Here is a 144,179-nt window from a genome sequence, read left to right as displayed (position 1 = left end):
GAGCCGTCGGTGTACACTAGGTAGCTGAGTCAGAGTGCAGTTCACAGAGGGCTATCCAGCACCAAGCATTGCAGAGGAGTTCACCCAGTTGGTGGAGGACCAGAAGTCACGAATTCTGAGGGAGGATCCAGAGGCAAAATAAGAAAGGGTTGTTATTTAATGACAACAAAGTAACAGCACAAGATGGGTGAGGCAGAAACACAGTCCAAATAATAGGGCAGGGCACACAACTGGAGAACAGGTTGGTCGGGGATGAGACAGCAAAGATGAGATGGACAAAGATGGAGACAAGGCAGCGGTTTAGGGAGCCAGAGGCTTAACAGTTAGCTAGATGTAGCACCAGACTAGCTGCCAGACCAGGAGAGTCGACAACCAGGGTGCAACAGGATCCAGGTCAGGAACCAACACACAAGACAAGACTCAGCAGGCCAAGACAACAACAAAGACAAGAAGATATAAAAGCAAAATAAAACTGACAACTATCAAATAAAGAAATTAAATCCTCTAATAACAGGATCTAGCAAAAGAAACAAAAAAAAAAGTCTAAATAGTCTAAAAACTTGCAAAAAAGAATTAGAACAAGACTGCAACCTTGCAGGGAACTAGAGAGAAAAGAAATAAAAGATTAGTTAACAATCTAATCAAAAACAAGAGAAAAAACAAAAACAAAGCTTGGGAGAACTAGAGCACATAAAGACTGGAACTTGACTAGAATAAAAATCAGGAGCAAAGAAAAAACTGAAAACAATCTAAATGAAATAAATACAATGCTACAACTGACAGAGAACACAAAATCTAGCATTGACTGACAAGATCTGCGAGAAACACATGCACACAACGCAGGGGCGGCTGGCCAATAGAGGGCGCTAGGGCGCCGCCCCCCCATGAGTCAGACCACAGTTTATGAGCCACACTCATTAAATAAGTAAATACATACATAAATCATACATACAAATTGTCAGTATTTGTGTGTTTGAGATATTAAATACATCCAGTATATGTGAAAAATATGATAGAAATTCAAAATATCTGCTTTTTCTACACATCCCCCACGTCTCATCAGCTCTGGGGCGCTTGGAAGGCGGGTCTGTGAAGCAGCTTAGCCAATTGCTGATTTAAGATATACATGTTTGACATAAACTGTAGCCAATCAGCGAGCTCAAATCTAGTCAGCTATGGGCGCTTCTCAGGCCCGGCTGCAGGATGAAATGACTGAGGGGGCATGTGAAATTGTTAAGGGGGCTTAAATTTATACCATCAATGAACAATACACACTGATAACTTGCTTAGTAAAAAAGATAAGCCAGCGTCATTTATTATGCATATATTAACCCTTTCACGCTTAATTTTAATATTCTAACTCATTCATTCCCAAAGGCAATGGGGTCGCGGGAGATTTTGTATGGGTCGCCAAGTCGAGCACTATTTTTCAGTGTGCTATAAACGCGTTCTCATCCTAGGGCGTCACATACAAACTGTGCGTGTTAATGCGTCCAAATTTCACGCGTTGCATATAATAAGTATTGTCCCCAACGGCGTTCCATAACGCACATACATGTGTAGAGTTTGCGTAACTACACACACGAGAAGCGCGGAACTCTCCGCGCACATACTCATATGCGCGCGCGCGCACGCACAAACTCTCCACGCGCATACGAGACGCGAGCACACACACAGTCGCGCACATACTCAATGAGACGCGAGCACACACACACACACACACACACACACACACACAAACTCGCCGCGCACATATTCATGAGACGCGAGCACACACACATAATACCCTAAAGATGTGGAAAAGTCGATCAAAAGTGTGGGTACATTCCTCCAGGCTCGATGCCAACAGCGCGCGATGCAGTATTTATGGTAAAATAATTGCTGCAAAGACCGGTACCACGACAGATACACTGTTAGACCTTACCGGGGTTTTTTACAGTAAAATACTGGCAACACTGTTGCCAGCAAAATACTGTTAATTGTACAGTTCTTTACTGTAATCTAGTTTGTTTCTGTAAAAATGCACTAAATTCTAATTCAAGTTAACTAATTACACTTGCAGAAACCGACTGCCTTAAATTGACCAACTGTCATTTAAATGTATTAACTAAAATGTATAATGCATTAATAATGTGAGCAAAGTATAACTGTGAACTTCTTTCATTTGAGACCACTAAAAAACTTTTGAACATAAAGATATTTCCACTGGACCAGCAACTACACAGTCACCGCCTGTTAAATAAAGCAACATGCAGCAAATCATCAATGTTTGTAGATCTTCTCCTGGACTGAAGAACAGGCTCTACTCTTCTGCACAATGGTGACCCAAAAAAATTATTTTTACAGTAAACTACTGGCAACAGTGTTGCCAGTATAAAACAGTTTTATAACTTACAGTTTATTACTGTTAAAATACATGTTGTGGGTGTGTCTTTTTATCTTACACTGTTAACCCTTTCAACCCCACAGGGAAATTCACACTACAAAGAGTAAAAGTAACATTGACACAGTGTTGCAGTGAGATAATTAAGAGAATATGTAAGTGATTGTTGAGCATTAGTGATGAACACCTGCTGTTAACAAGCAGAATCACTGAAGGAAAGAGGAACACAAGAACAGAAAATAGAGAAACACAAGAACTACAACTGACTTCCAGCCATTACACATTATTACACTTATTATTAACCAGTATGACTTTATTTCTGTCATACATCTACAGAAGTTGTTATTAAGATGTTTAATTGAAAATGTTTGTTTGAAGTTACCATTATAGAGATCAGTGCTTGCTTTAGTTGGGATGCTGATGCTAAAACATTCATTTTTCTTTTGCTACTGTGTTTTTGCAAGTCACACTTGTGCACACACACAGTTTATGAATGATTGCGGTTGTAATGCTTATGATGACAAATTCATCATATTGCCGGTTCATTCACTAAGGAATTAATTCTTATTCATTCATAGTTTTATCCTCGATCAAAAATGTTACATTAGCACGACTGTGAAACTACAGCAATAAATTACTATGACTCATTTTTTTTAACACATCATGCATAAACCAAAAAATAAAGCTACGATATATTTTAGAAACACAGAGATATCACAATTTAGCACATTAATCTCAACAATGGTGGCAATATTTTTTCTTTTTTCTTTTATTCATGCAGCAGTGCATGCTGGGAGTTTTATATTATTCTGGAACCCAGCATGCATTGCGACATGAAACTTTTCACCATTGTTGAGATTCATACGCTGATTGTTGATATCTGTGTGTGTCTGAGCCAAGCATGAGTAAAATAAAATTGAATGCACAATATGATTGTTATTTTTCAGAAGACATGATTACAGAAATTTTGGTTTCATTTTGTAGATACACAGATATATGCTAAATATGACATACCCATAATTTCAATGAATACATACAGGAAAAATCTGAAAATCAGATAATCCAAGATGACTGTGACATCATCACAAAAGAATAAAAACACCTGATCATCTTCTTCCTCTTGGCTCTTTCTTGCCATATCAAATGTGTTTTATAAACTCACTGTTACAGCAGTCAGAGAGAGATCAATGGTAAGAAGTCAAGAGACAAGAGACCAACTAAAGCAAATACTGATCTCCATCATGGTGACAACAAACTTTATTATTAACTAAATCTCTGTTAATTCTCAACAATAACTTTTGTACATGTATGAAATAAATAATCGTAAACTGGTTTGTAAACTGGTTTCACAATCAGTGTCGCTGGAAGTCAGTTGTAGTTTTTGTGTTTCTCTTTTTTCTGTTCTTGTTTCTCTGTCCTTCAATGATTCTGCTTATCAGGTGTTCATCAGTGTCTCAATTCACTCACTTCTTTTCATTCACTCTGTCAAGTGGACTTTATTAGTGAACTAATGTAGGGAATAGTGAATGAGGGTATAGGGTGTGATTGGGAAAACAGCCTCTGAGTGTCGATTTTGAGCGCTGTTCATTTGCAGTATATTCCTGTAGGCTAGTTTTGTTTTCTACGGTATATTACTGTTTTAATGGAATATGGTATGATACTGTCTGAATTACGCCTTTTTTTACAGCAAGGGCTAACAATGTAGGCTATGATGAAGACCTTGACAGTGCATGGCCACGGAGTAAACATAATAGCAGAAAGTTGCTTCACCTTCGACTGGTAAATGAAGAGATACCTTGATCACTCTGACAGTGTTTATATTGCAATAATGACCTTCTGAGTGTACACTGCCGTTAATAAATGTGTTGGTTAGTCAGATTTTTTTTCCAGTAAGGATGCATTAAAGTTATCAAAAGTGACATTAAAACATGTGTAATGTTACAAAATATTTAGTTTTTAAATAAATGCTGTTCTTTTGACATTTTTATTCATCAAAGAATCATGAAAAAAATTTATCATAGTTTCCAAAATATTGAGAAGCAAACTGTTTTCATATTTCTGAAGGATCATGTGACACTGAAGTAATGATTTTGAAAATTCAGCTTTGACAGGAATAAATTACATTTTGAAATATATTCAAATAAGATTTTAAATTGTAATACTATTTCACAATATTACAAGTTTTACTGTATTTTTTATATTAAAAAAAATCAGCTTTGGTGAGCATGAGCTCTTTATAAAACATTTTTTGTTCCTTTGTGCTTTTTTTGTGCCTTTGTGCACTGGCTAAGGAGCATGAGTCAAACTGAAAAAATAAAAACAAAATTTTCTGAGGTAATGTGTTATGTAATCTTGTTTAAATGGATTTCATGAAATTGGTATCGAAAAAAGTATCGTTAAAGAACCGGTATCGAAACTGAGGTATCGAAAATGGCACCGGATCAAAAGATTTTGAACGATACCCAGCCCTACAAAATGGTCATACATATTTTGTTAATGCATAAATTCTCTTCGTTATATATGAACTATATGGGCCTAATGTTTATTGGGTCACAAGGATTTATCGACTTTAAAATGTGGGTCCCCAGAAAAAAAGTTTGGGAAACACTGTTCTAACTGACTCCCCATAGTGAGTTTTTTTCAAGGCTGTTATTTTAGAACGTTCCCCCTTAATGTTTCCATGGCGACGCGTCATATTTGTCACGTGACACACCGCAGCTACAATAACACTGACAGATGTATCGCTTTTATTTACTTTTCCCTTTTTTTATTCAAAATATTCACAAACTTGCTTACCATGTCATCAACTATCTAATATTCCGATTCTCAAAAATGTGTATGTGAGTGTGTTTGATCATTTAAAAACCTTTATAAATAATCTTGATCTTGATCTATAACGTGAGATGGGCGCCACAATGTGAATGTTTCTTTGCGCTGCAGTTCAGAGAATTCTGGCTGTGAGTCATCAGTTTCTCCCGAAATACATGCAAGAAAGTGGCCGGTGTCGGTGAACTGTGAGAAGAATAGAGTAACTATATAGTTACTTCCACTATGTTTGTCTGATATGAATAACACACGTCGGCAAATTATATTTGAATATATTGTTATTGCTGCTTCCACAGACATCAGAGTGTATTTTACATACTCCAAATGTATTGTTTTACTAGTGCTTAGGAGTATTTAAATGTCTGAAACCTAAAATAAACATTATGAGGTTGAAAACACAGCATAGTTGTGATATATGACAGCGCTGAAAGCGTCCGACTCTGGCTCAGCGCTAGCCAACGCGCGAAAGCACAGTTTGAATCTGGCAGTTATGTCGTCACTGAACACTCTAAATCCCATATGAGACTGTACCACTCAAAAGGTTAAAGATTTCATTTGTAACCATGAATACAAAAATGAAACTGAGGGGGCACAAATCAGATCTGAGGGGGCAATGCCCCCTTTTGCCCCCTCGTGGCGCCGGGCCTGGCGCTTCTGTTTAGCGCCCCAAACTGCGCGTGCCCGAGCCGAGGCGCGCACTGCGCACATCTCTATCAGACAGCGTCTATCGGCCTGGCTAGCTGGATGCGGTCATGCTAATGCCTTGTTTTGCTTTCCGTGATTACTTTTTAAAACAACAGCGACAGATCCAGCATGGACAGTTACCGGAGTGAGGGACCTGTCTGAGAAAGTAACTAAACTGTTTGAGTTAAATCTCAGATGCAAATGGAAAGTTTGTGCAGTTTGTTTGTTTTTGTGTAAGAATGCCTCTGTCTTGTAATAGCCTATGGCATTAATTACTGACGTTTTGACAGAGCACTGGTATCATGCAGTTTGTGTTAAATTGTGTTTGGGTGGTTAATACTAATAATTATTTGTAATACTATTATTATTATTATTCGGTTTAAAAAGATATGTAAAGGCAGTGGTTCTCAAACTGGGTTTGTGGTGGTTCTCAAACCGTGAGGTGACAGAAGGGGGTGCGGGAACAAAATGCTGAATTTTGCCGTTCCTTTAATACTACCTCATCTTAAAATACGATTTAAACAGCGATTTAAACTCTCAGGTTAAATGCTGTAAATACATGAAATCCGATCAAATTACCTCATCTTTTGCGGTCAAAACTGTCTGCGTTTAAGCAGCGTGTATAGGCTATATGACAGGTCTTGAGCAGATTGCTGCCTCAGCAAATCGCGCTATACTGCCGTTCTCGACAATGTTTGTAAAAGTAGGGATTTAGCACTTACTAGCATGAAGAACAAATATAGACACAGGCTGTGCATGGAGATCGATATAAAGAATCAAACTCTCTTCGATACAAAGACATAGCCTACCCTGTGCGAGTTCCTGTGTTTAATGTTGATCACATTATATGAAGATCCACACGATTGCAAATGTCACATTGATTTTATACAACAGTTCAACAAACGAAATATTAATATTAAGTGATGTTCATTTTCAACACAGTTGTCAGTATTTTTACAATAAAATAATAGCTCCAAGTAACGAAAGCCACAGCAGAACTGCAGCACAGCAGTGTTTGTGAACGAATCTGCGGCTTTGAACGAATCTTTAGAGTCAATGATTCAATGATTAATTCACAAATACAGCCACTTGCTTCATTTCTGAATGATTCAATGACTCACCACCTACTGGCGTTTTTAATTTAATATTTAAAAGCATCATTTCGTTTTTACCATTATTGCATATTTATCTATTTAACTTTTTTTTTTAAGCATTATTTATGTTATAAAGGTATTTGTAAAGGCAAAAATGCAGTTGAAAAAAATCGATTTAAGGGGGCAAATATTGTCCCTTACTGAAAAAGGTGTGACTGAAGAGTGTGGGTAAGCAGAAGGATATTAAGCCTCTTGGGGTACAACTCTAAAAAGTTTGAGAACCACTGGGACTGGGTTAAGGAATAGAACAAAATAAACAAAGCACAATACACATACCAAGGGCAGAAAGTAGGCCTAATAGCCTTTGCCCATGGTTTGAATATGACAGCCCCACCTAAGATATTTTTCACCAGCCGCCACTGACACAACGAATGCAACAAACCAACAAAGACGTGAGGGAAAGGAGCCCAACATAAAGAGAGCAGAGCACATAAGGATCAGGTGAACACAATCAAGCAAACGAGGACTAGACGAGGACTGTGTCCGAAAACTGATAAATGCTGCCTTCGGAGGACACATTCCAAGGTCGGAATTAAGGCATCAAGCCAAGTCCGAATGAAATGTTAGTTTTACTTCCTGTCTCCTGAGATACCTTCATTTGATCGATCAAACAGCAGCATAGATCTATATCCCACAATCCTATGCTTTCCATTCTGTGCCAGTTGAGCTAGAAAAATAAAGATGGCATCTGAAAGTTGCAGCTGGTGGTCAGTTTGTGTGTAAATGTAAAATTTTTATAAACATTTTCCACAGCGAGAAATTACTATTGTAGTCATTAAATATTCACTTAGTTTTCACCAAAGCTCACTCTATTTTGCTGTAGATCGTTAAACCGTTATGCTGCCTCAAGTCTGTCCGAAATCAGTTTCGTGAGGAACCTTTGTACGCAGACGCTGCCTGCACATAAGCCTAGCTTATGATAGCATTGCCTGATAGGGCAGCGAGGCAACAAGTCTGCTGCCTTGTTTTCGGACACAGCCAAGGACTAAACAAGGGGGCGTGGTAATGGGAAACAAGGAGGAGGGACTAGAAGAACACATGACTAACACAATCAAAGACAGCGCCATGTGGCCAGACACTAGGCAAACAAAAAACCATTGAACAGAGACAAGACAGATAAGACAGGACCCCACCCTCCAACGGACGCCTCCCGGCATCCACACTGAACAAAAGGAGTCCAAGGAGGTACCAACTGGGAGGATGGCAGGGAACAATACTTGGAGTTCCAGGGCATCCAGGAAACACAGGGATGGAGAACATAATACAGGGGAGTAGTTTGGGGCTGACCAGGAAGGTGCCGGCCTTGGAAACACGTAATGACCAGGTAACACAGTGGGCGGGATGGGAGGGGTAGGGACAAAATTAGTGGTCTTCCTAGGACATGGGCTTGCTCCAATGGTCGGGGCTTGAAAATGGCCTTGGTGTCAGAAACAGTCTTTGGGATAAATTCTTGATTGGGGAAGGACTTGGGGATGAACTCAGGGACCATGACTGACCTGGCAGGAAGGGTGCTTGTCAGGGGAATTGGTTCAGGAGTTTAATGAACAGTCCTAGACACTGGCTCAGAAACGTCCTCCATAGCTGCAAGCATATACACTGGACTTGACTCTGGGGTGCACTCAGGGGCTGCTGAGACACCCTCTAGGCCTGCAGAGACAGGCACTGGACTTGGAGTGCCCTCCTGTGCTGCACTAGCGGGCTCAGGGACTGACTCAGGAGCGCTATCACTGGACTCTGGTCAGGGGCTGTTGAGCGCAGTAGATCGCAGTCTTGTGGGTATTCCCCGGCCTGTGATGGATGGGTGGCAAGCAGGATGAGGCAGAGAGCTGTGAGAGCAGCACGAGGCCAATGGAGTGATTGATAATGAGCGTCACAAGCGCGGCACACCGCCTCGTATATCTCACGGAGGAGCTACGGAAGCATAAAAGGAGGTGCAACAACAGTGAAGGACAAGAGAGGACCAGACCTGGACTTTTACATTATGTTTTATTTATGTGTGTGCAGTAGTCGTCCATGAGGGGCTGCCGTTTTTATATTCGTTTTGTGTTTTGTGATTATTAAAGTGTTTAAACGTTCGCCGGTTCCCACTTCCTTCCCTGAACAACAAACCGTGTTACAAATTCAATGTAAGTGTAGGTTTTATGCTTTGGTTCTGTGTAAATTAAATACTCATATAGTAGTCGTGATGTGAGTTTTAAGCCAACCTGTCCTGGAAGGCTAATTCGCCATGTTAAGAGGCTCAGGCTAAATGATTGACTATGTTTAATACTTGCGGTTTGGGGTTTTGAACAAACTTTGACCAGAGCGTTTGAAGAATATCAAAACATTGCTGACTTACAAGTGCTGTAAAGATAAACGTCTGACTGCTTTGCCTGCTCTGTTTAAATATGTTTAAAAATATCTCAATGGATTGATTATAGTGTTCTTAGAAAACCAGGCTACGATGTGAAGGGCATAACAACAGAATACATTGTTGAGTCAATGTGATGATGCGTTTGCCTGCAGGCTTAAGTAACATCAATAATTCATTTGAACGGGGTGAAGAGTTATACATTTTGCAGTGGTTAAACTTTTAGCTTGAATAAAATATGAATGAAGTTGTATTTTAGGGCTTGGCTTATAAAGGATTTTTGGAGATCTCTTGAGTGCCTCTGGTAAGGGGATGCCTATCAATTACACTTATGACAAAAGGACTGGGGAATCGTTTCTGTAGCCTGTAGAACTTTACCTATAGTACAACATAATTACCAGAAATGACAGTATATAATGATTAACACGTACCAGCTGTTGTGCTTGTGGGGAAGCTCAAGGGGGTTTAGTCTTGATAGATAGATAGATAGATAGATAGATAGATAGATAGATAGATAGATAGATAGATAGATAGATAGATAGATAGATAGATAGATAGATAGATAAGCCCCTTTCATACAGTGCGTTGATCCCGGGAAATTGCCGTAAAATTGCTAGAGTGCCTTCTGTGTGAACGCAAACACGTCCCGGGATTGATGCCGGGATGGGGACCTAGAAACATTGCCGGGATCAGTCCCGGGACGAATGCAGTAAGGGGTGTATCGTAGTGATGACGTACGTGCCATCGCACAGGCCTTTTTACAACCTACGCTACAGCATATGGGGAACGAGCCACTCGGCAAACCCAGTGGCGCTACTGGGGAGTATGGACTCGTTTTCGTGTAGAAATAACGAAGAGGAGTTATCAGCAGAACTGACATCTGACAGGAGTTATCACATCCTGACGTCACGTGTCTTTACGGGATCTTTATGGGATGTGTGTGAACACAGATTCCAGAAAATCACTGGCAGTGTGAATGAACCAAAATCAAACGATCCCAGGACACATTATCCGTGTATTTTCCGGAATCTCTGTGTAAAAGGGGCTATAGAATGATAGACAGACAGACTGACTGACTGATTGATTGATTGATTGATTTTATCCTAAGTTTCCTAGTCCAAACATATGAAAATAATTGAATATCAACAGTTTTATGAACTCTATCAATTTGAATGTTAGTTTTAAAATAATTAATGATCTGTTAAACATTAAATAATGTAAAAATATTTCAGAGTAATATTTCCCCAATCAGAGTAATAATATTTCAACATATAAAAAAGAAATCCTAGAGAAACAAAATATTGAATAATATTGAAAAAGAAAAAAATTTTTTTGCTACAACCTTAAATAAGCCATCTAATGAAAGAAGCAAGCACACTAATAAATCCACATAAAGTTTAATAAATAAATAAGATCCACTGCACATTAAAGCATTGGATAATCTGTTTCCAGTTCCATCTCTCTAACACTGATTCTGATATAAAGGTGAATAAAAGTGAATGTTTTTGAATGCTGTTTTCTTTATCTTTTCACTAACTTTGTTTACTTTTTAACTGTTTCAAGGCCTTGGTTGGGAATTAAGTATTCCTGAAATATGACGTGAAGTCTTCATGTGAAAATTTCAGTAATTATCATAATCAAACATTTTCTCGTTCTGCTCTCTTTTTAGTGCATTGTACTTGAGATAATGATGGATTTAATTATTCTCTGCCTAATTGTATATAATTATCAAAGAATTGAACACAAGAACTATGTGGACTTCACATGCTCTCAATGACAGCAAACCATTCAAATGAGTTCTTCCACCTTTCTCAACCACGTTTGTGTGCAAGTGTGGCTGATTAAACACCCTCAAACTTCATTGTTTAACTAAAGTTCACTACATTTTATTAGTTCTTGCTAGTTAGCATGCATTATATGGAAGCAGGTCAGAATGACTGAATTAACATTGTTACTAGTCCCGTTTGCATCTGTGTAGTATTGTAGTATTGTTTTTGTTTTTTTACACTCCATTATTACCTTTATGATCTTGCGCACGTTCAATAGTCATCCGGACTACGTCTTATTTTGTGAACCTAAACATTTGCCAAATATATTGTAAGTTACACAAATTATATGTTTTACAAAAATAGCTGTGGGGTATTAAAACAGCCAAGGGAAATAATTCCCTTGATATGACAAAAAATACTGCAGCCACACAAAAGACTAGTCTGTCTGAAATGGGTCATTGTCACACCTTCTTTCCAAAATTGCTCTGACGCAGTAGATAATAACACATTGATTCGAATAAATTTGACAAACCAAATAAATATTACAAATGCAATTCTCTGCTTTCATTGTGCCATTAAATAGGAAGGTCTAATTAGTGCCATGGGGAACAAACCATGAGCAGAACATGTAATTTCATAGTTTAATTATGGTTTCACAGGGATTTGAATTTGCACTGTTAAAAGCTCATTTTATTACATATCGAACAAGGGGACAATTTTGTGTGGTTTGTGTGTGTGTGCGTGTGCGTGTGTGTGTGTGCGTGTGTGTGTGTGTGTGTGTGTGTGTGTGTGTGGGTGGGTGGGTCAATTTTCATTTTGGGTAAACTATCCCTTTAAATGTAGGCGAAAGATCACTAAAGATCATTTTACTTTCATCACCGTCTCCAGAATCCTCCAGATCAGCCACTTACAGATTGTAAGTAAGGGATTGATCTGTAGAGCTTACAGCCTTATTGGTTATGTACTTATCCATTTCATTGTGAGTGCAATGCTCTTCTGATTGGCAGTGATTTGTGATTGATATTTTTCCGGTGTGAACGCACCTTAAGGGGATTTGTACTTAAATTCATCACTGTTATTTACCAAATTCCTCTTTGAGGATTTAGTTTTGCTGAAGGTACAGTAAGTGGAACGTCCACACTGGATGACAGAGAGTCCTCAACCAGAGGGTGTGTGACTGTAAAACAGTACATAGAAGAATAAGAACAGGTTAGGCATCCACTGCATTCATGTTCTTTCTTTTTTTTTCAACCTATATACTGAACAATTTATGAAATATATTTTTGCCGGTAATGTCTTCTACTATAGTGCCACTGAAAGGTTTATATACTTTTTAATGTTTTTTTTTTGACATTGGAATATTTTAAACTCTCAACAATCAATTACAGTGTTCTAAATTCCTACAAATGTCAGATATAACCTGTAGCTGAGGCTTGCCACGTCCAACAAAGTCCTGTGGAGGGTCTCCTCCAGAGCGTGCACGTATCCTCTCCACAGCTGCTCTCTGTGTAGTGAATATTTCTTGTAAGACTGATGTTATTAAAGGTACTGGAAATAAAAGACAGGTAACTAGTGAAAGGAAAACACAACATAGTGTGTTATTAAGGTGTTGAACGGATTAAATGAGCCTTGGCATAGATTTTCCAAGTCTGTAACTCGGGGTGGAAACCTCCATTCTTCCAAAATATATTCCCTCATTTACACACGCCACAGAGCATGATACAATGTTAATTGCTTAATTGAATCATGTAATATACCTGTATGAAATCTTCGGCACTCATCCTTCTTCCACATTCATCACAGTTTTTACTTTAACTTGTCCCCCATCCGTTTGTTCAAGTATAAAATGATTGAGATATATAAAAACTTTAACCCTGGCTTCAGCTAGAATGTGGTCATGTTTCATTTCAAGAGCCATGCGTCTCCCCTCTTGGTAGTGGGGATCCTCTGAGTCAAGGCTATGTTTGGTGGCCATAGCAACGCAGACAGATACAGACAGACTGACTGACAAAGACGGATACGACAGACAAGTCAACAAAGACAGACAGAGAGGAAAGATTAAGGAAATAGATAAAGACTGAGATAGATAAAGATATAGATATAGATTGGAGAGATGGATAGAAATACAGATAGTGAGATAGATGGACAGATAGTTTGCTCTTAAAAGTGCCTATGGGTGTTGAAAATCAGGTGTAGCGGTTCGAAAAGGTCAAGTTTGACAGAATCTGCAGGGAGAACAGAAAATGTAGTGTAGGCTAGCTAAGTTGATATAAGTTTTAAAAAGTGTACCCCAATAGTGAGAGATTCCCATTTCCTTATAAATACTTAAGATAAGTGAATAGAAAAATAATGATTTAAAAGATGTATGTGCAATGACGTTAGGCCAAGTGTTATTGTTATTAGCCTACTGACACGTTCGAGAGAAAATACATCTAGATAATGAGAGTTAGCTTATTTTGAAGTTAGCTAACCATTTAGCAAGCCTAATTTCACTAGAGTTTTTTTTTCTTTTTTTTTCTGATAACGAGGAAACCATTGGTCGGGCTTTAATTCGTTGCCCTAACATGTAAACCATCTAGTCTAATGACAAAGAAAGGCATCAATTATAACATTTAAGCTAAACGTGATCATTACTTATGAACCTAATAACTTACCTGGACAGTGGTTTGAGCGCAATGAGAAATCGCTGAAGAAATCACCCAATCGCAAATCGGACTGGCTCCGTCTCCACAGCAACGGATGCTGAGGTTCATGGGTAATGCTGGCATCAACGAATTAATTAAATTCTATTAATTTATTTTATTTTAATTAAATGAATATCCAAAACTAATCCCCGTTCTCACAATTGAAGGAGAAACAATTTAAACTGATGGTCTTATCAGTCCATAAGGCTCATGGGTAGGCTACAGTAGATTAGCCTACCATTAGATGACACACCAAACCGATGGAAAAACGGTATTTCTCAAAAAATAAACAGCAACATTTAGAAGCGATAGCCGTAGCACAACTCTGCAGTCTCGTTAATTGAATAGCCTATATTTACTATATTTTGACTGGAAGGAACCACAGACAATGGTTTATAATGGTGAGAAGCCTACAGAATATAAAGCAATAAAAACAAGGACAACAAAGAATGTCTGATTAAATGTTGAGTAATGTAGCGCTTAAAGTTAAAAAAAAGTGAAAGGAACTGTATGTAAGAAATGTATTTCAATTAATCATAAAATGGCCCTGATATGTCACTAGACATTAAGAAATCATGTTCATTTCAAATACTTATATCACTGACAACAGTAGTCCGGCCAGGATATTGTCATTTAAAAGTGAAGTTGCAGCCCTCAACTGATGTTGATGTTGTCATGTTGTGTTTTGGCCTGATGCCCCACCCTCCACCTATCTACTAATCACAAAGTCAGTAGTGTTTCGGCATCCGGGTTGCCAGCTCTGCTCTAGTTACCACAGCTGCAGCTACAAACGTGTCGGATAAAAAATGTCTAACGTTACGAAACCTAAAAGACCTCGTTATGAATCCGAAATACGCAAAACATCTCTCATGAAGCATAAACATAATTAACAGAAGAAAAAAACGTACTGTGTAGGACTCGTCACTTGCCATTGGAAGCTCCTTGTAGCAGCCTATGTTCCTGCTGGATCCTGCAGCCTAACTGGCAACCTCGAGTCAGGGGGGAGGGGGAGGGGATACACCGCTCTACAGTAATTTGAAAGTGATTGCAGTACCAGTTTTGGCCACAATCTTACATATGGTTCCTTTAATGACAAATGAGAAAAAGCAATGCTCCAGATTGGCAGAAAGAAAAACGTGATGCAGACACGACATATACTTCCTATCGAAAAACATTAGATTGAAAGTCGTGCACGAAAAAAAGGGGAAATCCATGTTCACAAACACGAATCAATAGATTACATTTCGTGATGTCACGAACTGCTGTGAGACTGGGTTGCGGTATGGTCCATATGATATGGAAGCTTGTTTCACCACAGAATGAAAAATAAAAAAAGCGACTTTTTATCTCAGAATTCCGGGGGGGGTTTTCTCTCACAATTGAGTTATAAGGTCAGAATTGTATTATATTAACTCACAATTGCGTGTTATATAGTCAGAATTGCGATAGCCTCTATAGAGGGTTTTCACTACACGTCATCAATCCGAAAGTCGGCCATTTTGGAGGCACTGAACGTAAACAATGCCACTGAACTGAATGGACTTGCAAATTTGGCTGATTATTGCTGCTGAAAAATGGTCGTGTTTTGGTCTGTACTAATCGGTCGCACCGAGAAAAAACATTTAGAGTTCTATAGACTGCTGAAAGTTAAAGAGAAGAGTGCAAAAAACTAATGAAAGATGGCGTTTGTGGTTGAGAGAGGCACAGCATCAGCCACATGTGAACCGTTGACTATGGCTAAAATGTTGACGTAAAGTAGTTCACTATGGCTACATTCACACTGTCAGTCCAAATCCGATTATCTTTGTATCCGATTGGAATATGATCTAAAATGATGTCCACACTGTGTATCGCAACTGTTCAGATCCGATTTGTGTGTCCACGCAGCTCTTTGAAAATACGGCAATGATGTTGCGTTGATGGAGGGGTTTGCATTTGCAATAGAAATGTTGTCTTATTTAAATTTTACAACATGGAAATGTGTAGCCGCCGCGCTGGACTGAACTCTTGAGCCTGCTGCAGAACTGTAGGAGGCTGGTATGCACAACTCTTTTTCCGCACCGGTTTCAAAATACGTTTCAAAAATAATACTTTTCTGCTCGTCTGGCACTTTGCAACAACACAGCCTTGTTTCGGCAGCGACTTTCAGCATGTTCCCCATAACAACGTCTGATGTTTACATTTTACGTGGCGTGAGAAAGTCACATAAACAACGCGAAATCCGATCGGAGCGTTCAGACTGAGGTGGATTTCCTGATATGTGGATTTCCTGATATGTGATTTTAATAGGATTTCAAACCACATATGGATGTAGCTTGAAACGGATTTCATGTGCTTTTTTTGGACTGACAATCTGAACGTAGCCAATGTCGGGATAAGAAATAGAAGGAAGAATTGCAATAAAGACTAGAGAAGCTTTCTCGTTTGGATCTTTACCACATATTAACTTAAGTTTGTCAAAATTTTGCGCTCTTTCCTGCTTACTAAGTCCTTCTCTATATTATTTCGCAGCTTCCATGTGTTTTTTCCGTGGTTTAGACATCATAAATTAGTGTAACAATGTGTTCAGTACAGTAGTACATAAACAGTGCAATCCATGCCGTTGTTTACATCCGAGTACATCCAATATGGCCGCGCATCCGGGTAACTGACCAAATCGTGACTTAGGTGCAAGCCCTCTATAAACTCGCCTGTTATAAAGTCAGAATTGCGATAGCCTATAGACCTTATGTAGCTCCGCCCCTTTTCAGCGCTGCGCTCATTGTCTTTTGACTTCCGGTCTGTATTTTCACAGCGTTTTGTGTGTTTATTAATGAACGGCTCGTTTTAAAATCTTCCCGGTCGATTTACATTTGTTAAGTCATCTGCTTTAAACATTACAGTCCTCATGATAACTTTCGTTAACTTTACATTAAGTAAATCCACTTAAAAAGCTAATTACTCCTGGACAGAAATGCCATATAAATATACAGAGCGACCGCAAAACGGAAGTTAAAAGACAATTTTCCAAAGATGGCGGCGCCCTCGTTTCTCTGGTGCATAAGGTCTATATAAACTCGCAATTGCGTGTTAGGCCTATAGGTCAGAATTGCAGTATATAAACTCACAATTGCGTGTTATAAAGTAAGAATTGCGTGATATAAAGTCGCAATTGCGAGAACACGCATTTTCGAGTTTATATCTCGCAATACTGACTTTATAACACGCAACTGCGACTTTATATCACGTAATTCTGACTTTATATCCCGCATTTCTGAAAAATAAAGTCATAATTGCGAGATGTAAAAAAAAGTTTTTTATATTATATTATATATAATATAAACAAGCTTTCATAGTAACAAACAGGGCAGTACAATCTGCATATTATTTTTTCACAGAGCCAAGAGGTCCCTATAGGTGTAATGTGTGTCCATTTGAGCTCTTTGAGCATTTGAACCAGTCTTGGTCTCTTGGAATGTCTCATTCAGTCTCCGTCTCTTTAGTCTCTCTTTCATATTTGTCACATATGGACACACACACGAGCCCAGCGCTGACAGACGCCTGTGTTCTCTATGGGCTCATTATGTGTCCACCACAGAGTTACTATCCATAAAACATGCGGCATTTCATCAGGAAAGTGCTGGAAGCAAAACCTCTGTCCAGGGGCTGCTCATAATAGGTCTCCGAGGCTCTGGTGTTGATGCTCTGAGGACCTGCATGCAGTCATGTGATGACCCCAAAATGACAAACTCTTCATTTGTATTGATTTCGACTAGGACCCGAGGTCTGTCAGGTATACTAATGTAAGTGGCAAGTTATTTGTATGCTTTGGAGTTATTCAGCCAGAGAGAGATTCTTCCTTATGCTAATTGACTCCACAAAAACATACAGGTTGATTCCTTTCCTGAAAACGGACCCTCAACAACCCATCATCAACATTCACCTGACAATTGTTATTGACTCAAAAAAATCGCTTGCATGGGAATTCCTTGTAAATGGATCATTTTGCGACCTCCATTCTGCACGCCTCAAATAGCGCTATTTAAATGGATTCATCTTCTGTACATCGCTGGGACTGAAAGCATGTTTGCAACAGAATCAGATGAGGTGAAATGCTGACATCTGTTGAAAGCAAAGTCTGTTTCCTGTGCGTTTTAATGATTACCATTTAAGTGGGATAAATAGGGTTTAGTTCATAGAGAAGGCATTTTTGTATTGCGCTGCATGCTTTTTAACTGTTTTTATGTAAACGTGCTAGATGGACATCTTTGACCATTCAGCATTTCGCACATGAGTACTGCGTTTTTAATGCAGTGAAACGGCTTCTCAGACTAGAAAAAATGTTGGGCGGGACTTGATTTGACTATAATAAATCCATGGGGAATTGATTGGACAGTTTGATGGTTGTGGTTTACGCCAGTAACCCCATCATCAGAGAAGAGAAGAGATGTCACTGCAAAATGGAGGGGACGTTGTTTTGATTAAAGATTACGAGGGTACATGAATTAAAAAAAAATTATAATTATGTGCATGGATTAATCATTTATAAGTACTGCAATATTCCAAATAAAAATAAGAATTGTCAATGTCAGTTTTTAAAACCGTGGACCAATCAGAAGAAGCTGCAAGCATTTAATTAATCTGTTATTTATCATAGCATATTATCTTTGCTATGCTTTTTTACTAGTCTTTTTTATACTTTTTCACAGATAATTTTTGAACTCATGGAGCTCATTTTACATAACAAGAACCAAAAATCGAAAGCAAGCAGTCTTCTGAGAGAATGCTGCATCACCTAATTAGCTTAAAGCCTTACAATTGGCTGTCATCTTCAGTACTTTTTGACCTGGAAAAGTTTGTTGAGGAGAGACAAATAAAAATGTGATACCCATGAAATACAGTCATATCCCCAGTGTCTCAGCCTGGGGATTGTGAGAAAGTGTGAATAGGATCTACAAGACTATAAGTGTGAAATGAGTCAAACCTGTCTTCACTTGTTTGTCACGAACTAAACACAGCACAAACTTCAGACGGATACACTTATTTCTCTCATCACAGTGTGCTTTATGGTTTACTTAGATATGGTTTACTTAGCTTACTTTTACTAAGATTTATTTTGCTCCAAAATGATCATATCAAGTCTGAGATTCATGAGATTGTCTATAAACCACAGCAATAGCACACCACGAACCATCCAATCAATCACCGATAGACAAAATCCTGCCCTACATTTGTTCTTGTTTGAGAAGCAGTTTCTCTCATGAGACAATATGGAAGAAAAGATTCTATTGCAACTTCTGTTTCATGCTGATTTTAGAGTTTAGATAACATTCTCTTGCGAATGCCACTGCAAATGACCAATATATATATATACATACTGTATATATTTTGCATTTTTCATTTAACATGCCTGATCACGAAAAGGTGTAAATTACAAACACATCTGATGGAAAAATCGGATTAGTGCTATGGAAAAAGTGTCTGGTTTACACATTATTTGTGCCTCATTAATGGCAGCCCCTTGTGTCCAGAATCTAACAGGATCATGGTCTTGAGTCAGTCAAACAGCCAGCCAAGAATCTTATAGCATGTGCTTGCATAATCTTAATTTAGTATTGAGCAGGCAGACATCCTGGAGTAAGATCTTTGAGAATCTTGGCTCACTCATACAGGGATCATGTCATAGAATCCTATGGGATACAGAGAGAAACCTGATTCAGTATCAAGCAGGTGGGACGCTGGAGGGCAGGCGCATCCTGGCTGACATTTTATATGATTTCACAGTGTCTTTGAGTTTCAATGCAGCAATGCCAAGAAAGTAGCCAGAGGCGACATCCTATCAGACAGAGACCAGCTTAGCACAGGACTCAATTATCCACGGTTATGTTCCAGAAATGCGTTGAAACATGGTTAAATGGAGAACAGATGAATCTTATATAATAAATTCCAAATAATCAAACATTTTCAGGAGCAATAGCCTATACATGTCAGCCTTATTAATCTAAAGAATTGATAGGCTACTACTTTACTGTTCATGGACAGTGTATAGTATGGAGCCCCTGAAGGGACCTGTGCAAAAATCTACAGACTTTCGCGTGATCACGAGAAACTTTTGTGTACACGTGCACAAGAAACTTTTGCGCATGAGAAAACTATTGCGTGCTCACGAGAAACTTACTTTTGTTGGGAATGATAGGCTACGTAGATTTTACTATGATAAAAAGGTTATTTTATGAGAGAATGCAAAGAAGGGAACATTTTGAATGAATTAAATATGTATTAAATCACAATTAAGTTTTTAGTGTAATCTTAAATGTAGTTTTTTGCAGCCTGCAATGACTAATAGGCCTACTTTGCAGCTAATAGAGATATTCATGCTTTTTTCCCCACAGTAGGCCTAAAGCACAGTCCACAAACAATGTCCTACTGTACCTTTACTAGCGATAACACCAAATATAGAACATTTATTCACAAGACCAACGTGCTAATATTCCACAAGAAATATAACTGTCATAAAACTTTGAACTGCGTGCACTGACGTCACTGCCACCCACTGAGGTGCCACCCACGTTCAACGGCTCTGGTGTGATCCAAGTAAGCAGTTAGGCTTTCTCCGATGGTAAGAGACACAGACCCTTTCATCTCCCTATAATAAGACAAATCTCTGGAGGCATGCTCCAAGCACACTGTCATCTCATCCCTATTCCCACATTTGTAGTAATGACACTAGGCTTGTTTGAGATGAGCAAAATCTGCGCAGAATCGATCACCGGTGATCAGCGCGAGATGCATGCCGGTTAGAAATGTGTCCGAGTGCGGTCCGCCTTGCTCTGATGTCATGCTGACGTATGTCAAAAATCTCTCGCGAGCGCAAGGCGCACCTGTCAGATTCTGCAGTCGAGCGCAGTTGCTCTCCACCGACTGCGCTGATCAAAAGCATGATGGGAAACGTCTCCGGTTACTATGGTAACCTCGGTTCCCTGAGAGGCGGGAACGAGACATTACGTCAACTGTGACGTATATGGGAACTCCTCCCTTCTCCATTTTGCTGAAATCTTATGGGCTAACGCCAGCTGGGGACAGCTGGCCAATTGACGCGAAGCATGCAAATACTGACAGGCTGCGGGCAGTATAAATGCATGGGTTCGTGGCAATAACGTCAGAATCACGACTGAACGCTGGCACAGCTGATCAAACAGCGACACGGCGGTTAACGTAATGTCTCGTTCCCGCCTCTCAGGGAACCGAGGTTACCATAGTAACCGGAGACGTTCCCTTTCAAGGCGGTAACTTCGACATTACGTCAACTGTGACGTATATGGGAACTGTATAAAATCACGCCGTGAGAGCAGAGAAGATAAGCCCAGACGGGGAACCCCTTGTCACATAAGCGTATACAACAGTTCCTAGCCAATAGCCGCACCGCTTAGGAATACACACATCTGATAGGCCGAGGTAGGCCAATGAGACGGCAGCTTCAACCCTATCAAAATTTGCATATCCCAAGAATTTTAACGTGAGGTCTGCACTGACAGTGACAGGGCAGGCACAACACATTAAGCACTCAAAGCCTGAGAGAAAACACAGTGTCGACGGCTCCGCGGTGACAACTTGTATGAACCTAATAACCATAACAGGTTAGCTAAAGGTAGCTACTGCACTGGATCACAGTTTCACGGTACATGAGTAAACTCAACTTACCGAAAGCACTTGAGACGCTACGGACCGTACATCCAGCTTGTAAAACCTGGCGAATGTGTTCTGAGAAGACCAGCCAGCAGCAAGACATAAATCCTGGATAGACATCCCTTTAGACCAGGCCCACGAGGAGGCAACCGCCCTCGTAGAATGAGCTCTGATGTTAAGGGGACAATCCTTCCCCTGGCATTTATAAGCCAAAGCAATTGCGTCCACAATCCAGTGAGAAAGCCTCTGTTTTGAAACAGCATGTCCCTTATTACATCCACCAAAGCACACGAATAGCTGGTCCGACTGACGAAAGGCGGCCGAGCGATCCATATACATCCGCAAAGCCCTGACCGGGCACACAGCGGTCTGGGCGTCAGCGTCATCCGAGGCTGACGGTTCAGCAGATAAGGCGGGCAGGGAAACAACTTGTGCCCTGAACGGTGTATTGAGTGACTTCGGAACGTATCCCGGTCTCGGCCGGAGAGTGACGCTGCAATCGCCCGGTCCGAAACAGATGCAGTCGTCGTTCACCGAGAACGCGTGCAAGTCCCCGATGCGCTTCGCTGAGGCAAGAGCCAGGAGTAATGCCGTCTTTAAAGAGAGCTCCTTGACCGCAATCGAAGCTAGGGGCTCGAACGGTGGTAGAGATAGGGCTCTCAAAACTAGAGCTAGGTCCCACGGCGGCACAGAGGGCGGCTGTGATGGACACAATCTCCTCGCTCCCCTGAGAAACCTGGTCACCATAGCGTGCTTACCAATCGATTGCCCGTCGACCGGGGAACGAAAAGCAGCAATAGCAGCTACATACACCTTCAGTGTTGATGACAAACTGCCGCTATCCATTCTGTGCTGCAGAAAGCGCAAAACATCCGACACTGAACTAGTCACCGGGTCAATTTCGATGTCCTGGCACCACTTAGTAAAAACTCCCCATTTCAGAGCGTAGAGGCGTCTGGTTGAAGGCGCGCGCGCCTCCGCGAGTGTGCTCAGCACTCGAGAATGCAGAGTGTTTCGCTCCACTAAAGTCCCCGCAGCGGCCACACATGAAGGTTCCACAGCTCGGGGCTGGGGTGCCATATCGTGCCATTCGCCTGAGACAGCAGGTCCTTCCTGAGGGGGATTCGCCATGGGGGAGCCACCATTAACTCTCTCAGGTCCGCAAACCAGGGCTGATTCGGCCAGTTCGGGGCCACGAGGATCACTGACGCTCTCTCCTCTCTGATTTTGCACAACACCATAGGCAGAATCTTCACTGGAGGAAACGCGTAAAGCCTGGCTTCCGGCCAGCGCGATGTCAGAGCATCTCCCAACAGTGGGGAGTGAGATAGCGAGAAGAACGTCCGACAGTGCGTGTTCTCGCTTGTGGCAAACAGATCCACGTCCGCCCTCCCGAATCGATCCCAAATCATTTGGGCTGACCCAGGGTGAAGCCTCCACTCTCCTTGAGGAATCCCGTTCCTCGACAGCATATCTGCTCCACGGTTCAGGAGACCGGGGATGTGCGCCGCTCTTATGGAGAGAAGGTGACGGTCCGCCCACAACAGGAGACTCTCTGCCTGTTTGAACAGAGCTCTGGAGCGCACGCCGCCCTGACGATTTATGTACGAGACCACGGACGTGTTGTCGGTTCGAATCAGTACATGTTGCTGCTCCAATTTTGACCGAAATGCTTCCAGGGCTAAGGACACCGCCTCCAACTCCAAACGGTTTATGTGCCACTCTCTCTGTGACTCCGACCACAGGCCTGAGGCAGGCACGCCTAAGCACACTGCTCCCCAGCCCGAGGTTGATGCATCCGTCGAGACCACGGTGCGTTGTGTCACTATACCCAAAGGAACTCCTGGGCTGAATATGTCCGGGTTGCTCCACGGTCTCAGAGTGTTGACACAACTGTGAGTGACCGTAATGCGCTTGTGGCCTGAAGACCACGCCCTCGGCGGAACTCGGGTTCTCAGCCAGAACTGCAGCGGCCGCATATGCAGCAGACCCAGATGGCACACTGAAGAAGCCGCCGCCATCAGTCCCAGGAGCCTCTGAAATTCTCTCAATGAAACAGACCTGCCCGGTCTGAAACGGCGCAGGGTCGAAGAGATTGTCTCTATGCGCTCTTGAGAGAGGTGGGCTCGCAAACCTCAGGAAGCGCCTGTGGCGCGTCGCTATTTGAATATGAAAGTAGGCGTCCTTTAAGTCCACTGAAGCGAACCAGTCCCCGGGACGAATTTGTGCCAGGATCTGTTTCAGTGTTGTCATTCTGAACGCGCGCTTGTGAAGTGCTCGGTTGATGGGTCTCAGGTCCAGTATCGGACGGAGTCCTCCATCCTTTTTTGGCACCACGAAATAACGGCTGTAGAACCCGCTCTCTTGCTCGCTCGGAGGGACCCGCTCTATCGCTCCTTTCTCGAGCAGACTGAGAACTTCCTGTCTCAGAACGGGAACGTTTTGGGGCGAGGTCAGTGACGGGACCACGCCGTTGAAGCGGGGTGGCCTGCGTCTGAACTGGAGAGAATATCCGTGCCGAATTATTCCCAGTACCCACGGTGAAACGCCCGGAATAGCCTCCCACGCGTCCGTGAAGTGACACAGCGGACGCGTTAGCTTTATTGCCGCCGTAGCTAGTGTGACGATGTGTTTTGACTGGAGCCCCGCCCCCGCGAGTCTAAAAACACTGGCGGGAGGGCGGCTCGCGATGGGCTTGGTGTAATGTTGACACTCTCGTGCCTTCGAGAGGCCATTATAGTTATGGGCTGTGACTCTGCGCTGCTCTGGGGCAGGGCGAGTGACACAGTGTTTGGTGTAAGAGGAAGAAAAAGCTCTTTTTGTGCAGGGGTACATGTTTTTATTGTGGAACTCACACAAGCAGAAACAACATTTGCACACATAATGCACTTGTCGCCCGGGGTAACATGGGGGACATGGTGCTTTAGAACACGGCGTTTGGGGGAGGGCCCCCCCGCACGCTCTCTCTTCCTCTTGACCGCTCTGTCAGGTGGATGGCTTGGTAGCCGAGGATGGCGCGCTGGTTCTCTCACGGCGCGGGCTCCTCCTCTGACTCTGACCCTGGCGTTTTTTCCCAGGTCCCGTCCACTGCCTGTTCCGGCCGCGGGCGAAACGGGCGTCCGGTTCGGGGCGGGGCACCACGGCGGGCTGTCTAGCCTGTCCTTGAGCCTGGCGAGGTGCCGAAGACGAGCGGGATCTCGCCGATGGCTGGAGTGAGCGACGGGGCATCACGTGGCTCATCGCCTTCGCGCGTTTTTGCGTCTCAGAAAAACGCTCCGTGACTGACTCCACGGCGTCACCAAAGAGGCCGGAGGGAGTGATTGGAGCGTTCAGGAGCGTCTTGCGGTCAGTGTCCTTCAGGTCAGCTAGGGTTAGCCATAGGTGCCTGTTGAGGACGACCATGAATCCCATGGAGCGGCCGATGGCTTGAGCAGATCGCTTGGTAGCCATCAGCGCGAGGTCCGTTGCCGCGCGCAGATCCCTGATGACGTCAGCGTCCACTGTGCCGTCGTCTAGGGATTGAAGTAGCTTCGCCTGGAACACCTGTAGTATCGCCATGGCGTGTAGAGCTGAAGCTGCTTCCCCCGCAGATGCGTAGGCCTTATCCGCCTGGTGGGCGGTGAACCTGCACGGCTTGGATGGCAGGCTGCGGTCCGACCCCAGTGCAGATGAAGACGGGCACAGGTGCGCGGCAACGGTCTCCTCGACGGGGGGCATGCGCACATATCCGTGGGCTTCCGCCCCGTCCACGTGCGCGAACATGGCCTGCGTGTTCGAGTGGGTGCGCGCCGATTGGGGTGCAGCCCACGCCCTCACCACGTGCTCGTGAACGTTTGGGAAGAACGGGGTACTTCTCCTCGATGCAGTCTGACGACGGCTCGACTGGAGAAACCAAGTGTCCAACTTGCTCTTGGCTGGCTCGTCCGGAGCACTCCACTTGAGGTCCAGCTCAGAGACGGCCTTGCCGAGGACCCTGACGAGCTCATCCTGGAGGTCAGCAGGGCCCTCTTGGTCGGGGCGTTCGGATTGAGACGCCCAATCCTTTTCCGACGCCGAGAGTGACATGGAGTCGTCTTCCCCACCAGCCCCAAAGGAGACGAAGCTCGCGACGGCGGGGGGGGGGGGCGAAAGCTCGCGTCCGCGAAGCTGACGGCATCGAAGACCTCGTCGTCGCTGGCGGCAGTGGGCCTTATCCCCGCTGCTGATCGAGCCACTTCCCTTCTGGCTCTGAGGGCGCGCACTGGCAGCTCGGCGCAGTGGGCGCACGTGTCGTCCGTTAGTGCTGCTTCAGCGTGGGCGAGGCCCAGGCAAGCGACACAGAACAGGTGAGTGTCGGGCGGGTCTAAGGGGCCCGCACATAACTGGCATGTAGTAGCCATCGGATGCGTCGAAGAAAAATTACTATTAGTCCTCTAATGCAACTTCACGATGACGAATGATTTCTTAGCGTGAAAAGAGAGATTCTGACGTTTTTGCCACGAACCCATGCATTTATACTGCCCGCAGCCTGTCAGTATTTGCATGCTTCGCGTCAATTGGCCAGCTGTCCCCAGCTGGCGTTAGCCCATAAGATTTCAGCAAAATGGAGAAGGGAGGAGTTCCCATATACGTCACAGTTGACGTAATGTCGAAGTTACCGCCTTGAAAGGGAACGACTTGCTGACGACACAGCTTAATGTTCATTGGTTTAAACAACCGTGATGTATTGTTCTCTTTTAAAATGTTTGATTTTAAAACTCTGATATCATGTTTTATGTATATGTGAATATTCCCAAACTATCTAACAGTGCGATCTCTATGGATTATGCAATGTATTTTTTATAAAAAATAAATAAAATAAAAAACATGTCTGTATTAAAGAAAAAAAGACTGATAAACATGTATTTGGAATGGAATTAAATAAGTAGGCTACTTTGGGTGTCTTGTTCATTATATTTATTTTCATATAAAAGCAACAGAACTTAAATTCCATCCAGTTTATTAGCAACACTGTGCACGAGCGTGAATCCCGCGATATCCATCTTTGATCTCACAGCTGTCAGATCCACTGCGAGAGAGAACTGTCCGGCTTGCCTGCGCTTTTTTCACTCCTCCCCTCACTGCAGCCGCCTACTCTCGCCTACATTTCAGGCGAGGCGAGGCGCATCTCAAACAAGCCTACTATAACGCAAACCGGAAATTGTAACGCGTGAGCACGCGATAGTTTTCTCGTGCGCACGGCCGCACGCCAAAGTCTGTATATTTCTTATTTTTGCAAAGGTCCCTTCAGGGGCTCCGTAGTACGGGATAAGTAAAAAACAAAAAACAAAAAAACTTTACGTAAGCAAAAGACAGTAAAAATAGATATATGCAGCTACACATAAAATATTAATAACACTGTAAAAATTACATGGTCAATAAGATATGACAACATATGTTTTTGCATTGCAACTCATTTTGCAACTCATCAAAATAAGTTAAGCAATTTGCGACTTTTTTTTTATAAGTTATACAATATTATTTTTTTAAAGTCAGTCTAATGTAATTAAAGTTGAAATGATATCCATGTTGATTGTATAAAAAAAAATAAAAAAAAATAAGGCAGAAACCTTTTTTTTTTTTTTTACAGTGAAATATAGGCTATCCAAAAAAGAAAAAAAAGAAAAAAGAATTCCTCATGGGACATTTGCTTATATTAAAAAAGCTATATAATTACTGTCATCTTTACTTACTTTTTTTTTTTTTTTTTGCTAACAAGCCCTGGTTAATTTCTTAACCTGATCATGTTACAGGTACCGGCTGGTATCATGTAAACGGCTTATATGCTCTTGCTCTGAAACAGGAGAAATAAATGAGACAGGGCAAAGTCTGCGTCTGTTTCTCATCTCGCTCAGCAGAAAGAGAGCCAAGAGGATTTATTACACAATCACAATTAAAATCCTACTTGGTTACAAACACACAATGTCTTCTCATGAAATAGTTTCAAAAATAAAATACAATCTGTCTTTTTTTTCAACTTTCAGCAATTACTGAGATATAAATTGTATCTGATCAAATAAATCAAAATGATAATATCCACTGTTACCTTGTAAGTTGTCTCTTTTCAACTTAATATAAAACTTAGCTTATGCATATACACTTGCATATACGTTAATTCCTAAATGCATTTTCCATTTTCAATTAACAATAATTTTTACTCTTCCACAATGCATGAGCTGACAGACTTCTAACTTGTTTTTAACCCACTTTTAGAATTTATAACGTTTGGTTTGAACACTAGATTTTCACATATTACACAATATCATACATTTCAACACTATTTAACCTTACAAACATGTTCAAAGAACTAAAAATAAAACTCTTTTCGACGTGACTTTGGTAATCACAGATGACGTCACTGGGCGCGAACATACAACTGCTGCTATATATACATAAATGTCCATATTTTCATAAAACAACCTTGTTACACGGACCTTGAAACATTTAGCGACATGTAAACATATTACATTTCAGTTATTTAATTTACTTTACAAATCTACCAACCTGAAACAGGAGAAATAAATGAGACAGGGCAAAGTCTGCGTCTGTTTCTCATCTCGCTCAGCAGAAAGAGAAAGACCGCAAAGCGGGACAAACTGACGTAACGCTGCGGAAGCACAATAAGCGCCACACTGCCCCCTGCTGACGAACTCCACAATTACTCCTGATTTTTATATAAAATATAATAGTGCAAATAAATGGTAGAAACAGGTTAACTACCCCTGAACAAAGTTCACAAACATTTCTTTTATAAAATTACAAAAACTACCACAAATGTGATAACAATTTACTGGGCATCACAATCACATTATGTTCCTAATTAATTATTCATAAATTATTCACCATATCTGTTGTCCAAATCCAATGTTTGCTTTTTATGTTATCTATTCCATTATTTACGATTTCATAACTGTTTCACAGTTTATATTAGCCTACACAAAAACAAACATACATTTTAAATATAATCCATGTTGTGGAATAATGTTTTGCTTTCGTATTTCATAAGTTAGCAAAGGTATTCAGTGTCAATAAATACCATAGTCTTAAAGCAAATATTCACGTAGGCTATAAATAATTTATTGCTCCCTTTTTTTTTACAGTCTATGCTCCCAAGCGATATGATTTCCGCGGGTTTTTAATGCACGATTTAGTGACGTAATATCCGGTACATTAAGCGCCCGCCGTCCGTTCAAACCTTCAGGAGGAGGAGGAAGCTGAAACAGCGTGCGGTGCATGAGAACACAGTGAGTTTGACATTTCAGCTGTATGCAGTAGTTTTCAGCTGTCAGAAAGAAAGTATATATGCTGAATGAATATGCCAGACAGCTTGCATTGAGTAACTTAAGCAGCAGTTAGCTAGAGCAGAAGGTAACTTTGTTGTTTACCTCCGAAGTGCAAGTGTTTACACTTATGCTGCTTATACAGCGGCTCCATTTGCTTGGCATTAAGAAATGCATACTGCAATGAAACGTCTGTTTGTGAAACGGAAGACGCATTAAATACTCTTGCAGTCTAGAAAGTCCTAATATAATGATTTTAGATTTTAATCAGAGACATAGTTAAGTGATTAATGTTAAAGTTAAACGCGAGCGATATTGTTTCATGTTGATGGCTCGTGTAAGTTAATATCGCTAACGTTACCATTGACAGGAATGGCAGCCGCTCTTCTGCATAAACGTCAATGTAGAAACTCAATTACATAATGGCCAGCAGTTATTGCAGAATTTGCAGCTAAACATCATTTACCTCGCCAGATTCCGAAAAAATAAAGTGGACCATATCTCTTTCTCCCCCATTGTCATTATCGTTTAGCGTGTGTCTGTGTCAGTGGTAACTGTTGAGATGTTGGCATTATTACTGAAGCGTTTTGTAAACAGGAGCTCATAGGGTCACATTTCCATGTTCCTGAAGCGCTCTGCTATTTTTACACTCTAATATTTTTACACTCTAACTAATATATCCATCTAAACACAGCACAGGGCCATGCATATGTGAAAGGTTTGCTTGTCCAGTCTAAACATATTATATTTATTTAGTGCCCATTTCTATAAATTGGGCATTTTTACATAAGCACTAAATGCTTACAAGTCTACAACCATTTTTTTTATATCATGCATAAAAGTCCTTTTTGTACAAGACTGAATTATATGGTAGCCCATTTCTAAAACATAAGAAAAAATATGCTTTAGTAAATCTTATTTATGACATAAAAATTCAAAACTATGACAAAAAAGTTGACATTATGACAAACTAAGTCATAATTATGACATATGAAGACATAATTATGAGACAAATAGCAAAATGATTGAGGTACTACGTTATAATCTTCTTAGCCTCAATGGCAAACATACTGCTGTTCTCCACTAATGCAGCATCTAGTCAACAAATGTATTACTTTATAATGATATGAAACATAAAACATGTATGGTAGTGTACTGTATACTGTTTTATTGTCTGCCGTATCTGAAGTGTCCCGGACCGGTATGTGCAGCACATGTGTCAAAACAAACTCCACGAGACATCAGTGATAGCTTTTTATTTCGCCAGAGTCCGCTCTCAAACTGTATAATGACTCCTCTCAGCCATTCCAGCAACGGACGCAACCCGTTAAACCCGATTTTTGCCGATAATCGATTGTTCCAGCAATCCGTTATCGGTGCCGATCAATCGGTCAACCTCTAAAATGAACTACAGTTTGTTGCTTTGCATGTTAGTCTGATGGCTCGGCTTAACTTAAGACCCTTTTCACACTGAACGCAATTTATTGATTGCCTTTAGCTAATTCACGCCTTCACGATTGGTGGCGCTGACCGAGAATACATTTTTCCTCATGTATGTATCTCGTAGGTTTTCCCATTTGGTTTTAACCACAGCATAAATTAAGATAAATATTGGGAATTTAATTAAATAATGGGCATACACGCATAATTTGTAGTTTTTTATAATAAACTGAACACTACACCTGCTCAGCATTTCTAGAAATGATATGTAAAGAACATTTAAGAATAAATCTGTTCTCAGGCACCAGTGATAACACTCAACACCCGTTCTTCTTCTGTGTTCACACAGGTTTTCAAAACAGCGCCTCAACTCTCAAACTTTTGTGCAACAGCAGTGGCTCGGGTAAGCTCAAATCTAATTTGACAGCTTGTTTCTTTGCGGGGTGACAGGGGGAAAAAAATATCACACACTCATTGAAAAAAAAAACGAGAATGGCACCATACGGATCTATTGTTTCGATTCAAGAGTGTCATCACAACATACATTTGCGTCTCTCAGTGTGAAAGGCCCTTAAGGGTGTGTTTAAAACAGCTGAGTTCTCAGCTGTTAAAAATACCACCGTATACATATGCACATTTAGCCCAACACACAGCATTGTTTAGATGTCAGGTAAGTTCCATCTCAAATATACGTCATAAAATCTGTCCAGTCAGCTTATGACCTTATCCTCATTCGTTATGTTTTGTATCTTAAGGTCTGGTGTTAAAAATGACACTGTGAATGCTAAGCGAACCAGGACTAAATGTATAATTCTCTTTTTTTGGTCCGAACCAAGAGAACTGAACTACAAGTGCAAACACCCTAAGTTGGTGGTTCTTGGCCAGACTTAACAGAAATCACTAGAACTAGAGTAGTTTCAATGAATTTTAAAAACCTTTTTAAATTCTTCCAGCAAAAAAAAAAAAAAAAAGCTTTTGTTTGCCCTGCAACTACTGTTGTCCATCAAGCATGTTCAGATTGCTTAAGATGCAACTGGTTGTGTGTTGCTGTAACGTTTGTGGTGCAAAATGGTGTATTTACTTTGAATCATAGTGTTTTTTAGGTTATGATTTTGGAAAAGGGAGGAAAAAAAATATCCGGTCTAGGTTAATTAATTCTTGTTTGGAGTTGAGAAATCCCTTCAGGAATTAATTAGACACACAATGTATTGATTTTTCTGTCTTTTCCTGAATTCTGTGCTTTTAACAGTAAAGCCTAATTCACTTTGTGCCAGGCTTAGTTCCTTTCCGTTCCACTTCGGAGGTTTCAATTTCCTTTTTGGAGTGCCTGGGAGAAATGCGTAGGAATATTCATAAGCGCTACATAAACAACATCACTACGGTTCATCCTGATGCCCTGTGTAATGATGTCTTCTGTACGCAGTCTTGGGGCGAATAGCACAACTGGATCAAAATGTGCAGTGTAATATATCTGCAGTGCTAAGACATCTAAATAAGGTTTTTTTTTTTTTTCAGGGATATATTTGAAACTGGGAATGCAAACATTAGTTCTGTCACTGTTTATTGTCATGGTTCTTCAGTTCTGAATTGAGGTGAGGAGACATGATTAATTCCAACCTTTTAAACAGCTCTAAGATTCATTCAGTGTGCTTTCAGTGAAGTGTAAATTGTTGGATTTATCGACTTTTCGATCTGAGGAGATGTCCTGTCAGAGGTGGACTTTCTATCACCCGGAAGCTTTATTTTGGGTGTATTTAAAAACACTCTTCAAGGTCAGTGAAGATGGAGACTGTCTTGTCCATAAGCCCACTCAGTTTAACACACTTTTACCCAGGGGCCTCTAACTCAAATTAACAGGGGGCCACCAGTCAGGTGGTGTTTTCAACAGATTCATCCAAATCGAGTCCCGAATTACTCAGTGTTGCCAAGAGAGTTGAGGCTTAGCCGGCAGGTTTGAAGTCCATTGGTTCCACTTCCAGCTTGCTCTGTTGCTCTTTATGGTCTGTTTAGAGGTGTAAATATTTGTTCTGACATGTGATTTTGGTTGCAATCGTACTATTCAATGCATTGTGAAATCAGAAATTGGGCCAAAATCCGATCAGTTTTGATTGATTCATAATTCCCGAAAACGGGATAAAAATGAGATGGGATAAAAAAAATTTTTTATATATATATATATATATATATATATAATATTTCAAAACGCAACATGTTTGCATTCCCTCCCGAGAATCTTTGCTTTTGCTCGTTTGCAAGCAAACAGAAAATTTCTCAGAGGAACATAAAACATTAGCGATAGAACGCAAAATTATTGAAACATTTCTTTTTGTTCCATCTCATATTTTATGGTCTCTGTAGTTTGTGGGCTAAAATGTACTTCTTTTTCCACAAGGGTAGTTGTGCTCTATAGTGAGACATTCGCAAAATAATCAGGCTTTATATTAACAAGAAAAAATGATATAAATGATTATTGCATTATATTATTGATATAATACAAATTATTTAATGCTGGCAAACTAACAGAACAAAACACAACTACCTCAAACTAAATAGACATTAAGTAAATTGTTAAACATGCATTATAGATTTGTATCATATAACAAAAAATGTCCTGAACCACGTCTGTTATGTATAGGGCATAAAGACCATCTTTAAATCAAGCTGATTCATAGAATCTAAGATTGCATGATAATCACTTATTAAATTCTGTGATCAATGCATCAAACTTTTTTTTATTATATTAATGAATTTTTACACCTCCAGTCCTGTTTTATGATTTGATTCATCAGAGATTAAATCGGAGCCCTTTTGCACGTGCATCCAGCAGATGTTGTTTACGAGGGGTCGAGATTCGAGACTCTACAGTGCTCAAGGATGGTAAAGGCCAGAAGGTCTATAAAAGATCAAGACCCTCGATGGAACGCTCTCCCAGATGTTCAGGTCTTCAAGAAGCTCATCCAGTCCAAAGAATGAAACTTTGTTTCCTCTGGATAGGCTGTTGTGCATGCTCGTGTTTCAATGGAGCTGCTTGAGAGGTTTTTCATTTCGGGTTTGCTTCCACTGATTGAAGGCGAACTGCACCGGTAGTCTTTTCAGAATTAATTAGTATAATTTGTGATCCACACTATTTTCTCAAGATGCTTTTAGGTAGATGTTTATCAGTTCAAACACAAGGACACACGCATGTACATGCAATTCGTCATTCTCAATTATTCAAACGTCTATTTTTGTGGCTCGATGCCACATGGGCTTAATTGTTTCTGAGAGGTTTGCCATGTGACTTTGGCACAGTATGTTGCTTTAGTTCTCATGACGCATTTTTTCTTTTGCTTGGAAACATACGCAGTTATTTTTCTTATTGTTACAGACATGCCAGTACAAAAAGTCAATGATTCATCTGACCTAGACGCCAAGGTCCCTGCTCATCTCCAGCGCACATCTATAACAGGCCTCACAGTGACCTCTGACCCCTCACACAGATGTGTTAAGGTTTGATGCCGCTCTTTCAGTGGTTTCTGTTTTAACAACCGCAGACATCCTCTGATCTTTATACACTGAATTACAACAAAACGTAGTATTTACTGACTTTCTGCACCTACTGTTTAAAAAAAAAAAAAGGCATATGTGCATTAATTTTGATTAGAGCAAGACATCATTTGTACTTTTAATCCATGTTGCTTTATGACTGATGACAATGCAGATTATTATTATTATTATTATTATTATATGCAGTTAAATAACTTCTTATATGAATGATGAGGAATTTCTAATGATGGTGTTTCCTTTTTTTGAAACAATGACTACAAATGATCATTAGATTACAACTCTAAAAAACAAGAATGTATTTAAAATATATATATATATATCATTTTATTAATAACAATAACAATCTGTTATTAGGCATATTATATGCAGTTATATAACAGTTATATCATGAGTTATTAGGAAATCATTTGTTAAAAGTTCTCATTAGATTACAACTATAAAAAAATATATATTTTTACTATTATTTAATTATTTGTTTTATTATTTATTTATTTCATTATTATTAACTTCTAAACAAGAATGGATTTCTTTTATTATTATTATTAATTATTCATATTTAAAATATCATAATTAATAATAATAATAATAATAATAATGATTTACCATATTGTTTTGAGATCTGAATGGTCACAAAAGTATTACATGTATATTAAAATTCATATAGGCAAATATTAAAAATATCAAATGTTCAATTGTTTTGGGCACTTTTTAATTGTTAGGCTGCTGTACATATTTTTGAGAATTTATGAATTATATATATATATATATATATATATATATATATGCATTTTCCTGAAAAAATATCGTTGTTGGGTGATATTCCTTAGAGACCCACCAAATGGTGTGAATAAAAACTGCTGTTAATATCAGTAAGAATTGTTGGTTAAACCAATTATTGGATGCCTCTATTTATTGTCTGGTCTGTATTGATGGTCTGCCAATGTTCACTTTAAGTGTGCAACTGCTTGTGCATGAACTACTAGTACATCACACATTTGACAAAACTTATCAAGCCTCACGGATCTTTAATTGAAATGTAATTTAGAATTTTCTTTGATGTGCATTTGATTTAAGGTTATATGGTGAGGAAGTGGCTTAATACTTCATAACTCTTGCTATTCAGTTCTTCAAGTGCTTTATTGGAGTTATTTCCTCTGGATAGGCTAGAGTGGTTCACAAAGGTCCTGTGATATCCTGCGCACAGAAAGATGGCATCGAAATGCTTAGAGCTGAGATCAGAGGTGAGTTTCCCCATTTGAATTTCAATTCAAAGACAAAGATCATGAACAAGCTTGAGATATATCAAGCTGATCTGTTTTGTCAGCAGCGACACTCAATCTGTCTGGCATTCACACCTCGCATCCTGTTTAAAGCTGCTCTGGCGCTTTGGGTTTTAAAAGATTTGTATAGAAAAATCTGCCGTCCAGACTGCATGGCTTTGCTCCATTAAAATGTTAACTAATATACTGCCACTGGGTTTTATGCTGTGATGTATCTAGAGAAAAGAGGGACAATATGAGGCCAATTTGATTGCCTGGAGTGGCTTCTTCAAAGCATGCTTCAGATTTACTCATGTCTATAATTTTTAGCTCTCAGTCCTGCAGATTTTGAGTCTTGAAATGAAAGCGAAGCCAGTCTCATTCTGTCCTTGCTGTTTTCCCTCTCTTTCTCAGAGGAGGACCTCCCTCAGAGTACCACTGAACATACATCAATCAACGTCATTTTCTTTGGCACATTGGCCAAGGACTTCTCCCAGTCTGTCAGACAAGGGGTAGGCTTCTATAAAACTTTAAAATATTCATTGGAGTATTTGGAAAATATATGGAAATGTACATATTTTTCAGGCTGCCAAGATATAAAAAGGGAGGAGGAGGAGGACAGAGTCATATAGCTAAAGTAGATCTTGATGGTTTTCATCTCAGTGTTTGTGTATTAGCTCTATAAAGGCTCATTTGTTCAAAAGGTTTCTTTTGTTTTTTTTTCAGCATTTTGACCAAACAGTCATTATACCCTAAAGATTCAGAATGTTTAATGCAAGAAGCAAAATTCTGTTAATATTTTGGTTAAAATAGCAAGGCATGGTTTCATGCTGTTTATTCATGTCAGTATTTATCACTTGAGTACAGTGAGTACACTCCTCACATTTTAGCAAACATTTTAGTATATCTACTCAAGGGACAATACTATATATTTACTGTCCTCTGAAAATAACTCAATATACAGCCATTATTGTCAAAATAGCTGGCAACAAAAGTGAGTACATTCTAAGTGATAATAGCTGTACGTCGTTTAACCATGCAAAGCCAAAATTCAAGCCATGTTCATGTTTTTGTCTGCTTGACAGAACCATACACATACACATTTGTATCTTGTATTAGCAGTTAAAATTTGTGCTTTGAGTACAATTCTCTCATACTGATCCCTGGATGATCAACATGGCCCCTCATGGCAAAGAACTCTCTAAGGATTTGATAATTAGAATTGTTGCTCTCCACAAAGATGGCCTAGGCACCCCGAAACTGAGTTCCAGTACAGGCCAGGGTCATACAGAGGTTTTCCAAGACGAAGTTTTCAAATAAGTTGAGTCCTCGTGCTGTGCGTCAGGTGCAGAACTAGCTTAAAAAAACAGACGCGTGAGTGCTGCCAGCATTGCTTTAGAGGTGGCAGAAGCGGAAGATCAGCTTGTCAGTGCTCAGATCAAATGCCGCACACTGCAACAAGTCGGTTTGCATGGCTGTCATCCCAGAAGGAAGCCTCTTCTGAAGCTGGCTCACAAGAAATCCCGCAAACAGTTTGCTGAAAGCAGCCTGTCCAAGAACATTAATTACTGGAACCATGTCCTGTGGTCTGATGAGACTAAAGCCGCGTTTCCACCGAAATTACCCGGAACAATTTGTCCCAGGAACTTTTTTACCAGAAATGTTTTTCCCCCAGACCTGTTGCTAGCCGCGTTTCCACCGCGGTCTAAAGTACAGTGAAGATACAGTGGCAAATAGTCCGGTGACGTAGGACTGCGTGTGACTTTACAGTTCCCACTGGATTTCATCCTCTGAATTTAAGCTTAATAAAGCCTGAACCTCGTCGTCGGTCTATCGGTCGTATGTTTTAAACTCCATTGTTGATTTGAATAGCAGACAACTGTTACTGCACGCACCGCAACAGATGGTGGTTGAAAAAAAATGCTGTGTGGAGTCAACCAATCAAAATGCGTCATGAACTCAACAAATCAGCATGTTCAGTGCCCAAGTCCCACCCCTGAAAGTTCCTGAACTTTGAAAAAGTACTACCTCGTGAGCAGGGACTTTCGGAGGGGGAAATATTTACCCGGAACTTCATTTAGACCCTGGTTCCTGCGGAGTGAACACACCGAGTACCACCCCAAAGTTCCTAGTTCCTGGGGAAAGTTCCTGAGGTGGAAACGCAGCTTAAGATAAACTTGTTTGGCTCAGATGGTGTCCAGCATGTGTGGCGATGCCCTGGTAAGGAGTACCAAGAAAATTGTGTCTTGCCTACAGTTGAGCATGGTGGTGGTAGCATTATGGTCTGGGGCTGCATGAGTGCTGCTGGTACTGGGGAGCTGCGCTTCATTCAGGGAAACATGGATTCCAACATGTACTGTGACATTCGGAAGCAGAACATGATGCCCTCCCTTCAGAAACTGGTCCGAAAGACATGATAACGACCCCAAACACACTGCCAACATGACAACTGCCTTGCTGAGGAAGCTGAAGGTGAAGGTGATGGAGTGGTCAAGTATGTCTCCAGACCTGAACCCTACTGAGCACCTGTGGGGCATCCTCAAGCAGAAGGTGGAGAAGCGCCATGTGTCTAACATCCAGCAGCTCCGTGATATCATTATGGAGTGTCATTATGGAGTGGAAGAGGATCCCAGCAACGACCTGTGCAGCTCTGGTGAACTCCATGGCCAGGAGGATTAAGGCAGTGCTAGATAACAATGGTGCTCACACAAAATATTGACTCTATGGACACAGTTTTGACATATTCACTTAGGATGTGCTCACTTTTGTTGCCAGCTATTTTGACAATAATGGCTGTGTGTTGAGTTATTTTCAGTATATTGCTATACAAGCAGCACAATGACTACTCTAAAATCTATCCAAGTTTCATTTCTACAGTATTGTCCCTTGAGAAGATATATTCAAATGTTTGCTGAAATGTGAGCAAGGTGTACTCACTTTTGTGAGATACTGTATATATATTTTGAGCATTTTAATGCATGACAAATGACAAAAAGACTCAAAAAGAGTTTTGATTCGGGAATATTAAAAATAATCACTGTCCTAATGCTCTCAAGACAAATATTGCTAAATTATTCTAATAAAACTCAATAGCCAAATAAAAAGTGCATTAATATCATCATAATCAAAATAATCATGAATGCAACTTTTAGTTAACTACATATTAACTGACTGTCACAAATGGCATTTGCGACTGTTTTATTCACAATGGAAAATTGGTAAAAAAACAAAAAAAAAACAAAGACCTTTTAATTTGTCCCTTTTTCAATCCGATTATTGTTTAGTCCTAGAAATAATCAACATATTTATCAAATATCAAAATAATTGATAGTTGCACCCCTAGTGATTAAAGATCTGCACTTTAACTGTTTGTCCAAGTATGGTGTGGCAAATCACATCTCGTCTATTTTAATAGGAGATTTTGTCCTAACAAGTGTGGGAACGGTGACAATTGATGCATGACAAGACATTTTGTCAGTTGTTTGGTTTCTATTTTTGTCACATCGCGTCGAGTAGCCCTACCCACAGTAAAGTGTTGTTGGTCCATAATCTTGAAATCTTATCATGTTGCGCCTGGTTAAGATACAATGCAAGTCAATTCAAGAACAACAATTGTGCACTTGAACAAATCACTAGAAACATCTTCTAAATGAATAACCAGTTTAAAACGTAATTTATGGTAAAAATATTAAATGTTCTCATAATGTTGTTATGTTGAGAATGTCAATATATGTTTCTAGAAGTAGATTAGTTTGAATGCTATCAAAGAAGCAGTATAAAGAATCTAACTACATGAAAGCCCTGCCATATCTACGTGGCAAATATTTCTGCCTGAGTTCACTTACTTGGAAAACAGGTCATCTGATGTAACCTAATTTGTGTGAAGATGGTTTGAGAGGGTGCAAAGCACTGCAGTTGCATAGCCAGTATTTTTCTGGTCACAGCTCAGATCAGCTCCCCACTGACAGACAATGGCTTTGAGAGAGAAAATCGGCCTTGAGAGACATGCCTTCAGTCAAAACTCTGCCGTTTACTCCCCAAGGATCCTCCTTTGTGTCACTCTCAAAATTATGTTACTTACTGGAAAAAAACATGCCATGTCACCACTTATATTTCCCGGAAGGGTCTAAACTTTGGCTCTGAAACCTCCAATTCTCGAAGTTGAACATTGTGAAATGCAATGGTTAGTCGTCGTTAGTGTTTCATTGTATGACAGCAATAAAAAACTAAAAAAAACTGATGAAGTGCAGTGTAGAAAACAAGTTTTTGACAAACAACCTCCACTTTTCTTTGTTGTTGCCAGGAGCTTTTTGGAAGACAGATTATAAAACTGCCATTTGGCATGGGTAACAGCGATTCTTAAAACAATGGCATAAGATAAAGCTTTGAATTGATGAGCTATCATGATACTTGGCAGCTCCTATATAATGATAGAGCTAAACATTATCGGTCTAATCTATGAATACCTGTGAGCAAGGATTAAACTCTTAGATACGTTCTGTAAGTCAGCTTAATTTATCCAGATGCTGAAGTCTAAACATAATCACAAGTTTGAATTTGATCCTAAAGATTAAGGGATGAGACGCCATTTGTTTGGTAGTCCTTTCCACTCAAGGTCATTGTTAGTGGTGTTTGCCAAAGCAAGAATCTCTATTATTGCTCATACTTGGCTTTGGGGACTTGAATAAACCCGTTTGAGCTATACACATGAATGATACCTCAAATCATGTGGCTTGTTGTGCCGATGTTGTTTCTAAGCCATCAAATTTATGACTTTTTTCCTGGTTGGTGATAAAGCAGGCATAGAAAATTCCATATACAGGACAAGGAACCAAAAAGGAAATGTATTAGCCAGAAAAATCTTTAGGCAAAATAGGAGAAAAAAAATCCTTGCTTTTTATGTCACATGATACAACAGGCTTCTTTGAAGAATTAATTCTTTGTCATTGAAACTCTTGTTTTCAGCTACCAAAGGAAGCAGGTTATTAATAATATATTATATTTATTTATATTTATACACACAGTGTATATAATGAAGTTAAAAATGATATAGCAGTCTGCATTTAAAAGCTGCATGTGAACATCCAACCCAATCTCACAGCAATTCGGACTTATTTTACGAGGTGGCTAATTCATATGAATTCGTACGAATGACCCGCACCTGAACCTATCTGTCTCTGGGGTTTCAAAAAATCGTACATCATGAAATGCATTACAACAATGATTTATTGTTTATTTTTATTTTAGGATGTTGTCCTATTGGCAGACTTCACTATCAGAAAGTCTCCATCTTTTCTCCGAGACAAACTACATCCTTTTCAGCTAGAGATGGATGGCAATGATGCCTGTGTCTATGTGAGTGTTATGCGCTTGCATTTTTAAAATCCCCACCATCCTATTCTTAAACATCATGAAAACCATATTTCTTACTATAACAACCTTTTCTAATATTTTTTTCAATTGCTTGTTTTGTGATGTTTGATAGGTATGTCCCTCGGCTGCCCCCTCCCAAGGTCCCTCCTGTTCAGAGGTGCAGTATGCATTTCTTTTCATGTAGATATAAGAGAAAAATCCTTTCCAATTTGTCCTAATACCATTATGCAGTTTATCCGCCAGAGATCAAGGAGATTCTTTATTTAAATTGGCTTGTCTACTGTCTCTGTCAGCTTGTCTCTGTATGATTGTGTGATTGGCTGTTTCTTCACTTGAGTACAGCGTCCCTTTTAATTTGCCAACCTCTCTTACATTTGCTTGAGCCAGATCAAGTGATTTAACACTACATGCCTCCAGGCACTTTCAGTCTAGACTAAATGAAGAAATTCAGGGAAACTTGCTCATTTTCTTACCTCCATTGGATTTGTTGACATTGACAATTGATATCTGATATAATTATTGTAACCATGCTATATTATGGTAAAATATTTCAGTTTTCTGTTTGTGGTAATCAACATTAGGCCATAAATGAGATTATAGAGCTCAACTTTATTGAATGTATTGAACCTAGAACATTCCTTTAATGGCAATATTCCCTGTTTCTGTGAAGGCCAAATACACTTATGTTCCTCTAAACAATTTGAAGCACAAGACAGTGGTGAACGTCTATGGCGTGGTGACCTTCTTCAAACCGCCTTTCCCCTCTAAAGGTTCAGGTCAGTGAATTTCCTTCATCCCAGCAAGGCTGTAATAGGGTCTCCCATTGTTATTTGAGCTCTCTGGAGAGTGAGTCCAAAGGAAAAATGGCTTTCTAAATGACTTTTATGGCCACTTACGAAATATCCATCAAAACAGAGGAAAAAAAACGTGGTTAGACTTTAAGGTGTCTGTGTAACAGCAGTGTAATTATACATTTAAGTACAGAGTAATAATAATTAACTAAATGTACTTACTTTAGGGTTAGGATTAGAGTTTGGTTTAAGGTTAGTCGCATGTAGTTATGTATAATTTATAGTTATTACTACATTAACTACTGTACATGTAACAAGGACACTGTAAAATAAAGTGTTACCAAAAACTAATTAATATTTAGTTTGTACATTATTCTTTGCACTCCAGTGATCAAATAATGTTTCAAAGACAGCCCAAACAAAACTGTGACCTTGGCTTGTACTGCTGATCGTGAACAATGAGGTTTGCTCTCTGCAGTGTTTGAATAAGATCATTTATACCATCAAGTCGCAGACTACATCTGAAGAAAAGCTGATGCAAACCAATTATTGTCAAACCACTATACTACTATACTACCTTCATGCAATTTTCACAATCAATACATTTTAGTTCATTGATCATGGCTTGGATTGTAACATGTACGCTGTGGTAAAATGCCAGAAATCAGTCTCTGTCACACTCAATTGGCTTGTTGAAGTAATATTTTTTTGATAAGTGAAGAGAATGTATGCACCCATTCAGTGTAATCAGTGGAGGGAATTGTGCATCATCTCCAAAAGATGACCAATTGATCCTGGATCAATGCATTTTCTCAGTTTTGAAATGCTTGGGCAAAAGCAGAATCATCATCAAATTAAAGAAAATTGCTAAATGTGGTAAACTGTTTTCATTCATTTTATGTAATCAAGTTTTTTTTAAGTGTTTATAAAATGTTGATGCATTAGTGTGGCTACTTATGTCTTTAACAGTACAAACGGTACTTTAAGCCTTAACTACATTTGGTCATTTGGCATAGTCACAACAGCATAAACCTCAAGCTAGAGTTTTTTTTAGTCAGTACCCCATTATTTGTCACTAGATTACTGCTCTGCACTAAAGATCACAGATCAATCAGATGTTAAAGTGAGCTGCAACATCTTCTCTAAAAAACTGGAGGATCACCCAGTCATCTTCAGAGTTGGGGACATTATCCGACTCCACAGATTCAAGGTGAGGAGGTTTGACCTGTTTATTCATTCTTCAGAATATTGAAAGTGGGCCTAAACCCACTTGTGCTTTAAGTAGAGTTGTCCAGTTCGGGTCTTGGAGGGCTATCTTTGCTGTAATTCAACACACCTGACTACTAGAAACTTCCAGACAGTTGCGATGGAGCAAGTTGCATCTAAACTCTGCTGGAGTGCAGCCCTCCAATTGCAGAAATTGACACCCCTGACTTAAAGCAATCTAGCAGTACCACATATTCCCTGAAATCACACATACATCACCAAGATAATGAAACAGTCTCTGGAAAGCCTCATGTTTTATGTGAAGCATCTCATTTGTGTAGAGCTGAATAATGTGTCCTACATGAACTGCAGTTGAGTAGGAACAGCTACTTGTGTGCAATAGCACAGTAGTTTGCCGACCTCCCAACAACTGAAGATCTAAAACTAAACTTCTAAAGATCTAGAACTAAATCTTAAAAATGTTGGTCAAATGTAGAAACCCAAATAAATGTCTTGGCGACATGTATCAAGATAAGTTTCTGGAGTATCTCGACTTTCAAGTCATTCAGACTTTAAGGCTAAGTGTATCTTTTCACCTTTCTTCCCAGGCAGAAATATTCAATGACTGCATGACACTCTTGAACAATTATGGTTGGTCTGCAGTCACATTCGATGGAATAATTGACAGCCCAGTAGCCCCTCGTACCTCCAGCAAATCATTTCACTTTGGAGAATCTGATAAAAATACAGTGCAGGAGCTTCGCCAATGGACTGCCAGCCAGTCACTGATATCCAACACTGTCTCGCTGTCCTCGGTACATCCCGGGATGTACTTTGATCTTACCTGCCAGTTGCTGGCCAAGGCTGTCATGGATAGTCGTTGTATCCTACTGAAGGTGCTTTCTGCTATTTTACCTTGAATCTGAATCTTCGAAATCTGAATCTTAAATACAATTTGTACAACTAACAGTTTCCCAATTTGATCAGGTGTGGGATGGGACGAAGTGTGAACACCCCCTATTGAACGTTGCAGTTGCATCCGACGCATTAGAAGGAGAATCCACTGTTGCTAAAGACAGGATGAACCTGACAGCCAATGTTCTGGTCTATGACAATCACATGGAGGCAGCTCAAGACTTAAAGGTGAGTTTTGCCATTGATCTTGCAGTGGTTCGATAGCAGGAGTGTCCAATCCTGCTTGTGGAGGGTCGCAATCCAGCATTAACTAAATGCATCTGAACCAGCTAAGAAAGTTCTTCAGGAGTACTAGAATGTACTAGGCTGTGTCCGAAATCGCATACTTCACGGATGACCTACATTTTCCAGTAGTGCATTTGATGGAGACTTTACTGTCCCATGAGGCCGTGGGAGAGAATTTGTGAATGACAGTGAAGCTACGCACCTGATGCTGGTAGGTCACATGACAACATGTCGAATGTAGTACGTCCGGATTACATTCATACTACACACAGTCATACTATATAGAACCATACTTTTTAATGCTCACTAAGTAAGTACTTATTCAAAATAAGTACCTCGACAGTTTGAGATTTCAGACACAACCCTATAAACTTTCTGAGCAGGTGTGTTGGAGCTAACCTTTGTAGAAAGGTCTGCCAGGAGCAGGATTCGACACCCTTGTTCTATAGATATGCAAGATTATGTTGCCTGTTGGTTTGAAAACATGTTTATAAGGACAAATGTTGTCAAGCTTCAATGGGGAACAACTTAGGTGCACTTCCTGCAAGAAAGCCTATACTACAGAAGCAGTAATCTCATTTGATCAGCCTACAACCTCTACCACATGAGCGTCCCTTATGATACTGTTACTATTAATGCCTGTTTGAACCATCCGTCGCAGTAGACCCACGCACCTACTCCAGCACTTTTAATGATGAATTAGGTGTCAGGTAGGACACTTGTGGGAACATCTTCTCATGGTTTATTTGGTAGGCGTTCATTCCGCTTCAGTCTACTGATTGTGTTTGCTGCTCACTTCAATCCTGCCCTGCCTGTTTCCATTGTAAAAACCCATCAAAATGTCCTCTCCAATTGATTGTCTTATAATGGCTTCTGAAATGCATAGTCTCCAGAACTACTGGCTACATTTTTGTCTTCCTTTCTATAAAAATTTAAACAGGAGCATGGCTGAAAATGCTACTTTTTGGAGCCCCAGATTGTTACTTTTCTTTTTGTTATTGTACATTTTTTGGTTCATTATTGCAATATTTCGAAGAGGATGGTGATTTGGGTTTTTGTTTTAAGCAGTACAGCATTTTCTTTTGGCTCTCAGTATAGTGGTTCTTTTGGATATGCACTGTGTGAGTTATGAACAAAGGTGGGTGGAGTGAACCGAGTGTTCAAAAGAAGAAACAGCGAGTTTCTGACTATTCAAGTTCTTGATGTTAGAGCTTCTATTCAGCCATGACCTGCTGAATTCCTTCATTGTATTTTTAATTAGAATACATATGTAATTGATCTAATTACTTCCTCAACTGTTGTAGTCCACTGTCTGAGCCTGTATCAATGCAGGCTTTGCAAAAGGCTACAGAGGGAAACCCTATGTGTTGTTTTGTACAGTCTCTGTAAGACCACTTGAATGTCATCATGGAACAGCGCCATATTACATTATGGTCAGTCTTGCTTGAGCTTTGCTTTTTGGGATGGTTCATAGTTCATGTTTAACCTAATGTCTGGTCCACTTTGCAACTTAAAGTGTGGTCATATTTGCAAAATTTCACTTGCAAAAACAGGTCCATTGTCAGTGTTGAGATGTACAGTGGTGGTCAAAATTTATGGCACCCCTGATAAATATGATAAAAAATGGCTGTAAAAAATAAATCTGCATCGTTTATCCTTTTGATCTTTCCTTCAAAAAATTAGCAAAAATCTAACCTTTCATTGAAGTAAAATAATTGAAATTGGGGGGTAAATCACATTATGAAATAAATGTTTTTCTCCAAAACACGCTGGCCATAATTGTTGGCACCCCTAGAATTTTTTCTGAGAAAAATATCTCTGAAGTATATTCCCATTAATATTTACCTTTTTTAGCACACCAGGGTGACTAGGAACATGAAATTGTCCAGCTATGACTTCTTGTTTCACAGGAGTTTAAATATGAGGAAACACAAAGGCCAAATTCCCTTAATCATCCATCACAATGAGTAAAACCAAAGAATATAGTTCTGATGTGCAGCAAAAGATTGTTGAGCTTCACAAAATAGAAAGTGGCTGTAAGAAAATATCTAAAGAATTGAAAATCCCCATTTTGACCATCAGGGCAATAATTAAGAAGTTATAATCAACTAAAGATGTTACGAATCTGCCAGGAAGAGGACGTGTGTCTATATTATCTTAATGCACGGTGAGGAGGATTGTTTGAGTGGCCAAAGACTCTTCAAGGATCACAGATGGAGAATTGCAGAGATTACTTGAGTCTTGGGGTCAGAAAGCCTAAAAAAAAATGTATCAAACAACCCCTACATCCCCACATGTTGTTTGGGAGGGTTTTAAGAAAAATCCTCGCTCCTCCAAAAATAAACTCCAGCATATTTAGTTGTCAGACATGACTGGATCTTCAAAAGGGACCGGATTCTATGGTCAGATAAAATTAAAAAAAGGGCTTTTTGGCAGCAAACCCAGCAGATGTGTTTGGTGCAAACAGGGATGAAGAGTACCCCATGCCTACGGTTAAATATACTGCTGGATCTTATATGTTGTGGGCCTATTTATTTGCTGGAGGTCCTGGACATCTTGTTCAGATACATGGTATTATGGATTCTAGCAAATACAAACAGATAAAAAATCAAAACCTGACGGCCTCTGCTAGAAATCTTATAATGGGCCGTGGCTGGATCTTCCATCAGGACAACGATCCAAAACAAACATCAAAATCAACACAAAAATGTGTAACTGAGCACAAAATGAAGCTTCTGCCATGACCGTCCCAGTTCCCTGACCTGATGAGTGGAGTGAACTGAAGAGAAGAAGCACCAACATGAACTTGTGAATCTGAAGGATCTGGAGAGATTCTGTATGGAGGAATGGTCTCTGATCTCTTGTCAGGTGTTCTCCAAACTCATCAGGCATTATAGAAGAAAACTCAGATCTGTTCTCTTGGCAAAAGGAGGTTGCAAAAAGTATTTAATAACAGGGTGCCAACAATTATGGCCAGCGTGTTTTGGAGAAAAACATTTATTTTATAATGTGATTTACCCCCACTTTCAATTCTTTTACTTCAATGAAAGGTTAGATTTATTTATTTTTTTTAATGAAAGATCAAAAGGATAAACAATGCAGATTTTTTTTTTACAGCCATTTTTTTTTATCATATTTATCAGGGGTGCCATCAATTTTGACCACCACTGTATGAAGCTCTGCTACAGAAGTCACTTTCAAACCAAGCAGCTTTCTGTTGGTCAGTGCCACAAATTCACGTGATCAACTTGAACTTGAAGGAAATCTGCATGGGAACTTTTTTTGCCCTCACACAAAAATCCCAATTATGCGTATTCCTATTGTAATGACTGGATTTCGCCTGCAAAATTTCGCTGAGCAATGGTGACAGCAGCTTTATTCTTGCTAAGAACCACTGGCACATGTCTGACCAACATGCAAAGCATCAAACAGGTTGTTTCAAATTGGAAATTGATGAACAATGCATTAGGGTATTTAATAATCAAAGTATCAGTAAAATACACTGATGAAAATGTTTAAGGAAATTACGTGTTTTTTTTTGGTAACTTAATCCCCAACGATCCAAAATGCAATTTTAACCACTAAAGATTGCATTGAGTCAGAATATTTCCCCACCATTATCAATATCCTGGGCGAAATCATCTCTAATATTGTGTGAAATTGCTTGAGCTCAGTGTTGAGAAGGGAGAAAAGGCGAATAAAGCCAGCCATTAGGATTAAGTGGTCTGAGAGAGATAGCTTTATGAGAGAGGAGAGAGAAGGCCAAATCAATACGGCTGTCATATTGAATGGGGGCCTTCATTGTGGGGGTTTGCGCGCACACACTTTCTTGACTTCGACTTACAACATAAATCACTCACCCTCCACATATAATATAAGTCTAGTGTGGCACACATTAAAGGAGACATCCAGTATATGAATCTGTTTTATTGCAAATCACCTGTAATGTTCCACTTTAATGGCAATGAATTATTACTATTTTGACTTTTTGTTCAAAATTCTTTGTGGCATCAAGCATGTAAAGGCCTATTTTAGTCAGAGTGTTAGAATTACTATTGTGGGTTTTTTTTTTTCTCCACTGGATCTTCTTGAGGAATCTCTGAGGACACACCAAATCTTTCACCTAATGGTTTTCCCTGTCTGTCTTGTGAAATTGTCTCTGTTGCATGCTTTTTGTTCCATTTGCATCATCTGAGTCCCAGGCCAGTTGCCAAATGCCCTTGTCATCTCTCTTATAAACTGGGAATGGATGCCTCATACAATAATAATAGAGATTAAAGTAGTGCCAGACGCCTGCATGTGCACAATTTGAAGGGCAAGAAACATTTTTACTACTACTTTTACTTCAGATTTGTTCAACTCCCCTAATCCTAAGTATTACAATTCAGGGCATACAGGCATGCATGATACCTCAAATTGTGTGGCTTGTTTAGGAGAGGTGAGATATTACATTTCTAAGAGATGTTACGAATTATAAAATAAAAAGGGATAAATCACAGAATTACATAGGAGGAGAGACCTGAGCCATGGGACCAGATTATCTTAGGCTCCCATGATAGCCTTGTATTAAGATTTAGCATTTTGGTGAGACGAGACCAGTTGCTGTTTACACCAGGTTGTAATATGCATCTCAAATGCAACTCCTCTGGCCACTTGGATCTCAAGGAAAGGGTGTCCGATCTGCTTAAAACATCCTAAATGAATACGAGCACCTGCAGCATGGCTGGAGCTGATGCAGTATACTGTGACAACCTGCCTCTATACACATGTGACTATCAATTATTCATAGTGAGAGTGAAATCAAGCACCTGGGTTAACTTAACACCCAGACTGTAATCGCTTCAGACAGCCTGCATATGACATTTATCCATTGAGAGAGATTGTATGTGTGAGGATGTGAATGACGTTTTATGGCTTCGTTCGGCATCATAGGACATTTGTTCTGCAATTGTCTGAGATCTTTAAAAATACAGATGTGCACAAATATGTACAAATGAACAATCAATCAAAATCCTGCATTTAAAAAATATATATATAAAAAAAATATATAAATATAATAATATATTATTATTATTATTTTATTTTTTTTAAATGCAGGATTTGCATTTAAAAAATTTAGCATTTTGATTTTTTATATATATATATATATATATATATATAATATATATATTTTTTTTTTGTTGTTTCATTGTCATTGGTTCAACATTCATGAAATCTTTCCACTGCACCAAAAGTTTTTTTATATCTAGTGGAAAAGGTTTATTTAGATTAGATTATTAAAATGTTCTTTATAGTAAGGAAAACATTGTTCTTTTAAGAACTGATCACAGAAAGGTTATGTTGGGGAACCAAAAATGGTTGTTCAATGGCATTGCTGGAAATTGCACAACAAAAACCCTTTTGAAACCTTGATTTTTAAGCGTACGTGCTCATTTCTCTTTTTACAGATAGATTACATTTGCTTTCATCTAAGGGGGCTTTCACACTAGCACTTTTGGTGCGCACCCGGGTTCGAATGACGTCAGAGTTCGGTTCGTTTGGATGATGTGAACGCTGTTTTCCGAACTCGGGTGCGCACCCGCGAACCGTACTCGAGTCCGCTTAAAAAGGTGGTCTGGGGTACGGTTCATGTGAACTCGGGTACGGTTCGCTGCTGATATGAACGCAATCGTACCAAATCGCGGAAGTGAACCACTATTGATGCCATATAATGTGGTGTGTGCCTGCGTGCGTGTGTGTTTAACAACTGTAAAAGGGTCTATACACTTACCTTGACGAAAAGCGGGATTGACGCACTGCAAGCAGAGATGATTTCTGCTTGCCTCCACAAAAATTGTCTTCGGCGGACATCCCGCTGTCTTTGGAACGGTTTTAATATTTTTGCGGCAGACAGACGTAAGTGTGTTTCTGTATCTTTTCTTTGAAAACAAAACCAAAGGTTAAAAAAAGAAGAACAAATGTGAAGCGAGCAATTCTATCCATTTTGACGCTTTTTCATAGCGGTTACCAAGCAACGCGAGCACGCGCCAGCTGCAGCTTGATGACGCAAGCGTACCGCAGTTCAGATACAAATAATATAATGTGAACACAGTCCATCGGGGGCGGGGGGAGGGGGGAGCAATCGAACTCGGGTTCGGAACAGGCAATCGAACCAAGTGTGAAAGCACCCTAATACTCATTTAGAGTCAATCTTTAAAACACTAATTTACACTGCTTAATCTTTCAAATCTAATTTTTTTTTTCATACTATACATTATAATGGTATGCATACATTCATTTATAGCATTTAAAATGAGTAATTTTAGTTTAGTGTTTTAAAAAAAAATTACACAAAATATATTTATTTAAATTTTGCCTGTTTATTGATTACCTGTCAGAACATTAAAATAATTGTTAATGGGCCAGAATTTTAATATTAGTGCATTTTTAACTGTTTAACGATTCAAGCACAACATACTGTCAGCAGGCATTCTCGCACTCATCTAGAAATAAATAATAATAATAATAATAATAAATTAAATCTTAAAATGATTCTACACTGATTTAAAAAATAATAATAATAAATTATATTCTAAGCACTCTTATTAAATATGACTTGTGCAAGCATGTGGTAGGGCACTTCAGGAATTGTCAGCTGTCAGACCATGGAGGGTCTGTCTTAAGCACAGTATTTGCTGACAAAAAATGCAGCGGGTCTTTGAAAAGAGAAGCGAGAGCAGAGAGAATAGATGCAGAGTTACAGACTCTTTCAGAAATCTGCACAGCTAGGTTTTTTTTTTTTTATTTTTTTTTTTTTTTTTTTTTTATAAAGGCTTGGCAGCCCATATTCTAGCCTGGACTAGAAAAATAAAAACACAATGCTTTTATGATGCAGTATGTAGTCTTAAAGGAACATTTGAGGTTAAAGTGAACACCCCTTTTACATCCGTAGTACACATTATTCCATATTATTAATCTAAATATTAGTTGTTGTTTTTTTATATATAGTTTTCAAAATATAGTAACTTGCTCTGCATCTGAAGTAGTGTCACATTATGGAAGTACAAGGGATTATGAATGGACCATAATCACACATTAAAGCAATAGTTTGAAAATTACAATTATTTTTGCTCCCCTTCATGTTGTTCTCTGTTGATGATCATAAAAAAAATGTGGTTTATATATAAAATTAGTTTATATGGTAATTGATTGAAAAGCACGTTTCAAGTTTTTGGGTGCTTTTCAATCAAATACCATATAAAATAATTTTTTATATAATAACAGAAAAATCAAGTATATTCGTACTATGTTGACTTCTATTGTAAATTCATAACTATCATACTGAAGTTCAAAATGGTTTTATGTGGTACATGCTGTCCATAGAGCTTAACTTATATTGAACCTGGGATTTCCTGCAAGTTGCATTGGCCGTTTTGTTATTTATTGTGTGCTGTGTCATATCCATATTGATGAATGATCCAAGTGTATGTTCTTCTGGTCATGAAACACTTCATTATGTTGCTAAACAAAGCTTTTTTCACCCATCTGGGCAGCGCCATATGTTTTTCAGTGAGTTACCTTTAATATCTATTATATTTATACATATACCTTAGGCTGTAACCTCGTGGGTTTTGAATTATTGTTTGATGTCTTCACAAAATACTTTCTCAAGAGTGCACTTTGCCTCTATTTGTTCATTTTCACCAGCGCGTGTTGCGGAAATTGGTTTGTTTGCAGGAATATCATCTTTTCTTGTTTACGGAGCGTGCTTCCCCGGCCCCATTCGTTTTTTTTCCCATATAGATGAGGGTCCGGACAAGGTTTGTGCTATCCAGCCACACACATCAACAAAGCTGGGGGTAATTGAATTTTCCATGTAGGATGTGAGAGCTGAAGAACGTTGGCGTTTTTCTGCTGCTTTTGCCAGCACCGCCAGAAGAGCTTCACGCCAGCTAGTGCACACCTGTGCCGAGCAGCCCGGCTCCTTCCCCTGCTGTGCGTAACCAACCGTGCAGAGAGCTCGAGTAGGAGAATACCAAGTATATGTAGATTTGTCTCTACCATTGGCTTTATGTTCAGTCATTTCTCAAGGAAAATGTTGCAAGGCTGATGGGATGGGATTTAAATTGTCATCATGTACTCATTCTCATGTCATTTTCTGCAAAGCTATAGATGCTCATAGAAGCTCCTTTTTCATATAATATAAGTGAGTTGGGACTGGGGCTTGCAAGTAACAGAAATGCATCATAAAAGTGGTTCATGCAACTTTGTGTGCTATGTTCCAAGTCTTCTGAAGCCGTACAATAGCTTTGTCTGAGAGAAACGGATGTGCTGACCAATCGCCATTGACATCAATAACGAATGAATTGAATATCTGCCAAAAGTTACATAGTGTACCTTTTAAACACTAAAACAGAACTACATACATTTTGCAGAAGAACATTATGGACTCTGCGTGACTACATGGATGAATATGGTGATCCTACTGCTCATAAAATATTCACTACTAGGCTTAATCAGATATAACCAGTTTAGATGGAAAGGATCTCAAGCTGGCTAGTTGAAGACGTTACTGTCGCTATACCCTTTAATAGACACAATAAATGATTGCACAACAACCATAATGTAGTGACCCTTCACAAAATAGATAATGCTTACAATAGACTATTTTAGAGAGCTACATATGGAAATGTACCTGTTCAATAAAATACCTTACTCGACCTGTTGAGTTACAAAAAACGGCGTCACTGCTTTTACATTGAAATGTAAAAGAGACACTTTTTACATTTCAAATCCCTCAGTTCTCAACATCTCCAAAAGTTAATGTTGATTCTCATTTGTTATTCCCTGGAGGTTTGAGATTTATTTGCTCCAACTTTCTCGCTCGTTGTAACAAGTAACCTATGCCATTCCCGGAGCAATTTTATGCCATTTGTGGATATGATGAGACACGCACGGGTGACTGAGGCGAGTGATGTATGTTTGCAATTTCCCTCAAACCATCCCAACAGGTCTCAAACATACTGGTCTAAGCACTTATTATAGGCTTACCATAGTAAATCAGGGTAAGACAAAAACACGTTTTGGAAGAAGGATTGATGATGTATTGACTCATTTAAATGTTAATTTTGTACAAAAAAAAAAAAGTTGCACTGTGTACCTTTTAAATATTTATTTAGCAAAAAGTTTTTATTTTGTTAAGTTTAACAAACTTTGTTTTATATAACTTTTTTTTTTTTTTTTTTAAACAATCACCTGTCTTCCAATGGGGAAAAATCAGATTGTAAAGTGGATTTTGATGGTAACTAAGGTCAGAAAATGTTCAATAGATTTTAAAATCAATGAGTTTTAAGTTTTAATTTAATTTAAAGTAAAACAGTGAAAATATTTGAATCCATGAAAATGTTTTGTAATTAGTGTATAACTAAAATACAGATAATAAACAGCTAATAAAATACATTTTAATAGGTACATACAACATTAATTAAAAAACATTCCAAATAACACAACATTCTGAACTTGTACGAATAAAACTGGTTGAAAATGTATCTGAGGAATTATACATATACATATACATATATATATATATATATATATATACATACATACATACATACATACATACATACACATATATATATATATATATATATATATATATATATACATACATTAAAAAAAAATATATATATATATAAAAAAATTCGAATAGATTTTTTACAGTAACCAGCATTTCGGTAGTGCAACTATCGTCACTGATTTAAAGGGATACTCCACTTTTTTCGGAAATAAGCTCATTTTACATCTCCCCCAGAGTTAAACAGTTGAGTTTTACCGTTTTAGAATCCATTCAGCCGAACTCCGGTTCTGACGGTACCACTTTTAGCATAGCTTAGCACAGATCATTGATTCTGATTAGTCCAGTAGCATTTCTTTCAAAATGACCAAAAAGTTTCAATATTTTTCCTATTTAAAACTTGACTCTTCTGTAGTTAAACCGTGTACTAAGATCGACGGAAAATGAAAAGTTGCGATTTTCTAGGCTGATATGGCTAGGAACTACTCTCATTCCAGCGTAATAATCAAGGAACTGTGTGTCTGTACCATGGGTGCAGCAGGCGTAATGATATGACGCAGCGCCTGAAAATAGTCCCCAGCTCGGTAACTTCTTCCAACGTGACCGGGACTAAGTTTGTCTAACCTATTAGACCTATTTTCAGGCGCTGCGTCATATCACTACGCCTGCTGCACTCATGGTACAGCCGCACAGTTCCTTGATTATTACGCCGGAATGAGAGTAGTTCCTAGTCATATAGGCTTAGAAAATCGCAACTTTTCATTTTCCGTCGATCTTAGTACACGGTTTAACTACAGAAGAGTCAAGTTTTAAATAGGAAAAATATTGAAACTCTTTGGTCATTTTGAAAGAAATGCTACTGGACTAATCAGAATCAATGATCTGTGCTAAGCTATGCTAAAAGTGGTACCGTCAGACCCGGAGTTCGGCTGAATGGATTCTAAAACGGTAAAACTCAACTGTTTAACTCTGGGGGAGATGTAAAATGAGCATATTTCCGAAAAAAGTGGAGTATCCCTTTAACGGTAAAACTGATATATATCGATCATTAGTTTGGAATGGCATGATGGTGAGTAAATATGGGCTGATTTTTATTTTTTACCATTCCTTTAATAAACTTAAAAATAAAGGTTATTTATTGGCATCTCTGGTTCCATATAGAACTTTTAACATCCTTGGAACCTTTCCACTGCATTAAAGGTTCTTTACAGCGGAAAAAGGTCAGACTAAGAAAATAAATGCCTAATTATTCATTGAAAGGTTCTTTGAGGAACCAAAAATGGTTATCTATGACAAAGCTTCAAAAAGTGGGAGTTTTTAAGCGATATTACTTTATTTAGTGTATTCAAAATCAGAAAGTGATGGTGATGGTGGTGATGATGCAATGGTTGTAATAAAATGGTACAGCATATCCATTTATTTCTTTTCTAGAACAGACTACAGTGTATCACTCATATCTCAAGATTTTTTTGTAAATAATGGTGGAACAGACTAAAATTATGATCAATTCTTGTCTTGTCTGTCCAGAAGAAGAAAGCACTGAGTTTAGTAAGACTGTATTGTCTGTTTTTGCTGTTGGATATGATGAAAAACATTTGGTTCTCTCAATAGATCCAGCCATGTTTCTTCAAGGCCAGCTTTATCAAGCCACACTCCAAGTTCTCTTTTTAGCTCCAATCTCACACCCCAGTTTTCAGTTGTCAGCTTATCAAGATGGTAATGAGCTGAATCAAATTTTGCAGTCTTGGATATGGTTACCTTACCTTGTTCCGTTTATGGAATAAGTCTGTTTCAATCAAATATTGATGCCGAATAATTGATGCCACCATTCAGTTTATTCAATTATTTTGGTTGGCTCTGTCATTATGCCTTTTTAGGCTGTTTAGAAGCACTGCCTAGGGGCTGTATTGCATCCAACCAGTTCTTGTGAATGCCAGCACTATGGCTTACTTCAAATCTCTGTACAAACAAAGACTTGGAGGTAAAATCGGGTAAACAAAGAGATGGATTTCGCCCGAAACCTCATATATGACGTCAGAAGTGTACAGCTATAGGAGGACTCCCAGAACCTGATTATAATCTGACACCATCTTGTTTAGAGGTGTTTTGATATCATATCCACTTCTTGTCTATTTAAAGTCCATAATATGAAGACAATCTTGTTGCGCAAGAGTTCATTAAGTGATTCTCGGTGTCTCTCTGTCTTCATGTTGCTCATAGTGATCTCAGGGGACCAACATTTCTTTTCTTTCCATCTTACTGTAATGTTGAGACTCTGTTGCTCAACTCTAGTGCCGTAGCGCCCCCTGCTGGATTGATACTTACATTTATTAATTTAACTACTAGAATAGAGAGGGAAAAAAAAAAGGGAAAAGTACAGGAAGTATTTATTAGTTTATTTTTTATTTAAAAAAATTATCCAAATTACAATGAACACAAGACAGGCTTTATATATAAAATGAAGTGGCCTCTTTAAAACTTATATAGGTACAGAATGTTGCCTTAAGACATTTTCCAAAACAGCTGAGGGTAAAGTTGAGGCATAGCAGTTCGGAAAGGGTTGCAAAGCCGTTTTCTTTGTCTGAATGGCTGAAAATAAGCTAAATAAAAGTTTACGAGTGGTATAATCAAAGTCTCGACTTGAATCGTCTAAAGATATTGTGGTAGGACCTGAAAAGAGCGGCTCGTACTTGAAGAAATTCCATATTCATCAGCCTTTAGAATTAAGGAATCTGATGTTGTAATGAAAACATTCTTCTGTTTGCGTTCAGCCTGGCACGTTCCTGCGGTTCTACAATCTCCGTTCACTCCTTCAGCGAGCTCCGGACCAGCAGCCGGATCAAGCTGAACATCTCAGTTTCCACCTGCACGGGGGGACGACGTATGGACGAGGTTTACGCAGCCTTCCCGCAGAGAGCCCTGATCTACAGTCCCTCAAGAGGCGAGTCTGAAGACCACTGAAAATGGCTGTTTTGTATATTTTTAAATCATTTTTTCCATTACAAGAAATATATTACCAGCATAACAAATTTCATTAGTGATGTAAAAATGGTGCAGAATCTTAAATATTCCTTATTTTGACTCATAATATTATTTTGTACTTCTGTATGTATATATACTGTATATATACACACACACACACAGTCTGGATAGATAAGAAATCGCTGAAGTCATGAGTATTTTGATGGCAAATTAAATGAGCCACAGTAAGTCAAATTCTTTTCCATTATAAAATAACTTCTGTCTCTTTCTTTTCTTCTCTCTCTCTACTGATCAATATTCAGAGTGCTAGAGAATCATGTCGATCTGGATGAGTTTGATGAAGTGAATGATGGCACGTTACTGGAGATTTGGTACACACCACCAGAGGCTGTAGGTTGGTGGTGCCTCTTTTGCTTTCCAATTTATATCCAGTTTTATGTCATGCTCAGCTGGCCTTCATTTGTATATGCTTATGTTTCCTTTTAGTCTTGCCAAATGATGAAGAACCAGGTATAGACATATTATATACTACTAGGTTTATATATGACTCTAATATATGACTTCTCAAAGCTTTTTCTCCACCACAGATGAAAAAAATTATTACAAATAATCATATATATATATATATATATATATATATATAAAATCATACCAAAATAATAAAAAATGTTTAAATGTGTTTTTTCTTTTCAGATGGAGAAGCAGATACAGGACTTTCTTATACAGGTAAAAAAACATTGGAATTAATATTATGGGAAATGTTAAGAGCCAGATTCACACCTACTGTACATCACCTTCACCACAGCTCGATATGTTGCATCACGTCACTATTTATTATGAATGATTTATCCGTGCACACAATGGGTCTCATTCATGAAACATTCGTAAATATACGAGTAAATATGTGAGTGATTTGCGCGTAAAGAGACATTCCCGAAAATTCTTTTCCTGATTCACAAATACTTCGTAAACGTCAAATTTGATAGTGAAATGTGTGTGTGTGTGTGTGTGTGTGTGTGTGTGTGTGTGTGTGTGTGTGTGTGTGTGTGTGTTAATGAATTCCATTCAGTCGTAAATGGGACGTGCGTGCACGCTCATTCTCTCAATTACCATAAATCCTGCCCATTAAAACCGACTGACAACTATATATGGGCATCATATTATGACACCAAACAAAGAATTTCAACATGTCTTCTCAAAAGCGAATGAAGAGAAATTTCTCAGATGCAGCAATTGAAGTTTTATTATCAGAAGTTCATTCAAAACGCCACATTTTATTTTCAAGCGTACATAGTGGTGTTTCAGGTCCTAAAAAAAAAAGGATTTTTTAGGTAGCCTAATAATGCTTTTAGTTTTTACCTAATATACGAACATTTTAATGCATCTGAAAATTTTCGCCAGAAACACTTTACACACGATTTACACAAAAATTCGTTCTGCTCGTGTTTCATGAATGAGACCCAATGATTTTTATACTTTTATACTATTCCCTATGGACAAAATCGAGTCCCGCCGTACAATTTTTCTTTTTTTGACAAGCCTTTTCACTCAGATATACATAACAATAAAGAAGAAATTACTATTGCATCTTCCATTTAATGGTGACTCTAACCACTAAGCCACAGCTCTGACAAACTGTTTCTATTATAATTACTAATATTTGAACATGTGATTGTTCAGTGCGGACATGTGGGCACAACACGCAGCAGCTCGACCTGGCCCGGGTGAAACGCTCCACACCGCCCCTGTCATGTCATGTCCGAGCCCGGGTGAAGAAGTACCATCCCCAGCAGTTATACCAGTGCCTGAAGCTCTTCTGCTCCAAGTGTAAAACAATGTGAGTCTGACACTCACTGCAACCTGCTCCTGACTCGCATCCATGAAAAGAATACTGAGAAGGTTCAATATATATACTTAATTGTAGTTGTTTAAAGTGCCCCTATTGTGCTTTTTTCGAGTATTACAAACCGCAAGAAAGGTAATCTAGCTGTTTGTGAATGTAAATGGTCTGCAAAGTTATAAATGGAGTTATTTCCTCCCAAAAGAAAGAACCGAGCTTGAACCTATGTAGGTTTGTAAATTAACTTAATGGCCACCTATGGTCTTCACTGAAGAACAACGTCTGCTTTGACCCTCAAACACTGTACTTGTAGCTGAGACTGGAAGAGTTTGATTCATGTTGTCAACATGTCGAGAAGACGCTGTTTTCTGCACTGCCAAAGCAAATCCACTTTGATGTACTTCCAAAGGATGAGGACTCAACTTGAATTAAATGTTCAAACCGACGCCAAGTGCTGAGGCTGTTTCTTTTCAGATTCGTGCTGTAATCAGTAGACCAATCACAACAGACTGAGCCATCTGACCAATCAGAGCAGAGTAGACCAATCACAACAGGCTGAGCCATCTGACCAATCAGAGCAGAGTAGACCAATCACAACAGACTGAGCCATCTGACCAATCAGAGCAGAGTAGACCAATCACAACAGACTGAGCCATCTGACCAATCAGAGCAGAGTAGACCAATCACAACAGACTGAGCCATCTGACCAATCAGAGCAGAGTAGACTAATCACAACAGACTGGGCCATCTGACCAATCAGAGCAGAGTAGACTAATATCAACAGACTGGGCCATCTGACCAATCAGAGCAGAGTAGACCAATCACAACAGACTGGACCATCTGACCAATCAGAGCAGAGTAGACCATTCAGTATTACCTTTAAACAGCATTTCAAACTGAACAACGTTGCCTGGCGAATATCTTTTTTGATCAAAACATTGCTGTTTTATTTATAACAGTGTACGGAATTTCCTCATGTAAATATCACAAAATAAACATTTTAATAAAATTTCATTTGTGTGATTTGTACTGGTTCAAGGGCATCTTTATCTTTTATCTGTAAATCTTGAACCTTTTATTCTTCTAAATTTGTTCTGTTTTGTTTGCCACCTGGTGGCTATTAAGCAGAACAAAACTGCAAAAGTCATCACAGGAATAAATTAGATTTTAAAATATATTAACATAAAAAACAGTTATTTTAAACTGTAATAATATTTCACAATATTACTGTATTTTTAATCAAATAAATGCTGCTTTGGTGAGCATAGGAGACTTTCAAAAACATTCAAAATCTTACCATCCCCAAACTTTTGAAAATGGTAGTGTACATTTTGTTTGTTTGTATGTGACAGTAAAGACGTCCCCGATGACGGCGCTGTTGCTAAAGTCTTCCGGGAGTCTGCGAGAGAGAACCAGCCTTGCGATGTGCAGTGGGCCGCCACTTCATCAGCGAGCTCTAGAGAAGCCGGCAGAACCATCTCAATGCACATATCGAAAGACATGGTGGGGCAAAGCACTCACATGCAGCTGATATTCATTGAGGGTGCGTCCAACTACATAGAAAAGCTTTTTTTTATTATATATTTGTGACATTAGTTTACAAATATAGCTTTGTATCTACAGGAACGACGCTGGATGAGATTTGTGTGTTATCACGCGATTACAAAAACCTGGTTCCCGTGAGATCAGAGAACGGTAGGATGGCCCTGATGGATCTCACAGCTCCCTTCCTGTTCTCTGGAGACAAAAGATATTATGGGTAAGAAGACAGGCCTACATACTTCATTTTAAACTCCCCTGGTATTCAGTGTGTACATATCTTATCATGTAAACACCGCTTAACAAACCCCAGGGAAGGATACGATCACGTCTGTGTTTAGTTAATTGGGTATTTGTGTGCGTGTCTCAGGTGTAAGCGGTGCTCTCTGAACACGTTTGAAAACCATGTGTTTACTGGAGTGGAGACCTATGATGGACAGGCGGTTGCTGAAGGTACTTCCTCAAAAAATTAATAATTGGATCATCATTTTGGACTAATTATGCCTATTACCTACAGTCAAACCAAAACTTATTCAGACACCTTCAACATCTCTCACATTATCACAGTTTATTTGCTATAGTTTAGAAAATGGTAATAAAATATGACAAGAACTGTCTGTTAGACTGTCTCACAAATGAATTAGGTTGAATAGCTGTCAGCTGTTAAATTTAAGTCCACAATTAGATAATACCAATTTAGGTCAACCAATTACCAAGCAATGCTTAATTTTGTTCAGTCTGGTGTAAAAAAAAGTTGCATTAGCAATTAAAGAAAAAACAAAGTGTCTAAATTTTTATATTACTGGTAAAATAATTATATAAATACTGGTAAGTCCACTGTATGAAGAATTTTTGGTTATTATATGTCACCGTTTGCTTTATTTTGTTATCGTCACTTACATAAATAAACTATAGAGTCCTGCACCAACTAGTAAAAAAATATATAAAACATTATATCTGGTGTCTGAATTTTTTGGTTTGACTGTATAGAATATTTTTATGATTAAACATTTCTCTTATCTAACTTCTGTACTGTCAAAACAATTAATACAGCCATCAAAACACAAAATATGCACCATATTTTCAGGTAACTTTTTAAAATTCAAATTGACATCATGCCACATGAAACACTGATTTATAATGTCAGTTTCTTTTCTTAATTCTAACATTTCTTAATGACTCATTCATATAGAAAAATTTAAATACACTTTATAATATGTTAATTTTTTCTAATTAAAATTAAAATGTTGCTTCATGTTTGCAACCTCAATTCAAATTAAAAAATTTCAAACGACATTCTCAGTTCAGTTTTGAATGGCGCAACCCTAATGAAAAGAGGGAAATATCATCTAAATATAATCAGTCCTCTTTAGGATGCTGGAGAAGCTGTGGCGTGATTAAAGCACATTATACAAAAATGTTTTAACGCTTGTAAAATAATGACAAAATTGGACATAAGTAATTAGATAATAGAAACCAAATGTAGTAAAGAGGCCAAATAAAGTCTTGGGTATAGGACCTGTGTTACTTAATAAAGATGAGTTATATTTAATTTGAATATTGAGAATTACAGTGCTTAAAGCAAAAACAAAAATAGAAGGCAAGAATCCCCAGTTGTAAATGATTGGTCTGAGTTAGTTTCCAAAGTATGGAGATGATAATAAAACTTAAGCCCAAAGCCCTTAATTTCATGTTAGGTATAATTTCTTACAGGTGTGGTATAAAGTGCATGATATAAATATGTGAAAACAAGTTACTTTTCGTTTTGGAGATGTACAAATGTTTTTATCTATTTATTGGGTGTTTTGTTTTCGTTTTTTTGGTGGTGGGCATTATTAAAGGGGTAGTGAATATATTACCCCATGATTTCCTCACCCTCAAGCCATCCTAGGTGTATATGAATTTCTTCTTTCAGACGAATACAATCTACAATCTGAATGTCTATTGTGACACTGTTGTCCTAAAGAGAATTTAGACACTTCCGCCACATGTATATTTCGGTAGTTCATCCGTGTTTCTGTCACACAGCTCTGGGAGTTCAGATGATGCAGTACGGATTGTTAATCCAGTTTGAACTGGACGACGGGACGGACACATTAGAGGCTCTGCTGTGGGAGAACGCTGTGAGTATATCAATGCCATTTCATTCAATATCTGGAAAAAGTGCACATTTGTCCTTAGTATAAAATTACTTCTTTTTTTAGTTATAAAACACACCAAAAGTTTTTTTACAAAACATGTTAAGTGAACATTTAGTTTCTGAAATCTTGCCAAGTAGCCTCTTAAAAGGGTACAAATGCTGTACATTACCTGATCAGCAGAGGGCGCTATTTTCTCTTTTGAAATAGGCTTTAGTGGTTGTCTCTCTGTCTTATTCTTTGCAGGAGAAGTTCTTCCATGTTTCTGCTGTCGATGCTTCAGGGAGTCAGGATTTGCAGGACAAGATTCAGACCATCATGGACACAGTTCAGCCACCACAAAGCAGTTTGGGTAAAGATTTCATTCCTAACAAATTTTTTTTTTCATTACATTCCTTCAGTATTTAGAGTTAGATAATGTCTTTTTTCTGTATTTTCTTTGCAGAAGAACGTCCATGGCTGGATCTTTGCCTCTCTGTCTACAATGTAAAGGACAATGACAGAAATAAAGTTTGCTACCAGATCACTAACTCAGAAATCAGAGAGGAATAAAGAAGTTAAGTTACAGACAGTTTGATTCAAAGTGAATATCATAGATGGCCACTTGCAAAGAACAATAAAAAAGGAGTTACTAGAAATGTTTTGTGTTCACCCATTAATGACAATTTTGTCATTACTTATTCACCCTCAAGTTGTTCCAAACCTGTATGAGTTTCTTTCTTCTGTTGAACACAATATAAGATATTTTGAAGAATGTCGGTAACCACACAGTTGATGGCACCCATTGACTTCCATAGTAGGAAAATAATATTATGGAAGTCAATGGGCTTCATCAACTGTCTGGTTACCAACATTCTTCAAAATATCTTCTTTTGTGTGCAACAGAAGAAAGAAACTCATACATGTTTGGAACAACTTAAGGGTGAATAAATGATGACAAAATTTTCATTTTTGGGTGAACTATCCCTTTAAGAAATGTAAATATGTTTTATGGTCAAACACAATCAATTCATTCATCTATAAAATAAAGTATATTTCTATTTAGAATGCATAACTACTTGTTCTGCTTGGACCTGTGTGTGGCTTTACTTAACAAGCCATCTGGAGTGAAACTGATGAGCATTGACAGCAGGTGGTTGATGCTGGAAACAAAATGTCGTTCTGTCTCGGTCCACTAGGTGGCGTGTTCACTGTGTTGTATCTGTGAAAGCGGCGCCTCCCTGGCAGAGCTTCATATTCAGAGATCCATCAGGAGATCATAAACGGCTCTCAAGGACTTTCACTTTATCGAGATGCTGGATGCCCGTTCCTTGACGTCTATTTTTCCTCTTGTACGAAACGCTTGGAAATATCTCTGCGGTTCAAGGGCTTCAACTAGCTTTGTTTTGTTTGGCTGAACACCTGTTTGACCTGCTGTTACAAAACTATTGATTTAAAAAATGGAAACTAGCGATGTTCATCTAAACGAGAGACCAGTGAGTGGGACGAAGCTTGATGTTAATTCTACAAGTACACCTTAAAATACTGGATTTATCAGGTTTGGATATTTTCAAGGGATATTCTACTTACTGGAAAACGCAATGGAAATGCAATTTTTAACAGTATTTTGTTTGCTCATTAGTTGTGAACTCTCAGTACTCGCGAGTAGCAACAAAACGACTGATTTAAAGTCAAAAATAGTTTCCTATAAAGTGCGTAAAATTAACACAAACGGCCATGAACGACGTCGTGTGACGTTAAATAAAATCAGTTATGAAACAGGTAACGCAACGGCCGGTACTTCAAAACATTTAATGGTGAGCGCATCTTCCAGACAGAAGTACGAACAAACTTATGTAATGGACAAATACAGCAACACAAAATCATTTCTGAGGGAAATAACAAGTGGAATTCATCGTCGACGAGAAAGAGCGACGGCGGGAAATGAAGGCATCGAGTCTCCGGAGAATGAACTTGAGCGCGTGGAGTCACTGCCGAAGCCCGCAGCACAGATCCAGCCTTCAGACTTCCCTACTGATGTCTCGTCTATTCCTGAATGGGGCACCTCACCTGTGGAAGACTTTGAGGAAGTCTTCACTCCGTTCATTCCCTTTAACACACGATCAAAAACCCCAGGGGTGAAGAATCCGTTTTTCCCCGTGACAGGTGAATCGTATGGCGCATATGCTGTCATGTGCATCTCCATCGTCATTTTCACTGTGGGGATTGTTGGGAATATAGCAATCATGTGCATAGTGTGCCACAATTACTACATGAGAAGCATTTCAAACTCCTTGCTGGCCAACCTCGCCCTGTGGGATTTTGTCATCCTCTTTTTCTGCTTGCCACTTGTTATATTCCACGAACTCACTAAGGATTGGCTCCTTGGGGAATTCTCCTGTAAAATCATTCCATACATTGAGGTAAACTCTATATTGGATTTAAGAGAACTGTGGTTGGTCACTTTCAATGGGTGATTGAAATGCAGTTATTTCTGTTACTAATGTGTCAAATTGGTTAATATTTGAAAAATATGTTTATGGTAGCTACTTATAAAAAGAATCAGTAAAATAAGATAGTCTGTTTGGATAAGTTAATGAGGGCTATACCTGATCACATCACACAATCTATGTATTTTTCTATTGCATCTGTTTTATGTTTTTTTTTATGTGTGTCAAAGTGTCTAGACAGGTCCTAGGTACCAGTATCCTAGGTCCTCTCTGATATAAGATGAGCTATAAGATTAAGGGTGGGCTAGACTCATGATCGAGTGGGTCAGGTTCACCTGTAGAGCCGGACCTGGTTTCATGATTGAGCTTGACTTTAGTCTAGCGAGTTCTCAGACGTACAGTAAGCTTCTTTTACACCTGAAACTGGTTAAATTGCTGGTTTATCCTTTCTGGTAAATGCACATGGGATTCACATGTAACTGCTTTCATCATTATATACGTTTTTATTAATTGCTTAGTGCTCAAGGAAGGTGTTAGTTTCCTTCAAATGTCTGCGCTACTAAACCGTATATATGTTAGGTCAGGTAGCCAAAGTTACTATACATATTGACTTAAACAAACTTTTTGTGGCAGCGTTTAAATTGAAAAATACTTGCATTTGCGTTATTAAAGGGGAACTATGCAGTTTTTTTTTTAGCTTAATTTACCTTAACTGAACAGCTTCGGAGTCATTGGAATGGTTACATGACTTTTTTTCGGATCGAGTGGTGGTCTTCTCGCACCCCTCTAGCGCCTGTGAGCGGAAAAAACACCCTTGCAATTTTGGGCCGGCGGGTCGCCGGCCTCAGCGTCAGGAAGTGTTGCGTGATATCAGGTCTCGTGATGTAACAAATTGGCACTGCACACATACACTATCTGAACATTTATGCTAGCCTTCTGTGTATCATACATACCTCAGTGGGAATGGCTCCATGCGTTCGCCGGCTTCTTTGGAAACAAATGCACGTGACCAGAGGGAGAAGATGGGAGGGGGGAGAGTCGCCATCCAGTTTTGACGACAGTGTTGTCGAATATCTATTCCGAAGCTGTAGGGGGAGCTCTATTGAGAAAACAGCGAAGAAATTGCATAGCGCCGCTTTAATTTACGTATTTGCGTAAAAAGCTACGCCATTCAGCGTCTGTCCAATTCCACAATGAAATTCCACAACACAAGATAATAACTATTTTTACTTTATTTATCTATTTATTTTGCATTTGCGTCCGCTACTTAACTTTGATTCCGAAGAATTCAAAGCGCCCTAACTGCGTATTGTACATGATCAAAACAATAATCTTATGGCTATTGTTATCATATAACATGCAGATTAAAGTGTTCTTGCAACATTCATAAGTAACAAATTTCCAGAGCTGATTTGTTGGCATTTTAATTTAGATTATGCTTGACAAATAATCTAAATGAAATATGCTGTTAAACTAACAAGAAGGCTGTGTGAAAGTGTCTAGTCAGAAATTCAATGCAAATGTTACATGTGTAGGTCAGGACAGACATCTTTCTTGTGTTTTGTCTACTTGAGTAAGGGGGGAGTGTCTCCTCTGCTGACACAAAGAGATAGTGGTATTGCCCTGAGGCAGCGTTCAGATTGTATCATGTGCTTTCTGAGGAATTGACCTGATTGGTGCCATGGTTGTGGCTTTAATCTCCTGACACACTACAGAGCGCAAATGCCTACACCCTTGATTCAGAACAACCCGCTAACTTGATCACAATGTTTCAACCTAACAATGAAGTCTATGGCCCTAAATGGAAAAGCTGTGGGATTGAATTTCCTTATTGTTCCACAGACTCAGGAGTTCAATTCAAGTTGCGCTCAATCTATTTTATTTATTATGGTCAAAATTATGCCACAAATGCTTTGACTCATTCCTCCTTTTTCCTGAAATAAATAAATAAATCAGAAATCGAGGTTACGTGATAAGGCACTTATAATTTAAGTGAAAGGTGACTATTTTTGAACATTTTAAAAGCAGAAATCTAAAGCACTTATGTCAAAACTTCTGTATTCTATGAACTGTGAAGGTCTTATCCTTTTAACTGTAGTTTAAGGTGTTACGTCGACTCGAATTATTTATTATAGCCTCATTCACTTCCATTGCAAGTGCCTCAATGTAACCCAGATTTTTGCTGCTTTAAAAATAAATTAAAAAGTTGACCTTTATGCTATAAATGCTGTCAATTAGGCTTAGCTTTAATTTCACCCGCAATGTTCCTTTAGGATCCCAACGCTGTTTCCAGGTTTGTCGGTGGAAGGGTTTTCTAAAAGTTTATTAGTAATGACCACACATCCCCTTTGCCTTGCAGGTGGCGTCTTTAGGAGTAACTACCTTCACTCTTTGTGCTTTGTGCATTGACCGTTTCCGTGCCGCGAGCAACGTCCAGATGTACTACGAGATGATCGAGAACTGCACCTCTACTGCAGCCAAGCTAATGGTGATTTGGATCGGCGCTCTTCTCCTCGCCCTGCCCGAGCTTTTAATCCGGCAGCTGGTGAGAGAGGACCGTGAGCCTCCGGAAGTGACGCCTTGCGAACACTGCGTGGTCCGAATCTCCACGGCTCTCCCGGACACGCTTTACGTCCTCGGACTCACCTACAACAGCGCTCGTCTCTGGTGGTACTTCGGCTGCTACTTCTGCCTTCCCACTCTCTTCACCATCATCAGCTCAGTGGTGACCGCACGCAAGATCCGCAAGGCCGAACGCGCCAGCGTCCGAGGCAACCGCAAGCAGATCCAATTGGAGAGCCAAATGAACTGCATTGTTGTTGCTCTGGCTATCCTATACGGATTTTGCATCATTCCGGAGAACATCAGCAACATCGTATCGGTGTACATGGCTACAGGTGTGCCGCGTCGCACGCTGGATATCCTGCATCTGGTGAGTCAGATGATGCTGTTCTGCAAGTCCGCGGTTACACCGGTGCTGCTTCTGGCTCTCTGTCGGCCCTTCAGCAAAGCCTTTCTGGACTGCTGCTGCTGCTGCTTTGAGGAGTGCGGCCCACCGAAGTCCTCCGAGCCCAACAGTGACGACAACGATCAGGACGGCACCACCGAGCTGGAGCTTTCCCCCTACAGCACTGTAGTCCGCAGGGATCCATCAACCTTCCCAATAGCGGGAACTCACTGCTAAGGTTGTACCTTACCTAAGGGCTACACATTACCAAGGGCTTAGACATATGGAATAAACCAGTCCAGAGATGTTGTTTTCACAGGGTGCACAGTTTTGTGCAGTTTCTGATTTTACTGTGCTTTGTTTTGGGAGAGACGCCCACAAACTGGATATTTTAACTTGTGAAAATAGGGACAAAGAACATCCACATGTTTATTACGCATTGTCTTAGAGATGCAACTGCCTATTGATGTTTACAGAAGACCATGTGTAGTTTCTTGGGAGTCTAGAAGGATAATGGATTAACTCACATGCATTTGTTATATTTGCACAATTTTCTTACCCCAGTATCTTTTATTTTTTTTTTCATTTTAATTTGGTGTATCTGTATTTTTGTTCAAAGTACCTCTGAGACTTACTGTACCGAAGGTAATATATAGAAAATGGCTGTTAGTATGTTTTGGTGTTGTGGAAATTGGCGATTCTTGTGAATCGATTTAACGTTAAGCCTAGCTCCCTTGCTATGTAAGTATTAAATTCACTCTGTATTTGCTAGCAGAAATACTTGTGATGCACTTCAGCCACTGAAAAGCACTGAAGACGCTGTTGTTTTAGCCAAGACATGTCACTTTTGAATAATAATAAAAAAAAAACATTGAAATGTCTTACAGATAAAACTTGAGTGTTATACTGAAACTGGACATGGTGTTTTCTATTTATTCAGATTATGTGATCTAACCGATCAGTATATCCTTTACCAATCAATTCTTCTCCAATGGCTGGTTCATTCTTGATGGTGTTGGTTCACAGGCCTCTGGGTCATCAATGCCATACAGTACTCTAGTACACAGAGGCTTTTGTTTAAGGCCATGGCCAGTTCAGCATTAGGCATTCATGCTGCAGCGGATTCCATGACCTCACGGATAGAAGTGCGGACTGGATTGGGAGTGTAGGGAAAGATGTATGAAGCCTGTTTGGCTTAACAAGACAGCTGGAGTTTCGTTATTGTGGTCTGGTTGTTTATTGGCCATTTAGTATCAAAGGGAAAATTGGACTTTTGCACTGCTTGAGGAACAATCTCATCTCTTTTACTACACGTTTAAGATCATCTCAATCTCGTCTACTTGCTACACGAGAGATACAACACTTCTTTGAAGTAGGCTATAGCTTAAATTCAGATACAAGCAATTAAAACTTCTATCTAAGGTGTTTTCTACCGTTTGGAACAGCATTCACATCAAGACCCTGATGATATGATATCTTGATCATGATAAAGAATACACTACAGTTCAGAAACTCTTGGGGTCAGAAAGAATTCAAGATTTTAGAAATTAATAGTTTTATTCAGCAAGGATGCATTAAATTAACAGTAAAGAATTTGACGTTGTTAGAAAAGATTTCTATATCAAATAAATGCTGTTTATTTGAACTTTCTATTAATCAAGAATCCTGAAAAAAATGAATCAAAATATTAAGCAGCACAGCTGTTTTCAACATTGATAATAATGAGAAATGTTCCTTGAGCAGCAAATCATCATATTAGAATGATTTTTTGAGGATTATGTGACGCTCTTTGCGTCACAGTAATAAATTAACTTTAAAAAAAACATTTATTATAAGTGGCCATGTTCCACAATATAACCGTTTTTACAGTATTTTGATCAAATAAATGTAACCTTGGTGAGCATGAGATCTCTTTTGTAAACATTTAAACAATCGTACCAACCCCAAACTTTTTAACGGTAGTGTAGTTCTGTCATCATTTAGACATTTACCCTCATGTCATCCAAACCTACAGTATGACACTTTCTACTGTGACCTTTTTTGAACCCCATTGATTTTAAAGTATGGACAAAAACATTTCAATATTTTGTATCGCACAGAAGAAAGAAAGTCATGCAGGTTTGGAACAATACAAAAGTGATAATATTGTAATTGACAGCGTTGTCTCCATCTTCTCTGTATAGTTTTCAATTGTTCCTAGCTTGTCTTATCTAATCAATATCTGTTTCTATCATAAAGAAGATTAGCTTGTATTTTATTTGAAGGCACTCGTGTTCAGTGATGACATTCTCATGCATATTTAAATAGATTGCATCATTCAGACCCACACTTTGGCCAAATAAATTATTCATAGGCACCAACAAACAGTCATTCTTTTGAACGGCATGTCATATTAATATTTCATGAACGATGAGTGCTTCATGCCACTACGTTGTTGGGTCCTGCAAGTACTAAATTTATTTTATTGTCTAATTTTTGTTTGTTCATACTCTCATCGCTTCTTATTAGGGCATCTTATTATAATGTCATAATTTCTTATACCATAATCAAGGTTTACTATAGCGTTTGTTCATTTTGCCTTGTCTGGTTATGCACACTATCTTGTTTACGCTGATGGGAACAGTTTTAGGTGTATAGGACACAATGGTACCCATACTTATAAAGACTGTCTGCTTTATAGCGTCTTTTCTAATTGGATCCATCTGATTGAGTGGATGGCGTTCACGGAAAAGAAGGGCTTTATTGTCTTGTTTTTCCTTTTGTGGAATTGTCCCTTATTTCTAGGTCACCGCCTGTGATGAACGCTTGAATGCGTTAATGAGTTCCCTGTGAACTCTTCCCTGTGTGTGAGCGGCTCTCGTCTTTTGTCACACACACACTGTATGTACTATTTGCAGTCCCCCTCCTCTGCGGCCTTGTGAAAGGGGAATTATGGGATTGTTGGCATTGCCAAATTGCTGTTTGTTGTAGGAGAACCTTCAAGTTTGTTTAAAGGTCCATTTTGAAAAGCCTAATTGAGCTGTTCTGATGTTCACACAACGGAAGCGCCCACATTCCCTCCTGTTGCCCCGTCATCAGCATTATCCCAAACCTTTGATTTGGTCCTCAGGGAAATCACAGCAATTTGCGTCTTTTGACAGTTTGACACTACATTACTTTAATATGCTCAGTCATTTTGAGAATAAGCAAATTAAAATGAACAGATTTTTACATTTTATTCCCTGCTCAAAACTGGAAGATTATCATTGAAAAAAAAAAAAAAAGGGTTCTCAAACCTGTGGGATTGTGGAATTGTGCACCACATGACAATGTACGGGAAATGACCTCTGCTCATTACATAATGAGTGTCTCATTAATTATTAAATTCCTTTTTTCTCGACTTGGCAAAGTCATTTTCCCAGTAACAAATGCTTTAATTAAAGTACTATTAATATTTATAGGGATTTATGGGCTATTACTTTGTAATTGCTGTTTGCATATATAATTTAGAATTTATACAGAGTGGTACTAAAGCCTGTGACCACTGCACTCCTAAAAATAAAGGTTCTTTATTGGCATTGATGGTCAAATTAAGAACCTTTAACATCCATGGAAACCTCTTTTATTACACAAAAGGTTTTTTATAGTGGAAGAAAGGTCCTATAGATTATTAAAATGTTATTTTGCAAACTAGGAAAAACATTTTTTTTTAAGAACTGTCCACTGAAAGGTTCTTTTGGGAACCAACGATGGTTCTTCTAAGGCATCGCAGCGAGAACCTTCTTCTGGAACCTTTATTTTTAACCCCCTAAACTATACCTTTTGTATCAAGCTTATAAAACAGTCATAATTATTATTATTTTAAACTAAAACCATATTGTGTCTAATCAGTAATTTCTCATTACTGAGTGAATGCACAAAAGTTTTGAATGTTACCATGTTTTTACCATGCTATTACTTGATTTACCCCCATTTTAATTCATTCAAGAACTACAGCAAAAACATATATATATATTTGTATCAATATTTAACCCCTTATTAGACACCCCCATTTTGGCAAGTGGGGCATAAATGACATACCCACAATAAAAAAGGTTGCTGCTCATAAGTCATTCTGAATAGACACATAACCAACATATATTTAGAAAGTTTACAGTTCAATACTCAGAATTACTCAGACTCTTATTAATATGGAGATATATAAGCTCACATAAAAATAAAAATATATTAAGAATATATTTTTAAATGTATAAAAGTTGTTTTGTATGTGGTACAACGACATGCTTCATTTCAAATCTGAGGACGATATCTCTAAAATTATGAATTTTATGAAGCATTTTCTAAGACCATGTTCATGTGAGTTTAAAGGGAAGGCTAATAAGATGCTAATAGAATATTTTATTGCCCTGTAAACACCTACTTCCAGTCTATTGTATAATGTCTGGCGAGGAGAATTGCTCAATTCATGTCCTGTTGTTCTCACTCAATGAACCTTTCACACCTCTGCCAGTGTTGTGCCGAATTTCAACTGCCACCCAAATTATTACCCCCGTAGTTGAAGTTGCTACCTGATTGCCTAATCCTAACCCCAACCCTAACCCTAACCCTAACCTCAACCCCTCCCCCACAACTAATCCTAAACCTATACCAAAACTATTGGGGTAATAATTCGGCACAACACCAGGACTCGAACTCGGGTCGCCTGAAGTGCAACAGCGCTAAACAGAATGCCATCGCGCCGACAAAATTAGGTAATTAAGTACATTTAGAAAGTATTCCATCTTTTATTTCGCCTCAATGCTTAAAAATAAAGATTCTTTGCTCTCTTTATAATTGCAATTCAACCTCAGGTCCACAAAACTGAAGGCTTTCAGACCTGTATTATGTTCTTATCTGAAAAATCCAGTTCATTTTAAATGTCAGATTAAATAGAAAATGTGCCGAAGCATATCGTGGTCCACAGGACTGAACTTGCACCCTGAATAGATGTTAATCAGCATTCTGAGTCACCAGTTAAAAACAACCACCAGACAAAAATATTTTCCTTGAGGCGCTTAGCCATGTAGCGTTTATGCTAATGCTGTGCGTGTGCATAAACAAGCATTTCATGAACCAAAAAAACCAGTCAGTGCTTTTAAAGGAAATTGATACAGTTGAAAAATGAGAAAAATCCAACACATTTCTCTCGTTGTCCCAGATGTTTAAACCCAGTTGTATTTGTTTGGAGGAGGGTCAAATGTGCATCAACATCCACTGGCATAATAATGCTTTCCTGGGTGTATATAAACAATCTCTGCATTGTCTTCCTCCCTCCTTCTCTCTCTGAAATAGAGAAAACATCCCTTTTCAACCATCTCAGTTCTTATATTCACATGAAAAGGTAAGGCTGCTCAGTTCTGTTTTTACTTACATTTGCAAATACAGAAAGTCTTTTTCATGAAGTGATTCTTCATTTTGATTCACTTTCTTTTCTTGTACAGTATGTGTGTCTCACCGAGGAGCTAAAACTCTTTGTCTCGGCATATCATAACACATTCTGACATGGACCTTTTAGCTAAATAGACAAAAAATGAAATCTGTAGAGTTTTCATTTGGACAAAGGAAACTGTTTGCGTCACTGTGGCATTCGAGGTCGAAAAGGAAACAATCACTGCCCTGTGTGGATGTTTTATGGCATGTGGGAGAAAGCCAAAAGGGCATTACTGGCTTGCGACTCAGTGGTCACAAACAAAAGGACCGCAAGGGACACCGAGGTGTTATAATTCATTTTAAGTATTCGAAGGGCCAATGAACTATTAAGTGACATGCATTGATATCCAAAATTATGGTCCCCTTATCTACTAAGGTGAATCCATCTAAATTTTGCAAATATCCTACTTAGTTTAGCTTGCTTTAAGGTTTTTTTTTTTTTTTTTATCGTTCCTTTTTGATGCAAAACTCTACTTTAAAAACATCATGGCTGCTCTGCTGTCAAAATCCATCAAAGTGATACAATCAGAAGTGTCTCTGCACAATTCAGTGGGTGAAAAGCTTGAGAATGCCATAAGGTCACCTTTTTCCATATAGCAGACCTCTGCTTTGCACGAAAGACTGGGCAACTTGTGCTGAGGGGTTTCCAGAGAGAGCTGTCATGGAAAGAATTCAAAGGCAATCCTGCATATAATAGTCTTGTCACTTTGATGTGGTTGTCACTTGTCACTTCTTTCCAATAATGCAAGGAAGGAAAGGTCACCATAAAAATAAAATTTTCCCCTGAGAATTTTGTGTAATTCAAAATTATGTCTATTTTTCAAATAAAGCAATTTCACCTTTTGTATGATAGATAAAAAAATGATAATTTAAAAGATAAATAATACGATTTATTGTTAAACATTTAATCATGAAATAAATTCAGATACATTTTGCATGATAGAGATAGAACCTATACCCATGTCTTAATTACATTTGTTTTATTTTAAATATATTATGTTAAAGGCACACTATGCAGTTTCCGTTTTTCTCAAACAGCGCCCCCTAGAGTCACTGTGGAGTACTTGTATTTAAAGGTGAACTAAGTAACTTTTTTTACCTTAACTGAACAGCTTCGGAGTCATTGGAATGGTTATATTACTTATTTCGGGTTGAATGGTGGTCGTTTCGCACCCCCCTGGTGCCCGTGAGCGGAAAATACGCACTTGCAACTTTGGGGCGGAAGGAAGTCTCGCGTGATATCAGGTCTCGCGATGTAAACAATTGCTTTACGGCCAAAATAAATCTGCTAAAATGCCGTCATTATTGCGCTCCCTCACACTGTTCGAACCCGAATGAAGAAGACGTTTTAAAGAATGTCCCATCTGCTTTGATGTCGTTGATCTGCTAGCCTCTGGTGTCTGAGAATAGCCAACGAGTTTTTACAACAGTGTTGTCAAATATCTATTCCGAAGCTGTGGGGGGAGCTCTAGAGAGAAACCTGCGAGCAAAAAGCGAGAATACAGCGAAGAAATCCCGAAGTTACTGAGCCCCGCTTTAACGTTACTGTCGTAAATACCACTCACGCAGAGCCATCTCTGCACTCTTCCGACCGCGCTTTCTTCGTTTTCTTCGTCGACTCTGCCATGATTCACGTCTGAAACGCGTGCTAGTGTCTTCCATAGAGGCTGCTTCATATGTTGTTGATGTATATGACGTCGTGCCGCAAAGCAAGTCGTGATTCTTGCGAGATTTGGCGGGGCGCCACCTCTCAAACTTGCATTGCTGGTTTTACCTACTCAACCAGTTTTTCTCGTTCAAAAACGGTGTTGTGTAAATGGCCTCTAATTGTTGTAGCGGCGTCCAAAAGTCTGTAATTGAAATTTTTTATTAAACAAGAATGTAAACAAAGATCTGCTGTTTTTTTAATTACTTTTTTTGTTTTTTATGTAAACTTCTTTTTTTTGGGATCCCACTCAACATATATCCACAATTATATTTTGTTCTATAAATTAGTTCTAGCACATTTATAAATAACCCCAAAATTGTGCAATATAGAATGCCATTTTATCACCTCATGCTCTTTAATACACTAAGTCAAACTGTGATTCCACTTTCTCTGAACTGTGTGGTAGTAGATGGAGGAAGACAGCTGTTTCTCACTCCATCAGCAGAAAGTCACAGGAGGAGGAAAAAGAGGGAAAGAAGAGAAGAAAGTGGAGAGAGGGTGATGTTGGATATTGCCCATCTGTGCACAGGAACGGCGATGCATTACTTCTGGCCCCGTAGCTGACAAGTGAATTGAGTAATTATTGAACGTGCCAGGCCTGTGTTAATGAGACTTGATCCCCGAGCAAATCTCTCCTTATGCATGATGGGAGTGCAATTATGTGTATGTGTATAGATGAGCAAGATGTCCTTAATGAACATTCATTTGAACTTATTCATTAACATATGCTGGTTATGTCCACTTTAGACATTCTAATAAGAAGTAACTTTGCAACTACGTCAACTAACTCTCATTAGAGTATTAGTAGACTATTAAGTTAGGGTTTGGGTTAGTAGAATAAGTTGACATGTAGTTTCAAAGTTACTTATAGTCAGTAGAATGTAATTTGGGGGACCATCAAAATAAGGTATTAGCAGATATTAAGCAGACGGTCTACTAATGAGAGTTAGTCCACATGGTGTTGCAAAGGTTATAGTCAGCAGAATGTCTAAAGTGGCCCATCGAAATTAAGTATTAACATTTTGCCTGATGTTTGAAAGGTTGCAGGTTGGGGTGACTTTTGTGGTGTCAGGGTTCAATCCAATAGTCAGTACTAGGTACTAGTACAGTACTAGGCTCAGTACTAGGACCGTTGCTGTTCACTCTGTACATGCTACCCTTAGGATATATCATTAGGAAGCATGGCATTAGTTTTCACTGTTATGCTGATGATACTCAGCTCTATATTTCTTCATGCCCTGACGAAACTTACCAATTCACAAAATTAACGGAATGCATAGCTGATATAAAAAACTGGATGACTAGTAATTTTCTACTACTTAATTCAGAAAAAAAAAGAGATTCTAATTATTGGACACAAAAAACTTCCTCACGTAATAACCTAGAATACTGTCGAACACTTGATGGCTGCTCTGTCAAGTCTTCGTCGTCGATTAGGAACCTGTGTAGTGTGTGCTCTTTGATACCAATCTTTCATTTGAAAGTCATGTTTCTAGTAACTGTAAAACAGCATTCTTCCATCTTAAAAATATATCTAAATTACGACATATGCTTTCAATGTCAAATGCGGAACAATTAGTTCATGCGTTCATGACATCAAGGCTAGATTATTGTAATGCTCTTATGGGTGGTTGCCCTGCACGCTTAATAAACAAACTACAGTTGTTCCAAAACGCAGCTAGAGTTCTCACTAGAACCAGGAAGTATGACCATATCAGTCCGGTTCTATCAACACTGCATTGGCTCCCTATTAAACATTGTATAAATTTTAAAATATTGCTGATTACTTACAAAGCACTAAATGGTTTAGCTCCGCAGTACTTGAGCAAGCTCTTAACGCATTATAGCCCTTCACCTCTATTGCGATCTCAAAATTCTGGCCAGTTGATAATACCTAGAATATCAAAATCGACTGTTGGCGGTAGATTATTTTCCTATAGTACCAAAACTTTGGAACAGTCTTCCTAACATTGTCCGGGAAGCAGACACACTCTGTCAGTTCAAAGCTAGATTAAAAACACATCTCTTTGACCTAGCATACACATAACACATTATAGACCAGTGGTTCTCAACTCCAGTCCTCGTGACCCACTGCTCTGCACATTTTGTATGTCTCTCTTATCTGACACACTCAGATCAGTTCATGGAGTCTCTCCTAATGAGCTGATGATCTGGTTCAGGTGTGTTAAATAAGGAAGACATACAAAATGTGCAGAGCAGTGGGTCACGAGGACTGGAGTTGAGAAACACTGTTATAGACTTCTATAATTCAGTGTTAGGCTGCATAGATTAGGTCAGCCGGAACCAGGAACACTTCCCATAAATCCTGATGTACTCGTTACATCATAAGAAGAATGGTGTCTACGCCAATAATAGTCTCTCTGTTTATCCCAAGGTTTACCGCAGGATCCAGGCCGTATCCAGATCTGATGAAAGACCTGCGCCTGGACACGACGACAATGCAGTCCTGAAGTGTTAAATAGTCTCTCCCCTGTGAAGGCCTCCTTCCCTTCCCTTCCCTTTACCTCTGTACAGATAAAGCATTGTCAAAATGATTCCAGTTCACATGGATACGCGGAAGAGACAAAAAAATCTGTATTATGAATTTTTAAGGCCAGACAAGTAATTTGTTGAGGTCAATTTGTAAAGAAAGACTACACGCCTGCGCACATATATATTCAGACGCGCATACCTTTAGACTAAACACTTAATACGCATGTGCACGCCATCAGCGTTTTCACAGATTTGTTTTTGAAGTTTACGCGGAGATGATAACGTTTTTTTGTTAAATTCAACACTTGCATCTTGGAACCTATTTTTAAGGTTTGCGTTCTCGAGCCACTGTTGTTGTGCGAATGAGCAGGCCAGAGCACTTAAGGGTTTTCTGTTAGAATGGTGTCGTGTAAGCGGCCCCTAAGTTAATAACTAATGATCTTTGCAAAAGAAGTGAGTCAATCAAAACTAACTTTAGCCGGACGGTAACTTTATTCTAGAGCTGCTGTAAAGCCAAAACCATCTCTGTTACTTTAATTTCCTATTCTCACTGTAAAGCTACTTTGAAACAATCTATATTGTTAAAAGCACTATATAAATGAAGGTGACTTGACTTGACAATAGTCACTGACTGGTGCTGGCGAGCCTCTTGTTCAGCCATAGACTGTAAATAAAAGGGTTCAGCCCATGATCAGAACCCTTTACATAGAGCTGAATGAGTTGATCTATGGGAACGCTGACAGGCTATTAGTCCTCAGATGCTCCATGTGGCTGACCTATATGCTATAAATCAAAAGAGTAATGACATCACTGTCATCCTTATCAAATAATATTTATCTTCAATACCGTTTGACTACAGTGTTCTGGTAAAAGAAACACTAAGTAATACGGAGCCCCGCACATGACATGCAGGAATTGTGCATAATCATTCATTCCCTCGTTTTACTAAATCGTGGCCATGTTTTACTTGAATCAAAACAAGGGAACAAATTAGTACAACGTGGCCATGTTCTATCCCTGGTCGGTTATTGTTTGTGTGAACGTGTATGTTACTCCCGAGTTTACTATTAAATACTTTGTTTTTTCTGCATATCCTTCGTTGTGCGCTTTCTAAAGCCCAGAAACGTTACAACTATTTAGTAAAACAAGGAAACTATAATAGTATATCGTGCGCACAATATACTTCACCCAATAAGTAAAATTCTGTCATCATTTACTCGCCCTCAAGTTGTTCCAAACCTGTATGAGTTTCTTTCTTCTGCTGGACACAAAAGAAGATATTTTGAAGAATGTCAGTAACCAGACAGTTGATGGACCCCATTGACTCTCATAGTATTATTTCTATATGGAAGTCAGTGGCTACCGTCAGCTGTCTCTTTACCCATATTCTTCAAAATATCTTTTGTGTTCAGCAGAACAAAGAAATTTGTAAAGGTTTGGAACAACTTGTTCTCACCTTCATGTTGTTCCAACCCTGTATGAGTTTCTTTCTTCTGCTGACACAAAAGAAGATATTTAAAGAATGTTGGTAACCACACAGTTGATGGTAACCATTGACTTTCATAGTAGGAAAAAAAAAATACTATGGAAGTCAATGGCTACCGTCAACTCTCTGGTTACCGACATTCTTCAAACTATATTCTTTTGTGTTCAGCAGAAGAAAGAAACTCCTATATGTTTGGAACAATCTGAGGGTGAATAAATGATGACAATTTTCATTTTTTGGTGAACTATCCCTTTAAGAGAAGAAACAACTAACCACGACATATAAAAAGACATCTGATAAAGAAAATCAAATGTGTACTTTTCAAATGGAACTGAGAGAACGTCAAACTGGAACGTCCTAAAAGTAGGTCAACGTTCCCCTTGTGTGATTAGTCCGAGGTGTTTTAGTCCACTGAAGTCCTCAGACATTTGTTTAACAGGCATTATGAATCATATAACTCAAGGGCAAAACACTGACCATGTGTCATCATTCATTTGTATGTTAGAGCATAGAGTAAAAATTTATTTTAAAAAAATGATTTCAGGCCATCACAGACCAGTACTTTATTCCTTTCATAAATACCCCCATACCTCATACCGCTGACCCTTTTCATAAATAGAAAGAGGTAAATATTTTTTTCTGGAAATAAATGTTCATGTCTCTTCATTTGCTACCATGTTTTGATCAAGGACACCCTTAGGGTGCTGGGGGTAAGTCATCCTTGATGTAGTATGTCTACAATATTATTTCTACAGTTGGCGTATAAATAATTCACATGAAAATATTCAAGATTAGTGCAAAAGCCATTTATACAATTACCATTTATTACCATAAATATGCCACTTATTCTTTATACTTGTCATTTTGGAGACCACACAACTGGAGCATTAACTCTTCTGAAGTCATATGATATATTTGTGCAAAAAACATAAAGAACTCATTGATGTTTCCTTGATGTTGAAGGGTTAGTTCACCCCCCCCCCCCCAAAAAAAAATCTGTCATCAGTTACTCACCTTCATGTCATCACAGGCTTTTATTAACATATAAATATTAATCAGCAATCCAATTTGGTAAAGGGAAGCTCATGGCATGCTTGCTTGATGTGCGAGAGCCAATGAGGTTTGTTCTCCTGGAAAAACATTCTGTGGAGGGACAGAAATCTCTCAGATTTCATTTAATTTGTGTTTCAAAGATGAGTAGCCTAATTGATGACAGTATTTTTTATTTATTTTTGGCGAACTATCTCTTTAACAAACCGGATCATTTAGTTGAACTCGAACCTATTCAGACCATTTGTGAACCGGATCAACCGATTCACGGAAAAGATTTCATTCAAAAGATTGATTCGACATCGACATTCGACAACGAATCGGACATTGTTCTCTCATGGGCGTGCCAGGAAAACATTGATTAATGAGTTTTGGTCTATTCCTCACAAAACTATCGTATGACATCAGAAGACTTACTTTTACGATACTGCAGCCTAAATGCATTGAATGACCAGTATTTTCTGTAAAATTATCTTTTTGTGTTTCACGGAAGAATTCATACAGGTTTGGAACGACATGAGGGTGAGTAAAGGATTACAGAATTTTCATTTTTAGGTGAACTATCCCTTTAATGTTGTAAGATGCACATAGTCTTTTGGGAATTCGCATGTGTTTTGGGGAGGTTATAACTAGAGTGAGTCTGACAGATGGCCTCAAAGGCAGGGTTCAGAATCTATGTCAGTAGGTCGACGTAAAGGGGAGTCATAAACACTACAAATCCTTGTTAGGGCAATGACAGCCCGCATTTTGACCCGAGGCATCGACATATTTGCAGGCATCAGAGAAATCCACTGCACTCCAATTGAATGCAACCTTCAGTGAAATCCACAATCATGTCAATGCAAAAAACAAAACAAAAAAGTCGGAATTGCACGTTTATATCCTACAATTCAGATTTTTTTCCCCCCTCAGAAAAAAGAATTAACAAAAAACATTAACAAAATTAACATTCTGAATTGTAAGATAATAAATTGCAATTACCTTTTTATTTTATTTTACTCTTTGGCAGAAACAAGCTTCCACAAAAAAAGTAGCCTATCATACGAAAAATGTACTGATATTGTGTTATTTTTGTAAATGTGTTTTGCACGCATTTATTGCATTACAATCGATATTTGTAGGTTATAATTTTCATGTTAATGTGTGCCCACACATTTCCCAACAGCTGACTTTAATTTTCTCACCCGTGCCTTTTAGCTGCATGTTTTCCTTTATTTTATAGAGTCACTGTTGCAGCCAGTCTCTGTTTGGATACTCAATAGTAAAAGCTGTCTTTTGTCTGTCCTGGGACATTTGCGTCATGTCACCCTGTAGAAGCGCGGACCCCCCCTTCAGAGGCAGAACACTATGCCTGTCACAGGCGGTCACTGCAGGCTCTTTTGTTGATCATGTTGATGTTGCAGTTTCAGCTCAAAACATACGTCTGATCTTACTATATGGCACACACTTTACAGATGCATTTTTTGGGGGGTAGTAGGCGTGGGGGTATTTCTAAATCTTCTTCGAGATTTGTTGAGTGAATTGGAAACATACAACTGGTGGTGGTCTTCCATTAGAGATCTATGTGTTCTGTAAAATAGGCTTACAATTTAGTAACTTTTGGAACACTCTGATTCAAAATAAAAATGTAGATTCACTAAGATCAGTATTAATGTGAATATTAGGAATGGACTAGCTAGTGCTGTGACGTAACCACACTGCCATCTACAGTCAGGGATAAGTAACAAATAACAATAGCCTAAACATGAGTTTATATGCTATTCAATATTTATAAAATATTAAGTATTAGGGTCTATTCAGGTCAATTGAAGTGAAATTGAAATTTAAAAAGAGATTTGCCTCCTTCCCATCAATAAGCAATCATTGTCAAAGAGGACATTTTAAGCCAATCAGATTTTTCAGTATCACTTAAGTAGGCTAAGTCAGTGGTTCTCAACTCCAGTCCTCAGGACTCGCTGCTCTGCACAAGTTGTATGTCTCTCTTATCTGACACACTCAGTTGAGTTCATGGAGTCTCTCCTAATGAGCTGATGATCTGATTCAGGTGTGTTTAAATAAGGGAGACATACAAAATGTGCAGAGCAGTGGGTCCCGAGGACTGGAGTTGAGAACCACTGGGCTAAGTCATCAAGCTGCTGGTGGTAAACGCAGATGATAAGAAACCCAAAATTAGGCTTTAAATATCGATGAAATCCGAGATATTGAAGGGTTTCAAAACAAGACTAAGTCATCTATAATTTTACCTCTATAAGGTGCGTAGGAGTACGTTTATCAACACGTTAAGTAAATGTTAGATGGAATGTAACCCCCATTCTATTACCAATGTTTATATTGATTATAGTTCAGTAATATACGCTGTGATTTTTATATATATATATATATATATATATATATATATATATATATTACAGCGTAATAGAGCGCATATTACTGAACTATAACCATGCGTATATTGATTAGGATATTGATACTATATTGACGAATTGGGTGATCGGAAAGGTTATAATGCGACCTTAATATCGAGGAGAAGGATATAGCCTATGTAATGTGTGTATGTGTGTATTTATGTATATGTTATATGTTGAATTAAATTGAGAAAAAAAGACAGCCACAAGGATGCCAGATGCTAAGGACTGAGCCTACATTGATTATGCAAGTTGTAGAATGATTCAGTGATTATGTCTTAGAAGTCCAAAAGTTTCTTTTAAATTAATAGTTTTACCAACTGTGTAAAGCCACATTTTCTCTTGAAGATTACATTTTTGCGCCGTTGGGTTCGTAGATAGTGTATTCTACAGATATAGGCTACGTAGGCCTAGTTTATAAGTGTGTATTCAATGTCGAGACAGCGACGTCTAGTGGTTGTTACAGAAATCGGCAACCTCTTGGGCAAAACACTTCCTAAGGGGATGAAGTAGTAGATTAGACTAGCTTAGGAGGTTTTATTTGTCTCTCAATGCTGTGGGAAATGCATGGCTTACTGTATATGTGTGGAACATGTGAGTTCTACAGGTTAATGTTCAGAAGAAGCTTGGAACATTTCTGTGACACCAGGAAAAGTCTGCCTGGTGTCTGACATGACAAGTGATGAGAAGAAACGGCAGTTTGAAAAAGTTGCAGGTTTGTCATTTCAGATGTGCTATAATGTTTAGATGTAAAGTAACTTGACGATGATGATTGACCGTTTCATTGTAATGACACAACTCGCATGTGTGTGTGTTATCAAAAGTTGTTTAAAATCGTGATGGTTTGACATTTTGTGACATCATTAGACAATTTTAATAGACTGCAGAATGGCAAATTCAAAAATGAACATGTTGTTATTATCCAGACACTATGAAGTCTACAACTGTTCATATATAATGTTAAATTGGTGCATAATTTGGTCACGTTACATTGCAGTAATCATGTTGAAGTCAGATCTTCTTGAGTTTCTGTCATCTCAAAGCAAATTATTTAAAATGTTAATGTAGCTGCAACTGATATCCTACAAGAACAGAGCATTTTTTTACTTGCAAGAGCAAATGTATTTATTGCATGTTATATTCAGTCACTTTTTAGTAAAGACAGCTTCTGACATACTGTATACTCATGTCTTATCTGCCAAATTATAAAGTAACTAAATGAATGATACTCTTCAAATACACTAAATGTGTCTGCTTATTCTAGAACATTTTCTGTTAGAAAGAAGGTATCGTAGCTGTGCACTTTCTGTCTTCATAGCACTGACAGGTAAATTTATTTTCCCAGTAAGTGAGATCACTTGGGGAAGGGCTACCTGTGACCACATATTTCCCATCTTTCCTACGGATTTGGTGGCTTTCTGAACTAATGTGGAGGTAATCGTCCGAGTTGTAGTTTTTGCGGACACAACGTCCATTGCCTTGACAGAGACTCTTGCTGCATAAATGGGCTGCAGAGGTGACATTGGCGATATAGGGGTTTAAAGTGTCAGACAGGTATGTAGACAAGGCTTCACAAGAGGTCTGAAAGGAATAAGAAGCATTAAAAATATGAAATTTCACACAACATTAAAAATTATTCATGCTCATGTTGTTCCACAAACTTACTATTTTCTTTCTACCGTGGATCATTGCTCTAGAAATGACATTATAGTACCATAAAAAGTGGTCCATAAAAGAGTCGTTGCTCTCAAATCCCATGTTTTTGTGTAATATAAATATGGCGCTTCACGACTTATGTCACATTTCAAGTAAAAAAACATCAATGGATCATGGATTTCATGGAAACATTATGGATTTTGTGACCAATCATTAGGGCTGGGCAGTATATCGACTTTGTAAGGTATATCATTATAGTATATAAATATATTTCCAAATGAGATATTGGGTGGGACTATACAATTTATATTGAAATGCGATAGCGGATGATTCAGAGTCAGCTCCGATTAAAAATACACAATCAGAGTCCTAAACTTTTAGACCTGCTTTGTATTAAGCACTTCAGCTAAGTCCTATGCATAGAGTTTAAAGCAAGTCTCCTCCATTTAACTTCACAGACTTCACTGAACAATTGCCAATGCACACAAACGTGTCAAACAGACACAATAGAATGGGAGAACAATAAGTCTAAATAAAGTATACATTTTGCATAAACTGAGGTATGTACCAAACCATAATTTTTGTGTACTGTTTCACCCCTACCAATTGTCATCGATGTCAGACCTGCCATTGAGCATCTTGATTTGCCTTATTTAAAAAATAGATGTAGGCCGAAACGTGATTGCGACGTGAGAGCATTTTTGAGCTCAACAGCACCGGCAGCAAGAATATTCCACAGAACATCATATTTTGTATTACTGAAGAAAGAAAATAATATGGCTTTGGAACAACATAGAACAGGGATGCCCAGTTCTGCTCCTGGAGGGATTGCTCACTTTCTTGCAGAGTTTTGCTCCAATTAAACACACCTGAACTAGCTAATCAAAGTCTTACTAGGCATACTAGAAACTTCCTGGCAGGTGTGTTGAGGCAAGTTGGAGCTAAACTCTGCAGAACAGTGGACCTCCAGGACTGAGTTTGGACACCCCCGACATAGAACAACCATTTTTGGGTGAACTGTCCATTTTAGAGAAAAATTACCTTGTCGTTGTAATCAGCACTAGCCCCCCACAGCACAGCCCCAGAAGCCCCCAGAGCTGCACTCTCACCAATACTGCTGACCAAGTCAAACTAGAGAGAAACAGACAGCCTATTACTGCAAGTAACCTATGTGGCCTAGATAAGGGTGTCCAATTCTTCTCCTGAGAATTACTATAGAGCTGCAGAGTTTTGCTGCAACCCCAGTTATGCACACCTGAACCACAATTAAGGTCTTCAGGCTTACAAGAAACTTCTAAGCAGGAGCGCTGGAGTAATTTGGAACTAAACTCTGCAAGCCATTGGCCCTCCATGAATAGGTTTTGACACCCTTGTCCTAGACAATGACGGTAACATTTGATGGATTGTTTTTGTGTTTGAATGTGTAATTTTGAGTAGAAAATGAACTCCAAATGTCACAAAATGGCAAGTTACTAATCCTAACAACAAAAGCAATGATAAAACAGTGTAAATACAGCTGGAAAACAGTGAAAAATCAACCTCATTAATTATTCAAGGCCCAGTGCATGATGGGAACACCAGTATCAGAAAAGGTAAGTAAAATTTTGCTTAATTTTATAACGTTGATATTTACGCTTTAATTTCTACACGCTTGAATTGAGTACCAATATAGGGTTTACTTTTTTACCTTTTTTTTTTTTCTTAACTGAACTAACCTTTTCATGTAGAAATTACATTGTTTTTTCTGTAGTATTTACTTCAACACAAAATCATTTTTATCAGTGTAGTTTTCTAGTAATCCTGTAGACACTGATTATCTTGTCCAGGTGTGTTTGACTAGGGTTGGAGCTAAACTCTGCAGGACCTTGGCCATCCAGGACTGAAGTTGCCCATCCCTGTCCTAGACTATTCTGTGCGCCATAGTTGCCAATACAATGCTCTGTTGTGGCCTATAACAGGGGTGTCCAATCCAATCCTGTTTAGCTCCAACCCCAATTAAACACGCCTTAAACAGCTCATTTCTGTCTTACTAGGCATACTAGAAACTTCCAGGCAGGAGTGTTAAGGCAAGTTGGAGCTAAACTCTGCAGGACAGTGGCCCTCCAGGACCGCGTTTGGCCACCCCTGGCCTATAATAACCAGTAGTCTCGATACTGTACCTCATTCATGTAAAGCTCCTTTTGGTCTCTTAAGAGAGGCCGTAGGTAGACGTAGACTGGTGCAGTGTGGTGGTGTTTGGGCAGGGCTGCCACTCTCATTGCCTCTTGCACCTGGTGACGTACGAACAATGCAGCACTCCTGCTTCCACTCACGGAGACCGGCAGGTATGCTGAGGGGTAAAGGGCAGTGCTAACCTCCCACAGCCACAGCAGCTCATTGTTCAACTGTTTTGTCTTCTCTGAACAAGTACCTGTATAATTTGACTCTTCAAAGTCATAGTTATAGCAGTCTGGGTACAAGTAGTAGCCCCACAAGTACCAAGGTCGATGATAGATTCCTATCTTCAGAGTTTCCTCCATGAAACATCTGGCTTCCTTCTGGAATTGTTGTTTGGCTTCGCTGCTTGCTTGTTGCAGGTCGAGAGAAGCGTTCTGCTCCAGGGTGTAGTTGATGGACAGTTCTTTATATATCTCCCTGACGTCCAAATTCTGGTCAAACATTGGAAGCCACTCTTCCCAATCCATGACAGCCAGACCAGCAGTTGAGTCCGGAATGTACTGGGTAAACTCTTCCTTAGCTTTCTCCAAACTAGCAGACAGGTTGCCCCTTTGCGGGATGCCACCGTTATTCTCCTTCAAGGAGTGGAGGTCTACATAGGGGAAAAGCCCAAGTCGATTTTTGTAGAACAGCGTGAGGGATTGATTGCGTACCCTGGAAGGTGTGGTGACCACGTGGAACATCGATAAATCTAGAGGGATCTTCATTTGTTGGCATTTGGAAATAGGAGCATTCCATAACAGCACAAAAGGCCTATGAAAGAGAGGCGCTGCTGTTGGTGGAGGAGACGATGTGTTAAGATGCCCGAATGTCATGAAGAGAATAGTGTAGAATGGTAACCATTGCTTCCTTTGGTCTTCCATCTGTGTACATTGATTGAGAACAAAAAATGTCAGTTTTAATGATATTTTGAAATGAGTAAAAAGTTTGAGCTATGGTAGGATGATTCTATAATTGCAGGTACAATTGGTGTCCAAAGTCATTCTTTTTTTATGCTTTTTTCAAATGGTTATATTTTTTAATTATTTTAATTATTTGTTACTCGTTACTCAAAGGGAAAACAGAATCACCTATCACACAGTAAGTTGTTTAAAAGTCTTTTAATCATGATTTCATTAGTGCCATGTGCTCTTAGCATTTATGCTAGAAAGTGGAGTTTTTGGATAAAAAGTTTAAAATGGTCAATTCTGTTACCGTCAAACTCTGTTACCAAGGTAGAGTAACAATTTTGACAGTATGTAACAGAATTGACAGTAACAGAGTTAACAAACAATGCTATAAAAAAAAATCTGTTTTTCGTTAAAGGAACACTCCACCGTTTTTTGAAATAGGGCTTATTCACCTTCTTTCCTACAGTTAGATAGGTGGGCAAATGCATTTTTGTCTCAGTGCATGCATTGTTTTAGTTTGACAGGGTCGGCGCTAGCTTGTTGTGAATACGCAGGCCACAAGAAGTAATTAGGTGTTTTTTTTATTTTTTATATCACTTTTACTCAGGACATGCTAGCTGGCAACAAAGGATTCCATTCATTATGCTAAGCTAAGCTAGCGCCGACCCTGTCAAACTAAAACAATGCATGCACTGAGACAAAAATGCATTTGCCCACCTATCTAAATGTAGGAAAGAAGTTGAATAAGCCCTATTTCAAAAAACGGTGGAGTGTTCCTTTAAAAGTAAAAAATGGAAGAAACTTTCAATAAGATACTGGAAAGAATTTAAGTTAGTGAACAGTTCTTTACCTTAACTTTTTGAAAAGCAAAATGCATCTCCAATTATAGAATCTCTCAGTAGCTTATAAGATTGTTTTGGCACAATACTGGAAATATAAAGTTGCAGAAATAAGTGCATGGTTGTACTGTATTTTACAGTACGTGCACTTTCAATGTACTTACCGACGAAAATACTGAGTAATGTAAGGTTGATTAAGGTTAGGTTTAGGGGTAGGTTCAGGGTTAGTACCAAGTAGTACTACAATAAGTAGATAGTATGCACATGCAAAACAAAACTGGAAAATAAGGTGCTACAAATTAATTTGACAAAATATCTTTGCTAGAACAACATGGCAAACTGGGTGCATTTTTTAAATTCTAGGAGAAGCCTTTGTTATTAAAATAAAATGCATGTTTTTAAATGGTGGTTTTGTTTGAGATTTAGAAATAATGGGTGTCTTACCGAGTGAAATGGGCAGCAAAGAGAAAATGTAGCTTGTTCAGGTTCCTGTTAAATATTAACAGGGGGCAATGTTTAAAAAAACACAAGACTATGCATATATGTAACTGGAAAAGGATTAGTGTAAACGTTCAATATGTTCTTGGGCTGCAAAAAATGGAAATCGCTTTGAGACTATAAAATTGTTGTTTTTATCTGGATTTTTGAAGCACATCACAATCTCAACCTCACAACCCAACTGTAATGTACAGTATGGTGGAGGGGTCTTTGGGGCTGCTTTGCTTGCCTGGACAGCTTGCTATTATCAATGGCAAAATGAATGGTTTTGCAGGAAAATGCATGACGTTGTCGCATTATGTTCAGTTAGTTTCATTATCATGGACTTTTACTTAGTTTTCCCGCTCCTCATTATTAGTTAATATGTGCCAGCTGTTCTATTGATCATCCTCATTTGTGTTTGTTATATAAGTTGGTCCCTCACATTCTTTCTCTGTCCGATCACCGTTGCCTTAAGTGTGTGTCGCCCTGCCTGTTTGCCTGCCTTCGTGTTGGAACTTTATTCTTCTGTCTGTCTGGCAGTTGAAGCTCAACAGAAGTCGGTTAAAAATCCTGACAATGACTCAAAGAGGGAGGCTCACATACATTCTCCACCCTGCACTGTGAATGTTTACACAGTGTATTTGATGAAGGCATGAAAATGTAAGCAGATTTTGTACAGTTAACTTAGTCGCAATTCCTGTGCATTCAAAGAAAATGTTGACAATGAAAATCAAGACCAGGTTACAATCCTTTATTTGCAGTGCATCAAGAGTCAAGCCACATTTGTCTTCGAGTATTTGGTTAATTGTATTGCTTAATGTAAAAAATTTTACACATTGCATATAAGACTTTGAGATGAAAAAAAAAGAGCTCTATGGAAATATATTTGGACACTGGCAAAGTTTAGCACTGAGGTAAAAAAAAGACACTTTGACAGATATTGAAGGCTCTGATAATAATGTCCCATATTAACTACTGTCTACATGCTACAAAATGCAGTATTTGAGAAAAACGTATATCTTGAATCAAAACGGGTCAGACAATAGGGTCCAATTATCCTTCAACCTGAAACTGGACATGTAATACAATCTGTAGACATCTAAAACGGTTTCTAAAAATTTGCAGATTCTGCTAATCGAAAGTATTCAAAATACTGAAAAGTTCTGAGGTATATACCTTTCTTTGTTTTCAGTATCAATCATTCTGGCTTCATTTAGACAAGAACAAAAAAAGACAAGCACAGTTTAACATACAATCATAATGTGTTTTCACCCACTACAGCATTCTGTAGTTTATCAAATGCAAACTTACATGTGTAAACGCATACATCTTTATAATCTTTGGTTAAACACCCATTTCAGGAATTTGAGGGACAAAAAAATAATAATAACATGAGAGATTTTTTACTTTTTTGTAATGAAATTTAACTAGCTTCAATTCTGGTTGTGTCCACTGAGTTTTCTCATCATTAATCTGACGAGTACAATGATTTATTCTATTGTGCAATATTGTTAAAAGCTTAAAATATGACGAATTATATAATGGTTAATTTTCGTATAATGGTAATGACATAAGTCACGTGTTGCGTTTGTACTGTATTTGATGAGAACAGTAACATCTGAACATGATTTTGTGTATTCTATCCATTTTTCCTTTTTATACATATGAATATTATAAATTGAGGCACATAAGATTTTATGACTATATCCAATAGGCTAAGGATTATTTTTCTCCATTAGCACAAGTCAGTAATATAGTCTGTAATTGTATTATGTTAAACGATTTGGTGTGTAGCTATTTTGACAGATATACTATTTGGCTAGTTTAGATTATAAAGCATGACACGTATATCATGTGTGGATCTTACCTAATTTTAAGTAATATTTGAATACCCAGCGCTCCCTGACTTTGAAGTGCGAGATAAGCTTGCTAATATACCTCACGGGAAGCATCTTGGTGTCAGTGCTTTGTAAAAACAGCATAGATTTGACCTTTCCTGTTAGAAAACATTGACAAATTAACATAATCATTGAGCATTCATCCAGAACAGTTATTAGAATCTATTCAGCCTGAAGTTTGTGCAAACAGTTTGTAACAATTAACATTTTTCAATAATTCAAAATCACAAATATTAAAACCTAAGTCATGATGTGCCATCAAGTGACGCTTTGACCACTTTTTCTTAAAGGTGAAGTGTCTTTTATATATAACGTTTTTTTTTTTTATGTATAAAAATGTCACATTTTTATAGTCAAATTATTTTTTTCATATTGATTTTTTTCAAATGATTAATTTCTAATTTTGTACATATTATGTAACATGTTATGTAATCATGTTATCAGAGCGTTGATCCCAGAAAATTGCCATAGAATTGCTAGAGTGCCTTTTGTGTGAACGCAAACACGTCCCGGGATCGATTCCGGGATGGGGACCTAGTAACATTGCTGGGATTAGTCCCGGAACGCATCCTGTGTGAACAAAAGCCAGTTCCAATGTCGTAAGGGGTGTGTCGTTGCAATGATGTAGTTATCGACTCTTTGACCGTCTGTTTTAAATGCAGATCAATGTTCACGACTTCACGTTGCACAATAACAAAGAGGAAAGTTTGTTTGTCAAGGAACAAAGGAAGGACGAAACAATGTCTGCAAAGTTAACACGTCAGGAACCTGAACGTTACGTGTCTTTACGGGATCTTTACGGGATGTGTGTGAACGCACGCACAGATTCCAGAAAATCACTGGCAGTGTGAATCAACCAAAATCAAATTATCCCGGGGCACATTATCAGTGTATTTTCTAGAATCTCTGTGTGAAAGGGGCTTAAGAAATTGTCATTGCCCATCAAAAATTCATATTGGTTGACCTGAAGTGTAAACATCTGGCTTTGTAGTTTTTTCAAAACATTATTCTGTTTGTTTTTTAATCAGTCCAGCCCAACACAGTAACTGACTTAACCAATGGTGTGTGAGTTTGGGGCGGGGCTATATGTTTGATTGACCAATCACAGACAGGGGGAGTGTTTGGGGAAACATTTAAACATGATTATTGTTCCACCTGATGATGGTGGTGGTGCACAAATTTCACACTTCACCTCTAAACATAACTGAAGTTCAACAAAAGGAGTAGAGCAGTGAGGATGAAGGCATTTTGTAAAGGCACAGCAGTATCCCTTATGTCTTTGTGGACCTCCTCTGGTTCGTTCTTATTCTCCTCGTCCACGTCCTCTTTTATCATGTTGTCCTCTTCGGTCTCCTCGGGCTCTATGCTATCGCAGCGGTCTCCCTCGTACCCCTGATAACAGTGACAGTGGAACCTTTCGGCGAGCAGCTGGTACTCGTGCTGAGAGTGCGATCCGGTCACGGTGAAGGTGCCGTTCCGGTTGGACAGGATCCGATAGCTGCCTCGGCTCAGGTGCAGGTAGTGTGGTGCCTGTGGGTCTCGACGGACACAACGACCGTTGGACTGACACAGGAATTCGCTACAGACTTCTGCTGCCCGGGTTACGTTAGTAATGTACTGACCCAGTCTGTAGTTCAGAAATGCCTTCACTTTGGAACAGTTGTGCTGAGGGGACAAAGGAATTTCCAGGAAGTTAAAACTGTGGCATTAAACTGCAGGGAACTTGGTGTAAAGTTAGCTGGCAAGTGTATAGGTGTATTAATGCATTCTCTATTGGACAAGAAATCAATGTGAATGCCATATTAATAATAATAATAATTCGTTACATTTATATAGCGCTTTTCTAGGTACTCAAAGCGCTTTACAAGGAAGGGGGAATCTCCTCAACCACCACCAATGTGCAGCATCCACCTGGATGATGCGACGGCAGCCATATTGCGCCAGAACGCCCACCACACACCAGCTTACTGGTCGAGAGGAGACAGTGATGAAGCCAATCAGTGTATGGGGATGATTAGGAGGCCATGATGGACAGAGGCCAAGGGGCAAATTTGGCCAGGATGTCGGGGTTACATCCCTACTCTTTTTCTCATTTTTAATGACCACAGAGAGTCAGGACCTCGGTTTAACGTCTCATCCGAAGGACGGTTTCGGTTATTGTATTGCACTCACAATGATAAAGCGTATCTAGTATCTATGGCAGAAAATATTTAGTGCAGGCATCCTCAAACTTTTTGATGCCACGGACCCCCAAATTTGACAAATTAAACTTAAAGAGAGACATGAAAACAGTTAAATAAGTCGAATAAAAATAATGAATTAATCTCATAATTTCAGTCTTTAATACAAAGCAGGATCAAAAAGGTAAATTCTGTAAAAAAAAAAAACAACTTCCATACACCCTTTACAATGAAAAGTTTTGAAATGCCTGATCTAGGAATTGACTTCTTGAAGCAGATTTGTAACTGATAAACACCAGTCTTGACCAATGTGTAAGAATCTTCTGATGTTAACAAATCTTTGAAGATATAGGTATATGAAACAGTGTTAAAAATCTTACCCTTGAGGAAGTGAGGTTAAGATCCCCCCAAATGACAAATCCTGCAGCTCCCAAAGCAGCACTTTCTCCTATGGTATGTATCAAGTCATTCTGTAAAATGAAAATAAATGAGTGTGTATACATAACATCATTAGAATGTTAGTTCACTGCCACAGTTTCTTAAAACATAAATAGTTTTACTGAAATTATTCTAATACGTTTAAATGTAGTCATTGAGATAGGTGTGATAGTCAAACCCAGCGTTCAAACGTCCTTTTTAATATCCTCTATTTATTCTGTTGGACCACAAGAGGGAGCTCTTGATTTCAGACTCCATAATGGTTTGTGAGTATAGAGACTAGCAAAATGGGATGTTTACTGTAAGGTAAAATTGTATTAAGAACTTATGTATGATTCCCCTGGGTATACCCAAGAACTTGGGTATGATTCCCAAAGTACATTTTACATTTCTCATTGCACATATGCACTTACCTGAGTCAGAAAAGCCATGGCATCGTCTCGGTACCCCAGGCGTGTGTATACGTATGTAGGCAGATCATAGGGCAATGAGGTAAGGGAGGCCAGTCGCAGTGACTCCAGTACCCTGTTCTGCGAGAAGTGCAGGTTGCGAATGCTGTCTGTGTGGCTCTTGCGTATAGCGAGGGCTGGGAAAAGGGCAGTGCTGCTGTTCCACAGCCAAAACAGCTCGTCATTGCGGAGGCTCTCTTGTAGGGGGCATGTGCCGCTGTAGTTGTGTGCATGTACATTGTAATTGTGACAGTCAGGGTAGAGATATAAACCCCAAAGACCATGCGGACGAGTTTGTGTAGCGAGCTGTAGCGTGCCCTGCATGAACTCCATGGCGCTCTTCTCGAAGCGCAAGCGTGCCAGTTCCTCCACCTGTTCGTCGGTCACATTAAGGTAGGCCTGTTTGATCAGCTCGCGGGATTGCTGTCGGTAAATGTCTTTCTTGTGCCAGTTACGACTCCACTGTGGCCTCCAGAACTCCCAGTCGATCACGGCCAGTCCACGGAAGTCTTCCGAAGGGATGAAGTGCGCTATGTCTTTTCGGACTTTGTGAAAATGTGCTTCAAGACTGTTGTTCTGAGGTAGGCCTCCGTTGATGGGAACCCCTTGCTCATTGTAGAAAGGGTAGTAACCCAGGCGGTTGGCATAAAAGATGGTGACATTCTGGCCCGTGTGGACGGCTCGTGGACTGCCGCTGATGTGGAAAATATCAAGGCTGACATTGATATTGTACTTCAATGTACACATATCCAGCGGAGCATTCCAGGCTGCCAGGAAAGGCTTGCGGCCCACCAGAGGCAGCTTTGCAGGTTTCTGGCAAAAGGCGGAATGGACCAGGATCAACAGCCAGGAACAGATGATGGCACAGGCTACGGGCACAGTGTGGTGTTGCAAGGCCCCGCAGGGCACACCGGGCATTCTGCTACGTGACTCAGCACAGGCAAATGTCAATCATCCTGTGAGGGACAAAACAAGTCTGTGGTAAGCTAACAGAGTTATGCCATTTTTACACCATAACTGCTACATTTAGCATATGCTTTTATTCAAGGCCACTTACATTGCATTCAAGGTAGATATTTCATCAGGTCATGGAGGAATTGAAATTTGAACTTGTCGTTGCTTGTGTCATGATCTACTAACTATTTTAGCTACTGATAGCACTTAAGTTTAACTGTAGCTAAAATCAACATGAAATGGCATTCACAACCAGATTTGATCTATTTGAAATGGTTTACATCATTAAAAAATGGGCGTTGCATACCAGAACTGATCCAAACCTGAATGCGAGATTTCTAAAACAATTCCTAAATAGCTTTTTGGTTAACATTAGACTGTGCTTCTGGGATGATTTTATTGGACAAGTCATTTTAGAGGCAGAGCAAGTTATAACATGCAACATTTGCAATAAGAGTATTAAGGAAGTACATCAGTTTTGATTTCATGTTCATATTTTAAATGCTCTCTTAGTATAAACTTAAAATTAGCATTAGAATGCATCTAAATTCAATGGTGCAAACTTTGAATATATATTTTTGGCAATGAAAAAGTAATTATGACTGATTGTAAAGTAAAATACGGCTAAAATTCAGCTGAAAATTGTGAAGATTTTGCTACTGAGTGACTGTGTATAGACAAGAAATAAAGCACTGGGTTTGCTACTGACACAGTAGATTATGGCTAAAATGGCTAAGGTGTTCATGTTTAAGATGGATGTGATGCCCTAAGTCTTGAGCCAAGTTAAATGGGGAAAGTAGGGAGAGGTCAAGCGTAAACATAACATTTTGTGCTTCAGCTTGGTTTGAATATGAGTCAAATGTTACTTTGGGGGTTGCAGTCACCAGTCAAACCAGCAGTTAACCACAAGGGTAATGGCCAAATCCAGCCACATACTCTCACCAGTGTGGCGCCCACATAGCCATAATCATAGCTGCCCTCGCCAGATGCCCTGTCTGCATGATAGAGCATTAAAGACAAAGAAAAAGGTATGAATTTTATGGCATTAGATGTAAACAAATGTGAAACCAAATGGCATCTGCAAAAAAAAAAAAAAACTTTACTAACTTTACTTTTTTGTGCCATGCATTGACTTTTAACCAACCTGTGTCAAGGTGGATTTTAATATTATATATATATATACATATACACGTGTGTGTGTATATATGTACAGTATGTGTGAAGTCAGATACCCTCAAGTTAATCTAGTTAATCTGTTAATCTAATCAGGTACTGTATCTAGACCGAAATGACTAAAGGCTGAATTGCTAATTTTTAGTTGTGCTTTTGGTATAAGTTACTATTGGTTGTTTGGAGCGATCTTGCTCTAGTATATTTATTCAACAAATTAGAAAGGTATATGAGAAACATCAATTTGAAACATTTAAAGAATAATAAGAGAATCTTGAATTCAATTCTGAATGATACAGGCAACCAGTGAAACGTTCTGCGTAATGTGATTTTTCTGCGTTAGCATTCGTGCAGCTGCATTCTGAAGTCCTTGTATGTGTTTAATAGTGCTCTATTTGGTAACCCAGCAAAAACGCTAATGCAGTAGTCAAGTGTAGATGTAGCAAATGCATGAACAAGTTTCTCAGTGTCAGCAGGGGAGTGAATATCACATACTTTGGTGATGTTTCTGAGGTGATAATATGCTGTTTTAGTAACATTGCTGAAAAGTTTTTTTTAAAACTAAGGTCACTGTCAAACATGTTTCCTAAGATATTGACCTTATTACAGGCTTTTAGTAATAGAGAGTCAAGATATGGAGCAATAGATGTTCTCTGTGCGTCTTAATAACCGAAAACAAGTACCTCTGTCTTATCTTTGTTTAGCTGTAGAAAGTCCACAGTGTTATGCTCACCATGCAGTCCAGTAGGGTGGAAATTTAATTGTGGGCATCTGGTGCAAGTGAAAGATAGATTTGTGTGTCATTGCATACTGGTGAAATGAAATATTGTATTGATTAATTACACCAGCTAAAGAAAGCATGTATATGTTAAATAATAGAGGACCCAAAATTGAGCCTTGAGGAACACCACAAGAAATGACATAATGCCTGAAAGTGTAGGTACCCAGTGTAATATACAGTAGTATTCCTGGTTCTGAACCAGTCTAAGACCAGGATCTAGCAGAGTAACCAGGTTTAGTTCATCACATTAATTATGAACTTGTTCCACTAATGTTTAAGAGGCACAAGTTCCCAGATGCTTTTGTGTGATAATTTTTTAACAGTATGTAAATTGCTCTATAAAATTTAAAACACAAAAGCCATTTGTAAAATGAGCTTGAGTTGTCTACAACAAATGCCACACAATTTGATATTTTGGCATATCAAACAATGACATTTATTTATTTCAAAGAGTACCTCAAGTGTAAAAAAAAATGAGGACCACTGATGGTAAAGTACAGTATCCGAAACCTGGCTTTCGTTATTACAGTGTGGATAGTATAAAATAAAATAAATTATGGTTAACAGTCTCCAAGTTTGTTTAAACATGTTACATTATGTTCTTTGGTACCAGATAATCAGGAGTCTCTGATTTCCCTGAGCAAGGCATGGAACCAATCACTATGGCGGTAACGCATGCATTGAAAGGTTATTAGTGGCAGTCATGTGCTAAATCAGAGGTTGAAAAATGGGGTATGGCATGGAATGTTGCGGATAAAGGCAAATTGTGGAGCCCCGTGGTGGTTGTTATTGAGTGGAAAGAGCCTGACTGAGAGCGCTGCAGCTCCTTTTTCCCCTAGGACTGGCGGCGGGCCCGTGCCATGAGGGGGAAGAATTAAACCACTTCCTGCATAATAAGACCTCTGCTTGCACTGAGCTTCACAGATGATCTTCATGGTATTTGCGCATGGAATACCTTAGCACTTTTGATGACTTATTAAAGGCTTTACTTAAAATACTGTAATCCAGAACAGGCTTGTGACAAAGGTTTTTCACATATGATTATGAGATGAAGTATGCGAGAAGATTCAAGTGGCGGAATGAATGAATAAAACTTTCCATGGAGCTTTACGGTTAGCCATCAATGAAAACATTGGGGTATGGAGAATTGAAGTGATTTTGCCTGTATTTCAGATAGATTTATTTATCTTCGAGCTTCCTCAAACCCTCAGCCCTCTCTGGCAGTAATTAAGATACATGTGGCTTAGTGAGAGTGGTTTTTACAGAAACCTTTCAGGCGACGGCTTCAGAGAAGCCGCAAAAGGCATGGAGTCGACCTGATGCTAGGATTTCGATGCGACTTCATTCAGTCCCATCCAAATGTGAATTTGATCCAAATTGGAAACATAAATATGACCAAGCCAGATTTACAACAGGAGACAGAGGTTTCTTGAATCGCCATAAAGAAACCTCTGGGCTCCTCAGAAGATGTGTGGTATAATATCTGTGGCTCTGAGGACGATGAGTCTTCCCATTTAATCGTTTGATTGCCTCAAATTAAATGAGATGATGTTCTGTGACATCCGTAGCTTTGTGTCATTGAGGCAAGATCAAATGGAAAATATCTGCAAAGTCATTGGAATCCAAATATCACACACCAAGATCACAGATAAGAGGCTTAATTTGGTTATTTATTTCTGCATTTGATGCTCGAATGGTAAATAAAACCTTAAAAAGGGAATCTTAATCACGGTGGAACCCAAACAGTGTAATACGTCAGGTTAATCTGAGGACGTGTTTTGCTTTGAGGTGGATTGTTTAAGGATGAGTGATCTCTTGAAGATCAAAGAATCCTATTTTGGGCACCGCTGACACACTAAGCTACTTTTAAGTAAAGCTGACGGTGAAATGGTATACTGACACAATGTTTTCAATTTCACCTTATACCACAAGATGTCTTCACAATGATCATGGGTTCCTGGGAAACTTTGATGATAGAGGGCGAGGCTGTCAGTTTCTCCAGCGTCACTAGCCGTCGCCCAAGAGAAACGCTTCATCCGGAAGTACGTAATCTCATCTGTAAACCCTTCCCTCTGATTAACTCACTTCAAAATATTTACAGAGCCACTGTTCAAAGACCTCAGTGGTGCCACGGCACATTTCCTGACAGTAAACTTTAAATTAAACCCTTTGAGGAACACATATATTTGGAATGGGCTAATTAGGTTTTCTTTCATTTGATTTCCTTTGCGGAGAGGTCTTGCCCTGTCACTTTTACATTCAAAAAAATGTCACAACACTCTCAAATATATATTGACAGTGATATATTTAGGATGCATCGATATAAAAATTCTGGCTGATAATTATTTTCAGATGGATGTTGGAATTTTTTTTTATATAAATTTTTTATACTAAAGTCCTATAGTCAACAATTTTAGTCCTTAAAACTCATCTTTGATCACCAAAATTACATGTTAAAACGATTTTTCCTTGAAAAAAAAAACGTCATGCCTTAAAATAGCTTGAATGTAACTCTACACTCTTGCCTCATTTAGTATACACGGTCCCCTAAATATGCAAATTAGCCCCGCCTCCACTCACTCACACAATCTTAGAGATCCACTAGTTGACGTGATTGGTTACAAGGTAGTTTATGACGTCAGAAACGCCAGCGATTTCAAACCGCGTTTTTGAGAACATCTTTGGTTCACTGCAGTTTTAAGGAGAAAATACTCAGAAATAGCGTCGACTAATGAATTTGCACATGGTTTGTCTTAAAGCATATTAAAAACATCACATAGACAGATATAAACAACATTAAAAACTGGATTTTCACCACAGGGGGACTTTAAATGTATTTATGCTGTCTTAAAACGTGTATGGTTTATATTGTTTTCAACGAGTGAATTTATGCATCACAACATTCTAACATACAGTAAAAATCTCTAATATCACCCATTTATTGCGTCCCTATTTAAATTTCTTTGAAACCACGTGTAAACATCTTTGCCTCTAGGTGGCTAGGTGAAAAGGGCAAACATTGCTCTTTGACAGCTTTGGTATGTTGCCAAGACACTTTACAAAAAATGTATATTGCTTCACAGGTTAACACAAATCATGTGACTACAGTCATTCAAAAACATTTACTGAACTCTGGATACAAAGTATGTGCAGAAATGAAAACACAATGAATTACAGAGTATAGTTGACTGAGAACAACACAGACAACAATTTTAGAAACGCTATAAGAAGATGGAATGTGCCTACTTTCGTCATGCGCTTTATTTAGAGAGCATGCTGATGACAACAGGGTCATGTTAAATGTGTGTATAATAAATTGAGTCAGTAATTAGAAGTCACTCACCTGTAGATCCCACGCCGCTGCCTCTGTCACATACGGCTGATGATACACTACGCACACCTCTCTACATCTACAATACACTAGCATAGTTTTTCTCTGTCTGCTGAAAAGCCTACCCACATCTTACTTATATACACAGCGAAGAGAGAGAGACAGAGTTTCCTGAGAGGGAGGAGAAAACAACCACAGAGCCACAGCGAGAAAACCACAACACTGCGATTAGAGTAGAGAAGGAGGGAGGGAGGACTCCAGTCTAAATCCCATTGACTGAGTGTGCATGTGAAAGTACATGTGTGTGAGTGTGAGTGTGTGCACATTTGATCCTCCAGACAGTCTTACGCTCATCCACATCATTCAGCATTAGCCGAGTTTAGCATCCTCCAATCACCTGGCTGTGAGTTCACAAGAGGTTTTAATACACTACAGACACAATCAAGCCTTGTTGAAGCTCCGGGAGTGTTTTTCCTGCTCGATTTACTGTCCCATGTGGCTTGTGATTGTCTTGTTTTTGTCTCTTAGTCACTGTCTTTTGTGGCTATAGAGTATACATTTACCAAGAAATATGGCTGTAAATAAAAAAAACGAGAGGTGAGGAAACACTAAACGAGACCTAAAACAAGCAAAAGAGGAAAAAAGAAAGAAAAATTGCATTTAGATTCAAAATTGTGTATGCTCAATTCTCCTGTGTTTATATTCAGATTCTTTGTCGTCATCTGCTCAATTTAAGTTCATATAAAAAACACTAATAATTTATTAACATGTGCTAAATGAAATGTGCAAAACTGTGATGCCTAAATTCACATTTTAGCATTTAAAATGACTGGTATTAGTGTCTTAAATCTTATATTAGAATTTTAATATCAGCCTGAATTTTAATAATAGTGCATCTTTGGCAAATACACTTGCTAAACAGAGAGTGTGTGTGTGTGTGTTTTTATATATATTATATATATTACTATATATAGTATTATTATTTTGTGATCTTGACAAGAATTATTTATTTATGTTTGCACATTTACATTTTTCCATGCCTAAACACACACATGACCCCAGTTTTGGTTAGAATATTTTTTGGTTTGTTTTTTGTTTCCAAATAATCTAATTGCAAATGTCCATGGTGGGATCTCTGGAAGCATTAGTTGCATTCCTATGGCAAACCGTGCTAAATTACCATGTGAATAGTCTTATAGTCACCAAACTTTGTTAGCACATTTTTCATAAAAAACACTCCCTCCAACTCTAATTTAAAGACAGTGCATGAGTCCTGTGGTGCAGCTGTCTCTTCATTTTATGGGGTTCCTTACGATGCCGGGGTTGAAACGGAGATAAACACAAGGAATGCTGATTCTCTTCCTCAAACAAAGTCTCAATTCTCACCGAAACCATTGCACAATGTCTGAATGCAATAGTACTTGTCTTGAGTATTCAGTTCATTGTAAAACAATATATATATATAAAAAAGTTGCTGCCTTACATTTTTAGGTACAGTCAACTTGGATGTTTAAGCCATTTCAACTTAAATTACATTAAACTGACACAAAATAATCTTGTTAAAGCAATGTAAAAACATGTTGTCATAACTTATTACTCATTTCCTTTTTGACACTGTTGGTACCTGGAAACATGATACTTGATAGAAACTTGCTAGATCTTGTAGCAATTTCATGTCATTATCTAAGCATGAGGAAGTTAGCTGAATGGAGCTTGTTGACAGCCAAGAGTCACCAAGTCATCTGCTGTGTAAGGCGTTCAGTATAATGATAGGGTCTAGGTCAGTGCGTAGGGGTAGTGGAGGCATGTTGTCTTGGTGGACACAATTTTCAAACTAAAGGCCTTGCGCTGTTGTTCCGCTTGTGCATGGTCCTTTAGTTGTATATGGCTTCATAAAAAAAAAAATACCAAGCAAAAGCCACAACAAGCAGTCAACAATTGGGTCATTGATGTATAAGATAAAGAAAAGGATCTAGAAACACATGAGCCAGTCATTACATTCGAGTCGCATCATATGACGTTTTGAAAACTGTAGGAACCTTGTTCAAATGATTATCTGGCATTTTAAGAGAAGCATTAACCCAATTAACAAGAGCTCTAGATCTTTGAAGTTGTTTTATTTTATCATAAGATTGGATGGAAAACGGCAGCACAAAATGGTTTGACCTGGTCTTCATGTGGGAAAACCTACTTATTCAGGGAAATAAAATGTCATCATAACTAACCAGGACCACCAACACACCAAGAAAAGCTACTATAGATCCATTGGTTTCCGGATGCCGTGTTCTGACTCCTGGCTGCTCTCTAGCCTCCTCATAGTGCAGTCAAAGTGGAAATTAATTTATTCAAGAGGAGTTTATTCAGCGGCGGGAGATGAGGTGGTGGACGGCTGAAAAGGTTGGCGTGCTTCAATAGAAAACCACATTCCCACAGTTGAGGGACTGAGAAGGTCCTGTTGGGCCAGCACTGTGGATCATTGCTTGAAACTTCCCTGACCTATTGTGCCTTCAGAAAAAAAGCAGATCTATTCCTAGTGTACAACTGGAAGGTTGGTTAAGTTCGTCTGATTTAGGCCCCGTCCACACTACTGCGTTTTCGTTTAAAAACGGAGACCTTTTGCTACGTTTGCACCTCCCGTCCACACTAAAACGGCAAAAACGGAGACCCAAAACGGAGAAGTTTAGAAACGCCGCCGACCCGTTTTTCGTTTTGAATCTCCGGAGGGCGTTTTAGTGTGGACGGGTCAAAACGGAGGACTTTAGAAACGATGACGTAGTAGAGGCTCACGCTCGGCTCTATGATTGGGTGTCATCAGTCATGGCGTAGGCTATGTCTTTTCTAGCAGCTGTTGTGCAAGTAAATTCTGCATTTTACAATGCTAACTGCCTACATGCGCCGGAGGCAAGCTATTATTCGAGCGATCTGTGACAATTCCCGGTAAAATAGTGACAATGTGACAATTCCCGTGTGCAACTGACAATTCCCGATAAAATAGTTTACGTTTGACAATTCCCGGTATCGACTGTGTACATGGAGCGTCGGTTTTGGGTTAACCCGAGAAGAACCAGCGCATGGTGGGATCATTTTATCAATGAAGTTGTGTTTACACCGGCTCGCGCATGCCCAGTGTTGGTGAATGGTCACGTGATCCGCGTTTTCAGTCGTTTTAATGTGGACGGAGATCAATTCTAATACGCAGCTAAAACGCTGGTGTGGACGGAGATCGTATTCGGTTTAATTCTCCGTTTCTAAACGAAAACGCAGTAGTGTGGACGGGGCCTTAGTTACCGGTCTGTTTTTGTGTGAAATTGGAGTAACAGACCCACAGAATGTAATGAAATTGTAGCACGGCCTTGTCCGACAGGTTTACACGTTAATCCCTTTGGCCTCACTGATGTGTGCATGGCGATGTGCGATGTACTTAATGCTTTAAATGTTCAATTACCCATTTTGTCTTGTATAGTTGGACACTGGTGAAGAGTCATATGAAGTGTAGCTCGACCAAGCAAAAAAAACAAGTCCATGCTGCAACTTTTCTCACAACCATCCGGTCTAACTGAAACTCTAAGGTGAAACTTTCTGCATTTACACGTTCCCATGTTCTTGCTCTGTTCTGGTTTTAATTGATTAGCCCCTTTATATGGTAAACCCTGTGAGATGTGTTAACGTTGATTTAATACATGTAGCTAATGGATTAGCCTGATTTGGATCTAGATGTCTAGCTAATAAAATAAAAGATCAAATTATGATTCTGTAGATTCTGAATGAGAACTGAAAAGCAGCGTTAATATCGATGCTGAATGAGTGGGATCTGCAGAACTGTAGAGAAACCAGTGAGGTCTAGTTGAGCACAGTCATCAGATTCCAGACCTCAGGGCGACGTGCCAGGCCAAGTGGTCAGGGAGCCGTTTTTCTGGCATTGTACCATTCAGGAACATACGCTTCAAGACTCTCCCTCACACACTTTCTCTATCCAAATAAAGAAAACTCGCAAATTAGGTCTTAATATCTCATGTGTTTCTCCTACACAAAACAAAAGGTACAAAAGCTGTCACTGATACAACTTTTTATCCCTAAAGGGTGCATATTAGTACCATAAAGTTACATATTTTGTATTATATCTGATCATCATAGCAACGTGGATATGTTTGCATGAGCTCTCGGCACTCTAGTAAAGTCATGTCACGTTCATTTATATAACACTTTACACAATAGATTGCACAAAATCAAGTAGCTTTACCGTAATAAACATGAAAAACTGTGTCAGTGTCTCGTTTCATCAGAAGTACACTAAAAGTCTATTATCTAAGATGCAATTTCAGACTATAGTGCTTGCATAACATTACAAATATGTATTGTCTTTGTCCAAACAAAATCAAACTGAAGTAGCATTCGTTTTCTTATCCGAATTGAGACGTACATCCGAGTGAAACAAACTAAATGTATGTGGGGTCTTGGCTCTATCCAGTGGTTGTTGATTGGTTGGTTGGAGGCAGATCTGAATGCAAGCTTGTAATCAATTGTAAGAAAGGTGCGGGTTTTAAGTGGGCGAAAGGATTGAAGAAGTCTGGCATATGTCACCAGAGGCGATTGACGATTGGGTTGAGAGATTTATACTAAAACAAATTGAAAGAAAAAATATAGACGGATATAATTTTCATTTCATGCTGACTTTAAAGCCCATTTAAAAAAGTTCATGACCTGAGCTCTGAAAGTGCAAACTTTAACTTTAAGCAGTAAAATGTTCCTCTGGGAATAGCTGAATGGTTTAAATTTCAGAGTATAATCCTTAGAAGATTACAGTGAGAGAACATAATATCAGGGCAGTGAAACTGACATTGACTTGTTACATTGCAGAAGGGGTGACACAATGACAACAGTGGTGTTTTAGTCATTTTGGTTATATAGCGTCCAAGATTGGGCTGTGAAACACGCTAACAAATGGACTGTGTAATGAAGATGAGGTTTTTTTTTTTTTTTTTCAAGCCTTTCAAAGAGGTTTATTCAGACAGTTAGTAAATTACAGACTTCCTGTCTCCTGGTCAACTATAGCAACAATTAGCAATGACTGTGTGAGTGTGTGTGACACACCCCACGCTCTTCAAGAGTCACGCTAATGCTAGCAGTGGAAGTGTGTATGGGCTTATGTGAAAAAAATAGGCAATGGTTTTAGTTGGAGATGTGACATAGTGGATTGTGCACGTTCAAGAGATTGCGGGTTCGAATCTGAACTGCATCATGTTTCAATCCCACTCAAGTTCTTTCTCCTCTGTCAAAACTGTCCAGTTATATAAAGGAAGCTCCAAAAAATAAAGCGGAAAAAGCTTTAGGTTTGCACCAATAACCTCCATGCTGTCATATATTTATGTTATGATTGGATTTATATGATGATTGGAGTGTAATTTTTGTGGACATTGAACACCACATTTCCTTTGGTACAAAACCACTTTTCATCATTCAAACTGGGAGGTCTGTTTTATTAAACCTCAGCTTAGGAAATGCGACACTACTGTTGATTTAGCAGCACTTTAAAGTTTGTTGTATCGTGAATCTAGTGTTTGGTTTGCTTGTTCAGATGGGGCATGTCTTGCTGAGTATGAAGTGTTGTTTGAACTGCCCGTTTTAAGGGCAAGCAGGCTGGCATGTGATCTGAACCTCCGCAGTGAAAATAAAGATTCTTCCAATGTTCTCAATGTTCCTCACCCGAGTAGATTTTGGCACATGAAATTATAGCATAATTGTATGGAAATATTTGCTTCTTGTACTTCAAAAACAGCATTAACGTAAACCAGGTTATGAATCATTTATGGGGATGTCCTTCGAATGCACTTGATGATTACTGGAAAATTTGTACAAATTATAGAACCTTTTTATATAGATAGCACAAATATTTAATATCTTTGCAGGTGCTGCTTATGGGGCCTTTACATAAGACAATTTTAAGGGTAACTCTGCGACATCTTTTGAAAAGGTGCCCCAGTTACAGCGTTTTGTAAAACAAATTCTGAGAGTGTACTGTAATGCTCATTTAAAATTAATCTTTAAAAACAGAATACCAAAATATGTTTATTGCTGTGACTTTTCATTTTGGTTTTACAATTTACACATGAGTCATCTGAAAGTACAGCCTCAGCAACATTTGGCTTTTTAAACAACTTTCCGCATGTCAGCTTGAGTGATTTTGATTACATTTTTCAGAATTGCTCATTTCTCCACCACTAGTGCGACCAAACAAAATTTCAAAAACTTTTTTCAAACAGGTTTCCCGAAAACTCCTCATCTGCCATTGGTTGAACAAACAGATAGCCCCGCCCCAAACTCACACTATTGGTTGAGCCAGTGTTGCCATGTTGGGCTGCATAAACAAGTGGAATCATGTTTGACAGTCAGAGTAAGGGTTTACTTATTGCTGAATCTGCATATTAAGCTGGGATATATTATTTTGACATAAAAAATGACACACTTCAGCTTTAAGTCCCATAGAAAAACAAACAAGCAGTGGGTCAGTCAGAGACTTACCAGCAGCAGAAGCAGTAACGGGTGTCGTGGCAAGTGAATGAGGCGATGCAATATGTTTGATAGAAGGTGTTGGTCAATGCACAAGAGAATGTGATCTACATCTCCACTGTGGCTCATTAATAGAGCATTTTAATGGCCTCCTATAGTTAGCTCTAGAAGAACAATGTCAAAGCTATTCACAATCCATTCTGAGGAACATGTCCAGACAATGACTGAGCTCGTATTTTTAACCATAGGTCATAACAAATGAACCTTTGACTTGTAGCAAAGTAGTATTTTAACAGATGTTGCACATTTTAAACGATTTTCTACCAGTCTGTGGCACTGGTTAGTCGTGGATTGACACACTGAAAACATCAACATTGTACATATCAGGCCTGTGCCGGACTGTTTGTTCTGTATTCGGCAGTTGATCGGACGTTTCATTGCAGTTTGATTGAGGTAACTGCAATGATTTTTTCTTTTATATAATATAATATATAAATATCTTGTAATAGGCTATAATTAAATGCAATCATGTGAAATGCAATGATGTTTAATTTATCAGTCTATCTATCTATCTATCTATCTATCTATCTATATATCTATTTATCTATGTATCTAATCTAATCTGGGTGGCTGTTTCAAAATACTACAGAAAAAAATACATTTAGAGTCATTAAATTAACATTGACCCATTTTTACTCTAAACTAAGACATATACAGTGGCAGTGGCAACCAATATTTAATGTAATACCTGTCAGTGGGTAAGATAAATGGATGTGTGGCACATTTTAGCAACCCGGAACCTGTTATTAGTGGTGAGAGAGTGGGGTAATGTAAACTGGTAGTTTGTGGAGAAATTATGGAAGGGAAAGACGACATCACCAGCGAGACCTTTCCTTTCTCTTCAGTTCTGAGCTAAAGAGCTCCTGATAATAACTGCACTTTAGACTCACTCCTGACATGAAGACACCGTGAGGAATTAAATGATCAGTCGTTTATGTGCATATAAATATTTCAACCATGGTATTTACATAGTAGTGTACTGCAAGATATTTTCAAAAATACCAAGTATCATAGTATATCTAAAACATGTTTTCTGGACATTAGCATCCCATAACCTGGTATCAATCCAGCCCACTTTCTTTTCTTTTTTTAATCCATGTCCAAACAAAAACCATGGCAGTATGTGGTCAGTGTCCAAAAATACCATGGTAGTTTTTGTTTGTATTAATATGGCAGTGTTTGTTCCTTTTATGTGTTACACTGCAGTTTCATTGTACAAACTTTAAAAACAAATGATTTTGCTAAAATGTTATTCATTTTTCCATGTCAAATTCTGCACCGCAAAAATGCGTGATTGATTTCAAAAAGCGAAATGTTTCTGCATTTGTATGCTTAAGGAATGCTGAGCTTAAAGGGATAGTTCACCCATAATTTTCTTACCTGCAAGTTGTTCCAAACCTCTATGAGTTTCTTTCTTATATTGAACACAAAAAATATATATATTTTAAAGAATGTCTGTAACCTGACAGTTGACGGTAGCCATTGACTTCCATAGTAGGAAAAAAAATACTATGCAAGTAAATAGCTGCTGTCAACTGTCTGGTTACAGACATTCTTTAAAATATTTTCTTTTGTGTTCAACAGAATAAAGAAACTCGTACAGGTTTGGAACAACTTGATTTTTGGGTAAACTGTGCCTTTCACAATAAGCCTGGAAATCAAGGAAAACTTCTTAACGAATGGTTCAGCGTACATAAATCGCAGAGGGAAATTGTAGAATCTAAGGTACAAACGTATGATTCATTGGTCCATTAGTTTAACCACATTAATTCTTGTTGATGTTGTATTTAGAAATGTACTTCTGTACTTCATACGGTACTGCTCTTTATTGCAAAGGACACAAATACCCACCCACCCACCTAAACACACATACTGTACTGCTTTGATGTGGTCCACATAGAGCAAAAAACGTTGGAAATGCACCGAACGACCCCACTCTCCAATATATACTGGACTTTTTTCCTCTTAACTTCCCGGCAAGGGGTCTGGAGGTGCTTGTGTTGGATTTGTCTGTCCCACCCAAAACTTCAGGAATTCCTCCATCTCTAGATCAGGTTCCAGGTCTGTGTTTGCGAGTGTATCCTGGGCTCGGACCAACAGCTGTGAGGTGTGTCTCAGTTATGCATTACTTTGGTAGCCGAAAACCTTTCCTCACATTCCTGCTTCTTACATGCACAGCGATCCAGGTTCAACAAATAACATGAATGCATATAAATATGAAAATCCAACCATATGTTTGATGTGAGACGCAGAGAGTGTTTTCTAGTCTTTGAGTGGGAGCATGTTTTTTTTCCGGTAAATATTGATATAAGTTCCATCAATAACAGACAAGCTTGGACAAAAAAAAAAAAAAAAAATATCTTTACTGAATGTTTAGCATGTGTGCATAGCACAAAACCTTCTCTTCCCCTTTTTGTGACTCATTTTACCCATGACCAAATCAACAATGCACCACATATTGTTTCCAAAAACCAGTTTCTATGTAATGTCTTGGCCAAAAAATGGACAAAAGGTTTTTATCTCCAACAACAGAACCTCAAATCCCTTAACAGATGATGGTTGCTGCAAAAGAAGATGTAATTTAGCTTAAAATAATCAGGAGTTGCTGGTTTCCCAGGCTTGGTAATTTATTGACAGTTTTTGGCTGCCAAGCTGAATCACAATCTATGGAGCCTCAGTCTACACTGAGACATGTTGGTCAACCAACTTTGTCTTATTACACCATGCTGTTATGTCTAATTTCTGGGTAAATAGTTGAGAATATTCACCTCGGTTTTGGTGGGGAAAGAGCATTTGGTGTTCTTTTGAATGAATTATGATGCATTTGTGCTTCTTATACTGAACACTGAAGATTAGAAATGAGACTATGAACACTCAGATGACAAGATGAGTGCAGGACATAGTACTATCTTATGATGGATGTAAATATAGAGTAAAACTTGTCACTTCTGTACCTGTACTGTATATACACTTGTAGAGGAGATTGGGGCTACTTATCACACTATTTTTACTCCAGTGAAAATTCTCAAGGTGGTTTATTATTGAAAGTTACTGAACAGTTACAAAAAAATACTCTTATCTGAATGCATATTTAGGCTCAATCCCAATTCACCCCTTGCCCCTACCCCTTGGCCCTACCCCTCTGTTTTGCGCGTTCCCGTGAAGGGGTAGGGTTGTCTCGATTCTCTTTTGGTTGGAGGGGTAGGGGTAAGGGGAAGGGCCAGATAGCCCTTGAAACGAAGATTTTTCGGGACCACACTTCAAACGAAGGGGTATGAGAAATGTACCTGCATACACCGGCTACAGAGGCAACATGACGGCCAATAATCATTTTCTTTGTCACATTCAATCTTGTGTTCATAATTACTGGTCATGTTCTTCAAAGAAACGGTTGCAAAAAACCGCTAAAGTCCGTTAACAATATGACGCGCGTAAAAAGCAGTTTGAAGCGAAGTGGACGCGCGAATGAGGCGAATTCGCGTCCACCGCGCCGCGCTAAACGTCTCATTCGCGCCGCAAGACCTCCAGACGCGCTTTTTAACATTGAAATCACTCGCGCCAGACGCTCTATTCACGTTTGGTGTGAACGCGGCAGCATTAGGCGTCGAAGATATCGTCATCTCCGTTGTTTTCTGCGAACTTCAGAAGAAAAATGCAAAAAATAGCTGTAACTCACGCAAGACTACAGCTGATGACGGCATCTTGGAAGTTTGTGATAAACATTGGCGCATTTCCTGTGACGTAGGCGCTATATATAGCGACGACGTATAATGAAACGGTGTAGTAGTGGTGTCCCATTTCTTAGGGGAATATTTTCACCCCTACGCCTTGGCACTCTGTTTCAAGGGGCAAGGGTTAGGGGTAGGCGAAGGGTTAGGGGTAGGTGAAGGGGTATAAAATAGAATTGGGATTGGGCCATAGTGTGTGATACGTATGACGTATAACGGGGTTTTCAATTGGCCGAGTACTGATACTGATATTTGATTAGATTCCTATTAATTTGAGCATATTCACTGATAATTATTGAGCATATTTATTGATAATTAAATTATTCATTAAAAGATTTGACTCAAAAGAGTCATTTGTTCACGAATTGATCTACACTGGTTGTGCTTTGTTGTGCACTAAAAATAACTGGGTTTAAAAGAGTAATTACTTCATGACCCAAACTATGGTCAATGTGCCATATGGGAGTGTTTGAATAGGCTAGGCAATGGGCATCGTTCAAAAAAATCCCAATTTAATTAGATTTTAGTTAATTTGAACCTATTTCATAATTCTCTTGTAAGTAGTTACTCTCCTCATGTTTTCAAAAGTGAATGACCAAACATATCTTCACGATGCAGATGAAATATGTGGATAACATTGAATAAATGGCTTTTTGTCAGGTTAGAAACTATTATTAATCACTCAAACCCCTTTATCTAAACCTCTCTACTTAACCGTTGTCTCGCACATCCGCCATGTTTGTATTTTTTTACACTTTTTACTTGTGTTTGTAGTTCTAATCGAATCCTCATCCAACGCACAATGGGTTGTGGGCAATATTAGCCATTAGAGTGTGCATGGATCTGCACTTTGGATTCTAACCAGGAAAAGTAGACCTTCCGGGTGGGAATACTCATTTCAACATACAATGATTTGGGACACACTAATTCTAATTTCGAAAGCAATTTAGGATGGATAGTATGTGAATTGGGACGCAGCACATGTTTTTGATTCACTAAGAAGAACCAGTTCAAAAGAGTGACTTGTTCAATCAAACTACTCTCGCTATTTTGTGCTTTTGAATCACTAAAATGATTTGATTTACAAAAGGCCTTTGTTCGTGAATGTCTGATCAGATCGATCCTTTATTTTAAGTATCAGTTTTTGTGTAGTCTTAGCCTCAGATATCAAGCCCATAGACCGTTGGCTGAATGTCTGATGAATATGGCACACAAAACAGGAAACACTTCGGGAGTTTTGAAGTCGTCATCTGATTGGTTGTATTCTCCAGGATTTCCAGGAGACGTGTGTGTCACGTTCTTTAACGGTCCGCCTGGAAACAAAGTCAAACCCCCTCATGGAAGATAAAAGCCTTCGTGTTTATAACCGTGACAATGAGTGCTTATCTGGATCAATTAAATGCTGGATTTTCAATAGTATGTGAAGTTTGTGGCGCCATTGTTGCAGAAAATAAGCATGATGTTCTTGAATGAATTGCACGCCGGTCTGTTATTGTGGTGAAAAACTTTTGACTCAAAACCATATAGCTAGATATAGCTTCAGCTTCACCTACTCTAAATTTCATTTATTTCCTTTTTTTTTCAAGCTGCAGTCTGTAGTTTTACCTCTTTGTCGCCACCTCTGTTCAAAATCTGCAATTGCAGTTATTCGCGGAATTATCAACTTTACATGGGTGGTGCCTCGGCACGGTACAGCGTGGATGAATCCAATGTTTTGAGGAGAATGCGCGGCGGTCAGTCACCGCGCCGGTGTGGATGCTGGCATTCAGAATCACAGATTCTACTTTTTGGAAGTATGACCAACATAAGAATTTTCACCGGTTAATGTAATCTGAACAAGTAAGGGGGTTCTGACTAAGGGGGAAAAAGCATTGCATTAAATTGCGCTGATTAAATCTAACTATCGCTTATCATATCATGTCAAACCGTGCAAATTATACTTTGTTCTCAAATTGTTCATGTTAACAACATCAGCATTGCGTGACTACATTTAATGCCCTCCCGATATTTATCCTTGTTTTCGCATGGGCCCGGTTGCAGTCTCTTCTTGTCTGTAGCCACTCAGAAGTCTTTTGCATTTTACAACGGGTGAATCTCCAGTTGTTACTGGTGATTGTCGTTTGAACCTTTCTGGATTCGCCATCAAATTGATAAGTTTAATTATATCAAGTGCTGTGAGAAAAGGCTATAAATCTCCACCTCCAACATCCTCACACGCAACATAGCCTACTAGCCGAGACTCCTTCTTTATGTGTACAGATGTGACGTAATGACGCAAAGACATGCTCGAATTTCCTGCGGAAATCCATCAGTACCACTACCCTGGTAATCCAGAGTTCTCGCGAGAGCACAAGTTGAATTTGCTCTGCGAGTTACTCTGGTGTCGAGTAATGATGCTCATTAAATATGCCCCTCGATCTGAGCTGCACCAATCACATCGGGTTATCTGATAAAGGCGGGCCAGAGGCGAGCTAAACAGATGACGACAGCGCTGTGACGTCGAAGTCATTAGTAAACATTGCAAGATGGCCATGGATGAATACCAGTTGTTTGAAACGGCTTTGGCCGCTACAATGAACGAGTTAGACTTGGCTTTTTATCTAAAACAGGAACAGAAAACGCCGCTCGAATCGTTCCTTTGCAAGAAGGACGTTTTTGCTGTTTTGCTGACCGGATACGGCAAGAGTCTAATCTACCAGTTAGCTCCGCTGGTAGCTAAGCGTATGGGGTTTATTGTTGTGATTGGTCGTAGCGTTGTCCAGTTGCTTGCAGTAGATTTTCAAATGCATGCTTGGTGCCGCCCCTCGAGCTGGCCGATTTTCATTAGTCGACGCCAGACCATTAATCTTTTAGATTGAGGTCTGGATTTCCAGGCTACAGTACCACTGGAATTAAAACAAATAGTTCTGAACGCTGGCTGGTTATGTACTTGCTCAAACATTTATTTTGGATCATTTTTTACCCAAAAAAGTTACGGACTGCAGCTTTAACAGACAGTCTAAAGTACCATCTACACTGTGGTTTACAGAATCAGACACTTAATAATGAGACACAGACCCAAGAACATGATGACAGACAGACAGGAGAAATGAAGGGACAGGACCAGCAGTAGTTCTCCCAGGATACTGTCTCTCGGGTGGGGTGGGAGAGGCTGTGCTATCTGGGGCATCTCACAGTAGATGCCCGTCCAGCCCTGGTAACACTGACAGGTGAACTTTTGCTTCATGTCCAGGATATCGTGGTTGTTGAGGTGGCCGCTGACGTGGAAACGCGGCCCACGGATGCCTTGGTTGAGGCGGATGTTGAAGAAGCGAGGGTTGAGGTGCAGGTAAGCCCCAGAGTCCAGGCTCTTGCGGACGCATTTGCCGTTCTTCTTGCACAAGGCTTTGCTGCACAGTTTAGCGGCTGAGGTCACGTTGATCACATAGTGACCCAGAGGACCGTCAATGTATTTCTTGACTGTCATGCAGTTTCTCTGGCCAAGACAAACACATATTAAGATATTAGGGCATTTTTTTAAGTAATATTGGTCAATATCATTTATGTTATTTTGAAGTAACACTATTAAAAATCATTTTAGTTAATTAAAATAAGGCTGAAATAAAATATAAATATTAGATGGAAAAACTTGCTTTCATGAATAATTTAGTTAATTCGTTTTTATTTAAATATTTTCCATTTTCAGTTTAGTAATTTTTAAAAGTTTTACTGTAGTAATTGTTTTTTAATTTTTATTAGTTTCTATTTTTAAAAATGTTTATACAGGTTTAATTGATTTTGGTTTTAGTTTAGTATTAGCTGATTTGTGTATGTGTATATATATATTTGTGTGTGTGTATATATATATATATAATTTTTATACGATATAGATGATTTAAATGATGTTCGTTTGAACTTTATATTCATCAAAGAATCCTGAAAAAAAAAAAAAAAAATAGTACACTGTTTCTTGAGCAGCAAATCATCATATTAGAATGATTTCTGAAAGATCATGTGACACTGTAATGGAGTAATGATGCTGAAAATTCAGCTTTGCATCACAGGAATAAATTACATTTTAAAATATATTCTAATAGAAAACGATTCTTTGAAATTGTAAAAATATGAGCCTTGGTGAGCAGAATAATCTTCTTTTAAGAACAATTAAAAAGCTTACTGATCTAAAACTTTTGAACAGTACTAGTGTGTGTATATGACAAAGTATTTCTGTTAAATACTACCGATCACTGTACATGATACAACTCGTAAAAAAATGTCCCCCAAGTCAGTTAAAATGTTTAAGCTCATTCTCATGCAAGATAAATAAACAAAATTACCATTATGTCACACAACAGAAAAACACATTAACTGTTTGTTAACTCTTTCCACCAGCTTCAATGTATACTCTTCCTTGTGCTTTTTGTAAACAGGATATGGGACGCACCCACAAAATGAGCATGTGTCTTTCAGGAGCACATGTGTGATACTGTATAAATCACCAGATACAGAAGCTATGATGACACTAACATTGCTTTATTTTAGGTTTAGACAGAATTCATCTTCGTGGTGTCCCTTTAAGAGATAAACTGCGGACAGATTGTTCCCTAAGCTTCAAACATATTAAATATGTTAATGCCATCAGCTCAAGCTGATCCCCATGTGGTTCTGAATGCTGTTGGTTATGGATTCTAATATTAGCCGTTTCACCTAAAAATGCATCCAATCCAGTCAAGAAGATTTATTGTTGGATTCATTTTGTTAACGTGCTCTGTGTCTGATGTACACCACCGTTCAGTCAAACTTTAGAGCGATAGTGTGTATAATGCGTACCTGAGATCTTGCATATTCAGATGACCCCCACAGGACCACGCCAGCGGCCCCCAGTGCTGCACTCTCTCCTATAGTGTGGACCAGGTCACTCTGTTCAAGATAAATATTTATTTATGTTAATGCAATTCAAACCAGAAAAGCAACAGATCATATCATATCTTTTTTAGTAATAGGCCTGGAAAATAAATTTGTTACTATTGAATAACACAAACAACCCTATTACCATTGCTCATATAGGGTTTGTTACCCAGACATGAATGATACCTTAAATCATGTGGCTTACCGAGGAGAGGTGTGTAATCGCACATTTGATTTTTGCCTGGTGGTAAGTAAAACAATACAGTAGACCTGTACGTGTAATGTATGGTCTGGAGCCTGTATCACAATGAACATATGGAAGCTATCGGTTGTAACCTAAACTAGTCATAATAAGTACATTACCTTGATGTACCTCACTGTCTAGAAAGGCGGGTGGTCCCATCAAACTGAAAACACGCCTGCAGACCTACTGCAGAGTTTGATTTGGAACATTCCTCTCATAATGAGGTGACAGATGAGTGTTTAAGCATATCTCTGGCGTTTAAGGTGCCAGGGAGGAGGGTGATTTAGGGAGTGGGTCTGTCACTCAAGTATTTGACGAGTGATTAAAACAATGTGTGTTTGACAGGTCCCTTTAGACGGCTGGAAAATGCGTAAAGTATTCAGTGCGCAAACACAATTCAGTGCTGTAATATTATTAAAATCTTTAAAAATCTATATACTGAAGATGTAAAAAATCTAAAAACTAAATAGACAGACTCTAGAGTTTAAATGCCAGTTCACACCAAGAACTATAACGATAACTATAATAATAACAATAATAATAATTCGTTACATTTATATAGTGCTTTTCTAGGTACTCAAAGCGCTTTATATATGGAAGGGGGAATCTCCTCAACCAGCACCATTATATTAATATATTCACACCCACAGACAATAATGCTGTGTTTATTATTAGTGTTATCTGCCAGTTTAAATGCTCAAGCTTGAGTTGGATGGATTCTGATTGGCTGGCAACAAGTAATTTCAGAATGATATCATTCTTCTGTGATGTTATCGGTGTGGTTGTGGTGTGGACTTCACTATCGTCCTTGGTTTTGAATCGGCCTTTAGTCATTCGTAAGTTGATTTACCTAAAAACTAGGCTATAAACATTGTGGCTCCGTGGTGTTTTCAAAACATTGCTGTTTGGTTGAGAATCCTGACCAGCATAGCAACACTGGTTTACCCAATGGCGTGTGGGGGAGGCGGGGCTATCTGTTTAACCGACCAATGACAAATAAGGGGAGTGTTTAAAGAATCCTGTTTGAATTACTTCGCTATTCTGTTTGTTGACAGTAGTAGTGTAGATATTACAAACTTTATTTCTGACTCTTTCCCTGAAAGCATTTTTGAAAAAAGTTCCAAGCCAGCACCAGCATTTTTTTATTTATCATTTTCACTAAAGTTTCATGGCCCCCAGAATATTTTGTTGTATGAATATCTGAATATGCAGTGTACTGTATATAAAATTAAATAAAAGAACAGACCCTCTGCTTTAAAACAACAACAAAGAATATTTTTCTCTTTCAGAAGACGTGTAATAGCGCCCCTAAAATGTCCGTCTATGCTGGCGAAGTGTTGTCTCAGAAATTATGGAAAATTCCATAAATGGTGGGGAAAGAGTTCATATCTTTGTTTTATTTTACATCTTTTAAAAAAATAGCAATATTTATAGCCATAGAAATGGCCTTAAATTAGTTTTTCCAGCATAAGCATCACATTTCAGCATATGAGAGCACATTTTCTAACTGCTATGCCATGATTCGGACTTAATTATTAACTTTTTACCTAATATTCCACTCACCTCTGATAGGACAACAAATGTGTAGGCGTAGAAAGGTCTGGAGTAGACGAAAACAGGCAGCGTATAGTCATTCCTGGCAATCGAGGCGATCCGCATGGCCTCCTTGACACGGTAGTGCACAAATTTGACCGTGTTGGGCGAAGACTTGAGCTCATAGTCGAGATAGATGGAAGGATAGAGGGCCGTACTCTCCTTCCACAGCCACATCAGGTGGTCGTTGCGTACATGCTCTATATTAGGACACTCTCCTGTGTAACGCAACGGATGCTCCTTATAACCATAGTTGTAACAGTCAGGGAAGAGGTAATACCCCCAAAGACCATGCGGTCGTCGACTCTCGGCCAGCAAGAGCGTCGAGTTCATGAATACTTGTCCGGCCCTCTCAAAGAGTTCCTTTGCTTCATTCTCCACCTTACTTTGTGGCCAACCAGGATGCAGCTTCCTTATAAGTTCCTTGGATTTGTTTCGGTAGATGTCCTTCGAGCCCCAGTTGCGCACCCACTGCGGACGCCAGTTTTCCCAGTCGATGACACCAAGCCCGTGAAAGTCCTTGAAGGGAATGAGCTTGTCGATGTCAGCTCGAGCTTTGCTGAGGTGTTTGCTCAGGCTTTGGTTCTGAGGAAGGCCTCCATTGATGGGAATCTCAGAACTGGTGTAGTAAGGGTAGTAACCCAGGTGACTGTGGTAAAAGATTGTTACGTTGGGGCCGCTCAAAGTCTCGTTGTGGTTTGCAATGATGTCGAAGACACTAAGGTCCAAATCCACCTTGAAAAAGAAACAGACAAGATGTCATTCCCATCATTTGGACCACACAGAACATTTGCTAGATCACTGACACATGTTCAACCTTGAATCGAAGACGACAGGATTCGGTGGGTGCGTTCCACACCACCACAAACGGACGATGGTGTAACAAAGGCGTTCGGGCCTGCTTCAACTGATCGGCCCAAGCAACCAGCGACCCACACACTGCCATCGCCACAAGGCCAATCAGCGCCATCCCCAAATACCCTCATAGATCAATCAACACACTTGCCACAACCTGAAGAGAAATAAAATATGAAAAATCACATCTATGTTGAAAAAATTATTACATCATAAGGGTAATTTGGCAAGGATAATCAAAGACATGTTTGAGTGACAGGACAAGCGAGGGTCAGCGAGCAGCGGTGCTCTATATTCCACTGCACAATGATTCTCTGTACTGCATCCAATTAACTCAAGTAATTCATGCATACAGGACTTGATTGTGTAACCGTAATCTAGCAGCAGTGTTTATTTAAGAATTTATGCTGTATATTATTATAGTATTTATTAATATAATTAGAATAGGCTTTTATTTTGTTTTTGTTTTAATTTGTTTTATATTGCTGTCATTTGTATATATATATATATATATATATATATATATGGCTTAAAGTTTGCCTAAAGGGACATGGTGATGTGGAAAAAAATATTTCAATGCTTTTGCGTTTTCTCACAAAACTTTTGGATTCCCCCGAGAAACTTTGCATTCCCTGAAAAACTTTGCGTTATCTCACAAAACTTTTGCGTTCCTCCGAAAAACTTTGCGTTCTCTCAAAACTTTGCGTTCCTCCGAAAAACTTTGCGTTCTCTCGCAAAACTTTGCGTTCCCTCTCGCAAAACTTTTGCGTTCCCTGAAAAACTTTTCGTTATCTTGCAAAACTTTTGCGTTCCTCCGAAAAACTTTGCGTTCTCTCGCAAAACTTTGGCGTTCCCTGAAAAACTTTGCGTTCTTTCGCAAAACTTTTGCGTTCCCTGAAAAACTTTGCATTCTCTCGCAAAACTTTTGCGTTCCCTGAAAAACTTTGCGTTCTCTAGCAAAACTTTTGCGTTCCCTGAAAAACTTTGCATTCTCTCGCAAAACTTTTGCGTTCCCTGAAAAACTTTGCATTCTCTCGCAAAACTTTTGCGTTCCCTGAAAAACTTTGCATTCTCTCGCAAAACTTTTGCGTTCCCTGAAAAACTTTGCATTCTCTCGCAAAACTTTTGCGTTCCCTGAAAAACTTTGCGTTCTCTAGCAAAACTTTTGCGTTCCCTGAAAAACATTGCGTTACCATGCAAAACTTTTGCGTTCCTCCGAAAAACTTTGCATTCTCTCGCAAAACTTTGCGTTCTCTCGCAAAACTTTTGCGTTCCCCGAAAAACTTTGCGTTGCCCCGATAAACATTTCACGAGTTCACATGTTAATGAAATCTGATATAAAATGTATAATGCGTATTTGGCTTGCTGTCCGGGGGGAGGGCTCCGAGCTAGGAATTCGGGCCGACCCCAGAGAACTCCCCCCTATGAATGTATAGATCGTAGGTATCTATGAGTAGACCCAGCCGAATGTGAGGTGATGGGGTGGTGGCGGGATGCTGAGAAATTTGTCATGAGACAGGAGGTAAGGGAAGGCTTTATTTATACTGGCTTCTTCTTGTGCTGATTGGATGATTACCTGAACATACTCCTCCCGAACTTTGTTACATAAAACTTCATTTTGCGTTCCCTCCCAAACTTTTGTGCTCACCCAAGAAACTTTGCGTTCCCTTCTAAAGTTTTGAGTTCATCTCCCACATTATGTTGCCGATATTGCCCATTTTGGCAGGTATTTCTTAACATTTTCTTTTACACTCTTTTACACCTCATTCATATTTATGGCCATTCTTCCATGCAAAATTATGATATATTGGGACACTTTTAGACAGTCATCTCAAATGCAGAAAGTTGCGTTTTTAATATGCTTTAAGACAAATGATGTGCAAATTTATAAGTTAACACCAATATTATTATTATTATTATTTGTATTTTCCCCTAAAATGGCAAACAGTCTCAAAACTGCCCATTATATACTGTCACAAACATGTAACCAATCCCTTCAATGTGCAGGGCTTTTCTCCACTGACTTTCTATGATGTTCAAAGTGTTTCTAAGGATGCCTATTTTTTTTTTATAAATCAGCTGTCTGACTCTAAGATGGCGAACATGAACATGGTTTGTGTAACATCAGCATTGCATTATTAGCTGTTTGATGATAGCAGTCAAGCCAAAGGCTAATCATAAAAATGACAGTTATGTTTACGACGTTGTAGAGAACGATACATAAAATGCATTGCCATTCCGATACATCGATTTCTGAATCAGTTTCTGGTTCAAACATATATAGCTGAATTAAACCAAAATTTCCACTTGCTATTGTGTAGCGTTTGCTGCAGTTGACCAAGTGGATCAGGCAGTCTGAGCTATTTTAAGACATGAAGAAATTATTTTTACTGGATTTTTTTTTTTTTTTTTGTCATTTTGATTATAAAGATGAGTTTTTAAGGTATACAATTATTGACTGCAGGGGGATTTTAAATAGTATATTATAAGTATTGATAATTATAATTAAAAGTTTTTGTATATGGTTGTACATTTAATAGTTGTATCACTTAACTGTTAACATTTGTGCATGAAAATTGCTGTAAAGATTTTACTCAGAGGAGTAGTTTTACCCAACCACAAAACACCTGATGACAATAGAATTACAGGGCTTCTATAGACTCTTAAATAGACCCTTGAATATTTGCAATCTATTTTGCTGTTTTGGGTTGGATACCATGTTAAGTTAAATGTCGTAAAGTTTTCATAGCAATATTTCGATAATTTACTGGATTTCTGGAATGCTTCATTTTTATCTTGCTTTTCCTCCTCTCTCGATTTGAAAATGACATGTGCATTACATTAAAATTCCTTTGCTAATCTCTGTCAAATTCCTCTCATGGTTACAAGTGTGATTGTGTACCCAAAGGGGCCCTTGTTAATGAAATCAGCCCTGAACATGCCTGTTCTGCCTGTTTATTTTTCAAATAATTCTCTTGAATTAAGGCTGACACGTTTTGTTCATAGAGAAAATTAGGACAAAGAAAACAATTATGTCAATTCACCATCTGAAGGGCTTTTCTCTTCAGATATTTTTAATGGATAGCATCTCCTTCTCGTGGGTTTGTGGTGTCTGTCAGATAAAATAAAAGTGATGATGTAGTTTACGGGACATGGGCAAGATCTGCATTTCCTCTTCCAGTGAGATGGCAGTGAAACTTGTCGACCTAACCCAAGAGCAACAGTGTGGTGAAGTCACCAAGTCTTTTCATAAACCACAACCATCTACAGTGCCCAACCACAAAAAAGACCCCCCAAAAAACCCGTCTGAGACATACTGGCACTGGCTTTTTCCTCAGACAGACAGTGCTCGAGGGACATGAGAACCAACTGCTTTTTTATTTCTCTCTTTACAAAATGGACTGATTGAATCCAGATGACTAAGGAGCTACACATCATGTTTTGCACTGAACTTTTTTTTTTATTCACTTAAATCTGGAAATAAAGTTTATAGGGTTCTGAAAAATGTAAACCAATAATGTTTAAGATTTATCCTTTATACAAGATTTTTTTTATCCATTATGCTTTTGCTATTTATTATGCCATTATGCTATTTATCCTTTTATCCATGTTCTAAAACCTATAGAAGATTTTTTTTGAAAAAACACTGAAATTGCTAATTATATTTCACAACTGTGACTTTATTTTTCACAATTGCAATCTTATACCTCCTAACTGTGACTTTTTATATGAATGTTTATTTGAATTTCTCATAATTGTGGCTATATCTCAAAATTGTACTTATCTCGTTATGACTACATCGCTCAATGGTTATTTTATTTCTCCAAATTGCAATTGTCTTTATGTCTCCTAATGTAGCTTTATATCTCAATTCTTAATGTGTTTCATAATTGTGGCTTTGTATCTCAAAATGTGACTTATCTCATAATGATTATATCTCTCTATCGCTACTATTTCTCACAATTGCAGTCTTATAACTGCAAACTATCTTTATCTCTCACAATGTAGCTTCATGTCTTAAATTCACAATGTGAGAGAGTCATAATTATGAAAACCAAATTCAGAATTTTATCTTTAAATTTGACTTATCTCATAATGACTTAATCTCTCAATTGCTGCTTTATTTCTCCCAGTTGCAATTTTATACCTCAAAACTATCACTTTGTCTCGCAATGTAGCTTAATATCTCACAATTCCGACTTTCACATAATTGACTTTTTAATCACACTATTTGAGCTTATATCTCAAAATTGTACTTATCTCATAATGACAAGTCTCAATCACACGTTCTCACATTTGCAATCTTATACCTCCAAAGTGTGACTTTATATCTCGCAATGTAGCCTCATGTCTTAAATTCACGATGTGAGATTTAGTCATAATTATGAAAAACAAATTCAGAATTTTATCTTAAAATTCGTCTTATCTCATAATGACTACATCTCTCAATCGCTACTCTGTCTCGCAATTGCAATCTTATACCTCCAAACTGTGATATTATACCTCCAAACTTTATACCTCGCAATGTAGCTTCGTGTCTCAAAATTCTGAGATGTCTCATAATTGGTTTTCTAAAAACAATTTTATCTAAAATTTGACTTAACTCAAGTGACTACATCTCAAAATCACTATTTTATTTCTCCTAATTGTGACTTTATATCTCTTGTGGCTTTATATGTGGCACAAAGTGTATTTCTTTCTTCTCACAACAGCCTATTTTACTCTGATGCAGACACAGGCTTCCATAGTAACCCTCTTCAATATGAACATGGCTTGCAAAAACTCTTCTCTCTTATACTCTACGATCAAACCAAAACATTAACTTCATATTGTAACCAGCATGCAGCTGGAAAAAATACAGTGGTCAGCTGTAATCAGAAGGGCTCGTGTTGCATACCTCCAAAACTTGTGTTCCCAAACTTGAAAAGTAATCTGGAAAAATGGAGACAGAGCAAAAAATAAATGTAAAACCAGGCCTGTGCAAAGCCTTTAAGCATGGAAACATCATGCTGCATCTGATAATTGGGAAAAGATTGTCATTTTCATAGAGATTCGCCAAGATTATTCTCGTAAAGTTTGCGACCAAACAGTCTTGACAGTAACAAACCCTAGCATTCCTCTAAACACAAGCTTTTGCATGAAATTCAATGATGAAAAGTCATAGTGCTCAACAAAACATTTCACATTGGCCCATGTGGCCTATGATTTTGATATTTACAGCCTGTTTAAACAGAAGTGTGTGGTAATGCGCTAATACATACAATTTGCATATGGCGCATGGCTGATGTGGGATACGTTACATGGGGGTAAGAACGTACAGCTGCCTCGCTTTGCCTCAGCAAGGAAAAAGAAATGAGTCAGTATGAGTCTTTTGCCTGCTGGAGTCCGTATGTGGAAAAAATGTGTTTATAACTGCTGTTGGTCCCGTATACCTTACGGAAAAGGGCTTGAAGGTCGGGACCAACATTAACACCCACAAAGACACCAAAAAGAAAATTGTAAAAATCGGCGAGGAAAGCAGAGTATAGTTAACAATAGGTCACATTTTATAAGGAACATCCCTAGTCTGGTATTAATAATAACAAAATAATGCAAAATACAGTTTTATTGAGGAAAAAAGGTACATCAAGACTCTTTTTGTAATGTGTTTGTGTCTTTGTGTTGTAAATATGTTCCCATGGCTCATGTCTGAATGACCCGCAGTGTCCCACAGATATTCACAGCACTTTATGTACTTGGTCCTGACATACTACATGCCAGCGGGTGTTTGTTTATGTGCTGTCGCTGTACAGTCGGATGGTTCCCATGAAGCAGGTTGTCCTCACAACAATGAATGCACTGGTGTTGCTGAGGGAAGCTGCTATTGAAAGCCTCCAGAGTCCAGTCCTAATTAGGAGGAACTTGCTCTAGTCTACACACACACTTTACCACCAGAACGCTCTTTTCACTTGCCTTGAACATGTATTTCTGCTCCGTAACACACGGCAGGTCAATTCCTTTCGCAGTGATTCATTTGTTGATATATATACGTAACATCCTATATGTACATTGTATGTGCATATAGTACAGTGTTGGATAAGTTACTCTAAGAAAGAACATCTTCAACAGAGTAATTAGATTACTGTACTAATTACTCTCTCTAAAAAAGTATTGTATTACTTTCTAAATCCCATATCATACCTCGACCAGTTAAACAATACAAGGATAGACATGAAATTTTCCTCTTTTAATTTTTTTTTTTTTTCAAAGATAAAATTCCATAAATTATTCTTGAACTGAATTTAAACTATTTAAAGGGAGATTGTATTAAAAACATACATTTTAGCATTAGACGTTACATTTTGATGTTAAATCCATTATTGTTTTATAAAGAATTGTTCTTTAGTTTATAAAGTGTTTACATCAGAAGTAACTGTAAATACATTACAGGAAATCAAGAGTAATCCCTTACATTACTTTTTTCTAGGAAAAAGGAATAAAATTACAGTAATTAATTACTTAGTTAATTACTTGCTTTATACCCAACATTTGCATATACCCAATATGTATATCAATCAAAATGAGAGATTTAAAAAAAAAAAAATTGTATACTCGTATCCACAGTTTTGCCGTCATCTATAAGGCTCACTTCAAGTTAAACTTTAAAAACAATTCAATTTAATACCACTGTTGAATGAAATCTTTACCAAATCTCAAAATGCATATCCATTTTTACTGTAATTTATAATGCTGTGATGCCTGAATTCAATAAATGCATAAAATGATTTATTTAATTCATTTAGAGTGATTTTAGGGTTTTACAATTTATTTATTGGTTTATTTGATAGGGACCATGCATATTCATGAACATTGTTGTATAAAAATACGCCATGTAAATATGCCAGAATTAGTAAAAATAACTACTTTTCATCTGAATTAATAATAATTATCTGCCATTTTGAATATGGTCAGTTGGAGATAATCAGCTGGCATCCCCATGACTTTGGTGCAAAGGTTCTGAAAGTTTCAGCTTATATAAAACTTGTCTTGATATCCGCTTCATTTTCTGTTATGTGGCTTTGAATACTAAGGATTGTTCACCCAAAAATGAAAAATCTGTCAAAATGTACTCACCCTCACGTTGTTCTAACCTGTATGAATTTATTTCTTCTACTGAACACAAAAGAAGATATTTTGAAGAATATGGGTAACCAAACAGTACGTGAGCCCCATTGACTCGACAAAAAAACTATGGAAGTCAATGGGGCCCATCAACAGAAATTCAGGTTTGGAACAACTTGAGGGTGAGTAAATGATAACAGAGTTTTTATTTGTGGGTGAACTATCCCTTTAAGCTTTGAAAACTTCATTGAAGACACGATAAAGACAGATTGCAGTTTTTGATTCGGATAAATACTTTGCACTAACCTCTCGAGCCTGTTTTTAAAGACAAGACTTCCTCAGTTCCTGCACCGCTCAGCACATCCGGTGTAATTATCTCGTCTTTGTACTGAATATCCAGCTGAGGCGCTTTGTTTTGTTGTGCTGTATGTGCTCAGAGATATGACAGTTTATCAGGATTTGCTGTGCGGTTTGTTGTGTCAGTGAATGGCACCAGCATTGACGCTCTCTTGCTTTGTTAATTGATTTGGCTCCTCCTCATCAAGCTCCCAAATGAAATCAACAGCAATTAGTGATGGCCAACATGCCAAAGCAGTCCGTGTCGATCCAGGACTGCTGATTTGTTGCCTGATTACAATAAAATGCCTTTGCTTTTGTTGCTTTGAAACTTGAAGGCCTGGTAAAATAGGTCAGTGTCAATAAAAGATGAGGAGGGTTTTGAAACGTGTCAAGTTGTTAGATGTTGCTTTCATGTAGTTTTGAAAAACATTTTTCAAGAAACATTTCAACCAAGCAACTCTAAAATGTAGTGTAACCATCAAGTAAAAAGTGAACACATTATTTTCCTTAAACCTTGAGTACATGTGAGTGTACACACCATTATCATTTTTTTTAAATATAGTTTTTAAGGTAAAAAGCTATTTTTAACAATGAATTATTAAAGGGATACTTCACCGATTAGCATTAAGCTTTGTATCAGTAGAAACCCGGTAGTATTTTCGAATGACCGTGCTTCCCTCCCTCATGTCCCCCTGAGACGAGAGATTTCTGTATTGTGTTTCTGGAAAAAAAACTCAGATGACGCAAAAATCGTCATTTTGTGTCATCGGAGGCTTTTTCGGCCATAGAGGCTCGAGACTACAGCCAGTAGTAGGAGCTCGTTCCGCATATTTTCAACCCGCCCATAGGGTTAGATCTCACGATGAAACGGCGTCTTTTCAGTTTCGAGTCAACTAGTAGCCTAGTTGTATCATTTCTTCCGATACTGCCCTCTGTAACCGGTAGGCGTGGCTTGGGAGTGGCCTCGTAGGGCAGCGAAGCAAGTGCATTCTGGGAGTTGTTGTCTTTCATCCACATGAGCTAAACATACATTTTCTGACTTTTCTCAGTCTAGAAGGCACCAACTTCTAAAATAATTTCACATTTCTACTACATAAATGACTTTTTTAATTGAAATACACATTCATCTTTCCAGCGGTGAAATATCCCTTTAATTCATAAATATAAAGTTTTCAGGGAATTGCACCACATAACATTTTACAACTTGAATTAATATTGTCTTGTCATAAAAAAAGATCAAATTATCTGATATTCTAAAAATGTATTGACCCCAAAACACTTTCTTCATGTTGGTTGCACAACAAGACTTATGGCAGATAAAAGTTTAATATTAATATAAGGAGTAGTGCTGTCAAAATCCATTAATCACGATTAATCACATCTAACATAAAAGTTTTTGTTTACATAATATATGTGTGTGTGTGTGTGTGTGTGTGTGTGTGTGTGTGTGTGTGTGTGTATACTATTATATTAACATATATTATATAAATGTGTGTGTGTATGTATATATATATATATATATATATATATATATATATATATATATATATATATATATATATATATATACACACTCACCTAAAGGATTATTAGGAACACCATACTAATCCTGTGTTTGACCCTCTTTCGCCTTCAGAACTGCCTTAATTCTACGTGGCATTGATTCAACAAGGTGCTGAAAGCATTCTTTAGAAATGTTGGCCCATATTGATAGGATAGCATCTTGCAGTTGATGGAGATTTGTGGGATGCACATCCAGGGCACGAAGCTCCCGTTCCACCACATCCCCAAGATGCTGTATTGGGTTGAGATCTGGTGACTGTGGGGGCCATTTTAGTACAGTGAACTCATTGTCATGTTCAAGAAACCAATTTGAAATTATTCGAGCTTTGTGACATGGTGCATTATCCTGCTGGAAGTAGCCATCAGAGGATGGGTTCATGGTGTTCATAAAGGGATGGACATGGTCAGAAACAATGCTCAGGTAGGCCGTGGCATTTAAACGATTCCCAATTGGCACTAAGGGGCCTAAAGTGTGCCAAGAAAACATCCCCCACACCATTACACCACCACCACCAGCCTGCACAGTGGTAACAAGGCATGATGGATCCATGTTCTCATTCTGTTTACGCCAAATTCTGACTCTACCATCTGAATGTCTCAACAGAAATCGAGACTCATCAGACCAGGCAACATTTTTCCAGTCTTCAACTGTCCAATTTTGGTGAGCTTGTGCAAATTGTAGCCTCTTTTTCCTATTTGTAGTGGAGATGAGTGGTACCCGGTGGGGTCTTCTGCTGTTGTAGCCCATCCGCCTCAAGGTTGTGCGTGTTGTGGCTTCACAAATGCTTTGCTGCATACCTCGGTTGTAACGAGTGGTTATTTCAGTCAAAGTTGCTCTTCTATCAGCTTGAATCAGTCGGCCCATTCTCCTCTGACCTCTAGCATCAACAAGACATTTTCGCCCACAGGACTGCCGCATACTGGATGTTTTTCCCTTTTCACACCATTCTTTGTGAACCCTAGAAATGGTTGTGCATGAAAATCCCAGTAACTGAGCAGATTGTGAAATACTCAGACCGTCCCGTCTGGCACCAACAACCATGCCACGCTCAAAATTGCTTAAATCACCTTTCTTTCCCATTCTGACATTCAGTTTGGAGTTCAGGAGATTGTCTTGACCAGGACCACACCCCTAAATGCATTGAAGCAACTGCCATGTGATTGGTTGATTAGATAATTGCATTAATGAGAAATTCAACAGGTGTTCCTAATAATCCTTTAGGTGAGTGTATATGGTTGACCATTGTGCTGAACAATATAATTTAAAAGGAAAAGGAAACCGGAACAGTATAGACGATTTTCTTGTTTAGAATAAAAAAAACATTTGAAACTCAGCGATTCTAAGCTTTCTCGAAGAGATAGATTTTTTTCTGTACTTTACACACACATATGTAAAAATAAAAAATAAAAATTTTAAGCAGTGATTCCTTATTAAAATTCAAATATTAATAAGTGTGATTCCCTTATTTAATCACTTAAAAAAATATATAATAATTTTGACAAACAGCCTAATTCTTATATAAGAAAACACTGTGATATCAGGGCAGTTGTACCACCTGACATTATTTGTCATAGCCGCAGGTATAATTTTTAGCAGGTATAATTTGTCTTAGCCGCAGTCCGCCGGATCCAGGCCGTATCCAGATCTGATGAAGGACCTGTGCCTGGACATGATGACAACGCAGTCCTGAAGTCTCAACCAGTCTCTCCCTGTTTACTGAAGTCAGCTGGACCTCCGGCCTTCTCCCAAGGCTTTTTCTCCATTCTGTCACCTGATGGAGTTTTGGTTCCTTGCCACTGTTGTCTTGGCTTTTGGCTTGCTTAGTTGGGGACATTTAATATTCAACAATATTATTGATCTGCCTTACTTAGGGTGGACGATGACGCAATTTTCTTCTAGAAACAAACTTTGTTGTATTATTTTCATGTTATCAATGTGAAGCTGCATTGATACAATCTGTATTGTAAAAAGCGCTATATAAATAAAGGTGACGTGACTTGGCTTGATTTGATAGTACAATAAAATGACTTCATTACTGACCCCCTCCCAAAAAAAAAGAATATAAAAATATAAAAAAAATATTTTAATTCAGAAATGTATAAACACTCATCATACTGTAGGTGTATTCATCATACATATGAATTGCATTTGTTTAATTATTTATGTATTAATCAAAAAAATAGATGTCATATCAATGATTCATATAAAATAGAGAGTGCCCAGCCTATAGAAGGATCCTGTAGTGAGAATATGCTGAGCACAGCACCCAGAAACACACTTGATATTCGTTCTTGTATTGAAACAGTTGTGAAAACACAGTTTTCCTTCTTACCGTAATGCAATATGATTGTTGTTATGGAGAGTAAATCCCCTGAAGTAGACAGTTTCTGTAATGTCAGGTGGATTAACTTTTCAGACATGAACGTTTAGACTACATGACGGGGTGGGGGCGAGTATCTCTGGCACTGATGCGGGACCGCCTGCCAGATTCTTCCGTTCTTTCCTTTGCACGTTTTCACAAATTAAAACATTCCTACGATTTCCTTTCAAATACGATAATAGTTATTTTTTTATTTAAAAAAGAATGTGTTTTGGCAATTCTGAAGGCCTTATGGTGCATTCCTGTTGGTGTTTATCTGATTTTGTTACCCACGGGAATGAAGTCCATAGGAAGTCCCCCTTCTCTGCTTGCAAAACATGGAAATTGCATACCTCAATGGTATTTGGCAGCACAGACAGATCAAGGACTAGGTTATATTGCATATTCTTATGCAACATTAATGGGGAGGAGAGTTGGTCTCAGTCAGCAAAGTACAAATACAGTGTGGCGGAGGTAGACGGTTAGTATATCAGTGTTACAATGCATTTGTGAGCTGTGCAAGGAATATGTATGGTAGACCTAGACATTAACCAGCAGGTTTGGCTCCAAACATGAGCTTGGCCAACCTCCCGAAGTGTCCGGCCCACCCTGAGAGTGCTATGGCCCGGTGGTCTGTTTCACAGCTTCATGTCTTGGCAGGTGCAAAAATCTGAAAAATACCAGTGTACGGTTGCATAAAGCACCTTAATTGTAATCTTCCCTTAAGATTGCCTTTTGGTTTCTCTTAAACTTAAAGGTGTTGCAGAAAATAACCCTTAAGGGTTTCTTTAGGTGAAATGTCATAAACCCTTAAAAATTTCCCTTAAGTGTCTATTTTTCACTTAAGTAAAAAAACGATAAGTGTTGCATGAAGCACCTTTATTGTCATTTTCCTAAGTATATCGAAAGTCCCTTTAAGACAAGTCATTTCACTCGGCGGCCATCTTTGAAACACCTCTCCTGCATGCTAGTGCAGCTCCTACCTCTTTGAATGGGGAAACATCAAATTCTCCAAAACTGTTCGCCAAACTTACGATTAAATGTCATATTTGAAATTACCAATGAAATCTGACAACAACTGTCTCATAAATTTTGTTTCTAAACGCTCGAATCATGACAGAAAACGAGATTTTCAGGCCGGATCAAGCTAATGCGCAGTGGAAGCACGTCTGACTGTTTCTATAGGAACCGGAGCTTCTAACGGCAGCTGCAGTGACGCGATGACTTTACCAATCGCCGATTGGCTCTTAGAAGGCGGGACTATTTAGAAGCCGCCATATTGAGCGCTGCACTTTTCCCATAGACAGTAAAAGAAATGGACACAGCGACCCCATTGGATTCAACGGAGAAAAGTCAATTAGAAGCACTCACTTCCTGATGGCTGACCGTACTGCGCAGACTCAAACTGAGCTTGACGACGTAGATGTGACGTGAGCAACCTGTCTGTCTTCTAGTAGCCAAGAGAAATCCGAATCATTCCCTTCCGAAACTTGCAGAGACGGAGAGTGTGAGTAGGAGGTGTCCATGAGCTAGGAGCAGGAGAAACTTTTGCTAAGTATTCAGATTAATTATTTTGTCATTTTGCCTCCACGTCACCCTGATTGCCCGCGAGCTTCACCTCCTGTCCATATGGTAATTTCTCTACTGTGCGACAGAGAGTCGCGTGGTTATGACGCAATCGTTAGCCTATTTTTTACAAAAACTGCTTCTACAGGGCCATAACGTAAAAAATTTAACAAACCACACCTATGAATAATGAAGCTACTTCAGACCAACCCCTTTTAGATTTGCGTCGGGCGCAAGAGTCATTTATCCCGCCGGTATAATAGCAACAGCGCCCGAGACCCGCCCACAAAGTTACTTGCGTTTTGCGCTTGATACTTGCGTTTCAGATCGTTAAAATAGGGCCCATTGACTTTAATGGAAACCTATTGACTCTGCAGCCGTCCCGCAGTCAGTGAAAATACACACATTGACTTTAATGGAAACCTATTGACTCTGCAGCCGTTCCGCAGTTGGTGGAAATTAGGGGTAAGGGTTACACAGAATTAGCAGGTTTGATCCAAGTCTTCTAGCGATACACGATTGGGTGCTTTATATGATAAACAGATTTTAACTTAGGCATTATTCACATATAAATATTGATTAAATGACATACATAGCACATATTAAATATGGTCAACGGAAGCTCAAACGTGCGCGTTCATTTGAGCTTCCGAAACAACCTGAATAATAAGGATTTATTTTATGATTTTCAATGAATGGACAGAAATGATGAGAGAATATTAAAAATATCTTTATTTGTGTTCCAAAGATGAACGAAAGTTATTTTAGAATGACATGAGGATGAGTAAATTAATACATTTTCATTTTTGGTTGAACTATCCCTGTCTGTCTGAGTTTCTGTCTCGTCTCATCCTTCTCTCTCATATTTGGTTTTATTTTTGGCGCACATGCATGCATGTGTCCATGGCAACAACTGAGTTTTGTTATGGCAAATGCTGGGTCATTTTATGACTGTACTAAAGCATAAAGATACTATGTTTGCAAATAATTAGGAAACATGCTAAGTTCACACACTGGTTTCTCCGAAAAACAATGCTACACCCAGTTATTCTACTTAAATGTGAGTTCCTGGTCGGAATGTCTTGTTTTTTGTTTTGGTCTGTGTGACTCCGCCCACTGCCAATTTATCCAATAGTATTTCAACACTCCGGGTTGCGAGTTGGCTTAAAAACACAGCGAGTTCCAGCCATGGAAGCCAGCGAACAAACTGGGCCAGAGATCACAGATTCAACTCAACCTAAAAAGCCTTGGCAACCATTAAAAAGTCTCTATGACCAGAGGCATTTTAAAACGCTGATACATTAGCTGATGAACAGTGTAAGGCTCATTGCTGTCCATTAATTGCGCTCGTCTCAGTCTGGCAACCCGAAGGTGTTTATTTTTCATGTTAAGGCAACTTAAGGTGTTTTATGCAATCCGGCACAGGCTTCAGTACATTTACCTGATTTAAAGTGGACCTATTATGCCCTTTTTCAAAACCTTGATTTTGTTTACTAGAATAGGGTTTCATGCTTGAAAGTAAAAAAAAACAAAAAACTTATTGTTCACATATTTTACATTGTTGCAGGACCTCTCTTCCCAGTCCATCTTTAACACTGAATTCGGAACCGCATACTACTCTTACCATTTCTGCCATAGAAAGATATGGTAAAAGTAGTACGAGTAGTATCGAATTCAGCATCTGTTTTGTTCTGGCCTCTCCTTCTGAAAATTGCAATGTCCTCTGATTGGTCGGCTGGACCAGTGTGTTGTGATTGGTCAAAAACTTTGAGCGTGTCTAATTCAAAATACTAATAAAAACTAAAAGCCTAAATGAAATATACACTGGCCAAGATACAACTGAAGAAACATTTCTAATTTTCTACATTTCTAATTCATTCAAGAAAACCTGAGACACATTCCTTCACTCTCCAACAACATTAAAACTGTAGCGATACATTGACATCTACTGGCCAGTTCATAGAACAGTAGTTTTCATAGTTGTGGTAATGAACACAACTTTCTGGCCAAGTTGATACGACCAAAACTGGCCATAATTCAACACCAAATGAACTTTAACATTAGATTGTTTTGTATTTATTGTGAAATCATCTTTGTAACAGCTTAATCATAATAAGCTCTCATTTTCCCAAAATGAAAGGTTTTATTTTAGGATGACGACTGGCTGCTTACCATATAACATAAATGTGGACATGAAACACTGATTTGTAAAATTATTTAATTATTTCTTGTATACAAACAATACCAGATGCGCGCGCATCCAGGAGGCAAAAAACCGCTATGCCGAGTTCTGTAAAAGAACATTGTAATTAACGTAGATTTCGCATTGTTTGTAATTTCTTGTCGACTCAATAATAAACTGCAATTTCAGAGTTGGATCTGTTTGTTTGTGTTTCATATTAATATAACATTATGTAAAACGCCAACTGTTTACGAATCAAAATCCGGACATACTGTGATGCATGTATGAATTATCATGTTAGACTAAGTTAGTAATGTAATAGCACCGGATTTTGAATAAAAGCTTGAAGCCATAACCTCCGCCGGTTTTTGGCAAAACCATGCTTCCCCCCTAGGAACATCAGGTACCTCAGCACTGGCTCGGTTGGTACAATTCACCACGCAACAACTCCTTGGCATTTTGACTTAGCGACAACACCACCACTATGCCACTAGCCTAAACGCTTTACTCCGGTACGAAGACCGCGGGTCTTTCTGCCTCCTGGTTGCGTGCGCAAGCAGTGATGACGTCGCAGAGAAATCCATGTATTGGAGATACACAACACAAACAGATATAGGAAACATTGAATTCCTGGATGAATGTCCAATAATACACGGTTGTACAAATTTCAAACAAGCATGCAAGAGAACAGTGTAATACATTAGAAATAAATCACATAAATGCATCTTCTATCCTCACTGACTGTATTTGATCACAAAGTATAACCTTTGTAAGCAGTTTCTGTAGTTCATTGTAAACGGGTTTAAAATGCACAATCCACAGTTAGAGGGTAATATTAATAAAAATGAGCAATAAATGCACAACATCTTTCTTTTGTAAGCTTGTGAAGATATGTTTCAACACAAGTAAATGTTGATGGTCACATCTGACATAATGTAATGGCTGTGCAGTCAAATGTGACATGGATAAATCCACTTGACCATGCCAAATTGTTAAAAATGTGGCTCATCTCTTTATGTCGCTTTGGTTTTTACAGTCAATGCAATTACATTTTGTTCATTGTAATTTTCTGGTGATTTTAAAACGATTTAGTGTTTATATTGGTATACCGTTGGTATACATATTTGTTAATCCCAGGGAAATGTAAAGTAATAAATGTAATAATAATAATAAATGTAAATTTGCAATTACATTTTGTTCATTGTAATTTTCTGGTGATTTTTATGTTGGTATACATATTTTAAAAGTTTCATTGAAATCCCAGGGAAATGTAATAATAATAATAATAAATGTAAATTTGTACCGAACAAAATTTGTTTACAATTTATAAAATAAGTGCATTTGTGCTGTGTTTTTCTTTCAGCTAAAATAGATTTCAATTGTTTTTGTCATCCAGAAACCTAAATCTTTGCTTGAGCACTTGAAGCAGATTCATCTTCGCTTTATCCCAGCTGTCTTCCCAGTCTAGAAGTCAAACAATTCACTTTAATATTTAATATTATACACAAATATTTGGAACTTATTTAAGTAGCCTTACACATTCTACAATTGTAATTTACTTGACTGAAAAAAAGTTTACTCTGGTTATTCATATTATTAAAATATCATTAAACAATCATTTATAAATATATTTAAAATTAATTATTTAATAATTAATAAAAATACACTACCATTCAAAAGTTTGGAGTCAGTAGGGTTTTTTTAATAACACTTTTAGGTAACACTTTATTTTACAGTGTCCATGTAGTTACTGTAGTAAAAACTATAAATGACATAACATGCAACTAACCCTAAACCTAACCCTATAGTAAGTCTAGTTACTGGTGCTTCACTTCATAGCATCTCTCATACTACTAATTATTTTTTGTTCTGGACAAAATTTCGGTGCAGAACTCATCCAGCACCGTTTGTCGTAGATCCATGAATGATGTGCGGCTTAATAAGAAGAGGTGTGCTATGACTTTTATAAGCGATCGGGCGTACGAAGTTCGGGTGATCTGTTGGGCGGAAAACTGGGTGAAAAAGTCCCACAGACTTAACATCGGCACAGAATTTGTGAGATGATATCTCAGGATCAGAATGACAGAGACTTGTGGGTGGGCTCATATGACTGCCCAGCAAGCACCTGGGACACTGAAGACCAGAGTAATGTAATAATTGTAATAATATTTCACAATATTACTGGTTTTATTGTATTTTTGATCAAATAAATGCAAACTTCTTTTAAAAAAAAAAACTTTTTTAACCCCCCCCCAAACTTTTGAATGGTACTGTATTTATAATGAATTATTTATAGATAAAATTTTTATTTTATAATTGTTTATAAATGACATTAAATATTTACTGAACATGTATTGTGTTGTGAGACAGTGACAGCCCACCTGAACTGTTGCAGGTGAACCGGACAGAGAAAGTAGCCTTCGCTCCAAGCACTTCTTCTGTGTCCTCAAACACTGGCGGTGGCAGATTCAGCTGTGTGAACCAGACATCTAAACGGTTTCTCATAGATACATCGTTTGCTTCTGTAAGAGGTTGAGAACTGAATGAAAATCATTAAATAATCATTTTTATGTAGTGTTTAGACAAGCTGGTTGATATTCAGTTGCTCTGACCTGTCTTTACCCCCAGAAGGCCCAGTATTCGTGCACTCAGATGATTCCGAGCTGCTTTCTTGGAGTTCTGGCATGAGCACTTAAGCGTATAGTCACAGAACGACAGCTGGATATTGAATTGGATATCAACAGGCTTCATGGAAATGACGGGATCTTTCTGATGTTTGTTCTTCAGCATAGAGCTCAGCTGATTCTGCACCTCTTCAACACTATCAGCTGCAGTTAGTGAATCATAACCAAAGAGAGGTGATAGTGAACGCAAGGCATTCTGGAGCGCAACTAACTTGGCTTCACCCTCTGAGGACCCTAGAAAAAGACCACATCATATTTGAATAAAATGGCATTCATTCACGTATTATGCTTTTACTTTTCTTTTCTCAGTATATATATATATATACCAAGGCTGCATTTATTCGGTCAACAATACAGTAAAAACAGTAATATAGTGAAATATTACAATTTAAGCCTGTGCGTTAATCCATCCCTGACATTATAATATACCTTTCAAAATATTTCTTCATTTTCTTTCTCTTGGACGCACTTATTTGTCATTGACCCTGAAAATGAAGTTCTTCTTGATTCTGTTGAGTACAAACTCTTGTTACAGTTTAACATCAAATAAAACACTCATACTAACCTTGTCCTGTATAGATAACTTTGTAACTTATGTTCTTTAGTGAGCAGTAAAATGGCTTTACAGATCCGTCAAAATCTTCTTGTGGAAGAGGAAGAGAATTCTGAGAAAAAGCCTGCTTCACCTTCGCACTGGATGTCTTTTCATCTTGAGTTCGAGGTAAGAAAGATATAAGCATTAGTTAGGGGACATTCATATATACATGCACACACATTATGAGCAATACACAAAAGTACCTGTACTGGAATCGAAAATTGACACTGCACAGCCAAGCAACAGGTAGGCTTTTCGAATGGCTTCTTTCTTGTTGTCGTAGCCTTGTTTGTTAGCATAAGTATATTTTTCCAGGTTGATTTCCACACTACATTTGAAATTCTCATTACACGTCATGTTCTCCATCTTCACATGTGGGGGCTTGAGATTATATACATTAAAAAGCTCAGTGATTTCTGTAAAATACACAAAGATGTACAAGCAGATGAGAGCATTTTTACACTGTACCACTAGCACTCTCTACTGGTGTCCCATTCAATAGCATACTATCTTCACCTGGACAATCAATCCTGGGCTTTTTCCTCAATGGAGAACTGGTTTCTTGAGGGTCCGGCAGCGCAGGAACAGGAACATGGACTGGCTCTTGTCCTGATGGGAGTTGTGCTGTTGTGGAGATGCTTTTAGACTTCAGCTCTGAATGATCTTTCTCTGCTGCCTGACTGATAGATACTGCAGAAGCCAGACAAAAAAATTTACTTTCCAAAATTCACTGTCATAGAGACGATGCAAGAATTTGAATTGTTTTCTTTCAAGACAAACTCACAGTTTGAAAGGTGTGGGCTCACGCCACTGGTCACCTGCTCTTCGCTGATCTCTTCTTTATCTTTAGTTCCATAGACAGGATTTTTGAGACGCAGCTTATCTAGAAGCTCCTTCAGTTTACCTTTAAAGTTCTTCTCAGTGTCTGATATTGGAGCACTGTTGAGGATCCCTGACAGATGCTGCAGAGCAACTTTAGCTGCCTGCTGCTCCGCCTGTTTCCTATTGGTGGCGCCATCTGAGCAATGTAAGACATGAAAACTAAAGATAAGCAAACAATAGCTTGTAAATCAAAACACACATTTTAGTAAACAGAAAATAAATAGGCCCATCTCACAGTTTAATCTGGGTCATATTTCATCTATATATATGTATATTTATATATGCAAACTGGAGCCTAGAAACCCAGATTGGTGACCTCAGTGGAAATTCTTGGAAAGTTTATCTCTGCCTTAACCAATCAGAATGATTCAACCTGACATGATGATGTAGCGTTTGTGTGAGAGTATAATTGCTGCTGTATGTGTGTGTACGGAGAGATGCCTACGAACTCCTTGCTGAGTGTGAAGCTGACTTCTGCTGGTGAAACTGCAAACTATTCTTCAGTAAAAATGTCTTCAATTAATTGCATTTCATTGACTCCTGGTCTTCATTCATCGTATCTGGTCCTTGGGTCTTTAACTGTAAAATCCCCAACAGTGCACTTTGATCTTTGAAACTGCAGTCATTTTACAATCACAAACTGCTGTATATTACACTGCATGAAAGATAATATCTGACAAAGTGTAATAGGGGCACTTTAAAATGGTCTTAATATACTACATTTCCTTAGGAAAAAAAAAATGTCTTTGTTTTTGGGGTGAAATATGACCTAGAAATTCACCCGAATAGTGTTCAAACAATCAATAAAAGTAGAAATCACCTTTGTCATAAAAAGTGAAAGGTCCATTGAATTTGAGTATGCAGATAGCTGTGTTGTCATCATCAGCAAACTCTTCTGTTGGCTTTTGTAAATCATTGGTGTCGAAATGATCCATGATCACTGACCTGTACGTCTGACCTGTTGTAACACAAACTAAATCTGTTATGCTCTTTTAAAAATCATTTTAACATATTCTAACATATTTGGCTCACAATAACACCAAAAAACTACATTAGCAAACTCACAACGTATTTTATTTTAAAGGCACACTATGCAGTTTCCGTTTTTCTCAAACAGCGACCCCCTAGAGTCGCTGTGGAGTACTTGTATATAACGTTACTGTCGTAAATACCGCTCACGCAGAGCCGTCTCTGCACTCTTCTGACCGCGTTTTCTTCGTCGACTCTGCCATGATTCATGTCTGAAATGCATGTCTTCCATAGAGGCTGCTTCATATGTTGTTGATGTATGTGACGTCTTGCCGTAAAGCAAGTCGTGATTCTCGTGAGATTTGGCGGGGCGCCACCTCTCAAACTTGCATTGCTGGTTTTGCCAGTGGCAGCCCCCCCCCCGCCCCCCCGCCCCCGCTCCCCCCCCGCTTTGCTATTGGGATGATTCGCCCTACTACGAGTTCGTTTACCATCGAAATGATTTCAAAGCTGTTATATTAAGGTACAAATCTTGCATAGTGTGCCTATAAGTTAAGCCTCAAGTAAGAGTGAAACACTTTACATGTGCAAATACTAGCGTATGACTTAATGTTTGGCTTTATTATAGATATTGATAATAAATTTGAAATCAAATTTCACACTTTACTTTACCTTCTGCTGGAGCACTGATGCGAAATCTTTCCCATAAAACTTTATAAGCGGCTTCAGTTGCTTCTTCCTTTGAAGAGCATCTATCAGACGCAACTTCTTGATCAAGATCCACAGTCACTTTACTAAAGAAAGTGTTTCCTGAAATGACAAAACAAAAGATATTTTTTACATGGTATATCCCAATGAAACAGCTTCTCAAACAAGAAAAAAACGTAGGGCAGGACTTGATTTCATCTATTGGAAATTGATTGGATGGTTGTGATTTGCCATTGGTCGATCTCATGTAAGTGACAGGTTGTACCGCCCTCGTGCCAATAAACACGTCATCAGAGAAGAGAAGAGACAACACAATCTCATGGAAACTTATTTTACGTTTTGGCGAATTGGTGGTTAATTCATATTAATTCTTGTGATCAACGATTTTGTACAATTTGCTTACTCCTCAGTGGCGGGTAAGTTTAAAGGTTCTTGCACACTTAAAATTTTGTATGCGTTTTTTCATATTCGTCATTCGGTGGCTCTGAATTGTCAAAACACTTCTCAAAATGCTCGCTACGGATGCAAATTTTTTATGACGGACGAAAGTTGCGGAGGCAGTGTGTAAACATGATCGACGCAATGTGAGGTCGTATTTATTTTTTAATGTGCAAGAATTTCAGATTGTGCAAGGACTTTAAGGGTGGGGTTAGGGGAGGACCTTCATGCTTACGTTTTTCCCAAAAATAATTTTCGTACAGTTCACAGCATACAATTTCATACGAAATTGCCACCTCGTAAAATAGTTTTCATGTTTTCCTATGAGAATGGGTTGGAAGAGAAGCCACTGCAAAAGGGAGGGGAATTTATTTTGATTAAAGATTACGAGAGTACATGAATTGTACTTTATACAAACCCATAGGAAAATCTAAAGGGAACCTCTGGCGAATTAGTTTTCCAGATTTTGACATCATCCCTGCACCACTCTTTAGTATTAATAACTTATTTCTTATAAGCTGCTCCATTACCTGAACAATCAATTCTGGGCTTTTTCTTCTGTGCGTTTGAAGAACTGGATTCTTGAGGGTCCGGCAGCGCAGGAACAGGAACACGGACTGGCTCTTGTCCTGATGGGAGTTGTGCTGTTGTGGAGATGCTTTTAGACTTCAGCTCTGAATGATCTTTCTCTGCTGCCTGGCTGATAGAGACTGCAGAAGTAGCCAGGTCCGAGCTGATGCCGCTGGTCACATGCTCATCACCGATCTCTGTTGTTTTCTTTGTGTCATAGACGGGATTTTTGAGACGCAGCTTATCTAGACACTCCTTCAGTTTACCTTTGAAGTTCTTCTCAGTGTCTGATATTGGAGCACTGTTGAGGATCCCTGACAGATGCTGCAGAGCAACTTTAGCTGCCTGCTGCTCCGCCTGTTTCCTATTGGTGGAGCCATCTAAGCAATGTAAGAAATGGAAACTAAAGGTTAGCAAACAATAGCTTGTGAATCAACACAAACCTTTAGCGAGACAAAATATTTAACCCATGACTAACAGTAGAAGTGCAAGTTACCTTTGTCATAAAAAGTAAAAGGGCCGATGAGTTTGAGCTTGCAAATGGTTGTGTCGTCATCATTTTGAACAAAGTGTTCTGTCGGATTTTGGAAATGCCATGTGTGGAAATATTCCATGATCAACAACCTGTATGTCTGACCTGTTGCAACAGGAATAAAAAGCAACTTAAGTGTGCTATTCAGAAAATCATTTAAACCCTAAAATGCCAAAGAACTTCAGAGAATATGAACATTGTGAAAATAGGTTAAAATCTTTGAACAAAATGTAAAATTGAAAACATAGGTAATATGTTATTTGGTGAATATATGTTATTGGAGTTCAAATGTGTTCGGAAATACAGATAAACTAATTTTCAGAGTTATTTTGGAGGCAATCTTATCCATTAAAGGGTTAAAAAACTGTACATATATTGCACAAACCTTAAATGGATTTATTTCCAAAAATTGTACATGTTTGGTTAACTATGAAGTATTTAATACAGAGATTATGCTTATAAAGTACTTTATTAGTGTTAAATAAAGTAGTATTTTAGGGCTCAAAAAAACAGTGAAACACTTTAGATGCAAACTTTTTGTTTTTTTCATTGTATCTTAAGCTTAATCTTTGTTCTTTACCTTCTGCTGGAGCACTGATGCGAAATTTTTCCCATAAAACCTTATAAGCGGCTTCAGTTGCTTCTTCCTCTGAAGAACATCTATCAGAGGCAACTTCTTGATCAAGATCCACAGTCACTTTACTAAAGTAAGTGATTCCTGAAATGTCAAAAGACTAAATTACATTGTGATCATAGTTTCATCTCAATGCAGCACTGTGCACCATTTTTCAATACTACAGTACAATATCTGTTTTACCTGAGGAAGATGAACAGGAGGCCTCAGGCTGTGTGACTGAGCTTGATGGTTCATCTGTGCTTTCGTCCTGTAATTTCAGCTGCACAAGTGCAATGTATGCCACCTCCTGGTGGGCGCTCTTTTTATCGTTATACACCTTTGTGCCAATGAAAGTTTGCCCATTTACCCTCACTTCAGCCCTATAACCTGTACAGAGGATATGAACTGTATGACTACTGTTGAATCTAACCTGAGTGAAAGATTTTCCATTTGTGCATTACCACTTTTCCTGTACAGTATCTAAACATATACATGTTTTATTTGTTTCAAAGGATTATTATGCATTTAATGTTGCATGGACTGATGAATTTGTTACCCTGTGCTTCCTGAAACTCTGCAAAAACAGGCCATTTGTCCTCTGGCCATTTCTTTGCCTGACAATATTCATAAAGATGATTCTTGAATTTAAGTGGGTTGACAGGAAGAACAGGATCTGTGGATGGAGAAGCACGAAAGAATGAGACGAACTGAAATATAGTAGGACTCTTATGATGTGAACAAACTCAAAATGATTTAAGGTGCTTTAAAAAAAGCATGACATCCCCTGAAAAAGAAGTGCACTTAGTGTCCTTCAAATCTCAAAAGTATGTTTTTAAAAATCTTTTGCGTATAATATTTTTCAAAAAGCACACTTTCATTAATGTTTTTAATACACTTAAGCCGGCTTTTAAAAAGTGCACTTTGTAATGATGTCAAATTAAAAGTTTTCCTTTGAAGTACTTTTTAAATATTTTTTTTGTCGTGCTTTAAAGAAGTGTACTTTTTATATTAAAAAACACGTAAAGCACTTAGTATAATGTTAAATTAAAATGGCATTAAAGTATACTTTATTTTACCGTAAATGCTTATCGGTACTTTAGGCAGTACACTTTAACCATATTTTAAAGACAGTAAAAGTAAATAGGAAATTATATATTAGACCTACTTAAGTGGGTCAAAAAACAATTTAAAGTTCAGATAATTGCATATATATATTGCTAAATTACTAAATCAAAGATAAATATGAATGGTGTTATTTTCCTCTCACCATGTGTCCCCTTCTCCAGGTTCCCCACTCTATCTGTCAGGTTGTGGATTTTCTTCTCATGTTGATCTACTTTTGCCTGCATCTCTTTAAGTTTGTCCACTTCAGGGCCCAGGTTCACCAGGAGATCTTTGTTTTGGTCCAGGAAGTCCAGGAGACCCTTCATGTCCTGTGGTTTTTCCTTAACATAAAGTCATGTCTTTAGAACATGAACATGATGCAGTTCACACTTAACTACTTAACTTTTACTACTTTACTTACTTCAACGTTTTCGTCTTGGTTCCCCTCAAAGCGTGAGATAAAGTCTTCAATCCTGTCTTTCAATGCTTGCTGCTCGCGATCCAGAACTTTCATGGTCTGAAGATCGACCTGTTGGCCGTCTACTTCACATGGGGCTTCATTGAAATTCCTGTCCAAGATGTTATTAAACTGCATAGAAAAAAAATTATACTGGTAAAGAGTAACATTTATCCTAACCGTTATTATTATTAAATATTAATAATGGTAATACAATTTTAATAATAGAATTGATTAAAATATTATTCATTTTTTTCCATCCACCTGTGTTATCTCCTTTTCCAAGCCTTTCAGTTTTGGGATAAGAGGTTCGAGCGTCTTGGCCAGCTGCAGGACTGTATTACGATGACTTATCATGTCCTCATTATTCATTTTCAAGTCAGGGGAGTGCATCGCATTGTTCCGTACTTGTATGACCTTAGTTATGACCTTAATTGTGGAAAAGAAATAAGTGTAAAATGTGTTATCCAGCACACAGTGAGATCTACATAATTTGAATATCCGAACTGATACTATAGCACATTTGAGAAGTTTAAAACGGATATAGAGGTTCAGAGTGACATAATGCTGAAAATGATCATTTGAAGGGAAAAACAGGATATTTGCATTTCAGAATACTTACATTTTTAGGCCCTGGGATGTTGTTGAAATGTTTACAGAAACTCATTAAGTTCAGGATGGCAGAGACATCAAACTGGGAAAACTGGCAATGTTTGTGTTGCCCACGTGGCATATACGCCTGTCATGTGAAACATGCAATCAACAAAGCTAAAAATGTAATGGACATTGATTTTTGTTCACTAATATGCATCAAGTCAATGCACTCAGTTGCAACACTATAATAATACAATGATTATTAATGATTAAAGTAACTTACCTTGGCAACTTCCCACTTTTCTGCGGACCAGAGATGTGGCCGGCAGTTGTCCCAGTGTATACCCTTTTTCCCCCCATTATAGTTGGCCTCAATTTCTTTCTTCCAGCATTTACACAATTCGCAGAGAGACTATGGGTAGCAGCAAAGCACAGTTTGAGAGACAGGTACAGACATTCCCTAGAATCTTTGATTCTTATTGACATTTTTTAAGGCTTTATGGATGGCTGGATGGCTATTTGTAATATTCCTATTTGTATTAATCCACTTTTTTTATAGATAGATAGATAGATAGATAGATAGATAGATAGATAGATAGATAGATAGATAGATAGATAGATAGATAGATGGATGGACCGGACAGACAGAGTACAGATACTTTTTCATCATTAGACCAAAACAGATTTTATTTTATTTTGCAAGCAGCCTAGTAACGTTAAAGCATTTACAACATTGGACTAAGATAGATACTTTTTTTCTTTTTTTGGAGAATGGCTGAAATGTGTTCAAAATGTTTGACAGCTCTTAATACCTCATGGATGTAAGTTGTATAGCCTAAATAAATGCATAGTCAGTAAGTTAATTGTTAAAATATATTCAATTGTTAATTTTAAATGAATCGCACTGTATTTCTACATTGTCTAATTGTCTACACTTTATACAGCAGCAGCCCATTACATTGGGTGATTATTTGTATTTGATTTAACACATACAGTGAAACGATAAAGAAGGCTATTTCGATTGTTTAACGTTACATTGACTTTGCATTTACAGTTTACCTTCTTAACATCGCAGGTTTTCTTGTTACAGGTCTGTCCATTGAGCTCCGGTTTGTTTCGAAGAGAGTTGTGATAAGTTTCGGTTTCCTTTTCAATGAAGTCCTTAATGCAGTTCCTCAGTAAGGAAAGACTCTCCGTTGTTTTCAACCAGTTTTTGTATTTTTCGTCCCCGAAGCGTGTGTAAGATTGTGAGCTGCTCATGGTTGCTGATTAAAACCCCAAAGATAGCGAGAAATGACTCTTTGTTACAGGAGAGTAGCGAACCGATGTCACCTTCAACACCGGTCAGCTGACTCAGTCCTGAGGTTGCCAGATCATCGAGAAATCAACGTTGTGCTTTACTGTTGAACATCCTATGATATACTGCTGTTTAACATCTTTGTTGATGTTCGTCATGAATACTATGGTAAACGTGGTAGCTTTTAGAAACTTCTGAAGGTATTTGGGTGTTTCTGCAACCACGGACATTTTGTATCAAATTAAACGATTTGTATGTAGGTCTATAGGTTTTATTGGTTTACCCTTGTCTCATACTCAAAATAAATAATAAAATATGAAAACGTAAGTTATTTCATTTTGATCTAAACAGAGATGAAATCTTGCACTTGCAAGCGAGCACATGTGAACAGAACTGTATGCAAAACATAGGCTACAATTTAATAATTTAATTTAATGGAGCAGCTGTTAAATAAGCAACATAAAAGAGCTGTTAGTTAATATCGCCATCTAGTGGAGATCAGCTTTTATTGCCAATGAACTTGTCTTGGTGACAGCTTCCAGAACACAGAATACAAGAATATAAATACATAAAATAATATATATATAGGCTATAGATAGATAGATAGATAGATAGATAGATAGATAGATAGATAGATAGATAGATAGATAGATAGATAGATAGATAGATAGATAGATAGATAGATAGATAGATAGATAGATAGATAGATAGATAGATAGATAGACAGACAGACAGACAGACAGGTAGACAGACAGATAGACAGATATCTAGATAGATAGATAGATAGATAGACAGGTAGACAGATAGATAGACAGA

The 144,179-nt window shown here is 38.5% G+C and overlaps 6 protein-coding genes across 11 annotated transcripts; 2 read left to right on the top strand and 4 right to left on the bottom strand.

Moving 5' to 3' along the window:
• Nucleotides 1-28,697: 28,697 nt before the first annotated feature.
• Nucleotides 28,698-62,735, top strand: pot1 (protection of telomeres 1 homolog). Of its 3 annotated transcripts, XM_084397221.1 has the most exons (23): nucleotides 28,698-28,777; nucleotides 30,603-30,656; nucleotides 31,769-31,845; nucleotides 33,621-33,742; nucleotides 34,962-35,040; nucleotides 35,473-35,570; nucleotides 40,306-40,413; nucleotides 40,544-40,588; nucleotides 41,102-41,207; nucleotides 42,302-42,432; nucleotides 43,037-43,324; nucleotides 43,416-43,571; nucleotides 55,956-56,125; nucleotides 56,469-56,560; nucleotides 56,653-56,676; nucleotides 56,860-56,892; nucleotides 57,847-58,003; nucleotides 59,359-59,549; nucleotides 59,630-59,765; nucleotides 59,916-59,998; nucleotides 61,574-61,668; nucleotides 61,930-62,035; nucleotides 62,129-62,733. In XM_084397221.1, the coding sequence occupies exons 4-23, from the start codon at nucleotides 33,623-33,625 to the stop codon at nucleotides 62,233-62,235; spliced, it is 2,325 nt and encodes a 774-aa protein (XP_084253347.1). In that variant the 5' UTR covers nucleotides 28,698-28,777; nucleotides 30,603-30,656; nucleotides 31,769-31,845; nucleotides 33,621-33,622; the 3' UTR covers nucleotides 62,236-62,733. The 3 variants fall into 3 exon arrangements, with proteins under 3 accessions (XP_084253347.1, XP_084253346.1, XP_084253348.1); XM_084397220.1 differs by lacking the exon at nucleotides 31,769-31,845 and having other exon boundaries at nucleotides 62,129-62,735; XM_084397222.1 differs by lacking the exons at nucleotides 31,769-31,845; nucleotides 56,653-56,676 and having other exon boundaries at nucleotides 62,129-62,355.
• Nucleotides 62,736-62,860: 125 nt separating this feature from the next.
• Nucleotides 62,861-67,975, top strand: gpr37a (G protein-coupled receptor 37a). The gene is made up of 2 exons (XM_084397223.1): nucleotides 62,861-64,085; nucleotides 66,472-67,975. Exons 1-2 carry the CDS (start codon nucleotides 63,264-63,266, stop codon nucleotides 67,294-67,296), a joined length of 1,647 nt encoding a protein of 548 aa, XP_084253349.1. The 5' UTR covers nucleotides 62,861-63,263; the 3' UTR covers nucleotides 67,297-67,975.
• A 14,935-nt stretch (nucleotides 67,976-82,910) lies between these two features.
• On the bottom strand, nucleotides 82,911-87,757 carry spam1 (sperm adhesion molecule 1). Of its 2 annotated transcripts, XM_084397150.1 has the most exons (4): nucleotides 87,696-87,757; nucleotides 85,465-86,385; nucleotides 84,347-84,436; nucleotides 82,911-83,230 (listed from the first exon to the last, which is right to left on the bottom strand). In XM_084397150.1, exons 2-4 carry the CDS (start codon nucleotides 86,383-86,385, stop codon nucleotides 82,925-82,927), a joined length of 1,317 nt encoding a protein of 438 aa, XP_084253276.1. In that variant the 5' UTR covers nucleotides 87,696-87,757; the 3' UTR covers nucleotides 82,911-82,924. The 2 variants fall into 2 exon arrangements, with proteins under 2 accessions (XP_084253276.1, XP_084253277.1); XM_084397151.1 differs by lacking the exon at nucleotides 84,347-84,436.
• A 2,915-nt stretch (nucleotides 87,758-90,672) lies between these two features.
• Nucleotides 90,673-99,043, bottom strand: hyal4 (hyaluronidase 4). 2 transcript variants are annotated; one of them, XM_084397142.1, is made up of 4 exons: nucleotides 98,945-99,043; nucleotides 92,661-93,652; nucleotides 92,190-92,279; nucleotides 90,673-91,294 (listed from the first exon to the last, which is right to left on the bottom strand). In XM_084397142.1, the coding sequence occupies exons 2-4, from the start codon at nucleotides 93,612-93,614 to the stop codon at nucleotides 90,824-90,826; spliced, it is 1,515 nt and encodes a 504-aa protein (XP_084253268.1). In that variant the 5' UTR covers nucleotides 93,615-93,652; nucleotides 98,945-99,043; the 3' UTR covers nucleotides 90,673-90,823. The 2 variants fall into 2 exon arrangements, with proteins under 2 accessions (XP_084253268.1, XP_084253269.1); XM_084397143.1 differs by lacking the exon at nucleotides 98,945-99,043 and adding an exon at nucleotides 94,593-94,689.
• Nucleotides 99,044-110,326: 11,283 nt separating this feature from the next.
• hyal6 (hyaluronoglucosaminidase 6) lies at nucleotides 110,327-124,395 on the bottom strand. 2 transcript variants are annotated; one of them, XM_084397145.1, is made up of 6 exons: nucleotides 124,214-124,395; nucleotides 121,704-121,738; nucleotides 116,769-116,963; nucleotides 115,922-116,686; nucleotides 114,037-114,126; nucleotides 110,333-112,702 (listed from the first exon to the last, which is right to left on the bottom strand). In XM_084397145.1, exons 3-6 carry the CDS (start codon nucleotides 116,919-116,921, stop codon nucleotides 112,250-112,252), a joined length of 1,461 nt encoding a protein of 486 aa, XP_084253271.1. In that variant the 5' UTR covers nucleotides 116,922-116,963; nucleotides 121,704-121,738; nucleotides 124,214-124,395; the 3' UTR covers nucleotides 110,333-112,249. The 2 variants fall into 2 exon arrangements, with proteins under 2 accessions (XP_084253270.1, XP_084253271.1); XM_084397144.1 differs by lacking the exon at nucleotides 121,704-121,738 and having other exon boundaries at nucleotides 110,327-112,702; nucleotides 124,214-124,391.
• Nucleotides 124,396-133,150: 8,755 nt separating this feature from the next.
• Nucleotides 133,151-143,437, bottom strand: LOC311283000 (uncharacterized protein). The gene is made up of 20 exons (XM_084397141.1): nucleotides 143,126-143,437; nucleotides 142,350-142,478; nucleotides 142,095-142,211; nucleotides 141,737-141,901; nucleotides 141,437-141,604; nucleotides 141,179-141,356; nucleotides 140,468-140,584; nucleotides 140,113-140,298; nucleotides 139,876-140,013; nucleotides 139,260-139,400; nucleotides 138,724-139,143; nucleotides 137,720-137,857; nucleotides 136,899-137,036; nucleotides 135,981-136,214; nucleotides 135,713-135,886; nucleotides 135,400-135,612; nucleotides 135,167-135,310; nucleotides 134,530-134,835; nucleotides 134,299-134,439; nucleotides 133,151-133,381 (listed from the first exon to the last, which is right to left on the bottom strand). The coding sequence occupies exons 1-20, from the start codon at nucleotides 143,324-143,326 to the stop codon at nucleotides 133,293-133,295; spliced, it is 3,537 nt and encodes a 1,178-aa protein (XP_084253267.1). The 5' UTR covers nucleotides 143,327-143,437; the 3' UTR covers nucleotides 133,151-133,292.
• Between the last annotated feature and the right edge of the window lie 742 nt (nucleotides 143,438-144,179).

The sequence above is a fragment of the Rutilus rutilus genome (assembly GCF_951802725.1).
Source record: "Rutilus rutilus genome assembly, chromosome: 23".
In the NCBI taxonomy this organism is placed as follows: domain Eukaryota; kingdom Metazoa; phylum Chordata; class Actinopteri; order Cypriniformes; family Leuciscidae; genus Rutilus; species Rutilus rutilus.
The sequence above is the reverse complement of the archived record's forward strand: the minus strand, read 5'-3'. Positions and strand labels throughout refer to the sequence as shown.

Coding starts and splice junctions, on each gene's coding strand:
- hyal6 (XM_084397145.1), bottom strand. CDS start 116,921: ATGGCGCTGATTGGCCTTGTGGCGATGGCAGTGTGTGGGTCGCTGGTT. Junction 116,687..116,768: donor CCTGTCGTCTTCGATTCAAG/GTTGAACATGTG, acceptor TTCTTTTTCAAG/GTGGATTTGGACCTTAGTGT. Junction 114,127..115,921: donor CATTTGTTGTCCTATCAGAG/GTGAGTGGAATA, acceptor TATCTTGAACAG/AGTGACCTGGTCCACACTAT.
- gpr37a (XM_084397223.1), top strand. CDS start 63,264: ATGGAAATGCAATTTTTAACAGTATTTTGTTTGCTCATTAGTTGTGAA. Junction 64,086..66,471: donor AAATCATTCCATACATTGAG/GTAAACTCTATA, acceptor TTTGCCTTGCAG/GTGGCGTCTTTAGGAGTAAC.
- pot1 (XM_084397220.1), top strand. CDS start 33,623: ATGCCAGTACAAAAAGTCAATGATTCATCTGACCTAGACGCCAAGGTC. Junction 41,208..42,301: donor TTTCCCCTCTAAAGGTTCAG/GTCAGTGAATTT, acceptor ATTTGTCACTAG/ATTACTGCTCTGCACTAAAG. Junction 59,999..61,573: donor TGGACAGGCGGTTGCTGAAG/GTACTTCCTCAA, acceptor TCTGTCACACAG/CTCTGGGAGTTCAGATGATG.
- hyal4 (XM_084397142.1), bottom strand. CDS start 93,614: ATGCCCGGTGTGCCCTGCGGGGCCTTGCAACACCACACTGTGCCCGTA. Junction 92,280..92,660: donor CCATGGCTTTTCTGACTCAG/GTAAGTGCATAT, acceptor TTCATTTTACAG/AATGACTTGATACATACCAT. Junction 91,295..92,189: donor TTAACCTCACTTCCTCAAGG/GTAAGATTTTTA, acceptor TTGTCCCCTCAG/CACAACTGTTCCAAAGTGAA.
- spam1 (XM_084397150.1), bottom strand. CDS start 86,385: ATGGAAGACCAAAGGAAGCAATGGTTACCATTCTACACTATTCTCTTC. Junction 84,437..85,464: donor AGGAGCTTTACATGAATGAG/GTACAGTATCGA, acceptor GTTTCTCTCTAG/TTTGACTTGGTCAGCAGTAT. Junction 83,231..84,346: donor GTGCTGATTACAACGACAAG/GTAATTTTTCTC, acceptor TATTCCTTTCAG/ACCTCTTGTGAAGCCTTGTC.
- LOC311283000 (XM_084397141.1), bottom strand. CDS start 143,326: ATGAGCAGCTCACAATCTTACACACGCTTCGGGGACGAAAAATACAAA. Junction 139,401..139,875: donor CATCAGTGCTCCAGCAGAAG/GTAAAGAACAAA, acceptor CTGTTGCAACAG/GTCAGACATACAGGTTGTTG. Junction 135,887..135,980: donor GAGCCCACACCTTTCAAACT/GTGAGTTTGTCT, acceptor TGGCTTCTGCAG/TATCTATCAGTCAGGCAGCA.